Genomic DNA, 144,179 nt, shown 5'->3' on the forward strand with positions numbered 1-144,179 from the left:
AAGTTTGACCTTTTACAAAGTGTAACATGACTTCATTACATGACAATGACTCTATCATTTTATGACTAGATGACAAATAATTCCTAAAGACTCTTAGTGAGAGTCTTGACTCAAAAATAAAATCTCTTGCTCATGAAACCCATGAAGCAAGTAATACAATAATTTATCTTTCTTCTTTACATCTCATTACATAAAATCATAATTACATGTCATTATGAAGACCGAACCTAGTTACACTTTTCAACACTCCCTCTTAACTAGGGAGGTATTCATAATGGTACTTGGTCATTCTCAATCTGAAGAATTTCTCATAAGAAGAATTTGGATTGGTAACTCATTTGTATAACATCATATCAACCAACATTGTCACATAGTAAGGCCTTGGCTAACAACATCTCTCCACAAGATCTGAGCTCAATGTTGGCGAAACTAATGATTTATAAACACTCTTTTCATTGTCGCTCTCAGAACATCCCCTACCCGGGTACTTAGGGTGTGTTCCACGAGGAATATTCTAATCTCGGACTCTTCAGTCCTCAAAGAATATCGGTCCTCCACGACTACTCTTCTATTGGATGCCCCATATCATCCTCAAAGAGTATTAGATGCCAAATAATTACCCAATCCGCCATTCTGTCTTCCCAGGTGAAGACCAAAATGATGTGTCTATCTCTCCCTCTCAGATAGGGAGGACATATTCCAATAAATGAATGTACTCATTCTTACAAAAGGAATGTACCTAACATTAGGGGATTTTGGAGGTCTAAAAAGGGTCTTCTAAGAAAAATGTACAACAAAAATCAACTTTATAAGAACCAATAGGATTCAAGATGATGATGTCAACCATGGGGGATGATTCACCATTTTAGTAGTAAAAAAGTACAAAGATTAAAAAATAATAAGATAATAAAACTACTTTTTCAACTCGTATTTTCGACTTATCTCCCTAAGTTTTTACTTAAATTTCGAGCGGGAGTACTGGTTGGATGAAAAATTTAATTCCTCATCCAAGGAGTACCCATGTTGCATACTTTCGATGGACCCTCCTACACGAAAAATGAGAAATACATGAAAAGACACGATTACAATCACGTTTTTCATGTATTTCTCATTTTGTGTGTAGAAAGGTCCATTGAAAGTATGCAACATGGGTATTCTTTGGATGAGAAATCAAATTTTGCATCAACAAGTGTTTCCGCTTAAAATTTGAGTAAACTCAATACGAAGATAAGTTGAAAATACGAGTTGAAAAAATAGTTTTGTCCTTTTTCCCTCTAAACTTTGATGATGTAATCTAATCTTATTTTATTATTTACATTATTATTTTATAATTTCCTTAGGAGGCCCACTTTAGACCTCAAAAATCCCCTAATGCTCCCTCCTAGTTTAGGAATTTCTAGGTTTCTTCCAAGTAAGAAACTTCTTTTCAGGCTCCCTCTTAACTAGAGACGTACAACAACTCCTCATGTGGAGATCATGGAACAACCAACTGCTTGAAGTGCTCCTTCCTTGATGCCATGAATTTATTCTTCGTCATGGAGTCTTCATCTTTAGGGACTTCTTCATAAGGCACAAACCATCCATCACTTTCTTTCATGAGTCAGTCATGTCCTCATTCCTTTCATCATAAAGTGATTCATCAACTTTTCCAGTTGGCTTTGCTTCATGTCATGTTGTTTTTTTCATGCCATATTTTCCGAAAGGATCTTACATCCTTCTATATGGTTTTACTACAAGTCATCCACATATCTTCCCTTTGGCAGTCCTACATAAGCCCATTCAGATATTAGTTCAAAAATACGAAATGAACACTTAAATCAAAATTACCTTTGTGATGGTCTCTTATCATGACATCTTCCTGTAGGTATCAACATCCTGCATGCATGTTGACACATCTCCTAAAGATATTCATTGTCAAGGGTTTCCATCTTTTTCTAACTCTTATCAGAGTCTTCATATCTTTCTGGGAGATATTCCAATCAACTCTTCTTGGTCTCAGATGTTGAATGCCTTCTACCTTTGTTGCATATTTTACGATCTCTTCCTTTCTTTTCACACACTTCATTCCCAGGAGCTTCCAATCAGAGTTCCTTAATTGTAGTCAACTTCCTCATGATTAATATGAGAACATATTATGTTGGTTTCAGCTAGTGTGACCTATGATTTTCTACAATCTTTCGGAGGAGGAGATCCCCTTTTCTTTGATCATGTTTCCCAAGATGGAAATAGTGATCCATATTATCTGCAACCATATGACATGAATTTCATAATAATCTATGTAAGCATACATACTTCATATTTCCTTTGGGTCATCCAGACTTCTTGCAACAACTTCCTTTCAATGAAAGAGCTTTATCCTTTAGACCCACTTCATTGTTATGTCATCATACCATCATCCCTTGAATCCCATGATTTGGAATTCTTGATGAAACATTTGCTTTCTTTCTAGATCGATGAATCCTCTGATAAGGATTCCATCAAATAAAATCAATATAAACTTTGAAACGAGAACTGATACGGTTACCCGTTTCGTAGAGATAGCAAAAAAGTGCCCTGATCTTGAAAAGGGGTGATGCAAAACACACATGTTTTTTTAGAGCATAGTTTTTGACACTTTAATTTTTTTATGTACATTACGTTTTAGAATGGTAGTGATTTTCATGCTGATTTCAAAAAGTGGGTATTCTGCATCAGACCCTTTTTTTAAAAGACCTGTTTTTTGGCTTTAGATTTTCTAATGTATAAAATGTATAATAATTATTTTGTAAATTTGATAATTTTTGAAGTGGTCGTTTTTTTCATATTTTCTTGTTTTTTATTTTATTTTATTTTTTTTGTAGTGAGGTTTTTATTGTTTTGTATTTTTAAATAGAAGGTCGATATTTTGAATTTTCAATATTCTACATATTTATACATCCTTAATTAATTTTTCAATCCACATGAAATAATTGTTTCTAAAAAACAATATTTTTTAACAATGGACATAAAAATAACCATTTTTAACATAAATATAACAAAAAAAACTACATGTTTTGATAATTTTTTACTAGAATTGACATGTCAAAATCACAATTTTTATAGGAAAATTTTAACTAAAAATGGTTAAATAATAATTTTTTTTTACTAATTTCATGTCAAAAAAATAATAATAATCACTTTTTTTTTTCAAAAAATAATCATTAACTTAAAAATCAATGCGAAAATCACATATTACAATACTAAACACATAACAACCCTAATTGAGTGTTTATTCTTCCCATAAAATGTCAAAGTCAAAACATTGCAAAGCTTGATTTCCAAGCATAGCTTAAATTTAATCAACAATGTCACGTAATCCAAACTCTTCGTCCTCTAGAGTTTCATCAGTGTCATCTTCCACAATATTTTCTGCTTCATTTTTCTCATCTTCCTCTTCTAATGGATCTTTGATGTCTGCGAATCTCCCAATGTATGTCTTTCCAAACATTCCATGTAATGGTGGTTGAGGTTCCTTTGCCTTTTTTGCCACATGTGATTCACTAAAGTCCCCTTTCTTCAACACAATTTCTTGCATTGCATCTGGAAGAAATTGAAGAGCATTAATTCTTTGTTGAATGAAATTGCACTGTACTGGATCTTTTTCAATTGCAATGCAATTTCTTCCTTTTTGAAGGCAACATGCTAGTGTTGTACCTAATTATCAAGCACAAAAGAAATAATGAACTAAATTAGTACAATGACCTATTAATTGAAAAATAACATATTGAAATTCAATTCCATATAATAAAACTTACCTGAGCCAGAAAATAATCCAGAACCCAATCTCCTTCATTTGAACATATGTCTATAAGATAGTTTATCAATAATTGTGGTTTTTGATAAATGTTAACTATCTCTCATTTTGCTTCTTTGTCTTCATATGTTAGTTTTCTCACAACAACATCATAAGTCGGTATTTGGCTATGACTCTTTCTGTCTACCAGATTAAAAATCATAGAGATATGGCTATCATCTTTTTCCCAACTATCAATATGAATGAACTCACAATCATTTATGAATTGTTGATCTTCATTGTTAAGAAGATTTGACTTTTCCCTGTAACATGAAACAGTAAAAGTTCAATTAACTTGTACATAAATGAATTTTTCAACATTAATCAAATATACATTTTAAACATCTTACCATGTAAGCGGCATCCTTGAATTTTTTTTCCCCTTAAAGCTTGACAATATCATTGCCAATTGTGTGCCTGAATGAAATGTCACAAATCTCCATAATGGTGATGACGTGACTTCTACAAATCCAACAAACACTTTACTAAGAGCTTGATAAGTATAAGGGTCACTATCATAGTCAATGTTTGGAATATTGAAACCATGGGGAATATCTTCAATGACTAGGGCATAATCCCTTTTAGGTATGAGTTTAGCAATGTCTTCACAGTCGCCTTGTATTACTTCATATTGAATGGTGTCTAGCACATTCCAAATGAAATGATTAAGAGTTGGATCAAGTTCAACATTCTTAATATGTTGCTTCCTCAGTCTTTCGATCTTTATTTTTTCAATAAAGGTTTTGAAACTATCTGGCGCTCCATTATCATCCTTCCTCATCTTTTATAAAATAAACAAATATTTGTGTAAGTTATAAATTAAAAATAGTACACAGATGAATAAATATGAATGTATAAATCAAGATACCTTTTTAAATGCAAGATAAAAAGCTTTTAATGTTGACGTAGAACTTGAATCTGGATAGTTGCATACAACATCATCCCAACTATCTTCATTCAACAATCTAACCATTTGTTCTTGAATTTTCATATAAACTTTGTGACTGCATAGATAAAGTAACAAAAATTTAATATAATGATTTGTATAACAAATACTACTAAGAACAACATGTTTTATTGAAAAGATAAATATAATCTAGAAATAAATAAAAATAATTCAACAAACTTACTTTTGAAATTCTTCAGACATTTCCTCCAATGATAATTCCCCTGACTTCACACGAGATAATATTGTTTCGACAATTTTTTCATCTTTCACTCCTTGCATCACCCTCCAAGGTGTGATAGTCATATCGTCTGGAAGCTGCTTCATTTCAGGAGTTGATTTATTGTTGCTACATATCAATGGCTTAGACTTTTTGACCCTCTGGTTTTTAATGGCAATGTATTCCCACATGTTAAAAATCTCATCAATCAACTTTCAAACATCTCCAGTTCTAAATGCCAATTGGAAAATGTTATCAAAACCTCTGAATAAATCACTATTTTTGTTGCCTTTTCCACCTTTTCAATTGGTTTTCTCTTCAATTTGATAGACTATTTCCATACAACATTCCTTTCGGAAATCTGCAGTAACATTTATCCTATCCCCACCACATTTTTCCTGAAATTCACTATGAATAAATCTAACCCTTTGGATCAAAGTCATAGACATCCTATATTCATTATCTGAATTATGATCCCATGCCACTAACTTTGCTTTTGTATCTAATAAACCAGCATAAATGATACATTTCATTGTTTCAAAACGTGGATTATTAGGATATTCCTTCATCAATTGTCTTTGAGCTTCTACAAAATGGTTCCCCCCAAGCACATAATAATTGTATTCAAAACATTTTGACTTATCAAATGCTTCTTTGTTGGGAACTTGAAGTGGATCAACAAGAAGCACATAACTAACCACATGAGCATATGGGTTGTACCTCATCAATGTTTTCAAGTTGTGAACATGCAGATGATGTGGCTTTCTGGCTTGATATTGACATTGTCCTTCACTTGCCTTATAGGTTTGTCTAACATTAAGCTAAAATGTACGACCACCATCAATTAAATTTCTCTTTGTCAAATTCTGTCGAATGGCATTTTGTTTTGTTTTGATAATGCCATCATCTAAATCAGCTGCTGGTGTAATGATTTCTCTGCTTTCTTTTGAAGTTTCACTAGGTTCTTGACTGCTGGTAATGACTACATCAAAATCTTCAACTTTACTTTTCTTCGTCATAACATTCTCAACATATTTATTCTTGGGCATTTTTACTTTTGGTCCTTTACGGCTCTTCTCAGTTCCAGTGTCATCTTCAGTAATGGCAACATATTCTTCACTGTCAGTTTCAACTTCATCATCCCCAAAAGTAACTTCTTTACCCTTGCTAGATTTATCCAATAGAAGCCTTTTTTTTATGATTCTTTGGATGTAGTTTTGTAGCATCATCAATTACTACATTTTGCTTGTTTTCCATATCTTCTTCTGACACTGAGTAAAAACTGCTGACAACTTTCATGATATCATGCTCTATGAAATGAATGCCTCCCAACCTAATTGAGCAACTTTCAACAAAATTCTTCCAAACAAAATAGCATATGTCAACAAAAACAAAGTTAAAAAAATATAGCGGGACACTTTCAAGAACGCAAAATACAAATATAAATAACAATACTTAAGATGTTTTGTGTCATCTCATTTGCGATTTGTTTACACAACTTTGTAGATACCTCTCTCGTGTCATACAATGAATATGATAGTTGATATTTAATCATTTCATGTGACTTGGGAACTTTTGTAAGTATGTAAACAACTTCAGTGTCCGGTACCGAACACATATCTATGACTCTTCCCATCACCTCAAAAATTCCATTATCATTCGATATATCAATATATAGATATATATTCACATTTGTGCTTTCTTTTTCTTTCACATACCAGATTCTTGATGGAAATTTCACCTCTTTTGAATTCTTCCAATCTGAAATCATCTTCTTATCACTTGAGGCACTTGAAATATTTGTAGTCATGAGCTCAGGTGGATTTCGTTCACCAATGTTTCTTGAAGATGCACCTTTAAGAGTCTTTGGTCCAGAAAGATTCACAGAAATTTTCTTTGATACCATTTTCCTGAAAAGTAAAAACACATAAATTAGTAAATAACAAAAACATATTAACTTAAATTAACAAAAAATATATATCATAAATTTCTTATTTGTATAATCAGAATCGCCCAACCACTCCTAACGGGTAGGTGGGCAGGTCGGTGGGCGGATGGGAGGTCAGATGAGGGACGGTGAGGTGGGGTGGCTAGCCGGGCGGGTGAGGGCAGGCAGGGTCAGCGGGCGGACCGAGTGGGTGTGGGCGAGAGGGGCGCACGTGTGTGGGCGATCGGGCATTGGGTGGAGACGAGCGTGCGGGGGGGGGGCGACCCCCAACCTCCCCATCCTCACCCGCACCCAGCTCCCTTCCACCCCCATGTCGATCGTCTTCACTCATACCCTCACTCCCTCCTAACCAGCCCTCCCCCTCACTCGCCCTCCCCACGCCCTTCTCCACCTTCCTCAACCCCTTCACCTCCCTCTCCCCCTAACCCACACTCCCCTCCCTCACCTACCCCTCTCCCATGCCCCCTTCTCCCGTCCCTATGCCACCCACGCTGCCTTCCTCTCCCTACTCGCCCTACCTTCCCCTCACCCACGCCCCCTTCCTACCCCCCCAACCCCATCTCCTTCCCCTCCCCCCTCACCTACGCCCCCTAACCCTATCCTCGCCTCCCTGTCCCCCTCCCCTATGCCCCCTAACCCCATCCCCTCCCCCTACCCCCTCACCTACGCCCCCAAACCCCCTCCTTCCCTTCCCACCCCCCTAACCCCCCCCCCCTCCTCTACCCTCATCCCTAACCCTTCCCCCTACCCTAGCCCCTCCTTGCCCTCGCCCCTCTCGCCACCCCTCCCCCTAACCCCCCCCTACCCTAACTCCCCCCTCCCCCCACTCTAACCAACCCCTCGCCCTAACCCTCCCCTCCCCTCTACCCAGGAGCAGGTGTCGGGAGGGGAGCAGGCGTGGGCACCAGGTGGGGGGTGGCGGGGAGGGCACCAGGTGAGGGGCGGGCGAGGGCGCGGGTGCCGGGTGGGGGGCGGGCGCCGGCGCAGGTGGGGGGCGGCGGGGAGGGCACCAGGTGAGGGGCGAGCAAGGCCGCGGGTTCCGGGTGGGGGGTGGGCGCCGACGCCGGCACCGGGTGGGGGAGGCCCGTGGGCGGGCGCAGGGTGGGGAGGCCCATGGGCAGGCGCGGGCGCCGGATGGCGAAGGCCTGTGGGCGGGCGCCTGGTAGTGGAGGCCTGTGGGTGGGCGCGAGCGCCGGGTGGGGGAGGCCCGTGGGCGGGCGCCGGGTGGGGGGAGAGGTGGGGGGGGGCGTGGGTAGGGGGAGAGGTGAGGAGGGTCGGGTAGGGGGGAGAGTGAGGTGAGGGGGGTCGGGTAGGGGGCATGGGTAGGGAGGGGGGTGAGGTGGGGGGGGTGGATAGGTAAGGTGAGGGCGGGGAAGGGTGTTCAGGGGGCGGGTAGGGGGAGTGGGGAGGGTGGTGAGGTGGGGAGGAGGGAGGTGGGGGGACCGAGGGTAGGGGGAGAGGTGAGGGGGGGTGGGTGGGGAGAGGTGAGGGGGTGAGTAGGGGGAGCAGGGAGGGTGGTGAGGTGAGAGGGGGCGAGTAGGGTAGTGAGGGGGGGTGAAAGGCGGCCGGGTAGGGTGGTGAGGGGAGGGGGGTAGGAGGAGAGGTGCGTGGGCGGGTGGGGTGATGAGGGGGTGGGGTGAGGTGAGGTGAGGGGTGAGTAGGGTGGTGAGGTGAGGGGGCGGACGGTGGGCGGAGAGGTGAGGGGGGACGGAGGGTGGGCGGAGAGGGGGTGAGGTGAGAGGGAGGGAGGATGGTGAGGGGGCGGGTAGGGGGAGCGGGGAGGGTGGTGAGGTGAGAGGGGGCGGGTAGGCTAGTGAGGGGAGGTGAAGGGGGGATGGGTAGGGGGGGAGGTGAAGGGGGGATGGGTAGGGGGGGAGGTGAAGGGAGGGCGCGTAGGAAGGGTAGGGGGAGAGGTGAGGGATGAGGGGGAAGGTAGTGGGTTAGGGGGGCAGGATGTAGGTGAAGAGGGTGAGGTTGTATGGAAGGGGGGAAGGTGATAGGGGGTGAGTCGGGCTGCGGCGCCCAGCCCGGCAGCTCGCCCGCCCACCGCGGGGGTTGGGCGATTCTCAGAATCCCCCAACCCCCGCGACAGATGGGCAAGCCGTCGAGCCGCCCCCACACCCCACCCGCTCGCCCGACCTCCCCGCTTACCCTGCGACACCACAACGACCCACCCACGGCTATTGGGTGATTGAGTTTGATCGGGCCCACCATTCTTACGATGGACGTAATTGTTATTTTGGCTCAGAAAAATTATTAATTTAAAAAATATATAAATAAATAAATAAATAAATTTCTTCTTCATTAAAGTAATTTAATATGAAAATTTTCAAGGAAAAAATTTTACTTGCCTTTCAATTGCGAGAATTCTTCGTTGAATTTGTTGTTGATAGCAATGTAGCTGCTCCACAAATTCACGAGTCTTTCAACGAACTTCAGAAAATGTGGATGTGATATGAGTAATAGTGATAATGAAATTTAATATATAAGTGAAATTATAGAGATGTTTTATCGTACGGTTAATGTGGGATAATTTGTTTTAAAATTATATAAAGTGAATATTGTAGAACTGTTTTACAACGGGTTGAATATGGGATTAATTTATTTTAGAATATATTATTTAAAAAAACCAATTGTTTAATAAATATTATATACTTTAACTATTAAAATAATTAATGTATAAGTTGTAGTTTACAATTTTAATTTTAATGATTTATTTCATAAAAAAATTAGTTTACATTTTTCAATAAATTGTAGAATAAAATAATGAAAGTAAATAAATCTAACAAACTTTTTGGAGGGAAATATTTTCGCCAAAGTTTTTGGCGGGAAATATTTTCGCGAAACTTTTTAGAGAAAAAAATTTTGAAGGAAAATTTTCATTCTTTAAGCTATATAATATCTTTAGGAGACTCTCCAGTTGTATCATTCAACATTTTCTATTTGAAAGGGATGGATTGTTCTGATAGTGAAATTTTGATTTATACACCATCAACATCTTCATCACGTAACAACTCTATTCATATTGATGAATATAGCGGGAATTCTTCCACTATGAATAGAAAGTCAATTCTTCCACTTAGTCCTGATTCTAAGGACTATGAGAGTAGCACTGATAAAAGAGGAGATGGAGAATTTCAAATAAATAAAGAGTCACAAATTCCACTTAATCCTAATTCTAAGGACTATGAACGCAACAATGATGAAGAGCATGATGGTGAAATTCAAAAGAATGGAGTATCATGATGTCCACTTAGTCCCAATTCTGAGGACTATGAGAGCAACAGTTTTGAAGAGCATGATGGTGAAGTTCAAAAGAATGGAGTGTCACAGTGTCCACTTAGTCCTAATTTTGAGGACAATGAGAGCAATAGTTTTGAAGAGCATGATGGCGAATTTCAAAAGAATGGAGTGTCACGATGTCCACTTAGTCCTAATTCTAAGGACTATGAGAGCAACAATGATGAAGAGCGTGATAATGAATTTCAAAATAATGGAGTGTCAAAGTGTCCACTTAGTCCTAATTCTAAGGACTATGAGAGCAGTAGTGATGAAGAGCATGATGATGAATTTCAAAAGTATGGAGTGTCACGGTGTCTAGTTAGTCCTAATTCTAAGGACTATGAAAGCAGTAGTGATAAAGAGCGCGATAAATTTCAAAAGATTGGAGTGTCACGGTGTCCACTTAGTCCTAATTCTAAGGACTATGAGAGCAACAGTGATGAAAAGCGTGATGATGAATTTCAAAATAATGGAGTGTCATATTGTCCTCTTAGTCCTGATTCTAAGGACTATGAGAGCAGCAGTGATGAAGGACAGGATGATGCACTTAGTCCTAATTCTAATGAGTATTAAGGTAGCAGTGATAAAGGACAAGATGTAGCATCTTCAATAAGTAAACAGTCACATTTTCGACGTAGTACTAATTCTATGGAATATGAGAGTAGCACTGACAATGCACATGAGGAAGAATATCCATTAAACATCGAGTCAAATTTTCCATTGAGTCTGAATTCTAAGGACTATGAAACTAGCACTGAAGAAGGGGAAGATGAAGAATATCCTCCAAGTCAATATTTGAAAATCAGAGCTGATCATAGTGTGGATAACATTCCACTTAATGATGATGAAAATCCTTATACAAATGATGATCCAATGATGGAGATGTTGCCAAGAAATATTGTATCGAGGAGTAGGAGCAGACCTTTTCGTATCAATGCAAGTTGTTCTAGTTATACAAGGGGTAGAGCAGAATATTTGACGAGAAGAAGTTCTATCAGCGCTCTCATTTCAAGTGAATGTTGCCAAAAAGATTGCTTGAAACATATGGATTTCAAATTTGCATTAGAAAGCAGGAAGAGATATTTGTCAATGAATAAAAGCATGCAAAATTCATATTTAGTTGGGTGCATGCAATCTACATTGTCAGGTTATGATTATCATATTAGGACTTTATTTATCTGTAGAAAAGCTTTCAAAATGTTTCATTCGATTGGGAATTTTTGTCTCTCGAGAATTCAAGAAAAATTGGAAAAGGATCCCACATTTTATTCAGAAGTACGTCATAAAAGACAGTTTGGGCCATTATCAAATACTGCAATGTCATGGATGAAAGATTTCTTTTCAAAGCATGGAGAGTGTATGCCAAATAGAGAGACAATACATATTCCAGATAATTTTTCAAGACGAGAAATCTACAATTTATGCAAAGAATATGCAGAAGCTGCTGAGGGACATGGCAGGGTTATTACATATCAATATTTTTTGAAAGTATGGAAGAAAGAATTCAACAATGTAAATATTCCTAAGAAGACAAGGATGGGGATTTGCAGTACAAATAGAGAGACAATACATATTCCATATAATTTTTCAAGACGAGTGATCCGGATTTAAGCAGGAACGCAATAGATTACAGAGATAACCATAAATACAGAGATGCAATAACCATAAACACATAGATGCAGCGGAAATAATGCTTCATTTCATTAATGGAAAATACTGAAATATGCTTACAACCAGAAATGGAAATAAACCAGCTAGGGCGATGGTAGCTTATCTCTGAGAAGAGATGTGCGGCTACATGCCTCTGAACTGTTCCGAAAACTGTATTACAATGAGGCTCGAAGGCCTATTTATTGTTGAGAAACAATGGAAAACCCTTCACATCCCGAAACCTAACCCTAGAAGATGAAACGCCAAATTGTGGGCCCCGTTTGGGTAAATTGGTACATCAATTTCCCGGGGTCGTAACTTTGGCATACGATCTCCGTTTGACGCGCACGATAGCTCGTTAGAAAAATCTATCCGAGTACTACCACTTTGGGAGGCAACATGGGTCCATGGACCCATGTTGCCCCAGAATCCCAAAAAAACGTCGTTTAGGGCCTCAAAACGGCTCCGGAAGTTCAGGACCCGAAAAACTGCTAAAAATAGTAAACTGTGTTACAATTTAGGAAACTGAAAAGACTGAAAGAGACAGTTGTGAGGGTCCAAATGGGTTGGTGGGTGGCCACCAACATCCACCTGGATCATTCCTCCCCCCTTAGGAAGCAATGGTCCACATTGCGTTGAGTTCCTCCATCTGCTGAACTTGTCCTGCAATCTCTGATGTGTCCAGTGATGGTGGGAAGCATGGTCGCCGATGGTCCACATTGAACATTTGGTGCAGGCGAAGGAATGGAGGAATGATGTGCTCCAAAGCATTGTTCCCCATAGCCTTGGTACTGTTGTAAGGACCATGTCGGAGTGGTCTGAGCTTCTAATGGGCTTTGGTAAGGTGTTCTTTCTGTCGATGCAACCAGACTTTGTTGCCCACTTGAAACTTGTGTGGTACCCATGTGGGTGAGGAGAAGTTGTTCCTGTGTTTTGTCATGACCGTATCCCTTTGCTGCTGCTGCTGCATGGAGGAACCCTTTGCAGGGGTCATGGATGTAGCAACGATCTTCCCCTTATTTTGGGAGTGAACTAGGCAAATGAATTTCCTGGTCTATGATATGAGCTTGCTGCCTTTCTTGGTAGTGATCAAAGATGTGGCGGTAGGTGGGGCTACCTCCGGTATCCTGTATAATGAATTATTCAAAGAAATAATGACAGCACGAGGCCTTGACTCATACACAGCATGTCGCCTCCACAAGTATGGTTGGCCTAATAATACATCGCAAACATCTAGAGGTGTAACATCACACAATACCTCGTCTGTGAAGGGCTTGATGCTGTAGGGAAGGCGGCACTGCTGGCGAACTTTGAGATCTCGTCCTTCATGAAGCCACCCGATACTATACGGCTGTGGGTGTGGTGTAGTCGGTAGGCCCAACCGCTTCACGACCTCTGCTGAAACGAGGTTCTTTTGGCTGCCACTGTCGACAATGAATTGTAGCGGCGAACCCTTCACCCACATCTGTGAGTGGAAAAGACGCTCCCCTTCCTCTGGATTTTCAGGCTCATCTTTCTGGATCTTGGCAGTGGCAACAGTGGCGCTGGGATCCGCATCAATGATCTGCTTCCCTTTGCCATTACCCTTGTCGGGTTCTGGCTCAGGGTCAGAACATGCATCTGATTCGAAAGCCTTCAACTCAGCCGCCAACGACTGCTTGGTCCGACACTCACTTGTGTTATGAGTGGGACTCTTGTGGAACTCACACCACTTTCATGTGTCCTTCTTTGGCTTCATGGTGTTGTTCTTTTCTTGCGGCTTCGACGGGTTGTCTTGGGTCACCCCGCCTTGGCTTTGTCCTTTGGGCTTCGGATTTGCAGATCCAAAGTCTCGCTTCTTCTGTTTGAACTTTTGCTCGATTTTGACAGCGTATCGGTATGTTGTGCCGAGTGAGGAGATGTTCAAGAACACCATCTCTTCCTGGATGTATTTGTGCAGGCAGCCACGGTATTTGAGTACCAGATGCCGCTCAGAATCTTTGATACCCAACTGTGTGCGAAGGGTATGAAAAATGTTTGTGAACTCTGGCACATCTTGGTCTCGTCCCTGCCGCAGTGTGGTCCATTTGATGTATTTGTCCTCATAGCTTCCAACAGGGTAGTACTGCTCCTTGATGGCGTCCCGGAAGTCATTCCAAGTGGGTGCGGCTGAAAATAGTGAGCCTGTACTTTCATCCTTCTGCTCGCAGTAGGTTTCCCACCAGTCCTTGACGTGGGGGGCTACTTTGAGAAGAGCGAAAACAATCTTTTCCCGATTTGAAAATTCATGAACAGAAAAATACCCATCTAACAGATTTAACCATTTATCTACGGCATCTGCGTCTATTTGACCCTCGAATATGGGGATTTCAAAATTAACTTGTACCTTGAAGGGTGTGGCATTTCCAGAGTCGTTGTTGGAAGTCGATGCGTCGCCTCTGGGTAGCCGCTGAAGAATCTGCGCAAAGCTATCCATCATCGCGTTCCTTTGCCGCTCGAGTGCTTCTTCGAGCAAGATTTTGATAGGATCTCCTGCTCCCTCGTCTTTCTTCTCATCCGCCATGGGAGGCCGTCAGGATTTGCGAGGCTGGTCTTGCAAAGGTTCGACCAGTTCAAGCCCTAACTCCTTATATCCCGACCTCGTTGGGGACATGCAAAGAAAAACAGAGAAAAAGCAAACCGCTCTGATACCACTGATCCAGATTTAAGCAGGAACGCAATAGATTACAGAGATAACCATAAATACAGAGACGCAATAACCATAAACACATAGATGCAGCGGAAATAATGCTTCATTTCATTAATGGAAAATACTGAAATATGCTTACAACCAGAAATGGAAATAAACCAGCTAGGGCGATGGTAGCTTATCTCTGAGAAGAGATGTGCGGCTACATGCCTCTGAACTGTTCCGAAAACTGTATTACAATGAGGCTCGAAGGCCTATTTATTGTTGAGAAACAATGGAAAACCCTTCACATCCCGAAACCTAACCCTAGAAGATGAAACGCCAAATTGTGGGCCCCGTTTGGGTAAATTGGTACATCAATTTCCCGAGGTCGTAACTTTGGCATACGATCTCTGTTTGACGCGCACGATAGCTCGTTAGAAAGATCTATCCGAGTACTACCACTTTGGGAGGCAACATCAGTCCATGGACCCATGTTGCCCCAGAATCCCAAAAAAACATCGTTTAGGGCCTCAAAACGGCTCCGGAAGTTCAGGACCCGAAAAACTGCTAAAAATAGTAAACTGTGCTACAATTTAGGAAACTGAAAAGACTGAAAGAGACAGTTGTGAGGGTCCAAATGGGTTGGTGGGTGGCCACCAACATCCACCTGGATCAACGAGAAATCTACAATTTATACAAAGAATATGCAGAAGCTGCTGAGGGACATGGCAGGTTTATTACATATCAATATTTTTTGAAAGTATGGAAGAAAGAATTCAACAATGTACGTATTCCTATGAAGACAAGGATGGGGATTTGCAGTACATGTGCTTCTCTTAAATCAAAAAGGGACAAATTAAAGGGTCAGAAAAAGGTAAGCATTCATAACTTTAACTTTTAAAATTGTAAGTCATCAACTATAAAAACATATTTCTTAATGAATTTTTTTTATGTTGTGTAGATTTAATTGTCAAAGAACTTCAGGAGCATCGTGAACAACAAACAAACGAAAGGAAGAAGTTGTACAAGCATCGAAAGAAGTGTTATGATAATCCAAATAAATATTTGGGTTTGATAATTGATGGTATGGACTAGAAGAAAACACTTTTACCACATTTGTTCACACACCCAAAAATTTACAGGATAAAAATTTTATTCAGTTTCACTTGGTCGGTTGTATGGTCTTCAATGGGAAAATGTTGCGAAGGGTGTACTTCACAGCTCCAAATATTCATAATGATGCAAATCTAACCATAACCATAATTCATGATGTGATTTCTCATTGGTCTGGTAATCTTCCTGAAGTTCGGTATCTATAATTGGACAACACTTGCCGTGAAAACAAAAATCAAGTTGTTTTTGGATATCTAAACATGCTTATTGAATTGATAATTTTTCAAAAGGTAAAGGTTGGTTTCCTTCTTGTTGGGCACACTCATGACCATATTGATCAAATGTTCAGTCGTTTTTCAGTCATATTGAGGAGGAAGCAAGTTGGGAGCTTGCCATCACTAATTGAATGTCTTAAGAAATCATACATGCCAGAGCCTACTTTTGATGTGTTGGAAGAAACTATTGACATGCGAAGGTTTATTCTGGGATCATATGGTGAGGGGAAATGCATTGAACAACTTAATGACATTAGCTTCCAATATCAATTTCGTATCAAAAAAATTGATGGGAAAACACTAATATGGGGCAAGAAGTATTCAACTACTGCAGAATGGGTACTATCATCAAGTTTTCAATTTTTGAAGTTCATTCCAGATCATCTAATATTTGCATCAAAAATATTGTTATTACAATCAGTTGGTGAAGTTCAGAATGCACGCAGACAAAATAGAGATATAAATTATTCTGATTGCCTAGAAGAAATTAAAAAATGCATTAGATATACATATGAGTACTTTGACATTGATGATTCAGTTTGGTGGGGGTCATTTTTCAATAATCAAAGTGATATCATTTCAACAACAACAAATGAAGATATACCTTTGAAAAATCCATTTATTTGGCCACAAAATGTGTTGAATGAACAAGAGGAAATAAACATTGTTGAACAGCAACAATCTCAAGGTATTATTAATTCTTCACAGGCAGAGGAAAGAGAGATGCATATTGGTTCCAGAAAATCTCGTGCACAACATGAAGCCATGGAAGACCTTTACAGGAGTTCAGTACAGGATATTAAGGAGGGTTGCATGATTGCAGTGCTAGCAGATGGAGACCCCAATGGCTATCCATTCTAGGTTGCTAAGGTTATAAAGGTATTTACAGAAAATGAGGATGTTACAAGTGTTGAAGTACATTGGTATGCCACAAATACACACCCATTCAATGGTATGTATAAGCCAGAGATGGTAGTTGACAAAAAAAATGGTGGAAAGAGAAAAAAAAAGGGTACAAATATAAATCGCCTCCGCACAGACATATTAGAATTGGAGGATGTTGACATACTTGTTTATGACTTCAATTTAACAAAGAGAGGAACTCTTTGCTTCAAGACGATAGAGATTCTGAAAAGGTTGTTACCAGAAGGAACAGTGTTGAGATGGGAATCTGTTGAAACCAATCGTAGATCTAGAAGAATTTTGAAACCTAAAATGTTGGGCATGCATGTGGACTCAGATGGGGCACTAGTTGATGAAAGAGAAGAATATGGAACATCTTTTTCAGCGTCCAGTCACTCATCTGAAGATGTGAATTCTGATGGTGTGTAAGAAAATATGAGTGATTTTGAATAATTGTTTAAGACAATTTATATCACTGATGTATGCATCGTATCTTGAAATAAAATTGATGATTTCCATATGGTGTTAAATTAGAAGTTGCGAGGCATTTTTATGTTGTTGGATTATATGTCTTAATTATGGTAATTTTTATTGTTTAAAATATCTACAATGCAATATTAAATTAGAGATATAATGTATGTTTTATTCAATATACAAATAATGACTTTTGAATTCATTTAGTGATGTAATTTGTTCATAATGTCATGGTTTTTTAATTTTATAGTTGAAAAAAATTCAATTTCTTTTGTATCTGGCACGTTATGGTTGAAAACATGTTGAATTTATACTTAGGAAAGAAAAATGATATTCTACCAAAAACATTAATGTGTTTTTTCCTCATAAACAACTTTGTTTGGCACATAAAAATTTGGTTTTACTAGCATTTTTTTTTAAAGTTTGAAAATTGACCCTAAAAAAAAAATCATTGTTCCAGTGTCATCAGTTTCATTTTGAAACTATATTTTGCACAAAAATTTCGTAGTAAATTTCGTAGTCACTGTCATTTTTAAAACATGTTCAAAATCGACCCCCAAAAAATAAAATCATCGTTCCAATATACACTTTTCATTTTTAGCACTATTTTTTATGTTTTTTAGGGGTTTTTTTGCCAGAGTTCCCGTTTTGAGTTTATAATTCCCGTTTCAAAGTTTACATAGTTGAAACTCGAAGATCTTTCATATGCTCATCCAACAAATGTTTTCTTATTGACTATTGTATGATGATCCCAGTCGATGATGACCTCTACTTCTTTCTATAATTATCACCTGAGACTTCAATGAGGTTTCCAAGAGCTCTTATTCTTGTAATCAATAGAATTTTATTCCAAAAATTCTTTCTGCTTCCCATGTCAAGAGCTCTTCCTTCTAATGCTTATATCACGATGTTATTTTCTAATCTGATGCATCCTATCTTATTTACACTGCTTCCTATCTATAAATTACAAATGAAAAGTACCTTCTAGTGAAGGAGATCATCTCAGTCATAGTAGAAATCTTTTATTTCTTCCTTCTTAAGATTCTTTGTCTCGCGTTCTTTCACTTCTCAGTAATATGGGCTTCTTCCCTATCCCTCTTGTCCTTATTACATTTAGGACAATCTCTTCTATAGTGCCCAAGTTCTTGACAACCATAACATCTTACCTTAGCCATGTTCTTTTTCTTTTGAGGACCAAACTTTCCAAATTTCCCTTTTTTTCTTGCCATAGCAACATATGCTTGATTATACTCATTTGATCCTACATCAACCTTCGCCTTCAGTCTGGTTTCTTTGATCTTACAGAGTGACCATAGATCTTGAAATGGAGTAGTCTCTTTCTTTCCATATAAACTTGAAGTGAAGTTACCCCATTCTTCCAGTAATGCATCTAGTACCACTATGGTCATCTCTCTACCACACATGACTTCTCCTATCTCTTGTAATTGGATCTTGAATTTATTATATCCTCGTGAGGTATGACGTTATTCCATCTTCCTTGGACATCTTTAGTTTGTAGAATTCTTGCCTTAATGAGATTACTTCTCCTGCAGTACTTACGGAAAACAACTCTACCAATTTGTCATATATAGCTTTTGCAGTCTCCAACTTTGATACATATGGGATTAGAGAGTCTTTATAGATTCTATAAGAATCCTCTAGGCTCTCACTTCTCTTCATGAATCTAGCACGTGCTTGAGTATCTTCTTTTGGAGGCTGGGTTATCAACCCTTTGATGTGATCCATGACCTCATTCTCAATAAGATTTAGGTTTGTCCTTTTCTTCCATGCAAGGTAATTTGCAATCCCACCTAATTTATTGCTTTCCTTGCAAAAAGACATTTTGTTATTATCAAATATAATCATAGACTTACTTGAGAAATTGATGCTTGCTTCCTCCTTAATCTTGATGTTGATATAGGATTTGCTTCTTGAGAGATTGATGAGGGAGAGCTTGATTCACGATCCTTCTTGAATGTTTAGTCTTCCTTCTTTCTTGAAGATGGTTTCAAGGCTCTTGCTGGTGTAGATTTCTTCGATCTAGGTTTTGAAGATCTTGACCTTGGTAGCCCTTGAATCTTTTATGATCCTTCTTCGAGGCTTGATGTCTTCTTGATTGAATGCCCCTTCTTGACTTCAACAACTAAGCTTTGATACCATGTTGAGAAATATAGGGCATAAAAAGTTTAAAAGATTTCTCCACTTGATAATTGTTTGTGATATACTTTTACTTCTTAGCTTATAGTCTTCTCTTCGTTATATTATTGTTATGTTCTTTTCATCAAGACAATTGCCAATATCCACAATAGAAGACAAGTGCCACAGTGTGTAGGCTAGTCAGCCAGGGCCAAAACCTCTCACCTTTTGAGAGGAAAATCGGTTCAAAATTTTTCTTATAGATCTTCAATTGACGAATACCAAGACCATGACAAAGACCCTTGACTCTAGTATTCTCCCAAGAACCATGTCACCAACCTTGATGTTTTGCCTCTTCCCTTTCTCGACTTTCTTCTCGATCTTGAACTGCTCTCCTTGACTTTCTCTAGAGAATCTCAGTCTCCAACCTTCCACGCTACTCTTCTTGGCTTCCTCTAGAGAATCTCGGTCTCTAGACTTCACACTGCTCTTCTCAGCTTCCTCTAGAGAATCTCGATCTCTAGACTTCACACTGGCTTCCTCTAGAGAATCTCGGTCTCTATGATTTGATCTATCTCGATCACCTAGAACAAGTACCCCAGAAGAATCCTTCTTTCGCTGACCCCAGAAGAATCCTTCCTTCGCTATCCCCAGAAGAAACTCTCCTTCGCTATGCCCAAAAGAAACCTCCTTATCCTTTCTTTGCACTTCTCTTTGTAGCGTCTTCTTCGCACTTCTCTTCATCAAATTGCTTGTCGAGTTGCTTACCTATAAGTGAGGGCAAGCACAGCTATTTATACACTTCATCACATGTCCTTTAGGCCGACATGATCACAAGTAGTTAGGATGACTTCTTCAAGCAAGTTCTTCCATCGATGTAGGCCGACCTGAAGAGAATAAGTGACGAGGTCTTGGAAGATACTTTACATGGACAAGTTTGACCTTTTACAAAGTGTAACATGACTTCATTACATGACAATGACTCTATCATTTTATGACAAAATGACATATAATTCCTAAAGTCTCTCAATGGGACTCTTGACTCAAAAATAAAATCTCTTGCTTATGAAACCCATGAAGCAAGCAATACAATAATTTTATTTTTCTTCTTTACATCTCATTACATAAAATCATAATTACATGTCATTATGAAGACCGAACCTAGTTACACTTTTCAACACATGGGAGGAAATGCTCCATCAACATTATTTCCTCTTGGAGTTGAGTAGCGTAAAATATGAGTTTCATTTGATCATGTTTGAGAGTGAAGATCAACATGTGAATTCACCCTTTGGAGATGTGTTAACATTGAGTTAATGTCAACATTAATAACATAATATTAAAAAAAATAATCAATTTAAAAAAAATAATAAAACTACAAGTCACACAAAAGAGAACAATAAAAGGTCGATGTTTCACTATTTCTAAAACAATACATCTTCAAGAATTTATTTACCAATAAGTATATAAAAATGAAAAAGTTAAATATCTTTGACTCCTATGGTCATTCTATTGACTATAATTAAAAGCAGAAAACTAAGTTTCAGCAACAAAATATTACAATTTATTTATTTCATAGTCAATCGTTCAATATGGAATGAGAATTATACCAAACTGTGATTTAATATAAACCAGTGTAGATCCATCTGAACCGCAGACATGTCAAGCACCGAGACAAATCAAATCTCTTAACGTGGAAACCTTTCCTCAAGCTTTGCAAAGAGAATTGCTCTTTTGAAAGATTTGATTCCTCTCAATATTTGATAGATCTAGGATTAAAATGGATCTAAACTAGTTTTATGAATTTGAAGAATTGGTTCCATCTTTAACAATCTCAGATCTTCATTTCTAAGGTACTACCTATCTATTTTTTTACTATTTTTCATATTTTACTCTATCATCATCTTAAATGCTCGTCAAATGAAATAATGGCGCCATTTGTATAATTTAATATTTATAAATTGAAAATTTTCCAAACACTTATTTTTATTGTTCTAAGTTATTCACATCTAAATGTTAGGTATTGAACTTCCTGTTTGTAATTGTTACAAGCCTAGAACTTTAGAACAAAAAATTTCTTCAATTGTTTGAAGAACACATTTTTCAAACAAAATATTGTGTTCAAAGAGGGTTACCCTGTTAGACTACTCAATTCTTTCAGATAGCCTAAAGTGAGAAGGATATTTTACTTTATCGAATAACTTGGCCTTGTTCTTTTCAATAGGTCACCTTTAGGAACACCACCAATATAGGCAATGATTTTGATGATATATGGTTATTTGTTGTAGCCAGAATTATTTTGGACTCTAGAGGCCAATGATGTATTTTGGTTCAGATATAAATTGCACTCCATAATATTATGGTATATCTACATATAAGAAAATTTTGCATATTTGTGTCTAATGATTCAGATTCACAAGGATTATATATGTTTTTATTGAATTTTGAATTTTTTTTATATTTTTCTATTATCGGTTTAAATTTATTTTTTCTTCAGTTCTGCTCCACTTTCAACCTGTTGCCAATTTTAGGGGTCAACTGGTTTAGTGATCAGTGCAATTCTGATAACATTGTCCCAGATGAGTGGCTGATACTTCAATAGAAGCAATAGGAATCATTAGAATGAATGATTATTTTCACCAATTGACACTATTTTACAACTTAATATTCCTTCCGATGACTTTTATTTGATATACTAAATAACATGTATCCCAAATGAGCAATTGATACTTTAGGAGAAACATTAGAATCATTAGAATGCATGATTAATCTCACCAACTGGCACTACTTAACCAATAAGTATTCCTTCTCGTTATCTTACTTAGATTCAATGATAAATACACTTATCCAAGTTGAGCAGTAGCTTTGGTGCAAGCAAGACCAGGATGATATGATAAAGTAAATAATAAAAAATCAAAAGAATCTCTTATGAAAAGCTTAAAATCTCACCTGCAAATAAAAAGCATCCTAGATAATCAAATGTAAATGTATTTGAAATAGTTATTTTGCACTAGCACAAAGAGAAAAAATAAATAGCCACTCCGAATAAACTCTTTGTTTTAAGCATTCATATTTTGATGTCTACAAAATTAGCTCGAGCTCCCAAAACGAGAGACATAAGAGACGATTGAATTTATTTTGCAAAATATTCACCTCTATTGTTCTCATCTGATTTCTTTTGTAAATCATATTTCGTCAAAAGCACCAAAACATAATGAAATTCCGCTTATAAAGATTAAAAATTCATCACAAAACCAGCAAAACAGTATATCATACATTACATCCAAATGCTAGATGAACGTCAGCTATTATACCCATTAAACTCTTGGCCGCCTGCTTAACTATAAGAGCAGACTTGCATTCATTTACATACTTGACCAGAGTAATAAACTGAACATTTGCTAATTTAAAGCAACTTCCAAACACTGCAAGATACAAAGAAACAAAGGCGTGGACCTTCCTGCATCTTAACAAGGTCCAAGTTTCCATCCAGTCATTGCAGCAGAGGAACGCCAATTTTATCCTTCTTCATCAAGTGCCAATGTGTATCTATACTGCTCACCCTGAGCATCAGTTATGTATTCTGATCCTCTAATTCGAACAGCATAGCAAGCTGCCCATTCATAAACCCAGTAAGTCAATACCAATTCAAAGACCTTAACAAATCCAAGGTAGCTGATCACTCTCACACAAGCAGAAAAATTACTATCGTACAAACCCAAACAATATTGTACTGTTAAGAACCTTGTACAATGAAAACCGTGTTCATATTGAAGTGAGAACAGCCATTAGCAAATTCAGTCACTTGCAACTTGTATCAGGGCCATGATATTTATATGACATGTAAGATATAAACTTCAAATACAAAGCAACATCAACCTTCTCAGGTAATTTTTATGATTTATAAAATGTATGATTTATAAAATGCTTTTCATGAATTATTAAAACATTTGAAATATTTAGAAAAACATACTAAGGTAGTTTCAAAATTACTTGGATTATGGCAACTCAATGAAACATGTGCTTATCATGTAATCCTACCTAAGATCGCTTTGCAGATAGAGTATTTATTGCTATGTATCTGTGTTGTTAAAACAGAATTAGATCTTAAAAGACCCTCATTATTGTATATCGAAAAGTGTTGAGAAAGTGTAACTAGGTTTGGTTTTCACCACAAGTTGTAATTATGATTTTAATATTTATAAAGAAGAAACAAATGTTTTTATTGTATTCCTCACATCATGGGTTTCATAAGCAAGAAGTGTTTTACTTAGGTCAAAGAGTTCTTTTTGATCATTGATGTCTTTAGGATTTATGAATATAATTACAAAATGTTATATTACACAAGTAAAACCCATACTCCAAGACGCTGTCACTATCTCTCTCAGCTAAACGAACAAAACAGTCTCCATATGGATCTATCGCATGAGCCACTATAAGTATGTAAGTAATCTCGCTCCAAAAGGACAAGAAGAAGAATTCGATATCTCTACTAATCTCACAAGTAATGCGAAGGCAATCGAATATGAACCATATCTATCACATGTTTTGGGTTAAAGTAATCTCTGTTTCATCACAGTGATATGAAGTAAACTACGAAATATATATATCTCTGTCTCGGGTTAGGGCAGCCTCTGTTTCATCAATACGAAGAAGAGATTTCCATCACAGTTTCGGGTATACTCCGTCTCATCACGTGTACCAATGAACCAGCCACTGTCTTAGGACAGTATCCATACAAGGAGACATATAAAGCAAGATGCTGTGATAAAGAAGACCGAAGATAGAACATTCTGTCAAGCGAGAATACTGAACTGTGGGATATATTGTGAAGGAGGAGAACAGGACAGTGTTAAGGTTTCAGAGGTCGAGATTCTCCAGTACTATGACAGCTAGAAGGAGAAGGATCTCAGAGGTATGCAAGAAGAATGACTGTGCAGAATCTATGAGATAGTGACAAGTGTCTTGGAAGTAAGCCTGGGTCAAGCAGTTTTGTTAAGGGTCTTGGTATTCGTCAATTAGATATCTATAAGAAGAGATTGAAGGGTTTTCCTCTCCAAGAGGGAGAGGTTTTGGCCCTAGCAGAATGCCAACATCGTGTGTTCTTGTCTCTTTATTTTTGGTAGCAATTTGATGAAATAAACACACTCTGTAATAATAAGAAGAAGATCAAGCTAAGATCAATTGTAACAGCACTTCACAAATTGTTATCAAGACTAGAAGAACCTTACTAATCATATTTGCCCTAGATTCTTCAACAAAAAGAGACAGCTTTGCAGGACTACAGAAAACTGGATTCAAAGGATGCGATGTTGACAGTAATGCTACAGTAATGTAATTAAGCAAAAAAGGCCTCCAAAAATGTATTGAAACAAATGTTATACCATCAAATGGATGCCAACAGTGAGAAAAAGCACTGTTGATCGTGTCTTTCAAGAAAAGCCTAACGTACTGGTCGATATTATATGTAAATGAGCTTGGAAATAAAAAAACTGCAGAGCTCAGTGCACTCATACAGCAGACGGTACCAAGAAAATGTTCACCGAAAGGATCACACTGAGCATCTAAAGCTTACGATGAGTAAATTTTAAAGTTTACCTCATCACAATGATTAGCTCATAGAAGCTTATGCCCCAACTAAATGCTTAGGAGGGAAAATTTAAAACAGTCCAGCTCAGAAGTACAAATAAAACCTCCATCAAAATTACCTTAAGCATTTCAGGATGTGAAGAAGAATGGAGGACTAAATTCTTGGGTGTAGGACATCTCTCAGATTGTCAGTTTAATTATATTCTTTCGAGGTCAGCAAGTGATGCCCATTGGACATTTTAAGTAAGACCTTGATATTTTTTATGTAAATGGCTCAAAGGATAGCATTAAATATTATAGTGCAATATTCCTAACGTGACCATTTTATCAATGGACTGGTAACTCAGAGGCAGGCTTGTATATGTGAAAGAGAAAGGAATAGTTGTTCCTGTCAGAAACACTGAAGTGAGCTCAAATTTTGATTGACATAACCTGAAACGGGGTGAAGATGCACACTCATTCATATGCCCGATATTACTCAGGTTGACCTAGACTGTAAAGAATAACAACTGTTTTGGGAATTTAGCTCTTTTGGTAAATTTCTAGAGACTTCAATTTTTTTGGCAAGATTTGGTGATGTATGAAATGATGAAAAAATAGGTAGAAACAAGAAACAATTTGTGGATGTGAAAGTTCCATGTAAAAATGTAATCAGTGGAACAAGCAGCCTCAACTACACATAAATGACTAGCTGATGAAGATCCTGCAAGGCTATTAGAATATGGATTTTCTGTTGATGTTTGTAGTTCGGGCAGGGACTTTTGCACAGCCCTAAGTGTCTAGGTGTGCAAGAAGTCACCCACAGATCTCCTTAGGACACTTATTCAAGTGTGAGCAAGTTGCTATTGTAACTTAGCCTAAGTTTTGACTTCGAAAAACACATAAATTATTATGTTGACTAATTGAGCTAAAGTAAACTCACAAAAGGTGAAATAATGGTTATGTTTTAATTTAGCCATTGAATTTAAGTGAGACAAAAATAATCTTGGCTGTCAAGCACATTGGAAATTAGGGTTAGGGATTTAGTTCAATGTAAAGTTATAAATGCAAGGATAAAAACAGGAAAAGACACACCAAACAGCAGCACAAGACATTGAGACAGGCATCTCAGTGAGAAGTGTGATACTCTAGTGTGTTGGGTCCGAGGAAGTGCAAACAGGGAGAATTAGAAATCTAGATCAGCCAAGGATATTGAAGACTGATCTAGGACCTGATCTGCTATATCAGATACAAAGCATTGTATACCTGTAGTTTTTCTTAATTGGTTCATTATCCCCGGACAGGAGCCCAAGTAAGTTCTGAATATAATGAAGAACCGTTGATTGGGCAGAATTCATTTGTCATTGTGATTGAGATTGGTTAATGTAAAATTTGTTTCCGCTAATTAAGTTAAGAATCTAGTTGTGCTTTCATTCAGTCAATTCACAATCTACTAGGTTAATGAATTTCCATGTGCTAGGTTTGCACAAAAAATTAACATGGTATCAGAGCCTGAAACTTTGAAAAGTAATCTCAAGATCATGCAAAAGCCAGGATCTGTACAAGATCGTTGATGCTAGGTTTGACCACGATCGTAGAAGGTGCAAATTATTTTTTTAAGGCAAAAGGAAATCGGTTGTATGGAATCTATACAGTGGTACAGATGAGAATTTAAATTGTGGTACAGGGGGGCTGAAGACATATTTTTTTGGTTGAGTTTAAAATCAAATAAAAAATTGGGGCAAGTCAGCACCCCTAAGTGGGCTCTCAAACCCACCCAACTCACGCATAGAAAGAAGCCACCCATTAGGGCTGCAGAGTAAACATCCACAGAGGAAACATGATGCAGGGAATCGGAGCATGATCCGACAGGTTTGCACAAGCAGACAGGAAATCGCGGAAGAGAAGTGGCAAACACTGTGGCGACATTGCCAAGGAATCAGATTGCACCTAGCTGACAACCCATTGGATGGTGCCACTAGCAGACAAGGAATGCAGTGATTGATCCATGACTATTGGACCATTCTAACTCAGTTTTATATTAATTTGCATTCTAACTCAGTTTTATAATTAAAAATATTAATTATTTTAATATCTCCCAAACTGATTAGATTCTAACCAAACCATTTCTGGTTATTGGAGATCTCATATGCTTTAGCCTCTCCACCAATTTTCGTGGCTAGAGCACATCAGATACTACCCCAAATCAACACTCCCTCTTAGTGAGGACTGTGCTCTAGTAATACTCTTCACTGAGCATCACCCTGATCATCCGGCATCGGTCCCTATGCTGATGCTAGGCTTGTTGCCGAACATCCTCTGCACCGCTGCATCATGTACTGCTACCCATGGCCCTGCCACTGCCACTGCTGCATCTGCACTACAACCCCTCTCAACATGTTGCATCATGCTGCCCATAACAATGCCACTACTAATTGTTGCACTGCAATTCAGTTACTGAGAAGTAAGTAACTGATCTCCCAACTCTGACATCCGTCAGTCCTGCTACTCCTCTTCGGGGCTCCCGTAGCAAGGTATAATCCAAGAGGTTGGGTACCTCAAGGGTCCTGCCTCTCATTGCCCATAGTCCATCTGACTACAGCTCGATGTCTCCCCACCTCTTCTCTTGAGGTGCATGAGCACTCATGGCACAGTCATCATCTATCTCCACTTCTTTCTCCGCCCCTGTTGGCACATCCTTGGTATCAGAAGCCTCTCCCTTGCTCTTCTTCCTCAAACACTAGCTTGCATAGTGACCCAGTTCCCCACAGTGGAAGCATTTGACCTTGGAGAGGTCCTTCTTTCGTTTGTCCTGCTTTCCCTCATATGCTAGGGCAGCATCCTCCTCTTCCTCCTACTTGATTATGACCCCCTTTTCGCTGCTTCCCGCCTTGGTTAGCCTTCTGATCTCTTCTTGACGAAGAGCCGCCCACAGTTCCTCCCAATTTGGAAGGGTCGACCTGCCCAGTATGCTCTGGACAAATACCTCCCAATCCTCTGAGACTACGTTCAATGCGGTCCTCACCATCATCTCCTCATCCGGCGTGGCCCCTATGGAAGTTAGCTGATCCCGAATCTCCTTCAATCGACCGAGGAAGGTATCTATCTGTTCTCCCTTCTGCATCTGGTATGACCGCAGCTGATTTTTTAGTAGCATCTTCCTCTACACGGAAGTATGTTGATACAATTTCGATAGGGCCCCCCACATCGCATTTGTCGTGTCATTTTCGGCAATATGTGGTACTAAATGGTCCTTGACCCCGTCAAGGATGATGCTCTTGGCCCTCGCCATTGCCTCCTCGTACTTTTCGTTCTCAGCCAGGTCAACTGGGATCGCTATCGTGTTCAAGGTGAAGTGCTTGAGACGATTCCTGTCTAGAACGGATAAGATCCTGGCCTCCCAAACTACGAAGTTTGAAGCTCTGTCCACTCTGTCTTGATCTCTTACCCTGTTCACTGTCATTTCATTGCTCCTCTTTCGACCTTTCCGAGTCTCTCTACTTCCCTCCTGGAATTTCTCGGTGTGACTCCCTCTGAGCCTCGAATTCCCTCCTCGAAACCCCTCTACCAATGTCAAGATGCCCCCAATCCAATCGTTAATGCAATTGCACCATTGATCTAGATTTCTTTGCTAGAAATCCTCGACAGCAACTCCCTCCTCCTTGGTCTTGCCCTGTTAGGTACTATTTTTTGACCACAGTACCCCACCAGCTTCACTCCGCAACTTACCCACAGCCTCCTATGCCCCAGCAAGTTGAAGGTTAGAGCCTCTAGGCTCTGCGCAATCCCGGCACCAGCAAAATCCACACCTCTTGGCCACAGGCACCAATCGTTCCTCACTGAGAAAGATGACCGGGCACTGCGTAGGTCAGGTCTGCTCCTCTCTCCCATTGCGCTGATCCTCTTCCGACTTGGACTGATGACACAGGCACTGCGTCACCCCTTCCTTGCTGCTTTTCTGCTAGGAACAACTTCTGTCACTCGAGACAATTGTTTCTGCTCGGCTGATGCCCTCAGTTATCCTGTGATCTGCAACCATGCTCTGATACCATGTTGAAATTTCTAAGTCTAACTGTTAGAAATCCTTCTTGTACTTTCTGATTTATTTCTTCCTACTTGTTATGTTAATTAACAAGTTATTTACCATGTAAATACTAAAAATAAATACAAGTACAGTCTCAACACATACAAATCATCAACTGAAGGAAAAAACAAGCACACAAGTGACACTGTTATTTTTGGACTAATGTCCCCGGAAAAACCCAATGCGGGAAAACCGGTGCAGCTATCTGAGGGTTTTATTATTAAGCAGTTTCAAAATACAATCTGGGTGCCAGAAATGGCTCACCCAACAGAGAATGCCCTCGGCAGTAGTACCTCTCAATCGGAGACAGATATCAGCCCCAATCTGCCCCACGAAATCTCCCAGCATCAGCCTCTAGGGTCTGCGTCAACCTCTCTGGCCCAGCGTCAGCCTCTCGAGGCTCTGCGTCAGCCTCTGGAGCCTCTGCGTGTCCCATGTTGGCCCTCCTCAGGCTCTGTGCAGCTCCTGGCTACCTTTGCGTGGCCTCTGGCTGCTTCTACGTGGCCTCTAGCTAGCTCTGCATCAACCCTCTCCCGGCTTCTGCGCTGATGCTCCCGGTACTATCTCTGCCTCTCTGCTACTGCATTCACTGCCCCTCAGCTGCAACTCTGATCACTCCTTTGATTTCCTTAGCAAGCCCTGCCCCAGAAAATCGAATTCTTGATCAACTCGGTGTGTTCTCCAAGTGACCCTCAAGCCTCCTCTTATACTTTTCTCGTTGACAATTCAATGGCCGAGATTAAGTCCCTAATCAATGGCTAAGATTAGATCTGGCTTGATCCATGACTTTTGGACCATTCTAACCCAGTTTTATATTAATTCACATTAATATTTTATTTTCCCTAAGTTTAGACTTAGGGACTCCATTAAAAATATTAATTATTTCAATATCTCCTGAACTGGTTAGATTCTACCCAAACCATTTCTGGGTATTGGAGATCTCATGTGCTTTAGCCTCTCCACCAATTTTCGTGGCTAGAGCACATTCGATACTGCCCCAAATCAACACCTTGATCTAGTAGATCAAGGACAACAAATCTCTCCCGATTACACTGATTGGTAACCAGCATGCTACCAAAACTTCGAGAGATTTACCTGTACAAACAACCCCAATCAATAATATACTTTCACATGTTCATAAACAAACACAAACCTTCGGGGTCTTTCAGACAACTGATGTTGCTTCTCAACACAGTAGGACTATCAACCGAATCTTTGACAGAAGATTCCTCAATCATACACTTTCCTTTCCTACTTCACATGCAGCAACATATCCTTCAAAATTCATTCTCCAATCAAAACTATGCTATGCCCTCCCTCTCAACCAGGGAGCTTTCCTCTATCCAGGCTCCCTCTTAATCTCAGGGAGATTTCTTCTATTCGGGCTCCCTCTTAACCCAGGGAGATCAGCTTCTTCTTATTGGAGAATCTTTCATGGCTTCCATCCTTCTTATCAGAGTCATTCATATATCATGCTTATCACATCAACTTTACTTACGATCATCTTCACCATCTTGAAGATGATGTACCTGCACAACTTAGATAACAAGTACAACCAAAACTATAGAAGCATGAAGTTAGCCATATCAGAAACTTATAATAACGAAAGCATTAGACTTTACAAACATAATCAACAAGAGACTATATTTCAACTTCTTGCCCAGGTTTAGTTAAACCCTAAATCACATCAACAACTCAAAATATTAAACTCATCTAGGGTTTCAATATTCTTTCAATGATATGACAAGTTCTTTCATATAGAAAACCCTAGAAACAATTCAAACAAGTAATGTGTCTAACAACTATCAGAATTCATATGTTAGACTCTTCATTAGGATTTCATATATATCCTAGATTTTATCCATGAGCTCACGGCGTAATCAACAACATGACTAGCTTCTACTAGGGTTTGATGTACATCCTATATTTCTCATTTAGACAGTCTCAACAATCACTATATAGATAGATTCCAAATTGTTATTTCACACATACTAGAGAATTTAACTACTAGGGTTTAGCTGCAAAACCCTAGATTTCACAAACAACATTATCCTAGAATATCAAACTCAGATAAGGGCTCATATTTAAACCCTAAGACCTAGACCAGGCTAGGATTTTAACCAAATGGACACATATACACCTAGGGTTTCATTCCTAGGATCTTACCTTAAAGTCATAACAAGAGTTTTGTTTATAGATCCAACCAAACCCTAAAGATCTAGGGTTTCATAACATAGCAAAGCAAACCCAAATATACCAAAACTCCAAAGATTTTGAATCTCATACAACATTATTCAACCCTAACAAGTTAGGGTTTCATGATCATACCCAAACCCCAAACATGACATCATCATTAAAAACTTCAAATAGCATTTCTAATAACCCTAGGTAGGCTAGGGTTTCACATATCAACATTAGCATACCCTTAAGTTAGGGTTTTCCAGAGAACCTGTCTAGGGTTCTATAAGAACAATCAAGGATGTAAAGAGGGTAGATTTATCAAGTGATGAATCACCCTAAACAAGAATCTTTATGATTCAAGACAGCTAGACATAACAATGTTAGTAATGTAACGCAAATTTCAAAATACGATGAATGTACTTTTAAGAGAATCTTATAAGATGTATGGTCTAAGACATACCTGGAGGTGTTCCTTGACAAACCTTGTAAGGATTCCTTGAAGTGTTCTCTTTGTATTAAGTCATAATCTTGTATACCTGTAATACATACTTTCAAGAAAAACATGTGATACCAAGAACATGATTTAATTTCTCAAGTTAGATCTCCTACATAACCATGGAGGATGGAAGATTTAATTTTTTGCCTACCTGCACTGAAAAATTGAACTGCTCAAGCAATTCGCACTTCCTAGTTGAGGTTCTGTGCAACCCCTCAGAAACTCGTCCTGTTGCTCCCTTTGAACAGGGAATTTTTGCCTCTACTTCTGAACTTCCCCATCTGATCAAAATCACTCTAATACCATGTGAAAATTTCAACTATTGCAGCAACTGGAAATTATTCTTCTAACTGTAAATTAATTAATAGTTTATTTGCCCATAAAAACAATGAATAATTCACAACCGAAATTTTCACCAAATTAAATTATGCAGAAGATGAAATAGAAATTGAGAAAATACTAGCGCACAGATAAAAATATGACAATTATTTTTGGACAGAAGTCCCCAGAAAAACCCAACTTGGGAAAATTGGTGCAGCAACCGAGGGTCTTTATTATTAAGCAGCAGTGAGAAATTTTGAGTAGAACTGGATGCCGAAATATGGCAATCCTATATAGAAAAATACTGGCAAAATTCTAGTAAGGAATTATTCCTCACCCCACAAGCAATTCAGGCTTAGAGTGCCAGCTCCAAGTGAGTCCTCCAAACAGCTTTTGCACAAGCTTGCGTCACCCTAGCGCAATCCCTTCCACGCTCTGCCTAAAACAATTGCTCCTCAAGCCGTCCTGTCTATTGCTGACTGAGAAACTGTCTCTTCGGCACTCTAGAAAATATTTCCGGCCTTTGGAACTAAAACTCAGCTTCTCTCCAGCAAAATCGAATTGCCTCTAGAGACTTTTGCGCAACCCCTGTGTCAGCCTCTCTGTGGCTATTTCTGTCTCTCTACAAGCTACTATTTGGAACTGGAATCTCTTCCTATGAACTCATTGTCCCTGCCCCTCTCTATCTTTGCTTCCTTCTCTGGTTCAAACTCTTTCGGTTGTTGTTCTCTCTGGAGAATTGAACTGCCCAAGGAAATCGATCTCAAAGTGTCTCAAGTGTGTGTTCTCCATCTACCCATCGACCTCCTCATATATTCTCCAGTTGGGACTCCAACATCCAAGATTAAAACATAATCGATGGCTGAGATCATTTATGGATCGCTTTGTGCGAGTTTCTAGATGATTCACACCTTTCTCAATTAATATTGATTAATTAACCCCTTTTTCCTAAGTTTAGACTTAGGAAATATTAAAAAATAGGCTAATAATCTAATTGAGGCACTTCTAGGTGGAATTTCCAATAACGGTTTATGGGTTATGGAGATCTCTAGTGTTTTAGCCTCTCTGCAAAGTTTCGAGACTAGAACACTTTTGATGCTTCAAAAACTAACATGTTGGAGTTGATTTGGTTAATTTTCACCTTTATTGACCTTACTCAAAATCTAGATTATTTCATGGTGAAAAGTGCCTCATTAGGGTTGACGTCATCAAACCTAAGCAATTTAGTCCCCCAATAAATCTTAGTTTTATACAAGGCTTCAACTTAGGGCTTGGTTTAAGGTTTTCCATCTATCGTTGATCATACCTCCAATTAAACCTTTTTGTTATGCTTGCGTGCTTAGATGTACCTTTGTCAAGCTACTTCTTAAAACCCTAGGTATCAAGCACTTTTTTCTAGGCTTTGCTTGTGGTATGATATTCCTTTATTAGATTATTGTGCCCTAATCCATAGAAGAAGTACCTTTCTCATCCATTCACATACATCACCTTGAGTCAATTGAATTAGAACATCTTTTATGTGATCAACTGGGAAGCCTCTCATCTGGTGAAATCCCACTAAAGAGTAGGAGTTGGAGTTCCAAGGTGACAGTGGCAACCACCTCATTGTTGTATCTTAATCTAGCTCTTGCCTTGTGAGGCCTCTCACAAGGCCTACTAGATTTTGAGGCAACACATATCACAGCCTTCTCTTAAGACTAGTACAAATTGAGCCATACCAACCCTAGCTAGGGAAAATCAATAAAAAATAGCCACCAAGAAGATCCAATATGCAAGAATCACTCCAAGGCATCCCCCAAGGCAAAGCATCCTCTCTTCTTCTTATTCATAATTCTACCCTAAGGGTTTTATCACAACACCCTAATCTCCTATCTTCAAGGAATAAACCCTAACCATAGACCTCCAAGATGCTCCAAGGTACTCCAAGAAGACCATGAAACCCTAGGAATTCAAGGGAGAAAGAGATCAAACATGTGAAGACTCTAGATAAAGAGAGAGAGAGGGAGAGGCTAGTGCACACTTTTCTCTCAATCATAACTCATCACAAGAGTGAATACAAGTGTTTGAATGAACATATACCAATGGAAAGATTACCTCCCTCCTTTATTTATATGACGAATAAGGCCAACAATATAATGTGGGCCTTAACTCTTACAAACAATCTACAATGGGCACTTGTATGCTAACACAAGTGAGATGCTACACTCCAAAGTACATATGCCTTGCTCAAGATGATGTTGTGAATGATAATGGCTCCAATGTGATGTATCTATGAAAGGAAAATCCACATCACTCCATCACAAGCCTCGACAAATTCCATCAATCCTCCTAAGCAACGTACTCCACTAAGTCAATTGTCCCTGCAAGACCACCGTCAATGCCATAGGCAACATTGAGCCACCTCTCGTCCTCCAAATAGGCATCAAAGCTATCACAACCTAACTAGGAATCAATGCACTCTTCAATGCTTCATAATGCTCCTCAACCCATGTAGGGTGCTCTCTAAGTGATAGGATCCTTCATGGGGTGCCAATGAAAGGCGTCCACCAAACTATCAAGAGAACTCGAACACCTAAGGGAAGAACACTAAACCAACAACCATTTAAGGTTAAGCATCCAAAGAGCTCAATTATTCTTATCCTTGAAGGGCTATCTCTCATGTGCTAATCCATCTCAAGACCATCCAAGCATTGAACATACACCATCAATCCCAAATTCCATGAAGCACCCCAGGCATGGTGTAAACACTTTCGGAGTAACATTAAATGTTAACATTCCCTCTTTACAAAGGAAATGTTTACAATAACACCTTTACGCTCCCTTTGCAACTCCACCAAATATGCTACCTACAAATATGTCTTGGAATCAACCACTTTCATAAAACAGTGCGAACAACGCATATGGATTTCCAATGAATTAATTAATTATGAGCAAGCTGAAGCTCAATAATAATACAGAGATATTTACAATAATAGAAACATCAAGTTTCTATGTAGAATATGGAAACAATCAGTTTCATCTAAGAAACTGCTAAAAGAATAAAAATAGCAACAGCTAAAAGAATGAGCATTAAATACTAAATAGGAATAGGAATATTCTAATACCCTCCCTTAATGCTCAATCTATTTACAACACCAATAGACCCTCTGAATTTTACAAATTTATCAGGACCAAGAGGCTTGGTGAAAATGTCGGCGGGCTGCTCTGTTGTGGGAACATATTGCAACTGAACTGAGCCATCTTCAACAAGCTGGCGAATGTAGTGACAATGAGTTTCCACATGCTTTGTTCGTTCATGAAAGACTGGATTCTTGGCAAGTTTGAGCACTCCCTGATTATCACAAAACAAAGAAGTAGGCCCTGTCTGGGAAACATGCATATCTGCAAGCATACGTCGAAGCCAAACTGCCTCACAGGATGCCTTAACTGCTCCCCGATACTCTGCTTCTGTTGAGGAGAGAGCCACTGCCTGTTGCTTCTTACTAGTCCAAGTAACAGCACCGGATCCTAGACTAAACACATACCCAGCTGTAGATTTACGGTCGTCAACCGAACCGGCCCAGTCAGAATCAGTGTAGCCACTGAGTATAGGATTGGAACTTCGAGTGTATAGGAGGCCATAGTCAGAAGTGCCACGCACATATCGTAGCACACGCTTTGCTGCTTTCCAATGATCAGCTTTAGGAGCTGACATGAAGCGGGAAATGTAGCTTACTGCAAAACTGATGTCAGGTCTGGTAGCAGTAAGATAGATGAGACTGCCCACTAATTGCCTGAATAAAGTTTCATCCACAAGGGGAGAGGATGACTGTGCTGAAAGTTTGAGCCCTGGTTCCATAAGAGTCGTGGCCGGTTTGCAATCCTGCATTCTGAACCTGTCCACAAGATTTTTGGCATACTTGGACTGAGAGAGAAAGATCTGATTTTCAGTCTGCCAAACTTCAACCCCCAGACAGTAATGAAGAAGTCCCAAGTCTGTCATCTCAAAAGTTCTGCATAAATCTTGTTTGATCCCATGGATCAAATGTGCAGAGCTGCCAGTAATGATAAGGTCATCCACATAGACAACCACAAACAAGATATCATCACCAGTATGCTTGATATACAGGTTTGCATCAGATGGGCTCCGCTGAAAACCCTGATCTGTCAGGTACTGATCAATTTTCATGTACCAAGCCCGAGGAGCTTGTTTCAATCCATAGATTGCTTTAGCTAACCGACACACTTTCTGTTCTTGACCAGCAACCTTGAATCCTGGAGGCTGCGTCATGTAGACTTCTTCTTGGAGATCACCATTTAGGAAAGCACTCTTTACATCCATCTGATGAACTTTCCAGTTGAACTGAGCTGCTAGGGCAAGGACAAGCCTTATGGTACTCATCTTGGTTGTAGGAGCAAAAGTCTCCTCATAGTTGATGCCTTCCTTCTGTGAGAACCCTCGAGCCACAAGCCGAGCTTTATACTTGTCTATGGTTCCATCAGCTTTGTATTTCACTTTATACACCCATTTGCAGCCTATGGGCTTTTTCCCTGCAGGAAGATCAGAAAGTGTCCATGTGTGATTCTTCTGAAGACTCTGGAATTCGGCTTCCATAGCCTGTTCCCACTCAGATGTACCCTTAGCCTCTGAATAGGTTTGAGGCTCAAAAATACTGTGTAGGTTAGCCATAAGAGCAAAATTGACTGTAGACTGTTGTCTGTTCTTATGTCTAGAAGTTCTACCTTCAAGGAGCTCATCATCCCGGAGATCACCAATGGTTTTAGCCCACCATTTAGGCCGAAGAGTAGAAGAACCAATATCAGGAGTAGAGGAACCAATATCAGGAGGAGGTGGAGAAGACTCAAGAGCAATAGGGGCCGCAAGAGGAGGGTTATTTTCTGGAGGAAGCTCAGATAGAGTATTATCAAATACTGATGCTACATCATCCCTCCCATCAGGTGGACCGACCGGAAGAAGAACACTGTGAGGCTGATCCTCAGAACACTGCTCAGAAGAAGAAGACTGAAAGAATCCTCTGTCTTCATCAAATACTACATCCCGACTGAAGCTAAGACGACCAGTGGCTATATCTATCAGTCTATAGGCCTTGTGATGATCACTGTACCCTGTCATCATGAGTTTCTGGCTTTTGGAATCCAATTTAGAGCGCTTAGCAGCTGGAATCCAAACATATGCAACTGAGCCAAATACTTTGAGATGACTGATCTTAGGCTTACGGCCAGACCAAACCTCTTCAGGAGTCTTCCCTGTAACAGCCTGAGTGGGTGATCGGTTAAGAAGGTAAACAGCAGTAAATACTGCTTCAGCCCAAAATCTGTTTGGAACACTCCTGTGTTGTAACATGGAACGAGCCATTTCAACAACCGTGCGGTTGCGACGCTCGACAACACTGTTCTGCTGAGGAGTGTAGGGTGTGGTTAACTGACGTTTGATGCCATGAATATCACAGAAGTTGGCAAAAGCTGAAGAACAAAATTCCCCCCCATTGTCGGTCCTAAGAGTCATGATGTTACAGCCAGACTCTTTTTCAACTAAGGTTTTAAACTTCTGAAAGGTACTAAGTGCATCAGATTTATTTTTTAGAAAATACACCCACATCTTTCTACTGAAATCATCTACAATAAGTAAAAAATATTTGCAAGCAGTGATAGAAGTTGTATTCATAGGACCACAAATATCAGCATGAAGTAACTGGAGTACCTTAGATGCGCGCCAAGATTCTCCATCCTTGAATGGAGACCGATGTTGCTTTCCCGCTTGACAGGCGCCGCATACCCCCAACTGCTGAGTCTGAATATCAGGTAATCCTGACACAAGTCCCTCCCGAGAGAGCTGAGAGAGATACTGCATATTTAGATGCCCATATCGCTGATGCCATAGAGCATTGATGGGAGAGACACGTGCTACTAGAGCCACTTCTGGAGAGTCACCGGTGTCAAGTAGCCTGTATAGACCATGGTCCTCTAGGCCAACAGCAATTGTTAGACTAGTCTCCCTGTCAATAATGGAGCACTTGTGCGCACTGAACACAACATCAAGTTGAGGAGAATTCCTCATAATCTGGCTGACAGACAGCAGATTAATTTCCATACCAGGAACATAGTACACATTCAAGAAGATGAGTGTGCGCCCACCAGACTGGATCTGAACGGTACCTCTACCAACCACTGTGTACTTTTCACCTCCACCAAATACCACGGAATCACTGAAAGGTGAGAACTCAATAAACCAGTCACGCCTGTGAGAGAAATGGCGTGATGCACCAGAGTCAATGTACCAAGCAGAAGACGGTACATGATCTGACGACCTTTTAGCCATAAAGGCGTAAAAAACAGATTATGTCTGCTCGGAATGATCCTGACTGCCTTCCAACATGAAATTGGTTAACGAAGCCATCTGCACGTTTCCCAAGATATGGAAAAATACAAAAAATCCTGCACGGATTTCAATGCGGATGCTGGCTTGGTCAAAAAAATAACGAGCAACCGAAATTAGAATTTCGCTTGAACTCGAAATACAACAAAATAAACCACAAGCCGCCCACAGAATAGAACCCTCGCACAGCTTTGGAACATGTACAGCTCTGCTTAGCACCGAAACCAGGAAATGCCAAATCGACCGCCGAAGTAAAACTCACAGCGATAGCCCGTAAAAGTGTGCTGACTATCACGGAGCTCCGGCTTGGAATTCAACCACCCGAAGGAGTCAAGATCAGTGTCGGGCGTCAGACTAGGGAGCGCAGAACCTGTGCTACGACAAAAACATCAAGTTCGAGTTTGAAGCTGGTTGACAACTGCACGGGTCTTCAAGGATTCCTCGTCTTCAACGCAGTTGGTGGAGGAACTGGTTCTGGTCTTGGTTCTCTTCTACTGGAACGTCTTTCAGTGGACTACGGCAAAAAATCCAAACTTGGATTCACTGTGTATCCATCACCACAGGTCTCAACTTCGGTCGTTGAGCCGTACAACAACGTTCTCTCTACGCATTCTCTTCTGGAACACACCGATGTGGCCGTTCTCCTCGATAACGAAGCTATTTACGATATTTGTCGTCGTTCTTTGGACATTGAACGTCCCACATACACAAATCTGAACCGACTTGTCTCACAGGTCATTTCTTCATTGACCGCGTCCCTCCGTTTTGACGGCACCAACCAGGGCAATGCTCGTGGAGGGTTTCCAGGGTTTGGTGTGCAGTAAAACTCTCAGCTTGTCTATGAGCTTCGCTCTATTGAAGTACTGTGATGCTCGGTCGAAAAAAAAAACCCGCGTGATGGTGGCAGGTCCCTCGAGCAAGAAGCACGAACCATGAAGCCCAAACCGATGTTGGTAGAAAAAAAAAACAGAACCTCGGCTCAATATATTTGCATTTGCTGACAGCCGCTTCAAAAAAAACAAAGGATGGTTGCGTTTGACTGGACTTCTCCAGCGACAGCAGCAATAGCTCAGATAGACAGCGGAGATATAAAAAAATGTATAGAACCAATTTTATGGTGCTCTAGAGCCACGAGCTCTTATGTTCTCCAACCAATGACTTGGACTCCGACAATAACTTGATACTGAAGAGATGTACAACGAATTCCAGATTCCAGAAATCGGAAAGAAGAGGTAGATTTTCCAACCACGACGCCCCAAAAAAAATTAGATTCCAAGAGAGCAATTTCGAAATCAAGCATAGAATTTTTCAAGCAATGAAAAATTATTTCGAAAAAAATAGCCTTGCTCTGATACCATAAAACAGTGCGAACAACGCATATGGATTTCCAATGAATTAATTAATTATGAGCAAGCTGAAGCTCAATAATAATACAGAGATATTTACAATAATAGAAACATCAAGTTTCTATGTAGAATATGGAAACAATCAGTTTCATCTAAGAAACTGCTAAAAGAATAAAAATAGCAACAGCTAAAAGAATGAGCATTAAATACTAAATAGGAATAGGAATATTCTAATATTTCACCTATAAAGAACCTGTCGCCCATGCTACAATAGCATCTTGATCCTCTGATGAATGATGACCACTTGTGAATATGAAGGAATATCTCTGTGGAACATCAACAGCATGCCAAGCTTCATCACCCTCCAAGTCAGCATCATGGGCCAAAATCAATGAACAACACATTGTGAAGTGTCGAGGACATTTTATAGAGAAGATCCAACCTCCATATAATAAAAAGACAAGTGTTGTCGAACTATGGTTGTCATTGATGTCTACCCAAGCAGCTGCCAGAAGAAGCCCTGCTTTCAATGACAAAAATGACAAGGTAGATCAAGGTCTTTGGGGTCAAGACCATCGTTATTTGATTCTCCTTGTCATGCCAATTCCGATGGCCGGTGGTACGTCTCCTAATTCCTCATGGTTGAGGAGTTACACCTATTTAAAGATTGGAGCCCCATTCATGTCATCAAAAAGCCCAAAGAAGATGTTACAAGTAGCCCATAGATTGGCTTACTTGTGTTTCAACAATTAAATTAATAATTGGTCTATCCTAACTATTTTGTTTGATTGCAGAAAAAAAAAAAAAAGGAATATGGTCAAAGGAAAATAAATTGCTTAAGTCGGCCTCCAAAACAGGATTATTAGGCTCCAACAATTATTCAAATTTTGAAAATTCAAAAGTCGGCTTCCCTCCTTTTCAAGTCCGCTCCTAGCCTCCACAAATCCTATATAAGGGACTCGTCTATCCTTCAATTTGGTAAGAAAGTTGAGGCATTCAAAGTGAGATCTCTTTGTCTATCTAAAGCCTTTTGAGTCGCAAGCTGAAATGAAAACTTCTTGATAACAGAAATATGTATATATATAAATACTTTTATTAATAAATGAATACTAAATTGATGATTACATTTTTAGAGAGAGCCCCGGTTATATACAACCTTAGGTGCCTCTTGGTGAAAGGGCATGATCTTTGGTCATGCCCTTTTTCCTAAATACTACAACTAATCAAATTTACATAATCCTAACTAATTTTTACATAACATTGCCTTCCTCTCGAAAGAATGCTTTGTCCTCAAAGCATACGTAACGACGGATGTTGTTGACAAAATGATTCATTCTCCCAAGAAGCTTCTTCGGGTAAGTCCTTCCACTTGATCAGATATTCCTTGATAGTACGATATCGAAGCTTTCTTTCTCTAGTAGACAAAATACCTTTTGGTTCTAGAATGACTCTTCCCTCATCATCTAAGGATGGAAGCGTTGTTTGCGTTGTTTGATTGTTACCTAGTGCCCTTTTAAGGCAAGATACGTGGAAGACGTCGTGAACGCGACTTGTCTCTGGAAGGCTTAAACTATACGCAACTTGGCTAATCTTTTTGTTGATCTGATAAGGTCCATAAAACTTTGGTGCCAATTTGTTTTTTCCTTTATGTTTTAAGGATAATTGTTTGTATGGTTGGAGCTTAACAAATAACCATTCTCCGACTTCAAACTCTCTTTCGGTTCTGTTACGGTCTGCTTGTTGCTTCATACGATTCCTTGCATTATTCAGGTTTTCTTTTAATATTTGGACGATTTTTTGGGTTTCTTCTAGTTGATCTTGAAATGGCGTCATTTTTGCTGATGTATGATAAGTGGAATTATACCACCACTCAGCAAGATGTAACCATTGAGCCCACTTATTTTGTTTTTCTGTAGCGTAGCAACGTAGGTAGGCCTCCAAACATTTATTGACAACCTCTGTTTGGCCATCTATTTGAGGGTGATAAGCGGAACTCATATTTAGGTAGGTTCCTATATGGCTGAACAATTCCTTCCAGAAATTACCTTTGAACTTGGCATCTCTATCACTCACAATGACTTTCGGAAAACCGTGTAACTTATATATATTTTTGCAAAATATTTCAGCGATTTCTTTTGCTGAGTATGACTTCTTTATTGCCATAAAGTGAGCATATTTGGTGAGTCTGTCGACTACTACGAAAATCTTGTCCTTGCCTTCAGATACTGGTAATCCTTTGATAAAGTCCATCGAGATTTCTTCCCATTTCTGATTTGGAATGTTTAAAGGGTGAAGTAATCCTGGTGTCGTAATATTTTCACTTTTATTCCTTTGACATGTGTCACATTCTGCTACATATTTCTGAATATCACGATTCATTCCCTTCCAAAAGAAGGATTGACATGCATTGTAGTAAGTCTTAAAGAATCCTACATGTCCAGCTGACGCTGAGTCATGTGATTCCTTGAGTACCTTAAACTTAAACTTGGAATTTGTATTTAGATAGATTCTTCCCTTGTACCATAGGATATCATTCTTCCACTCAAATTTTGAGTTGTTGGGAAGGTTATTGATTATTGTTGTTATTTCTGGATCCTTGGCATACTCACTTCGAATTTCGTTAAGCCATTCAGGGACAACAACCGAAATTGCAAGTAGTGTTGGTTCTTCATCTTTCCTGGATAGGGCATCTACTACCACATTGTCTTTACCTCTTTTATGTAGTATTTCCAAGTCAAAAGCGGCAATTTTTTCAATCCATTTTTGTTGTTCTTCGGAAAGTGTTTTTTGTTGAAGGAGGTGTTGGAGACTATTGTGGTTTGTTCGAATAGAAAACTTACTTCCCAAAAGATATTGCCTCCACTTAGCTAGTGCGTGCATGATAGCGAGCATTTCTTTGTTGTATGTGGATTTGAGGCGTTCTCTTTTGTTGAGCTTCCTACTTTCAAAAGCTATTGGATGTCCTTGTTGCATTAATACTGCACCTATACCGAATCTGGAAGCATCACACTCAATGATAAATGGTTTAGAAAAATCTGGTGTTGCTAATACGGGAGCATTAGACATAATTTCCTTTAATTTTTCAAAACACCTTCCTGCCTCCTCATCCCATAGAAACGAATTCTTCTTTAAAAGATTTGTTAGAGGTGCAGTTATATGTGCATAGTTTTTAATAAATCTTTGGTAATATCCAGTCAAACCTAAGAACCCTCTTAGCTTGGATATATTAGCAGGTTTGTCCATTCTTTTATAGCTTTGATTTTATTAGGGTCCACCTTTACGCCTTCATGGGATATAATGTGTCCAAGGTATTCTACTTCTTCCTTTCCGAAGGTGCATTTGGATTTTTTTGCGTAAAATTGGTGTTCTTTAAGTAGTGTAAGAACTTTGTCCAAATGTTGCAAGTGCTCCTTCCAAGTTTTACTGTAGATTAGAATATCGTCAAAGAATACTAATACAAACTTCCTAAGATGTGGACGAAATAATTCGTTCATGGTTGCTTGAAACGTTGCTGGTGCATTGGTTAATCCAAATGGCATTACTTTAAATTCATAGTGACCTTCGTGTGTTCGGAATGCCGTTTTTGGTATGTCCTCTAATCTGATTCTAATTTGATAGTAGCCTGATCTTAAGTCCAATTTTGAGAAATACTTTGCGCCATGTAGCTCATCCAACATTTCGTCGATAAAGGGGATTGGGAACTTGTTTTTTATTGTTATTTTGTTTAATCCCCTATAATCAATGCATAGCCTGAATGAACCATCTTTCTTCCTTACCAACACCACTGGAGCAGCGTAAGGACTTTTACTTTTCGAGATGATCCCACACTTTAAGAGGTCTTGGATTAATCTCTCAATTTCTGTTTTTTGGTGATGTGGGTATCGGTATGGCTTGATGTTGACAGGGTCTGATCCTGCCTTGACTTCTATTGTATGCTCAATTTCTCTATTAGGCGGCATCTTCATAGGTAGGTCTTGAAATACTTTTTCAGGCTTCCGAATTAGACCTTGTATCTCTGGTGACTCTTCACTGGTCATATTTGCAGATAACATCTCTAGCTAGTGACATTGTACTACATAAGCGGGTGCTCCTTTTCGAATCATCTTCATCATCTGAGATGATGATACAATTTGATTTTCTGGTGCTTGGAATCCATGTAATTTGTACTTCTGACCTCCCCATTTGAATTTTATAAATTGTACTTGGTGGTTGGCAGCATAAGTACCTAAAGTTCGTAACCACTGGATACCTAAGACTACATCTACTCCTCCTAACGGTACCATGAAAAACGGAGACTCTAAACTGAAGTCATGAATCTGCAATTTAACCTTATGGCATTTCCCCACCTTTTAATCTTCTTACCATCAGCGACCATCACCTTCATGTTTGGTAAGGGAAATGAAAAAATATTGAGTCTCTTTGCCACGGTTGCATCTAAAAAATTGTGTGTGCTACCAGAGTCAATGAGAACCACCACATTGTTCTTCTTTATGTGTCCTTTTAACTTTAAAGTCTGAGGTTGTGATATACCTGTCATAGCTGATAATGACACTTGCGGAATACTTTCGTCATCTAATTCTGGTGAGAATTCTAGGGCATCTTTTGTTTCTTCTATGTCAGAATCTTCACTATTTGAATCATTGGTTGCTTCACAATTATGTCGGTTCTTTGGTTCTTGTCCTTTAGCAAACCTGTGTTTGGGGTCCCACTTCTCAGCACAGCGCTTGCATTTACCCTCTTTTATCCTTTGCGTTTCCACATTAGATTTTTCATCTTCATGACGATGTGGTGGAACATATCTTGTATTTTTTGCGTCCGCATACTGAGGTATTCTTTGTCTTGAATATGTTTTTTTGGATTTTGACCAAAATATTTGTTCAAATTTCTTTTCGGCTGTTTTTGCTTTTCATCTTGCTACTTCTATTGATGAAATGTCATGCATCTCAAGTTCTACGTGTAAATGGGTTTTGAGTCCCCAGAAGTATGATTGAATTAGATGAGACTCTGATAACCCAGGTACTCGTGTTACTAAGGTCTCCCATTCTTGAGTGTATTCGTCCACACTTCCTTTTTGTCGTAATTTGATGAGTTTTGAAAAGAACTCTTCTTCTTTTACACCTTGGAATCTTTTAAAGAATGCATCCTTAAATTTTCACCAACGAATGACATGTGTTGTCTTTTTCCACCACATATACCAATTATATGCTTCCCCTTCCATTTTTATAGATGTGTGCTTGAGCTTTTCGTCATCGTCATTGATGTCATATATCTCAAAGTATTCTTCTGCTTTATTTATCCATGCAACATTGTTTTTTTCGTTTCCATCGAATTTCAGCATCTCGACTTTTGCCCTTCACTGGTATGTTGCTAATGGTTGAGTGAAAAAGGGTGTTGATTGGTAAAGGTATCCCAGAGTTGCTTGTTTGTAAGGTTTGTGTTACTCACTTCTTGGTGGGGTGTCGCTAATTTTTTTGGGGATTCAACTTTTTCATGAGAGTCTGTTGACTTTGTTGAATCTGATGAGACATGCTCTTGATTCTCTTCATTTTCTTTTAGTAGTTGTTCGGGTGTACAATTCGCCTTTTTACACAGAAGTTTCAACATTGTTAAGGCCTCTCTGATGTCTACTTCTGTTTGGCATGTTGATTTTCCATCTTTATTTCTATTCGATTTGTCGTATCCTGAAGATTTTTTATTTTGTCAGCCTGATTTTTGATATTGTCAGCTTGTTTTTTGATATTGTCAGCCTGCCCCTCAAGCTTGATCTTGAATTCATCTAATCTTTTACTGACCTCATCGTGGTTGTTATTTATCCTATGCTCCGCGTCCAACAATTTTTTTTGGAAATCCGCCATTGTCATTGTCGACATTGAGCGAGTTTGTGGGGGCGTGTATTTATCTGCCAGCTTAAATTATTATTTTTTAATTAATTAAAATAAATTTAATTAATTAAATTATATGTATTATATAATATATATATATAGATATATATATAAAATGTTATATATATATTTCACGTTATATATATCTCACGTTATATTTCATGTTATATATATTTTACGTCATATATATTTCACGTTAGATATAAATTTATATATCTTCGCTGACTATCACGTCCGTTGGTGGGGGTCACCTCCTGCTGACCGTTCAAAAAAAAAACCTTAAGTGGAAATCACCGCAGTGCTAGGGCTGGACGAAGGCAAAAGGGATGCGGTGTGCGGGCTGACAAGGGTTGTATGCGCAGACAATTTGTATGGACGTGTGTGCGCGGCTGGAGTCAGGCAGTGACACGACACAGATAGGGTCGAGCTACTGGCGGAAGGGCAGACAGACAATGGACTAGTGCGGAGGGTTCTATCGTATGCACAAAGCATATGTATGGTGGAAAGTGCGTGGACAGGGCGTGAGCTAACCGTAAAGCGCTGCGCTGTAGAGTGGTTGGTCGTGGACAGGGAGATGGAGTCAGCGGATGGAAAGGTGTGTGGGTATGGGAATCGCGATTGGCAGCGGGTGGAAGGCGTGTGGGTATGGGAGTCGGGCGATAATGTGGAGATAACACAGCACATGTAATGGTGGCAGCGCAGTCGGTGATATGCACAACAAAAAAAAAACTTGAGATGGGTGCCTGAACCCAGCACAGGCGAGAGGATTCGTTAGCTCTGATACCAAATGAAGTGAAAACTTCTTGATAACAGAAATATGTATATATATAAATATTTTTATTAATAAATGAATACTGAATTGATGATTACATTTTTAGAGAGAGCCCCGGTTATATACAACCTTAGGTGCCTCTTGGTGAAAGGGCATGATCTTTGGTCATGCCCTTTTGCCTAAATACTACAGCTAATCAAATTTACATAATCCTAACTAATTTTTACATAACACAAGCCAAGCCTTTAGAAAGGTCGGATCTGAGGGAGAATTTTCGGTGAAATATTTCCTACCATTTGTTGTTTGATCTTTGTTGGGTTTGAGTGTCTTCTGAGGTCATTCGGCCTCCTTCCTGATCTAATCTGAAGCGAATATGCATACATTTCAGGGCGATTTCTGAGGGTTTTTTCTGAAGCAAGTTTATGAGGCCATTCAGCCCTCCAGGCAGACATCTAAAACTTGCAATTTTTCTGAGGAGCATTGTTTTCATTCATTGGCATCTCTGCAGTCTCTCTGTGACATCTTGTGCTTTTTCGCTGAGGATTTTGGAGCACATTCGGCCCCTTTTTCTGAGATAGATCTGTATTCTTTGAGGCATTGTATATTTGCACAATCTGAGGCATATTCATGGATGTTCTATACACTGGTTTGGTCATCTTTCTGGCAAGATTTTGGCCTCCTCTGAGTCTAATTTTCGGCCTATCTCAGGACTTCTCTGTAGCCTTGATCAGCTCTGTGGCACATGCATATTCAGTCCCTTCATCAGTTCGATGTGGTATTTTGAAAGCTTGTCTCTCAGTGTCTTTCGGCCCTTTGTCTGAAGCAATTCCAAAGGACTTATTCACAAAAGTCAGAGGCATATTTGAAGGTACTTAGGCACCAATGCAATGAATGTCTGAGGTAATTTAGAAATCTAGTCCAAGTCACTTGAAATCTCTATTGATGAATGCCCAATCATATTGCTGTAAGACCGGATCACCAAAGGAACAGAAATAAAGAATTACTGAAGTTAATATGAGTTGGCAGCATCTATAAATTAGGGAATGTATCCTTAAATTTACCCTAATCTTTGTTTCGTTAAGGTATTTGACACAAGCTTCAGCCCTTCTTGACATAACATCATTGAGTCTTCTTGACCACTCTATGTCAACTATCCTATAGCAGCATACATTTTTTCAAAGCATTCCATCATGTTCAAGCAGTCAGACATCCAGATATCATCATCATCTTTCAACAGTTTTGTCGAAGTTGTAATTCCAAATTCTGCAGCCCTATGTGGCCATTGTAAAAATTATTCTAGTATGACTATGAAGCATAGTTTTTAAAACCGGAACCAGTGACCGAACCGGACCACCTAATAAACCGGGTTCAAACCGGGACTGGTCATATCTAAATGACCCGTTTTTTTAAAAAATACAATAAATAATTAATTTTTAATGAAAAAAACTATTTTTAAGATTTAAAACCATGATTCCAAGCCAATAGAGACAAAATATGCAAAGTTTTCTCATTTATATACCATGTAAACGTGAATATATCAAAATGGCACCGAGTGCAATACATATCATCGACAAAATGTTAAAGGAAATGTAACTAGGCTAGGTCTTCATAAATGTAATTTTGATATTTGTACTTATTCAAGAAAAGAGAAATTATTTTTGTATTATTTGTCAATGAGTTTCTTGCTCATTAAAAATAGGTCAAGCACATTTTGAAGTGCTTCTAGAGAGTCAAAGTCAAAATGTAATTATGATAAAACCCTTTGAGGGCATGTTACATCATGTATGACATCATACAAGGTCAAGGGAACACCTCCAAGCATGGTCAAATCCTCTCCTAACACCAACGAAGTCTACAAGCAGCAAAAAGATGAATAAAAATTGAATTATGGTACAAACTGTAAGTCAGCCTTAAAAGACAGTCTAGTCGGCCTTAAAGAGGAGCGACAGACCTCTATTTATAGAGGCTGTCCACTCCTCATTCAACGTGGAAGTCAAGCTCTGAAATAAGAAAATAAGGACAGCCGAGTAAGGGCAGAGAAAAGACAAGAAAGCCAAAATAAGAAGTCTGTTAGGGCAGCGAAGAAAGGAGGAAGGACAGTGAAGGTACAGGGCTGTTTTCTAGGGTATGTACAGCCACCCGTGTGAAGAGATAAGAAACAGTCTGTGGCCAGATCAGCAGTGAAGTTGTAGGGGTATATTCTTTATGGTTTGGGCTAGTAATTAGGCCTACAAAGGCCTTCTACTCCAGCGAAGAAGAATAACTCTCAGCGAAGTAAGGAAGCAGAAAATTGAAGTATTAAGGACTATTTCTAGGGCTAACAGTCACACGTGCGAGGTGCAGCAAGGGTATGACAGCAGACAGTCCTGTTTGTTTGGGTAAGAGATCAAGCCTCCAAAGGCTCACAAGCCTAGTGAAGGAGCCCATCTCTCTAAGGTGAAAAAGACTCTAATTGGAAGAAGTGCTGGAAGAAGTGCCGGAAGAAGTGACAGTACAAAAAGAGGAAGGATTTGACATATGCTTGGAAGATATCCTAGTCAAGGGTCTAGGATTTGGCAGTTGTTCAAATAAGAAGCTTCAATAAGAGAAATCTTACAAAGGGTTTTCCTCTCAAGAGTGGAGAGGGTTTGTCCCTAGCAGAGAGCCAAATTTTGTGTTCTTGTTATTTTGTTTTGGTAGCAGTTTGATGAAACACACACATTAATAAGAAGAAGAAGATAAATTGTAAAAGTGCATCACAAATTGTTATCAAGTCTCGGAGAATCATCACAACACTACTTTGCCCTAGATTCTCCAACACAAAATACATAAGCAATGAGGCTCTAAATGGGATATAAAGTCCAAAACAATGCTACAAGCTATGAGGCCATTGGCCTACTACAAGACTACAAGTCTAGACTCTAGACTCTAAAATCTACACATGATCAATCATCAAGTTCATCACCACTACTAGACACATGATCATCATCATCGGCAGGAGCTACATAGACATCATCTGGTTCAGAGTCTAAGGATGCCTCAGCCTCATCTGCAACCTCAGTAGCACTGCCACCAATAACAATAGAAGTGGACCTAATGGAAGCACGAGTTGGTCGAGTTGCACGACTAGTGCCTTCCATTGGTTGTTTGCCTTTCCTTGATGCGGCTACTGATCCTGGTTCTAATGGCACCACCAAATCTGCCTCACCCCCCGCTAATGCCATGTCAATATCAAAATCAACATCAAACACATGATCTTCAGTCTCCTCCACCCATTTTGATGTTGGATCAATATCTTCCAACACAATGGGATTTAGATCAAGTGTTTTGTTCATCATTTGGTTCTGCCTTAGTCGAAGGTTGTATTGCACGAAGAAAAGATCATTTAACCGTTTTTGTTCCAAACAGTTTCTCTTCTTCATGTGTATGCGCTCAAAAACAGAGCAATTGCCCTCACAACCTGAAGCACTAGAAGTTTGGCTGAGGACTTTAATTGCAAACTTTTGCAATTGAAGACATTGGCCACCAAATGACTCCCACCAATGTGTTGCAAAGAAAAAGACATCAATTAGTAACTTAGTTCATTTCATTACTTATTTACGAATTACAAGTATTTATGGATAATTTGAATTGTAAATTTGTAAACAATTTAACTTGAAAAGAAAAACAAATTGGAAATTGGAATTGTTTACCTGGTTGATCCACATCTCTTGTCATCTTTGCCAAGTTTTTGCCAAAGGTACCAACTGCCATACTGAAAAGAGTAAGTTGTCTATGTATTTCCAACTGGTTTGCATGGATAGGGACCATGCGCTCCAAGCAATCAATCAATCTAGCTCTGACCTCCCCATCCTGCAAATCTCCTAGCCGAGCTTTATAATGATACTTTGGGTTCAAAAAATACCCAACTGCATGTATAGGACGATGGAGTTGATTGTTCCATCTATTATCAATGATCTCCCATATACGGCCATATTTAGCTAACCTGTCCTTGTAAGTTACCCGTATCTGCTCCTTTGCCTAATCCATAGCCTCATAAATGTAGCCCATGGCCAATTTTTCCCCATCCACCATCCTTAGCACCTTAACAAGGGGCTCGGTAATTTTCACAAGCTCTACAAACCTTTTCCAAAAATAATTGTCAAACACTTTCTTTTTGGTGTCTTTGCCATCTTGTCTACGAGCCCACCAAGATTCAGTCCAATCATCAGAAGAAAACATTTTTTTGCGGGTTTTTATGTTGAGCATTGAGACATTGCAATGTGAGGAAGTGAGTTGCAAATCTCGTAATTGCAGGCCTAACAAGCTCTTTGCCCCCAATGTTTTTCCTCATTAGGCTCAATACCCATGAGTGGTTGTAAATGTATTTTGTAATGCACTTGGCATGCTCTACAATGTTTTTTACCCACTCCACTTTGCCTATGTCCTCAAGCATGATGTCTATGCAATGTGCAGCACATGGAGTCCAAAATATGGTCCTATATTTGGACTCAAGCATCTTTCCAGCAAGAACATAGTTTGAGGCATTATCGGTGATGACCTGCACAACATTCTGCTCCCCCACTTCCTGAATAATGTCATCCAAAAGCTCAAATAGAAGGGTTGCATCCTTCACCTTATCAGATGCATCAACTAATCTCAAAAACATGGTTCCTTGAGGGCAAGAAATAAGGAAATTAATGATAGTGCGGTTCTTTCCATCGGTCCATCCATCTGACATGATGGAACAACCTGTTTTGAGCCATGAATCTCTATACTTAACCAAATACTCATCAATGGAAGAAATCTCTTTTTGCAAAAGAGCTCCCCTCAAGTCATGCATACTAGGGCCTTTGAAGCCCTTTCCTACAACTATAACAGAGTCCCACATAGCTTGTTAATAAGGTGAGCGAGCAGCATTAAATGGGATATATGCATCATACCACCATCTAGTAATGTATTCATAAGAAGTTTCTTTGCATTGTTTTTTTCAATGTTGATCTAAAGTGGGTTGACGACTTGGCTGGGAGGAAGAGGGATTAGAAGAGACAATGTTGGCGGAGGATGAGAAATAACTCTGGATGTTTGTTCTCTTTGTTCCTTTTGATTGTTGGCCAAAAGAAGGAGGAACATAGTGAAAGGGGTCATTGGTGGAAGGGATAGAAGAGGAGTCTTGAATCTCATAATGACCATACCCACTCTCTTTCATGGCTTCTAATAATTCTCTCTTCCTTGCAATGTCATCTTGGATGGCCTTCTCCCTAGCCTTATTCTCCTCAAACTTTTCAAACTTGGAAAGGTATTCTGCCCTAATAGGACCTAACACTTCATTTGGTGCTTCACATGGCTTTACTTGGCCTCTTATCCCAGCCAAGTGTTGTTTCAATATGAGAATACTCCCACCTCCAATAGGTTTATGGCATAATTTGCATATCATTTTTCCATCAATCAAATCACAATGAGCCCATGCACTATCCTTGGCTTTTGGAGCCATGTTGGCTTGAAATAATTAAAATTTGCAAAGAAATCTGCCATTTAAAAAAAATTGCAGCTAAGAAACATGGAAAACCAAAGCTAAATTAAAAAAAATGCACATGTAGCCTATAAAATTTGATAGCATAGAACTAGAGATTTGATAGCATAGATGATAGAACACATAAAAAAATTTAATACATGGACAACAGTCAAATGAGGAATTTTTCAAGTGAAAATCCTTACTTGGAAATGCAAACTAGCTTCCTTAGCCTCCTCTTGAAGATGCCAACTCCACTAACAGCTCCAAACTATCTCCAAAATAGCTCCAACTCCAACTCCAAGCCTCCAAGATGACTACTCCAACAAAAACTCAACACTCTCCAAGCTCCCAATCAAACTCACAAAAACTCCAAATGAGATGTGTGAGACAAATGAGAGGGACAAGCTCCTTTTAAAGGCTTGGAGAGGGTGTTTTTGGAGGGAAACAACCCTTATTTTCCCTCCAAAACACCCTAGAAGCTTCCTAAATTGTGTTGCGGGTGTTCTCCGCAGCCTTGCCAGCTAACCGATCGGTTTGACCATAAACCAACCAATTCCGCCCTAAATAGGCCGGTTAGCACCAGTTTTTGTCGTTTCTAGGCAAAGGGGGGGTCAAACCCAGTTTTTTTTGCATGTTTGACCCGGTTACCGGTAAAGGTTTTTTCTCTAATCTTTTATGTTTGCAGGGGTTGAAAGTCACAATTTTAGAGGTTGCAGACTTTATTAGTCTCCAAAACCCTCCTTCCATACATATATTTTTTGATCCAGGGTCTTAAAGAATCCTTTTTTGAGGACGTTTTCTCAAATTCGTAGCCTACTAAACCCTTTTTGCCCTGAATGCAAGCATTTGGGGCTATCTTCTACTTCCAAAACAAAATTTTATTAAAGGGTTTGAGGCATATAATTTTCACGAAGGTTTTTTAGGGCTTCAATTTATTTCTAAATTTGTATCCAAGTTGCATTCATTTTTGAGATAATTGCAAGGGTTTGAGTATCATTTTGTCAGTTTGAACTATTTTTGAGACCTTTTGTGGAGGACCGCAAGCCTAATAAGGTTTGAAAATTTGCTGCGTCTGATTTATATGCTAACCCTCATCGTTTGCAGGCCTAATCTCATCATTGGCAAGGGTTTTGTCATTTGCTTTGGTTTGGTAACTAGATATTTTGAATCTGATCCATTGGAGATTCCTTCTAGGGCTAGCTACAAGACCTAAAGGCCTCATTTGGCCTAACCACTAAGAATTTCAAGGTCAACACATTTGTTTAAAGACTAACGCTTGTGTCTGTAGGGGTAGCGATCCATTTGTTGAAGGATTTTTCACTAATTTATGGTTAGGGCTTGACATATCAATGTTTGAAGGGAAGTCGCAAGGCCTAGAGGCCTTGTTCCTCCTAGTCATGAGCCTATAGGAGGCCGAGCATCACTCAGATTTGAAACATAATATTTGGAGGATAATCACAACAAAATTAATAACCAAAGGCTTGAAATAATTAAAATTAATTCACATATAAGTTATAAAAAATTTAATAATTTTTTCTAGCCTTTTATCTTGCTTGGTCGTGCGTGCTTGTTGACTGATCTTGCTTGGTCATGGGCTTTTCATAAGGTCTGGTGAATAGTTCTTTATCTCTGAAGCATATTCTTACACACTCAACTTTGCATTTGATTGCTTGAGGAGTAGTGGATTGGTGATAGAATTGTTTGTCTTCTTTGTGATCTCCTCAAGGTGTTGAGAGGAGCCTTTTCTTCTTTCTCTCTTAAATACAAACTCTTTGTTGCTCTCTTGTTAGATTAGAATTTGCATTGCATAGTTCAGATCTAGTTCTTGCTGCATTTTTCATCTATCACTATTAGCAATCTCATTTGTCATTGGTTACTTATGCTTGTATCATTTAAATTTCACTTGTTTCTAATTGCTACATCATATAAGTGAAGGACATCCTAATAAGCACTATAACTGAGGCATTTAATATTTGTTTTTAATTGTTTCATTGAGTAACCTTGAAGTGCTTCGTTGGTTCACTATTGGGATCTTGTAATCTTGGGTTTCAAAATGATAATTAAACAATCTTGGCTACAAGTAAATTAAACACTTCTTACATGCAAGCATTTTGCTATTGTTGTATCTCAATGAAACTATCTAATCTCACTATTATTTGCATTGTCAATTTAGTTTTAGTTTGCATTTCTAAAATTTACCTCCAAGCATAAGCTTGGTTGTATAGAAATTAGGACCACCTTCTTCAATCCAATTTGAGAAGTTTGACCATTACTCAATGGTTAAAACAAGTGACCTTGCAGTTCTCTTGTGGGCAATCCCTTGTAGGAACGGAGGCACTTGGGTTGTTAGAACTCCAAGGTAGGTATCATTAATGACGCCTTAGCCTCCTTCCTCTAGACTTCTTTCTACAACCTTTTGTAAGGCTTGCTTCAAAACAATTGAGGAGAAGACTTTCATTTGGATAAGGCATATAACTAAAATCAACCATGATCCTGCATTTCACATTAAATAGGTCTTGCATTCATCATCATTGGTCATTACAATTGGGATTGTGAGCTCAATCTATCATTACAAGTTTTAGCTTATTGTCTCTTATTTAATGTGGAAGAACAAGCATATTTTCCTTGCAAATTGTCCTTTAAAGTTTATCGCTCATATTTTCAATTATCTTGGTTTGGTACTAACATTTCTTTGCAGCATTGTCGTTACTGTGACTTGAAAATATCCAATTGTGCAAGTCTTTCATTTTGGGCATTGCATAAAGGCACTGGTCTAGCTATTAATCTCACGTTAATCCAATCAAATCCATTCTCACATTGCTCATAAATTGTCTCACTTGCCATCTCTCTTTAATCATGTTGCATTAAGAGCAATTGTCTTGCCTCTAAATCTCCTAAGACTTGTTGTTCCAACAAGTTTTCCCTTTCCTTCTATCTTTAGGGACTACCCCTCTTAGCTTGTCTAGGAGAGAGCTTAAACAGAGTGAGTAGGGATCAAAGTGACAGCCCCTACTCCGAGCATGGTGCCTTAGGTGTACACTTTAGGCGACAAGAAGTCTTAATTAAAACCAAAGTAAGGTTACTTGAAGAATAATTACTAAGAAGCTATTCAAGGTATGTCCCATTACAAGTATTGAAAATCTTTCTAGGGTTTACAAATTTGTTTGATGTACTGGTCCTATGGCATTGCAAAAGCATGTTTGACTTCCCGAGGCCAAATCCGCGTTTTAGTCTAAGCTAAGGAAGTAAGTGAGGGATCAAGGATAAAATTGTCTCTACCCTCATAATTACAATAGTAATACTCTACTCAAGGGTTGTTAAAGACATTAAGGCAATTTGGTTATTAGTTGAAGACAATGTTCAAAGCATTTCAGACATGTTAAGTAGTCTAAATTGAAGCAAACGAGGTTGTATAAGAGAAAAACTAAGACATCTCTGCTTCAGTAAATTTCATAGTGGTGCATTTGTAGACATTTTCAAGTACAACAGTGTTATATTTTACAAACATCTTCAAATACGATATTGAGGTATGAAGCCTACTATGTGTTTCGACTGAAGGCGGTGCATGCTGACAGTATTCAAGGAGGGTAGATTTTTGGTTGACCTATTTTGGCTTATCACTATTGGTTAATCAACTATCAAGGGATTTATTGAATATCTACGTAAGTTGGTCATTGTCCCTAGTATGGGAGCCCACAATTGATTTCATATTTTCAGGGTGGTTGGGTGGTGCAACGCAGGAGAGTGAAGTCTCCTTCAAGTTGCAACCTGAATATACTTCAGGGTGGCAGGTTGGTGCTAGGGCAAGTCGAAGCTTGCAATGTGTTGGAGCATCCTATTAGTTGTAGCTGATAAAATTAGGGTGTTGGAGCATGATGCAGGAGCATCTAAGCCTAGCCAACAATGTGATGGTGTGGTCACATGTTGTGGCTAATGAGAGTTTGGAGGAAGAATTGGTTGTTTAATTTTATTAATTGTAAAGTATGTAAGTAGTTAATTGTTGCCTAATTCTGTACAGAATTGGGAATAAGTGGCAAGTGATCCTCCCTAGGTGGAGATCAAGCCAATTAGTTATATTGATTAGTTAGGGGAAGATTTGATTTCCAAGAATATAGTGAATTCCTTCATTTGTGGAAGGAGATGGTTAGACAGAACATATATGTATTTCCCTTCTTTTCTGAAGATAGAGCGAGAGGGGATTCGGGAGGATTCACGATGGACTTGTAAGCCTACGGACAGATTAGGAACGGAAGCCACTAATTTGAAGAATCAAGCCAGAGAGGAAAGATTTAGGAGAGGATTGAGTAGAGCGAAAGCGAGGATAGTGTGTGGATTGTATTTTGAAACAAAGATCTTTCATTTGTGTAATCGTCCAAGGTGAGACTCTGTAATCGTTTTATGTTGAATGAATGATATTGTGTGTGTGTGTGAACAATTATCAAGCCTGCGGAAACCCTCGTTGTGCTTTTGTTTCCTTTGTATTCGGGCAGAGTGATTATCCCTTAGTTTTGTTATGTTTAACGCCTAAAACGTATGATTGATAGAAGTCGGGGCCTTATTTTAAATATCATTGTTGATGCTGGGTCGGTGAAGTCTATTTACATATTTTGGTCCCACAAGCGAAAAACCCGAATTACATTAAGAATCGGTGCAAAACACAGTCAGATCTGAAATCTGGATTGGAAATCTTATAAAGAGTGGCTTATATCAATATCGGGTCCATAAGAATATCGGATCGACACTTTAGAGCAGACATAGCCTGGCTTGGAGGATTGCAACTATGGGATATGCGATCAAATCGTAGCTATTAGATCGCGATCAACCGTGACCGTTGGATTGCGAAAGTAGTTTTGTTACAGTGCGTGGTATTTCGGGTGGCTGACGAACTGTAAGCGGTATTGAATGGTGGTCACCCGATCCCATTCAACCTTCGACACGTAGCAGCGAGGGTGAATAGGGAAACCGCTTTATCGGGCGGTTAATTCTCGTGTTAATTGTTCGCCCGAAATAGATGTGGACCATCGGATCCACTACGCGCAGATCGACGGTAGAGAATTGGCGCGTCAGTTTATATGTTCAGAGTGAATGCTGACCATTAGATTGGAAAAGGGAATGAACAGTGGAGATCAGCCGATCAGGGATCGGTGATCGAAGCGTCCAATAGGAAGGCGATGGACCAAAAGTGGACCCGCCGATATTTATAGAAGCAGGATTATAAATCTTGAGATCTAGTTATATGTTCGGAGCGGGGTTTTTCCTTTGCCCTACTGTATTTCAATACAAGTGTTGCCCAGGGTTTTTATAACTAGAGCACATATTAACGCTCCCGATAGTGTTATGGAGTCCCGATAGTTTAAGTGGACCCAGTTATTAAAGAAACATCTCATAATGTGTTGTGGTCCGTCTTTAAAGACTAAAGCCTAAATTAACGCTTCCGATATGAATATGAGGGCATGAAACTTAAAGTCTAATAAGGGTGAATGAGTCCCAATAGGGAGTTTAGGGTGTGGCAGCCATATGGTTGCATCATTTTGGTATCAGAGCAAGAAAAGGGAAGAAAATTTCATGCGAGAAGGATGTCTTGCTTATGAAGATTTATGATACAAAAGGTATGAAAGTTGCAGTAGTTGAATGAATGGCAATGTTGGGCACAGGACTACAGCAGTAAGACTGTAGAAGAACTTTTGGAAGTTCTTAGAGATTGTAGCAGAACCTCATTCCAACTGAGGCTTGGAATAGATAGGGACAGAGGAGTCCTTAAGAGTAGTGAGTGTAGCAACCAGAGAGAGAGCAAGAGTGCTCAGTGCAAGTTCTAAGGAAAGAGGACTTGGAGACCAGGCAGAGAAGAAGCTTGGTGAGAAGATCAACTTAGAAGGAAGTTGATTGGTTGCAGGTGTAGAGCTCACACAGAAGAGAATATGGCTATGGAAAGTCATATGGAAGGTTCAGAAGAAGGCTACAAGATGAATGAGAAGGGTGCTCAAACAATCCATAGGAAACAGATGAGTCAAGCAGAGATTGACAAGGAAATAGCTGAGATAAGAGAAGAATTTGATGTGTTAGTAATACTGCTAGAGGAGAACCAAAGACAAGGTTGAGTCTTGAAGAAGAAGCCAATGCCTAATTTGCAGAGAACGCTGCAACAAGAACAGGTAAAGTGGTTGATGAAAAACCTCAGAGAAGCAGAAGCAGAAATGGAAGTTTCCATTTGTAGACCAGAACAGGGTGAAATGTTGGGTGAAGAGGATAATGGGAGATCAGTTGAAGATCTCATGGACTATTGGCATAGTTCAGAACAATTAGAAGATATGATGACAAGGGAAGCAGATGAGGCAATGAAGCCTTGTGATTTTAATTCTCATAGTTTGTGTATGTTTGCAGGATATGCAGAGGATGATGGACAATCTAGTGAAACTATCACAAACAAGAATGAAGCTCTTGAGGTGAAGTATGATGGAGAATGCCTTTTAGAGGAAGAAGGTGTTGATTTATTGCAGCAGAAAGAGTTCATAGATGAAATTCTGTTTGGTGTAAAACAGTCAGATGAAGTTGATATGGACCAGAAGTCTAATGAAAATGCCATAGTGGTATTACAAGAAGGTAAACAAATGAATTTGTTTAATGAAATTGATGAAAGAACTTTGCAATATGATAGTGCAGAAAACAAGATAACTCAAGAGGATTGCCAGGAAAAGAATGAAGTTGAGAATGGAAGTTGTGATGAACTGCTTGAGAGATTTCACATGGAAATAGAGTTCTTAGAAAGATTGCTCAAGGAACCTGAAGGAGAAATAAGGCTTTTAGAACCTCATAAAGAAGAGATTGTGGTTAGTATGCATGATAAGGATGAAATGTCTCTAACATTTATAGAGTTAAGTAAATGTTTAGACTCTGCAATTAATGATGTGACTATAGGTACAGAAGATAGCATAAATAAATATGATGTTGAAATCAGAGAAATTGAGCAAAGATTATTTGAAGGTGAAATGGAAGATCAGGAACAACAAGGAAGTTATGTCCTCAGAGACATGAAGGAGACAGAAGTATTAATCCAGCAGGATAAAGATGGAAGAAACCAGCAATTTAAAAGAGATGATCAGCAACATGAGGATGAATTTGAGGAATGCATTAGATTGCAGAAGTATAGCAACTGGCAATAGAATGAAGAACAAGAGATTAGTCTGGCAGTACAAAGAAAGACAAATGAAGACCGAAGATACAGATGGAGAATGAAGAAACAGGTCAAGTGGAAGCTATTGCAACAGAGGTGGAATGGCAAGCCGATAAACGAGTTCAAGGAACTTGAACAAATTCATATTGATTTGTTAGAGAAGGAGAGACTCAAAGGAATGGAGTCACAGCAAGAAGGATCTATTGAAATCCAGAAAATCTATGATGGAAGATTGGTGCTTGAAGCATCAAAAGAGGATGGAAGGTATTGTATTTTTAAAACTGAAAATTGTTGTGTGTTTGCAAGTCATATAAACTTGAGGGAAAACAAGCAGTTATTGGAAATTGTCATATTAACAGGTGAGAAGATGACTACCCACAGTCATATGAAGAATAAAGAGAAAAGTTACAGTCAAGTGAAGGAAGATGTCCAGTCAGATGACATCCAAAGGATAAGTCAAAAGGAGGATGGCAAAGGAATTATTGAGATCAAAGAAATGTTTGGAAAGGAAGAGATCCATTCATATGAATATGGAACAAAGAGTTTTCTCAAGAAAACTGATGAAGCTAATACAAACCAAATGGAGAATCTTATGAAGACCTTGGTGTCTCATAGTTTTGAAACTAATATTTTGTGTGTAAATGCAAGATACACTGAAGCAAGGCAACTGTTTAGTGTTGTCATAAGTGAAAGGAAAAGTAAAGATATGATTTTTCAGAAGTTAAAGGAAGGAAATTCACATAATCTTGTGATGCAGAGGGAAAAGTAGTTGTTAAACATAGCTGTAGTAAATTATGCAGATATTGGACAACTATTGAAGACTGAAGCCAGAGGAGAACAGCTACTGAAGGTTGACATAGAGGACTTTGTAGATATTAAACAGTTATTGAAAATTATTGACCTTGAAGAAAGCCAGAGTAAAGAAGGACTATATGGAAAAGAAGTTGTCAGAAGTGTTGGCATAATGAGGAAACAGGGTAAGGCATCTGTGTATACTGATTGATTCTGGTGAAGATTTATATGCAAAAACAAGGCAATGTGAAGTCAATTTAAAACAAGAAGTTGATTCTGAAGATGAGATCGAAGTAAGGAAGGATGAGATCAGAATGTCTCAAAAAGATGGAATGATGATGAAATTACAATATGGAATTGTTGAACTAGAGATGAGTTCAAGGGATGATAGTAACAAGAATACTATTGTACAACAGGGAGTTATCGATGAAGAAGAGGTTGAGGATGACATTTCAGAAGCAGACAAATATGATGCCATGATCCTTAAGGGTGCAGAAATTAAGTTACTAGAAGAAGAGGTATTCCAAGTACCTAAGCAAGCAAGAAGAATTCTTAGTTTTCAAGAAATTTGTGGGGTTGCGGGTATACTGAGAATTGAAGTAAGAAGAGGTGAAGCCATGAATGAGAAACCAGAAGAAGGAAATGGAATTGTTGCAGGGGATCAATGGAGAAGGCATCGGCACAAGGATTATGATGTTCTTATGCAAGAACACATTCAGTTGCAGAAGAATAGTATTCATCATCTGAGAAGTGAAGTGGATAAAGAAATTGATGAGTTGTGGGAACTCATACAACAACATTCCAGTAAACTAAATAGAGGACAAAAGAAGGAAGGAAGATTGGCTAGAAAGAATGGTACAGGTGAAGGTAATGGTAAATTGCAAATTAAAGTGTGGAAGCCTGACATAAATTGTGATGAGGAGCAAAAAGCAGTAAGATATATGGAAAAGACGGCAGTAGACAATGAGACATAGCTAATGGGACAATGCAGCATAAAGTATGGAGACCTGGAGAACAACAAACAACAACAACAACCAAGGATAGACTACTGAACAAAGTATGGGATCCAAGAGGACACAAATTAGAAGCACATGATCAGGAGATCATGATTATTTTTAACCTTGGGAGTCTGGTGCAGGAGCATTCAGGCCGAGCCAGCAATGTGATGGTGTGGTCACATGTTGTGGCTAATGAGAGTTTGGAAGAAGAATTGGTTGTTTAATTTTATTAATTGTAAAGTATGTAAGTAGTTAATTGTTGCCTAATTCTAAACAAAATTGGGAATAAGTGGCAAGTGATCCTCCCTGCGTGGAGATCAAGCCAATTAGTTATATTGATTAGTTAGGGGACGATTTGATTTCTAAGAATATAGTGAATTCCTTCATTTGTGGAAGGAGATGGTTAGACAGAACATATATGTATTTCACTTCTTTTCTGAAGATGAGCGAGAGGGGATTCGGGAGGATTCACGATGGACTTGTAAGCCTACTGACAGATTAGGAACGGAGGCAACTAATTTGAAGAATCAGGCCAGAGAGGAAAGATTCAAGAGAGGATTGAGTAGAGCGAGAGCAAGGATAGTGCATGGATTGTATTTTGAAACAGAGATATTTTCATTTGAGTAATCGTCCAAGGTGAGACTCTATAAACGTTTTATGTTGAATGAAAGATATTGTGTGTGTGTGAACAGTTATCGAGCCTGCGGAAACCCTCGTTGTGCTTTTGTTTCCTTTGTATTCGGGCAGAGTGATTATCCCTTAGTTTTGTTATGTTTAATGCCTAAAACGTATGATTGATAGAAGTCGGGGCTTTATTTTAAATATCATTGTTGATGCCGGGTCAGTGAAGTCTATTTACATAGTTTTGGTCCCGCAAGCAAAAAACCCAAATTACACTAAGAATCAGCGCAAAACACAGTCGGATCTGAAATCTGGATTTGAAATCTTATAAAGGGTGGCTTATATCCATATCGGGTCCGTAAGAATATCGGATCGGCACTTTAGAGTGGACAGAGCCTGGCTTGGAGGATTGCGACTATGTGATATGCGATCAAATCGTAGCTATTAGATCGCGATCAACCGTGATCGTTGGATCGCGAAAGTAGTTTTGTTACAGTGCGTGGTATTTCGGGTGGCTGACAAACTGTAAGTGGTATTGAATGGTGGTCACCCGATCCCATTCAACCTTCGACACATAGCAACGAGGGTGAATAGGGTAACCGCTTTATCGGGCGGTTAATTCCCATGTTAATTGTCCGCCCAAAATAGATGTGGACCGTTGGATCCACTATGCACAGATTGACGGTGGAGAATTGGCGCGTCAGTTTAAATGTTCAGAGTGAATGTTGACCGTTGGATTGGAAAAGGGAATGAACGGTGGAGATCAGCCGATCAGGGATCGATGATCGAAGCGCGCAATAGGAAGGCGATGGACCGAGAGTGGACCCGCCGATATTTATAGAAGCACGCTTATAAATCTTGAGATCCGGTTATATGTTCGGAGCGAGGTTTTCCCTTTACCCCAATGTATTTCGATACAAAGTGTTGCCCGGGGTTTTTATAACTAGAGCGCATATTAACACTCCCGATAGTGTTGTGGAGTCCCGATAGTTTAAGTGGACCTAGTTATTAAAGAAACAACCGATAATGTGTTGTGGTCCGTCTTTAAAGACTAAAGCCTAAAATAACGCTTTCGATATGAATATGAAGGCATGAAACTTAAAGGCTAATAAAGGTGAATGAGTCCCGATAGGGAGCTTAGGGTATGGTAGCCATATGGTTGCATCAGAGCATCATTCTAATTGGAGTTGGTAAACTAGGGTGTCGGACCATGCTTTCAATAGTTGGAGCCTCCTGATAAACTTGAATGCTTTTCTAGAGTACTAGGAAGTTGGAGCTTCCATTTAAATTGGAGCTGAAGTATTTTTGTACTCATAAATAGTGAGGAAAAAGTCCCGAAAAAATCGGGATTTATTCCTCAAAATCCGATTTTTTCAACTAAACGATTATATCGTCCGATTTTTTGGCGACTTTTTCAAAAACGAAAAAATCGCGATATAATCGAATTAATCCCGATTTTTTCGGGAGTCGATTGAAAAAATCGCCATGGTTTATTAACGCGTGGATAAAAGTTATAAAACCCGGAAATCGTTCATTAAACATTTCGGTTCATTTTCATTTCTCACTGTCTGTTTTGGTTGTTCCGCCGCCGCGCTGTGGACTCGTGGAGAATCAAGGGTTTCAGGTTGCATTTGCCGCAAGCCTCAAGGTATGCTATTGCTCACTGCTCAGACTTGAGTGACCAGTCTTCAAAGTTCAGGTTTAGAAATCCGGATTCCGTTGGCTGTTAAAACTTAAAGTTACGTATTATGTAAATACTAAACAGTAATATCAAGCCTTTAAGCAAGTTGTGAACCAGTTGTATAAGGACGCTATGCGCATTACATATACATTTAATATTACATAATAACATATGGCTAGCCGAACGATCGGAGCAGGACTTTTCAATGGACCACGGCACCTGCGTTTCTCTCTTACGGGCCCGTGCCAATACCAGAACTCTGGCAGATGGCAAGAAATCGCATACCCGAATACTCATAACTGGAATGAAGCAGACACTCATTTTAGGCACGAAGCTCGTAAATTTGTATGCCATATGGGGTTCTTTCAGGGATGCCGAGATTGCGTACCAGAGGATACCGAAGCTGAATGTTTATGCCTGCAATGCCCTGATCAGAGGATATGTTAAGCACGGATATTGTGGCGAGGCCCTGGAGCTTTATGATCAGATGCAACAGGAAGGCGTGGCTCCAGACATTTTCACATTTCCCTTCGTTCTGAAAGCGTGCACGGAGCTCTCCGCTCTGCAGCAAGGGATTGAAGTGCACGATTGTATTGCCAGATCAGGGTTCGAGTCCAATGTTGTTGTGGCAAATGGCCTGTTAGACATGAATGGTAAATGTGGCCTTATCGAGGATGCACGCCAAGTGTTTGAAAAAATGCCTGAAAAAGATGTTGCCTCATGGACAGCGTTAATTACAGGGTATATTCAGAGCGGGCAGATTGATGAGGCCTGGAAGCTTTTTTATGGAATACAGAAGGAATGTGTCGAACCCAATTCGGTGACCGTGGCAACCGTTATTTCAGCGTGCGCAGTCCAAGGGGCTCTGCAACAGGGTAAGGAGATTCATGACTTTTTGCTTAAAAGGGGGTTTGAATGTGATATATTTGTAGGGAGTGCTTTGGTAGACATGTATGCAAAAGGACCTCCCAGACGGCCAGATCCAACAAAGCAAGGGTTCAACAAGATCCATCCACTTCGCATGGACGCTGATCTGGTACAGCGAGGGCTCCACAAGACCAATCTACCCAGCACGGAAGCAGATCTGATTCAGATTTTTATCAAAGTGGTTGAGGGCAAACACTTTTGTATGCGGCTCAGTAAGGCAATGAGCATCCATGCATTAAAAAAGGAAATCCAGGATCGCCTTGGAACCCCTGCACGCTTTCAAAATCTCATTTACTCAGGGTACAGTATGCAGGACAACAAAACCCTCCAGCACTATGGCATAGCAAAAGATTCAACCATTATCCTAACTCTCCGACTGCGTGGAGGAAGCACTGGAACCAGCTCTAAAAATACAGGTTCCTTTCGGGATGCAGTAAAAGGGAAGGAGAAAATGAAAAATAAAGCAGCTCCGCCATCAGAGTTACCAGGACCCTACATTGTTGATCAAAAGTCAGAATCACCATCTCTACAAGTATCTATGCCAGAGGTAACTAGTTTACACACCGATTTAACTAAGAACGCAGTTATTTGTAGATTTAACGGTTTCTGGCCAAAATCAGATGCCCTGCACCAATGGATCTTTTCAACATGGACATCTAACTGTGAAATTTACCTATGCCCCAAAGGGTTTTTCATAGTTAGATTTAACACAGAACAAGACAGAGACAGCATTATCAATCAGGGGCCTTGGTTTTGGGGCAGTGCTGGCCTCTTTATCACCCCCTGGTTTTCTGATTTCGACGCCAATACAATGATAGTCTCAACAATGCTTGTTTGGGTAAGGCTACATGGGCTCCCACTACATTTTTGGCATCACAAAGTATTAATGGCCATTGGAAATTCCCTTGGGAAATTCCTAAAAATGGATGAAGACAGAGCTATCGGGGGAATATTTACATTTGCCAGAATATGTGTAGAAGTGGACTTGAGTCAGGGACTACCTGACCACATCACACTGAACTTCAATAATACCCAATGGATACAGCTGCTTGACTATGAGAACACAGTGTTTCGGTGCAGAAGCTGCATGCAAACAGGGCACCTTCAATATGATTGCCCATTTGCACGAAAGGACCTCAGGAGAACCAAGAAACAACAAAAAAAGCCCAAAGGCTGGTAGCACATCGACCCATTGGAAGAAGAAGACATCAATGTGGAACATCCAGAGAACCAGACTCCCAAATGAGCCAGAAACAACCTCAGGAAGTTAATACCCCAGCTACTCATTTGGGGTCGCACATTCCAGATCTGCATCAAGAGTTACAAATGGAATTAAGTGGCATCAAACGAACTCATGGCTCAGAAGGCTCGGAATCTGACAAAGAACTTCAATTGATCCCAATGGAAAACCAGCTAGCTAATATTACACCCACACCTGACTCTGGAGGATGGCGGCGGGTGGAGAAGAAGAAGGGAAGGAAAGTTTAGGCTTGCTGGAACTCTTTTTTTCTGTTATTCTATTTTTGTTGTTTCCTGTCATTACAGGAACAGTCATCTGCTATTTTGTGTTATTTCTCTGTTTTGCTGCCTGACATTACAGGAACAGCCATCTGCATATGCCTATGGCATCTACAAAATGTAATTTTATCAATATGAATAAAATTACGACTTTTTTCTTACGGGAAAAAAAAAACATATGGCTAGCCGCTATGCGCATTGAGGGCAGCGGACGCCGGAAAGCCATTAACCAGTTACCAAATTCCAAATTTGTTATAAACTTATATGACTGTGACATATGTATTGTCAGTTTCAAGTTTCAAACTTTCAAGAATCGTGGAAGATTGAATCATAATAATGATGTGAAATCTGAACAATTTTTATTATACCATATGTTCTGTAACTTAATATAAGATATGGCAGCCAATCTTAGGTTATCGTATGGAATATGAGTACAGGGAACCAACTGTAAATTAACAGTAGGGCAATGTTTCTCTCACCAGCAAGTGGATACCGATACATACTTCCAATAATGCCTTTTACAGCAAATATTGTGACCTTTAAAACGTATTCATTGAGATAATAATAATATCAGTGAATTGGTAATTATCATAAAAATAATCATTGCACTCACATATACTGTTATAAATAATAAATATTATTTATTTTTATATATTTCCAAGCCCAGTCATATGACTCATATCCTATTCAAAATCTTCTAAAAAGCTACCGTATCCATGTCTGTCCCTGTATCTGTAATAAAAAGTTAAAAACAGTATAGCTGTTAACATATAAATTTATAATAATAAATATTAAATATATATGGCTTAAGTGTTCACAGTTCGGTGGGTCTAAAAATTTTAAAAATTAAAAATCAAAATTACTGTAAATTTGTAATTTAAATTTTAAATTTACTAATTTGTTTCTAAATTCTGAGTGCAATACAAATTAATAATTATATTTTGCTGATTTGAATTTGTTTCAATTTTTTTGTGCCCAGGTTTAAACTTTAAATTCAAGCTCAAAGTTTAAGACAAACTGCTGAGGATTTTGGATTCTATGTGGGAGTTTGGTGAGCCTGATGCTACACCCGAAACTGGGGGGTCAATAGAATGTATTTGACTTGCAAGTTGTGTGGCAAGCATATGTCAAGAGGCATCAACAGATTAAAATTCCATTTGGGGCAAATTCCAGGGCAAAATGTTGAACTTTGCAAAAAACACAACTCCAGAAATCACCCGACGGGGCATTCAATCATTGATGGATAAAGAGGACGGAAAAGACACCAGGGCAGCAATAACAAAACAACTTGTAGGGGGCTCAAGAGTGGGGGAAATTGAGAGTGGCAGTGCTTCTACAGTAGCATCACCTTCCTCACCCATGGGTACTCATCCTTCTATCTCATCTTTTTTTGTTCCTAGAACAACAACTGGTTCACAACCTGGGATCAGATCATCAATGAAAAAAAAGGAAAAGGCAGAAGCTGACAAGTTGGTCAGTAGGTGTCTTCTATGGAGTGATGTTCCTTTCAACATTGCCAAGACAAACCCATTCTACCAGCCTATGTTTGATGTTGTTGCTGTCGTTGGCCCGGGGTACAAAGCCCCCACCTTTGCAGAATTGAGAGGGCCTCTTCTTCAAGATGAAAAGACTGAGTGCACTGCTAGATTGGCATAGTTTAGGGCATCATGGGAGCACACTAGATGCACAGTCATGTCAGATGGTTGGAATGACCAAAAGGGTAGGACCCTTCTTAACTTCTTGGTTAGTTGTCCCAAGGGGACAATGTTTATGAAATCTGTTGATGCATCTGCCCACATTAAAGATGCACGTTTATTATGTGAGTTGTTGGACCTCTTCATTCAGGAAGTAGGCCCAAGCAATGTTGTCCAAGTCATAACGGACAACGCTGCAAATTATGTTGCAGCTGGCAAGATGCTTATGGAGAGGTATCCTAACTTGTTTTGGACACTTTGTGTTGCTCATTGCATTGACTTGATGTTGGAGGATATAGGTAAAATTCCTACTGTGAGGGATATTGTTGAATCAGCCAAGAGCATAACAAAATTTATTTATAATCATTCATCTGTGCTTAGCTTGATGAGAAAATTCACCAACAACAAAGAGTTGGTGCGGCCTGCCATTACACGATTTGCCACTGCTTTCATATCTCTTCAGTCTCTGTTGAATTCTATGTGGGAGGTGAAGAGCATGTTTCTCTCAGCGGATTGGCGTTCTTTATCTATTAGCCGCAAACCGGAGGGAGAGAGCATATGCAGACTAGTTTCATATGATCAGAGCTTTTGGGCAGGAGTAGAGGAGGTGTATGCCATTTCAGAACCTTTGGTAAAGGTTCTTCGGTTGGTTGATGGAGAGAAGCCCGCAATGGGCTACTTGTATGAGGCCATGGATAGGGCCAAAGAAGACATTCGTGCTTATTATGCAGATAAGGGAGACGAGGGGTTAGAGAAACAACAGGTCATATGGAGAGTGAATGATCAGCGATGGAACAATACCCTCCATCGCCCCATTCATGTTGCAGGTGTCTACCTCAACCCTGCATTTTCTTATGCTTGTGGTTTCAGATTTGATGTCGAGGTGATGGATGGATTCTTCACTTGTGTCGAGAGGATGGTGTCATCTGAGCAAGAACGTGAGGAGATTTCTAAAGGAATGGAGGTCTATAGGATGGGAGGTGGCACATTTGGTTTTAACATGGCTATTAAGAATAGGACGACCAAAATGCCAGGTAAGCTTTAGTTTGTTTCAAACTTCAAGTTTAGAATTTCAATGTTTTTTTTTATGTTTCTCATTTTTCTTTTAACTTGTAGATGCTTGGTGGACAAGCTATGGTGCCAGAGTACCCCATCTCCAAAAGCTTGCCATTCGAGTGCTCAGCCAAACATGCAGTTCCTCTGGGTGTGAGCGCAACTAGAGTGTATTTGACAAAATACACTCCAAAAAGCGCAACAGGTAAAAACTAAAAAGATTTCAAATTAAATTTTTTGAATTCGTTTGGTTACTTTTAATATTTAAATTTTCTAAGTACTAGTTTACAATCTATGACCCTAATACAGATTGGAATCCCAACGCCTCAATGACATGGTCTACGTCTACTACAATCTTCGATTGTGGGTGAGACAGCTTCAGAAACCTACTGCTGTGGAAGCCATCTCATTGGACAATATTGATACCACCGCTGCATGGAGAGTTGAGACTGAGAGGCCAATCTTGGACACGATCCCGGATTGGTTAGGTGTGGATCTATAGGATGTCGCAGTGGCAGAGGAGGGACAGCCAGAGATAGAGGAGGAGGAGGCGGAGCAACATCAGGGTCAGGAGGCAGTAGCAGAGCTAGATGAGGATGCTGAGGAGGAGGTGACACCATCTAGGGTGGGCAACAACAGCGGCAGCGCAGCACAGAGGCCACCTCTTCCATCAGCTTCTAGAGGACGATTGAGTCCATTTCATTTTGTATCCCCAGGGGCAGGGTCTTCTTCCTCTAGAGGAAAAGGCAAAGCCATTCCCTATTCCCGTAAAAGGGGAAGAGGATCTCAGTGACTGATTAGTGATTACTTGATGACTTTTAGATGACTCATGATGTACATTTATTATATTTTTTGTTGATATTTTGACTCTTGAGATAAGACTCAAACAGGACTCAAAATTCAGGAGTTGATTCACTATTTTGATATGTGATGTAGCACTAGACTTCATATACATATTATATATTAGCTTTCTTTACATGTTTATGTGGAAATGCATTTATTTGATGTTGTGGATACTCTAGATGTTAAAAAAAAAAAAAAAAAAAAAGAATAATTTTGTGTTTTTTTAATTTTGCCGACTTTTTCGAAAAACTCCCGACTTTGCCGAGTTTTTCAACTTTTGGACCCTTGCCGAATTAATCCCGACTTCAACTTTTTCCACATTGCTCATAAATATTAGAAAAGTGTTTGATGGTTTTTCTCCCACAAAGGTTTCCACCTAAAAATTTCTTGTGTGATGCTCTTGTGATGTGTTGATGATTAATGCTCTGTTGTTAATGTTCTAAATTTTAATAACTAACTAATTATTAAAAGAAATATTGATTCACCCCTCTCAGTATTTCCAACAAGTGTATCATGTCTACCAAAGTCACAAAGATAAAGATTCATACAAGTCAACTCCTCAATCCTAGAATATAAATCTCGTGGGATAGGCAATAATCCATATAAGGTCATCATCATCCTGTGAACATGAGAGTCCCTCTCATGCACCTCAAATCCTCTAGTATCTACCATGCATGGGTACATATCCAAGTAACACCTCTTCAACCAAGACATTGTCATCAAGAAGGCCTATGTCATCCTCTATGTCATGGGTGCATCTCCAAGTAACACCTCCTCAACCAAGACATCATCCTCAAGAAGGTTAGAATCATACTCTAGGGCATGGGTGCATCTCCAAGTAACACCTCCTCAACCAAGACATCATCGTCAAGAAGGCATATGTCATCCTCTATGACATGCATGGTTGACATGGTAAGTCTAGGGGATAGTGTTAGTCTCAAAAGGAAGTGTGCCAACCCTCCCAAATCATCTCAAGCGATATCCATCTTCATTTGAGATTTGGAACAAGGAAACACCCATCTCAAGCGTCTTGACCCTTGGTTCTCGGTCCTCTGGGCACATCATCAATCAAGCTAACATCTTGGCTTCTTAGCTAAGCATATCAACATATGGAGGTGAAAAAGGGGGGCATACATCCATGTGGGGCTCCTCAAGGCCCAACATTAATCTTTAGAAGGGCACTGTTGGCTCTGCAAGGTCTCAAGTGCTCTCACATCAAGGTTGGACGTCCTCCCTAATGTGCTGGAAAGGTGACAAGCCATCTCTCAAGCGACATCCAATGTATCTATGTGAAACCCCCTAAAACATACCCTCAAGATCTTGTGAGATAAACATCATTAGGGACAAAAACCATTAAAGTATCATAGCAAACCATATTCAATGTTAGGGGCACAAAATACTTCACAGAAACCTTGCCTTCAAAGGTCTTTATAGCTGATGATTTCTATGCAAGTTACACCACTTATGTTAGGGATGATTATGTAGTTAGCCTTACTACGTGCTTCCATCGCCCAAAGGGGGGGGCGTTTCACAAGTAGGCCCATAGTCCATCGATGTGTATGATAAATGTGGTCATGGAATGGGAAAGGCCTTAAAGAAGATGGACATAGCCATGGTCGGTTGAAGCAGATCCAACATCTTGAGTATAATGATGATAAGAGGGAGCAATCATGAAGGAATGAGTTACCCCTTTCCTCAGCCTACTTTTTCCATCCCTTTGGTGCACCTTTTACTTTAATGATTTGTCTTTCTTTCTTGCATAGCTTAGGTGACCTGCCTTGCTTTATGCTTTTCCAATATCCCTTAAGGATGTGGTAGTTTATTGCTTATCAAGGTTGGGACATTCACAAGTCCCTTTATTTAGATAAAGCATGAAATGCTCAGGAACTAGGTCATGGCTAATGATGGGGTAGAGCTCATGCTAGGTTTTTATTTTTCCCATGCACTTATTCAATGTCCTAATGATCTTTTTTCATTTTTCATTTTCTTTCATTTGTGCTTCATACGCTTGTATCTTATTTTCAATGGCATCTACCTCTTAAGGAAACTTTTCGAGCCCTAACACAAAGATGAGGATATAGGGTGCCAGTTCCAATGACCAACAACAATCAACCCAAAGAATGGAAGTGGATATATGAGAGACATTGAAGGTAGTAAGTATGGATTACCTTGGGCACACAATATCAATCAGTGCCTCCTATTAGTGCTCCTCCTAACAGTATAAGAAAAGGACCTCAAGGGAGGTCACACTAGACTAAGGACAAAGGATAATCTCACAAGTGAAGTATGGGAATAAAAGTACAATGAAAAGAGGTCAATTATCTAGCTAGTCCCATGATCCATTTTAGTATGCCACAAACATATAATGAAAGCAAATGATTACAAAAATGGTTAGTGTACGTTCTAATAGATGACATGCGTTACTTCAAGAAGTATGCTAGATGGGAGAGAACATTGGTTGGGGCATAGGTGGAGAGCTCTGAAGTAAAGAAATCTATGGATCATCATAGGGATACTAGTTGGTTGGCTAACCAATGGGGAGAAAAATTTTCTCCTAGGGGTTCCCCACTTTTGGTTGGTAACAAGCCTTAACATGGAAGATCGGAGACCCAAAGTATCCCTCAAAAACAAGACTAAGTGTCAATAATTCAAGCATTGGAAGAAAGTGGAGAGTGAGTTCAAGGGATCCTTAAAGAAATAGTAGAAACATCCTCAAATCTCATAATAGATAAGACATGAGAAGATAAAGTGCTCCTATGTCCCGATCTCTTGTAAATGATACGACTATAAAATCATGTCCTTCAATGGAATTTGATGCTCGGCCTCTCTCCATGGCCTATGAGAAGACATGCAAAATTGAGCTAGAGGGATTCAAAGCACGTCCAACCAATGCATGATTGTATCTCAACTCCAAGAAATGCTCTACATAAAAAGCCATCTTGGGCTTCAACCCTCTTGGTGGGTCAAGCCTAATGACCTAGACATAGTGACCTAGACATACTACACATTTAAGTTACAGTGTTCACCAAATTTGAACCTTAGGTTCGAAATTCAGCAAACCTTAAAAAAAAAAAGCATGTTCATTAAAGATTCGTCGTGACGTTCGCTTGCCAATTTGGGGGATTTTAATAATTAAAAAGGGGTAATCTTAATCAATCTACATGATTGGCCATGTTGTAATTCATCCCCCCATTTACTCCATGATCCCGCTATTTAAAAATCGGAAAGGCAAAAAGATTTTCTTATGTTGATAATTACTTGTGATATCTTTGAGTTCTTATTAACTTTCTTATGTTCTTCTTTTATCTTTGTTTCATCAAGCAATTATCAAAATCAAAACACGAAGATCGAAGACACCAGATGTAGGCACTCTGCTAGGGCTAAAACCCCTATATAGGGGAAAACCTAGTCAAACTCTTCCACTAGCAAATTCAAGTTGAGATAGACCAAGACCCTAGACCCAAAGACCTTCCTCCTCCACCAAGTCAGCCTTCCAATATGATTCAACACACTTCAGTGGTCTCATCTTGTCCAGCAGCTTCAAACCAGCAACAATCCAGGAATTTGAATTCCCAGCTACAGAACTTCGAACCCAGCTACAGAATTTCGGCCCAAACAGAACTACAGTTTCGACCCTCCAACACCTTCAGTTCCTTCACACATGTGAGAGAGAGAGAGAATTTTGACTTCTTGTGCTTGATAGAGACCTCCTTCTCCTTCGCTAGCCCTTTCCTCTTCTTCCCTTGAATTTCGCACTTTTTCTAGCCCCAGAAGTTTCAGATCAAACTTGATGAGTGAGTGCACCAAATGAGGTCGAGTTTCTACCTTTATCTAGGAGTTTTTGCCCCTCAGTTAGGAAAACTTGGTGGAGGAGGCCTAATTGACTTATTTTACATTAAAATATTTTTTTTCTTGACAAATGAAGCCAAAGAAGGGTCTTTTACATTATGACATGGACAAGGATACTTGACATAAACCCCAGATGCCTTCAATGTTGAATGGAGACTTTGACCTAAAAACAATTGATCCAAGCATGAAACCCATGCTTTAATAAGTCAATTTCTTTAATAATAAAATTTAATTTTCTTTCTTTTGACAAATACATTAAAATATAATAATGAAGACCAACACTAGTTACATTCTTCAACACCCGCCACTCACCCCATGGGTCTACCACATAGTCAAAACACTGCACAGTCGAGACTTGTCCCTTGTGGAAAACCTCAGCTGCACAGGTTGAGGTAACAGCACTCCACTGCATAGTGAACAACACTCTGTCAGTTTATATACTCAAATAACAGCATTACACGGTCGACAGGAAAAATTTTGATCACATGGAAAGTGGACAACACCCTGGGTCATAATATTTATATTTGTTTATTGATGTTATTTTTCATTATCATTAGCTAAATAATGAATCCATACAGATAAGGATAGTTTTAGAAGAGGAGGAATGACCTGTTATAGAGTTCACAAAACTCGATAACAAGTCATTCCTCCTCTTCTAAAATTTAAATATAGTTTACAATAATGAAAAAATAACACACAAAATAACTTAAAATTATATATATTGAAAAATAATAATATAGAAATTTAAACTAAAGCTTATATACGAAAAAATAACATACAGCTTCCAACAAAAATTTAAAATTACACACACATGAACCTAATGACAAACCTCATCCAAACCTTATTAAATATTCAAATTTGAATCGAACTTAAATGCTGCCGAATCCTAACAATGTGACATAGCTGCATGTAGATGTCATCTATACTAAATTCTAATCCCATTCATCTACTTATTTGGCAAGTAATGCCTAGGGACACACAAAGAATACCTAAAAGAAGGGATCTAGTCCGCTGAGATGTCAACTAGCCAAGATGTCCCAAAACTTCTAACAAAAACAAGGTGCATTCTAGATCCAATATGTGAGATGTGTAATGTAACATAACTTAATATACTAAAAAATGATAGAAAAGTTTAAGTATGTAGGATAAAAGCTTTTTAAAGAGTCCAACCATAATTATAGAAAAGAATACATAAAAATACAAAATTAAAAAGACCATAATAAGACAATAAACCAGCATAGACTCATCTTAGCTCATGATTTTTTAAGCAATGAGAGATTCGCACCTCAATTTCCTTTTTAACACTCTTGGTGCTTAATGGACCTGGAATTAATATGGATTTATGTTGGTAAATTTCTTCAAACATGAGGCTATCCATTAACATGCATGTATATGATAATAGTACTTGCACACTGACACAGAGAGCTCTAGTTCATGGATGGCATATTGCACATATCAAGTTTAATGACATGTTCAGTTGTCTAATTGTTGAAATCATCAAGAATGCTGATTTATTTAATGTTTCTGTGTTTTTTTGTGTTTTCCATTTTTTCCTTATGGTGAGGAGAGTAGGGAGAACGGGGTGCATCATCTCAGACACATTGAAACTGATTTCATCCAATACGTATTCAGATGTATCTAGAGAGAAGGGATAAAGTAACATTTACTTAAAATCAAACCAATGGCCCCTAAAAGTCTAGCAATAATAAATAATATGTCGATATGAAGAAAACAGGGCTACCAAAAGCCGCTGACCTAATTACTTTCATGCAAGGGCTAATCTTCTTACACAGTAGCCTTCACAGTTCTAAACAATCGAAGTCCAAATGTCATCAAAGACTAATAGGAACATACAATGACTGATCTTATATTATGATAGGAAATATAAAAGCATGCTATAGAAATGTACAAAAAAGGAGAAATTCTTACCATTTTCTATTTTTACTAAACTTTGAAGCATTGTCTCCATCTTCTTGGTCATTTCGTAGCTATCATCAATTATAGGAGTAACAAGACTGAGATCCTTATAAAGATCTCGTACAAAATTGCATATGGTGTTAGCCACCTCTACATCTCCATCAGCTACCTGACTGATGGCTAACCTCATGAGTTCTCCCGTCAAATCTCCAATCTGAGGAACAAGATCATTACAAGGAGTTTTAAGTCTTCCAAAATACCAAAAGTTCATATGTAAGAACATAAATGCCTTAACCTTACCCCAAGAAGATAATCTGAAAGGTCGATTTTGAAAGGGCTAGTAGATGGATCACTAAGTTTTGTGAGTCTGCTATTAAGATCTGCAAGGGTCAAAAGCTTTCCAGATTTACAAAACTCTAGCACAGTCGCTGCTTCAACGTACTCTTGCATCTGTCCATTCAAATGACAAATACTCAGGCAAAGCTTACAATTGGCTCCACCAACCTAGCAGATACGTAGAATCTAAAATACTAAGTTCTAAAAATAATTCTCAACCCACCCCAGGTGAATAAGCTCTTCTAAGCTTCCAAACATCATTGTTACTGCCTTGCAACTCTTTAGCAATCCGTGACACATGCTGGGTAGTAACTCCTTCAATATCTTTCTCTGCCTGATTCAGAACTGTTTGCTGATTATGTTTGCCAATCCTGTAAAGTTAATACAAGAACGCAAATTCAGGCTATAATTATGTCTACAAATAATAACACCTAATTCATAAAACAAGTGAAAATTGTCATATGCTAAGACAACTAATCAAAGAAAATAAAGCATGAAATCGAAAGCTAACCGCTTAAACAAATCATTCACAAGAATCTTTTATATTTGGAGAAAAATGAGAAGGAAAATACAAGGCAGACAACTTGAGAGCTTCCTTTAACAGACAAACAAAAAATCATCCACTATAACTGGAATCGGTGATGCCAGGAACTGACACAACATTTAGTGAGTTCCTCTCTCAATAAACCCAGCATCAGAGGTTAAAACAAAGACACTGATGTTGGCAAGATTTGGGATAGCAAGTTCTCAGAAGATATGGTTAATAAGCCAAAAAGCTAAATAGGTATGTGTTGATTTGGGGTAGCATCGGATGTGCTCTAGCCACGAAATTTTGTGGAGAGGTTGGGGCACATGAGATCTCCAATAACCAGAAAGGATTTGGGCAGATTCTAAACAGTTTAGGAGATATTAAAATAATTAATGTATATTAATATGAAACTATGTTAGAATGATTTCATTTTATACATAGATGAATATTAAAACAAGGAGCTGAAACAGATAATAGATGGTAGATGTACTAGGTGATGTAAAGAGATCTGACTACGACAAGCGAACGAAGCAGGAAGACAACCAGGGTTTCGAACTGTCACAGAGGCAGTCCTCCATGAAAGGACGCACAGGAGGGAGCTCCACTCCCTCCTACAAGCAGGCTGTGGCTAGCAGGGGAAAAAAACCAATGGAAAATGACAGAGAGCCTTCAAAAGGAAAGGATAGAAGCAATGAAGAAGAGCAGGAGGGAACTAAGTCAAGGGAGCACAATGATGCTTTGGAAAATGAGGAGGAAATCAAGGAACAAAGCACTAAAGACAAAGCACACATGGGACCATGCAAACCCAAGGCGGCGGTAACTCCAAGAGTCATTTTAAATGATCCAGCGTTGCAGGCGCACAGGGATCACATGCAAACATATGCAATCATTTGTAAATTCATGGGGTTGTGGCCCACTGAAAAAGCATTACAAATGTGGATTAAATACCACTGGAAACCAAAAGGCAGCATTGACCTACATCTTGGGTCCAAGGGATTTTTCATTGTAGTATTTGCAAATATTGAAGATAAGGACAGAGTGTTTGAAGGAGGGCCATACTTTTATGCTGCAACAGGCCTCTATATGCGACCTTGGATTATGAACTTTGTTCTGAAACACGAAACCTTTACTTCAGTCCCAGTCTGGGTAAGGCTCTACTCTCTACCTCTTGATTACTGGCAAACGGAATCTCTATCAGCCATAGGAAACAAGTTAGGGCGTTTTGTCAAAGTTTCTGAGGCTACTAGAAGGGGAAAGTATACTTCCTTCGCCAGAATATGTGTGGAAATGGATCTCTCTGGAGCTTTGCCGGATGAGGTTATTCTGGAAGTTTTTGATGAGGAATGGATACAAACAGTAGATTATGAACATATTCCTTTCAGATGCCACAAATGTCACGAGCATGGACATCTGTTCAGAGACTGCCCTCTCAGTAAGATAGAGAACAAAAATAAAGCTGATATAATGAAGGATCCAGAAAGCTTCTTCAAGGTGGAACACAAAGGAAAAGGGGGCAAAAGAGGACTAAGAACACGCAAGGCTGCAGGGCAGCAAGTTAACCAGAACATGTTCCAAGTCCTCGAAGTAGACAAAGGTCCAATAGATACTGCTAAAGCAAAGGAAGGAAGCCCAGTGGAGGAGGAGATAGAAGAAGAAAGTGAACAAATACAAGAAAACGACAAACAAAAAGAATTTATGCTAAGTACTACAGAACAGGCGATGGATCTTGAAATGACCCAAAGTGAGATGGACATGGAGGACCATGAACTCCAGGAAATTCTTGAGAAAGAGAACCTAGATTTAGAAGGTTTCTTGAATCAAGGAACCAAAGAAGGGTTAGACTCGTTACCTACAGAGGAGTTCAATAGGGTTCAGCAGCTGTTTTTATGGAAGACCCAAACTACAGGGTTGGATAGACTAAAACACAAAGATAGACAAGGCAACGAAGGAGTGAAAACGATGAAAAATACAGCAGGACTAGCACCCAGAATCCCAGGAAAGAAGAGGGGCAGAAAAAAGCAGAACGAGCTGTTGATGGAGTGCGGGAAGCTAATGATAGATTCAGGTAAGATGAAAGACCTATCCAGTTACTCCTTTACTAATATTTAATTATGAAGTTCACTTCTTGGAATATCAGGGGTCTAGGTAGTAAAAGGAAACAAAGGTTACTGAGTAATAGAATGAAACAAGCATCTCCGGATGTGATTTTCATTCAGGAAACTAAGTGTTCCATTCAGAAGATAAGAGATATCCACAGTAAATGGCTCAATAGATTTGAGTTTCTGGAAGTCAAAGCAGAGAATACAGCAGGAGGTATTCTCACTCTTTGGAATCCACAAAAAATCGACTTAATAGATGCGGAGGCATCTAGGGATTACTTATCTGTAGTAATTCAACCAGTAGGAGAAAAGGAAACCTACCTGGTCACAAATGTCTATGGCCCACAAAGAATGGATGACAAACTTAGGCTTCTAAACTCTCTGGAGACTCTCAGAAATAGACATGTAGGAATACCCTGGATCTTAGGGGGTGATTTCAACATGATTAAATCACTCACGGAAAAAAAAAAAAAAGGGGGAACTAGAGTTCTTGGCAAAGACTCATTGGCTTTTCAAACCTTTATTGATAAGATGAAGCTGGTGGATATTGAAATGAATAACGGAATCTTCACCTGGAACAATAAAAGAGGAGGAGAGTCTCAAGTAGCTTCCAAATTAGACAGATTCATAATCTCAGAGGATCTTATGCTCAATGACAAGGAAATGGTAGCAAGAGTGCTACCCTTTGGCAGTTCAGATCACTGGCCAGTACAACTGGAGATTCAGGGCATTGGTAACCCCAGGAACAGACCTTTTAGATTTGAGAATATCTGGCTTTCCCACCCAGATTTCATCAGCAACGTAACCAAATGGTGGGCAGAGGATTTAAACATTCAAGGAACCAGAATGTTCCTCCTACAGAAAAGATTAAAACACATCAAGCTCCGGCTTAAAGATTGGAACAAGAATGAATTTGGTAATATCTTTGAAGAGAAAAAAATGATTGAAGACAGACTGCAGGAACTTAACCAAACCCTTATCAAAGAGGGCCATGACAAAGTCCAAAGTGATCAAGCCACCAAATATCAGCAACAATGGGAGAATATATGCAAACAAGAGGAAATATTCTGGAGACAAAAATCTAGAGTCCAATGGCTAAAAGAAGGTGAGAGGAATACCAGATTTTTTCACAAATCCACCATGGCAAACAGAGCACATAATAGAATTTCTTTGATTAAGGATAAAAGAGGAAATAATCTCAAATCTCATGAAGAAATAGAAGCAGTTCTAGTCCAGTACTTTAGAAACATAGCACAGGAAACCTGTTATGAAAGAGATCACTACATCCGAGACTTCACTAAGCACATACCCAGGTTAGTTTCCAGAGAGGATAATGTTAACCTTTACAGGCCTGTGACCGAAGAGGAGGTTAGTGGGGTTCTCAAAGAAATGCAGAATGGTAAGGCGCCAGGCCCGGATGGTTTCAATGTCGATTTCTTCAAAGCTTGCTAGAATATTGTCAAACAGGACATTCTGCAGGTTGTGGAAGATTCCAGGAGGCACAAAACCATTTTGAAAGCTCTGAACTCCTCTTTTATAGCCCTGATCCCTAAACAGGAGCTAGCTCAAACCCCTGATAGATTCAGACCTATAGCTCTATGCAATGTGATTTACAAGATAATATCAAAGGTGGTTGCAAACAGACTCAAACCCCTCTTGCCTTCACTAGTTTCTGGGGAACAATCTGGATATGTGGAAGGAAGGCAAATTCTTAATAACATCATCCAAGCTCATGAAGTGGTGCACTCTCTTACTAGTAAGAGAAAAGTTGGAATGATCATGCAACTGGACATAGCCAAAGCTTATGATAAACTGAATTGGAACTATATCAGGAAAGTTCTTATTGCTTTCGGGTTTGATCACAATTGGGTAAGATGGATCCTGGCTTTGATTACTTCTTCTAGTTTTTCAATTCTAGTCAATGGCTCTCCTTCAGAAACTTTTACCCCTTCCAGGGGCCTTAGGCAGGGTGACCCTCTCTCTCCCTTTCTCTTCGTCCTCATGATGGAAGGACTGGGTAGGGCTATCAAGCATGCAAAAGTAGTTGGTAACATCAGGGGGATACAACTCTCCGACAATGGACAAGCCTTAACTCATCAACAATTTGTGGATGACACCATGTTGCAGGGAATACCCACAGTCAAAGAAGCTCTTGCTTACAAACAAATCCTCAATGACTTTGCCATGGCCTCTAGTATGGAAGTTAATCTTTCCAAATCTAAGATTTTTTTCTTTAATACTAACATTGCTATTCAGAGGAACATATCTAGAATTCTAGGCTTCCAAAGAGACTCTCTTCCCTCGAAATACCTGGGGGTTCCATTAACTGCAAAACCATTACACAAGAGTATTTGGGAGCCGATGATTAGTAAGTTGCAAGACAAAACTAGGAAATGGACAATCAAATCACTAAACTTGGCGAGCAAGTTGGTCCTCACTAAGGCTGTGCTTCAATCAATCCCAATCTTTATGCTTTCAGCTATCCCTGCCCCTAAAGGAATTCTGCATCAAATGAGAAATATTCAAAGAGACTTTCTTTGGGGCAAGGGGGAAGAAAAGAAAAAATGGGCCTTAGTTGCTTGGGAAAAAATATGCAAACCCAAGAACCATGGGGGTCTTGGATTGGATGATCCTGAGATTCTTTGTAAGGTTCTAGGGGCAAAACTATGGTGGCGTTGGATAAAGGAACCAGAAGCACAATGGGCCATCACTTGGAAAGAAAAATATGCAAGTTCTTGGCTAGATAATGACCGCATAAGGATGGATGGGAATATAAGAGGATCTCATATTTGGAACAAAGCCTGGGATAATAGAAGCTTAATTCAAGACCATAGCTTTTGGGAAATTAGAGAGGGAGACTTAACCTTATTCTGGGAGGATAGATGGCAACAAGAACCTATTTTGTTACAGGAGGATTATGAGAACCTCAAAGCAGAGATAGACACCAAGGAGCTCACCCAAGTAAAGGATTTTTGGGATCAAACTCATAGTTCAGGGAAATGGAGAAAATGGAGGAAACTTGATCTCCGAAATGATAGTCCTCTACAAATTAAGGCGGAAAGACTAATGAAAATGTTAGAGCAAAGGAAAATTCTAGTTTCTAGGGGGCATGACCAGCTGAGATGGGGCAACAACAATGAGGGGAACTTTAATCTCAAAGAAGCTAAACTCATACTCCTTGAACTTGATTCCCATGCTCCTGATAGGATTTGGCAAAACCTTTGGAAGAATCAGGGTTGGATGAAAATTAAACTTTTTCTGTGGCTGGTTCTGCACAAGAAAATCCTAACCTGGGATAATATCAGGAAAAGAGGCTTCCTAGGGCCTTCTAGATGCCATCTTTATGAGGCTCAAGAGGAGACCATGGAACACCTTCTCAACAATTGCATTTTCACCTCCAGATTATGGGATTCTTTTGCAGCTATCTTCCAACAATCTGACAGAGATATTGGAAGTCTTTTCAATACTCTCACCAAATGGAGAAAGAACTTTTCGGATAATGAAGTTCTTGGTTCAGCATGGGCTCTTACACCAAGCTTCATTCTTTGGAATGTTTGGAAAGAAAGGAACAATAGAATCTTCAAGAATGTTAAGAATTCTTCCCAATATATTTATGATCTGATCCTAAAACAGATTAAGGAAACGGTTAGCACTACCATTTGAAATCTTCCCTCGAATCCCCCTTCTGCTACAGACTGGAGGATTCTCTGTAGACTAGAGTTGCAGAGTCTCGTTCCTCAGGGCTTAATCAGGAAAGTTTCTATTGTGGATCCTGAACTAGACTTCTGGCATCCTCCCCCTAAGGGCTTTCTAAAATTCAACATTGATGGGGCTTCCAAAGGTAATCTGGGCAAGGCAGGCCATGGAGGGGTGTTAAGGGATGACAGGGGAGATATTTTGTATTTCTTCCATGGCCACTTGGGAAAGGCTACCAACAATATGGCAGAGTTAATGGCCATGGAATACTGTCTTGAGTTCCTGGTTCAGGAAAATCGCCAAAATACAATCATTGAAGCTGACTCCGAGCTGGTCATTAACTCAGTCAAAAGAATAAGCTGGGGAACAAAACCGGAAAAAGCCTCTACAAACTAGAGGCTAATTCAAGTCTTCCAATGGATTCAAAGTCATCTTCAGAGACTGAGAACAGTCAGTTTTGCACATGTGCGAAGAAAGGCCAATAAACTAGCAGATTTGCTAGCCAATCAAGGAGTGATATGCACAGATAATAGGGCAGTGAGGAATTGGCGAGAGTTCCCTAGAAACAGACTAAAGACGGACTGTCAAAACCAAGCAAATGAAGACTATACAGTGTTCCTCAAGAGAGCCATGGAGGCGGGTACAGTTAACCAGCAGTTGTTTGTACAGAGGCATGCTCACAATGGGGTCTTTTGAAAGTGGTCTAGAGAGGTTAACCAACGATTCTCAGATTAATTGGTTCAATAAAGATTCTAGTTGTACAGATGAGGACGAAAGGGCTTCAGGGGTTGCAGGAAGGCAGGCGACGTATGCTTCTCGCATCAGGTCAAGGAGGGTTGACGATGCGGACAATCGGAAGCAGAGGACACCTGAAGACCGCGAAACCAGAGATTTCCATTTTTTCCCTTCTCGCCATGACCTGAGTGGTTTTCAGGTGATCGGGGCCCTCACAAGCGGGAAGCGGTTTTCTCCCTTTCGGGAGCAATCCCACTCGTTGAGCTCCACGTGGCGGTGGGGTCGGGAGGAAAACCACCCTTATCGCACACTAACTTCCATGAATGTTGGCGGTTGCGATATTTATCCCCACCATTGGATCGCACAAGGTGATTCAACGGTTCAGATCGCTCGTGCAGGTTTGTGGATCCTTGCGGTAAATGGTGAGCAGCTTATCATGGCGATTTGGTCTACAGCCGTTAGATCAATCGGAAAGGTTCAAAGGTCAAGATTAAAGCGGAAGGCTAGGTTTGGCAGGAAAAGAGCTTCCCGGGGGAAAAAAGGCATACCATGTCGACAACCGTACCAAAGTTTAAGAAATTGGGCAGATTTACTGCCTTTATATGCAAACAACCATATGTTCTTTTCAGGTCCAAGTCCATGTGTATTTTTCTTTTGAGAAATGTTGAGTTTGGAGATAGGGTGTAGGGAACAGTTTTGATGGGGTTTCTCCCCAATCATCGACCTTGAGAGTTTTGATGTATTCTATGTACTTTATTTTTTAATTAATGAATTGGAAGGTCTGACTCTTGCATGAGCAAAAAAAAAGAAACTGCGTTAGAATGGTCCAAAAGACATGGATCAAGCTAGATTTAATCTTAGTCGTTGATTAGGGACTTAATCTCGGTCGTTGAATTGTCAACGAGGAAAGTATAAGAGGAGGCTTGAGGGTCACTTGGAGAACATACTGAGAGAGACCAGTCAGTTCAATTTCTGGAGCGGGATTTGCTGAGAAATTGAACTAGTGGTCTAGAGAGCAGTCAGGAGGCAGCAAGTACGGAACAAAGAGACAGGAGATAAGCACGGAGGCAGAAGAGGCAGATGCAGAGCCAGAGGAAGCCACGTAGAGGCGGCAGAGACTGCGCAGAGCCAGAAGGGCCTGCGTCATCCACGCAAAGGCTGCAGGAGTGACGCATAAGGCCAGAGAGGTTGCGCAGAGACTCAGTAGGCTGACGTAGAGGTCAGTAGGGCCTAAGCTGGGTTCAAAAGAAGTGCTGGAAATTTGTCTATCAGTGGGTAAGCCAGTTTGGCACTTTGTTGTACTAAAAAATTGCTGAATAATAAAATCCTCCCTTTCTGCACCGGTTTTCCCACATTGGGTTTTTCCGGGGACATTAGTCCAAAATAACTGTGTCAATGTGTGCATAAGTTTGTTTCCGTATTATGGTGTGATATCTGCAGAAGTATTTATTTTAATGTTTGTTGAAGTAATTTCATGAATAACTTGTGATAAAATAAGTAGGGAAAGTAAATCAGTTGCTGCAGTGATAGAATTTTCACAGTATGCTTTCCAACACATTAAAAATTAACCTCAAATTCCAATCACATAAAATACCAGTGTTGCAAACATTCCGATAAAATTGGAAAATTGCAATTTTTTTATTGCGCTGATTTTCTTGGCCAAAAAATTGCCAATTTTTAAGTCCTGAAAAAATCAGGAAAAATTTGTAAAAATTGGGATAAAATCATGGGTCACTTTTTTAATTTATTGTATTTTTTTATGCTGATGCTTGCTGATTTTTACAGATATTTTTCTGATTTTTTTACGATTTTTTTGTTTTCCAGACCCATGCTGATTTTATCCCAGTGCCAATTTCAGCAACTTCGTAAAATACCCCAATTAGACTTTGTAAGAATAAAAAAAGACTTGCAAAGCCCTAACACTTTCTGGGTTTGAAGTCAATCCAATATGACCTTAACTACCAGAGAGTGGGTAAACTGAGAGCTCTAACTAGACAAGCCTTTAAAGTTTAAAATGACATGCTTTTCAACTCATCTTTCAATTGTCTTGTTGACAAACATTGAAAGAGGAAAACACAAAATAGCTAATCTAACAAGCATGATCTACCAATTTGTTAAAATGAAAAACAGTTTCTACTGAGCAAATGTAGTCTTGGCTTCATTGATTACTCTTGTTATATTAACTGGATTGTGAATCAGTTCAGTATCTGCACAAATTCTAGGAACTTTACTGAAAAAATTCATGAAAAAAGCATTAAGAGGAAAAGCAAAACGGTTATATGGTTCTTCGGATCATCTCTTAAAAAGAAAATTAATCATAATTATTATTATTATTCCTTTCAAAATATAGTAATTTAGATGGCATAGAATTATCCTATTACACACTCTACTACTTTAGAAGAAATACACCACAGCTCACTTAAAACCTAAGTTGAACGAAACGCAGAAACATCTGGAAGTTTCTAAAAGGGTATGACTGGAAACGTGACTACCCCAAAAATGAAACATTACATATATATATATATATATATATATATATATATATATATATAATAACACATTATCTTGCAATAAAGAAAAAAACGATACACACAATGACATTTTTAGAAGGAAAATGTAGTGTCCTAGGGTAATTTTTCCCTTCCTAGGGACTTATTTCTAAGGTTTTTCAACAGAAAATCAATAGATATTTACACAACAGCAGATATTAATTTATAAGCACAATTTATTCCAGTCAACAGTAATATGATCTCTCAATTGCACAATACACAGAATTGACCTTTTGATAACCAGAACTGTTCTACCAATACTTCACAACACTATCTGTCAAACAATTCAAAATTTACTAGTCTAATTGTACTCTTCTACAGCCTATAGAATCTGTACTGATATGCTTAATTCTCTGTGGAACGAGCAACTGTAGTCAGGATCACTTCACAGATGTATTCTTGCTTCACCGAACACTCAGGAAAGCCTTACCGAATCTCAGCAACACATAATCTGCCTCAGGTAATGTGGCCGAGTTCCACAGGGAAATTGATCAATTGACTTGAATGTGCCTTAGAGGGCCTGAGAAATCCTTGTCTTAAAGATCCATTCAATCATACCTCAGAGAATGACTGAATAACCTCAAGACTGTTGAAGAATGTAACTAGTTTTGGTCTTCATAATTGTCATTTGACTCCTTGTCATCTTATGTGTCTATTAAAAGGAGAAAGAAAATGATGTAAAAGAATAAAAGAAAATTATTTTGGAGCATGGGTTTCATGCTCAAGTTATTTGTCATTAGGTCTCCTAGGTTTATCATGAGTCAAAAGAGTCATTGTTATTGTAAAAGACCCTCTTGGGCACTTGTATCAAAGAAAGAAAAAATATTTTTATATGGAAATATCTAGAAGGCTCCTAAGAATCAAGTCGGCCAGCCAGGATCAAGTCAGCCTTGTGAGGGCATTTCGAGCCCTAGGAAACGCTATATAAAGGAAGGTATTCGACCTATTGACATACACATCAATCAAGTATCTTATTGGGTTCGATCTGCAATGGAGAAGGAATGCGAGAGTCCTAGAAGACAATAGAGAAGGCTTGCGAAGGAGAAGGAAGCCCTAGAAAAATGCGAAGGGCTGAAATCTTGCTATCTGCTGCTCACACGTGTGATAGCCTAAGGAGTATAGGGTTACCTCAGGTCCAAAATTGCAGTAAGTGCTACAGGCTGTCTTGGAAAGGAAGGAAGGCTAGAAGAGCCCTAATTCGCTTGGAGACCTTGTCTTGAAAGATTGGCTGGTTGGCTTGGTTCTTGATGGCAGCCTTGGTCTAAGGTTTGGTCTTGGAAGTATCCTTTGACATTGGTTCTATAAGAAGAGAAGTTCTTTCTAGCTTTTCCCCTTGGAGGGGTTTTGCTCTGGGATGGAGCCTATATCTTGTGTTCATGTGATCTTCTTTGTTTCTGGCATTTATTTGATGATGAAAACATAAGCATAAACAAAAGAAGAATAACATAATATCACAAATAATGTCAAAGTAAGGATAAGATGAATTAATATGCTGCCCTAATCAATTTTCCAACAAGGACAGGAACAGAACAGCCTCAGGATAGGATACCAATGTTCAGTCAATGTGCCTCAGGGAGGCCAAGTTGCCTCAAGATAGATGACGAATCTGCTTCAAGTGGAGGGGGGTTTGTGCCTCGGGAGGCTGAAATGCTTCAGAGTTATTCAATATAACTGCCAAGATAATCTTACATTATTCTGCCCAAATGATTCGTCTAACACAGAGAGTAAAGCACCACAAATTCGTCCTGAACAATCCAATGATTTTAGTTCCAGCATGTGATCTCGATGATTTTTCTGGGTTATAGCTAGAACATTTTTTCTCCATCGTGATAACTACTAATGATCAGTTAGCATTAGTATAACATCAATTATCATTAAGTAGTTACACAAGAAAAATTCAACAACTAAACATTAAAGAGCAGTAGAAAATAACCATGAAACAAGGAAACAAGAGACACGAAAATTAGGCTTCAGGACAAGGGAAAACCCATAAATCTTTCCTTATGTGAGAGAGAGTTCAAGATTCACTAATACATCAAGATAATAGCCAAACCAGCAATCAAGACAAGATCAAATCCCAAGCCAAATGCCAAGGCCTCCTTCAGATTTTCAGCCTTCCTTTTTCTCCTTCTTCCTGCGCTAGAACAGACCTCTTGATGTGATAGATCGATGGCCAAAATGAGGAGAGATAGTCTCATTTATATAGATTTCAAAGGAGGTTGAATGCGTGCCTCTTGAGAGCCCAACTGACTTAAAATAACATGAGGCTTATTGTCGCACAAAGTGTCTAGGCACCGCGACAACGCTCAGAGTAAGGGTTGTCACTCTAATCCTTACTCACTCCGTTTAGACTCTCACCTAGACAAGTCAAGGGGGGTAGTCCCTAAGGTGAATGGATGAAAATAGCATGTGGAACACAGGCTCTAGGAGATTTTAAGGATGGACAATTTGACGAATGTAAAAGAGTCTTGGTTAACTGAGATGAATAGATCAAACACTAACACGACCAAGACACAACCACAAGATAGAAATGATTATAGACCAGTGCCTTTATACTCAATTAACCATAGACTAAGTAAAAACAAGTTATCCAGAGCAATTTATAAATGTGACAAATAGTGACGATCATGAGTGATCAATGCCCAAAACTTTATTTAGCAATTAAATCCTGTGAAAAATTATGAAATTTAAATGCTAAGGAATGATTCTAGATTTAAATTGATTTTCATTAATAGCCCAGATCTAGAATAATTTATCATTCTCCAATAGTCAATGATTTTAAAACATTAATCACCCCTGTCAATAGAGAAATCACTACCACGAAAGGACACCAAGGAACTTTAGATTAACAATTTAATTATTCCTTAGGCAATTAATTTAATGTGGTAAAATGAAAAAATTAAATTTTTTAATGTGACCAAAAATAATAAAATCAAAAGGACTTTAATAAATTAAAATTTTTAATGGGCCATAGGCCACATAAAAATTTAATTTTTTAAATGCAAAAGTGTAGGTCCTCTTATGATTTAATTCCTCAGTAATCTCATAGTCACAAAAACGAAAAAAAAAAAAAATTAAAATTTTTAGATTTTTAAATGTTCTTCTTTTTCTTTTTTTTTTCTTTTTTTTATTTAGATTTTTAAATGTTTAAAAAAAATAAAAACTAAAACGAAATCAAAATAATGAAAAACAAAAAAAAATGAAAACATTAAAAAAAAGCATCAAAATTAAAATGAAACTTAACCAAAAAGGTAGACTTTTATTTTTTTATTTTTGTAAAACATCAAACATTTAACCAAAACTAAAAACAAAACAAAAAATGAAAAAAAAATTACAAATAAAAATAAAAGTGAAACCTAAACCTAAGTGAAGCAAAAAGAAAAGAGAAATCGATTTTTGAGTATTTGGTTGTGTATGCAAGCTTGGCAGGGGCTTGACGGTGGCAAGGATGGAAGGAGACTACGTGTTGGAGGAGTTGCACGCAAGCAGCAGCAGGGAGGAGCTGCAAGGTGCTCGAGCTGCAAATGTAAGATTGACGGAAGGGAAGAGGGAAGCCGCAGGGAAGAGGAGAACGTAGGTGGGGATGCATGCTTTGACGGGTAGCAGGAGGAGAGCTGCGAGGAGGAAGAGCGGAAAGGAAAGCAGGCTAAGGATGCGAATAGCAGCAGAGATAGAAGAGGTTTGGGCAGCATTGAAGCTGCAGGATGGAGGGAGGACGCAGAAGAAAATGAAGGTTGTGGGCTAGGAAGGGACAGAAAGAGAAACACGGGTCAAGAAGGTGGCAGCGTGATGAGGAATGACGGTCGAGGGTTACAGATAGAGAAGGCAGTGAGGGATAGAACGCTGGCAACAATGCATAAGTGGAGGAAAAAGCAGCAGCAAGGAGGGCGAGGAGTATAGCAGCAGAAGAGTGATGCAGCAAAGAAATTCAAATTTTTCCAGAAACCACAAAACGCAGACAACAAGAAAATTTCGAAATTTTTTGGAGGGTCAATACGGCAACAAACAGGAGAAAAATGATAGCAAAAAACCTAAGAAAATTTCCCAGAAAATGTTATTTTAAAATGACATGCTTCTGCTTCAGATTTATCAGTTAAACCCTTATGAAAATTTCCAAATTTAAAACTTTTTCCTGCAAAATTATGTTGATAAACCCCCAGAGTGTTGAAAATAGTGTAACTAGGTTCGGTCTTCATTATGTCAAATGATGTAACAATGTAATTTTTGTATTTTTATTATTATTATTTGAGCATGGGTTTCATGCTCAAATGTTTATTTTGAAGTTTAAAAGACAACCATGAGTTGTTACACTTGTAAAGTCAATAATTGTCAAAGAGTCCTTCCAGATCATCAAATGAAAACCACCGAAATGTACCCACCGAATTCATGCCCACCAAAATCAAAAGAAATGGTATCCGCTTGGAATGTCGGCCTAAGAGAAGGGATCACGTCGGCTTGGAGAAGGGGATACAAGCCTATAAATAGGCCACTATGATCTCACCACCAAGGTCCAAATTTTCTTGAAATATACAATATTCCCTTGGTGGAGGACCTTCAAAAATTACTTTTTTTAAGACCCACGAAAACTCCCATAGCATATCGACTCGCATTTGTCTCCACTTCAATGTGTCCCTGCAATTTTAGTAATGCCAAAACTGGTGCTTGATTTATCTTCTTATTTAGCTCCTCGAAAGTCTTATGCTAAACTTTTCCCCACTAGAAACTCTTGCCACTTACTATTATTGCATGGAGTGGTGTTGCTACCGCTAAAAATGAGGCTATGAATTTCCTCAAGTATTGTGTTGTCCAAATGAAACTCTTGACCTCATAAACATTAGTAGGCACCGACCATTTCATGATGGCCCCCATCTTGGAAGGATCTATCTTCAACTTTCCTCCACCAATTACATACCCTAGATACACCAAAGACTGTTGCGCAAATTTTCACTTCTTGAGATTTGTTAGCAACTGGTGCTTCTTCAATGTTTCCAACACCTCCGTCAAATGTGAAATATGCTCCTCCCAGGTAGCACTATATACCAGTATATCATCCAAATAGACAATAAAAAATGAATCTATAAAAGGGTGTATTACGTTATTCATTAATCTCATAAACATAGTTGGTGCCTTACACAGGTGACAGGCCAAATGGCATGAATAACCACTCATACAAACCTTTCCGAGTTTTGAAGCCGATCTTCCACGTAACTTCTTATTTGACTAACTTGGTGAAGTATTTTTCTTGTTGCAACTGATCCAGCAAATCATCTATCTTGGGAAGGGGGTGTTGGTTCTTGAGCGTGATTTTGTTCAGCGCCCTATAATCTATACACATTTGCCATTTCCCATCCTTCTTTGGCACAATGATGATGGGTGAGCCACATGGTGATGTACTCGGTCGAATGACGCATTGTTCCAGTCGTTGTTGCAAATGTTTCTTCACCTCACTTTCTTATATAACAGACTGCCTATACAACCCAATATTTGGAAATGGGGATTCCAAAAATAACTGGATCTCGTTCTCCACTTCTCTCTTAGGTGGTAACCCTTTAGTCTCTCGGAACACATCCTTGTATGCCTATAACAACTCCTCCGGTTATTTTTTTTTTGTTTCTTAGTACACCCCTCTAGGGATTCATTGCCTCTTATTGACTCCTCTTCATATTGACTTTCTCTTAAAAACAATAAAACATACTTCTTGTTGGAACTAATCAATTTCTTAGCTTGGTTGGCACTTACCAGTGAAATTTTTGACTTGCCTTTGTGCGCGTTGATGACAAATGATTTTCCATCCTTGATGAGTCGGTATTGATTGGCTCTCCTCATGAATATTTCATCATGTATGAACTCCCAAACATGACTCCCCATACATCAATGGGAAACACAGCTAGATCTACTTCATCAATAGAATCAACATTATTTGCAAATCTAATTTTGCATTGTTTAGTTACCTTCAGCTCTGCATCCTTATTTACCCTAACCCATCTCGGTGGATATGGGTTTGGATGATCACGAACTTCCAGCCGTAACTTCTTGACTAGCTCTACTACAATGAAAACCGCCTGCGATCTTAAGTCAAACTAAGCATTAATATTTTCTTCTTAACATGTATCTTTATATCGAATAGTTTGATCATTACTTTCTCTTCCTATTGTTGAAGGCTACTCAGATTCACCTCCTTTTGCACTGATGTACAAACGATATTCTCATCCACGTCTGAGTTTCTTTCAACTTGGATGCTCGAATCAGTGGCCATGAGATTCTTCTTCTTGTTATTTTTCTTTGTGTTCTTTAGGTTTAGCTCTGGATGCAACTTCCAACACTTCTCCTCTGTATGGTCATCAATGTTGCAGTGGTTGCATTGGTTGCAAGGATATTTTCACTGGTGTGTTGTGGCTACCGTCTTTTTATCTTTCCCCCTTTTTTCTTCTTCTTTCCCTCCTTAGAAGCATCTTGTTGCTCCTTCTACTTTGATCCACTTGATTGCGCTCTCTTCAGGCTTATGTTTTCCAGTTATTATGCCTGGTACACAAGCCTCATCCACCGATTTGGGCTTAAACAACATAACTTTCTCATGCAGATGGTTGTGTAGACCCCCAAAATACTTGAGTACATCTGGATTCTTTGGAGAGATACCCAACATTATAGCCATATTTCAAAATTGAGTGTTGTACTCCTGCACGCTTTAGCCTGACTTTTGCCTGAAGTAATGCTACTAGATCCCCTGGTCCTTCATGTACCCATTGGGATAAAACTGTGACTTAATGAGGGTTTTGAAATCCTCCCACTTAGTCACTGGAGGTTCTCCCTCCAACCTCAGGGTTTCTATGTGAATCTCCCACCAAGTCAGTGCATGGCCCTCTAATTTCAGTCGCGCGAATGAGATCGTTTCCCTTCCTCGATCTAATGGACGCTGAAATAAAATTCCAGTTACTGCAACCAGTGCTTCAGCTTCAAATCATCGATCTTGCCATGCTTTTTTCTTCCATATTAAACAATGATTAATTCACAACACTCAAATCGGGATTATCTTTTTCAGTGCTTTGTTAGACTAGTTCTTTGTTTCTTCCTGATCCCTTGATCCTCCTTCTGATTTTTTCTCTGCATTTGAACCCCCATCTTCTCCCAATATCCCAATATTATTGCTCAAGGCCTCCATGAGGAGTTTTACATTGCGGTTTATATCTGTGACTTGTTGTTCCAACAATGAAAACCTCACCTCTAAAGGATCATTTACATATTCGTCGACCATGATTAGGGTTTTACGATTTTTAACCTTGCTGACCTAGATCCCCTGCAAACTCCTCAAATACCCAAATAAACCTGCTCTAATACCAAATGATCCATAAAATGTCATGGATATTCCACTGGACAGTTTGTCACAACAGATCTGATAATATTATATTAAGAATCTGAAAATCCTACACTATTACAGTTTATTTAAAATTCAAGATTTGTAGATTTAACTATAATTAGTACATGCATGTGAATGGAAATTATGCAAAAAAATAGAGAACGACAAACACACATAAGACACAAGATATGCTTTGGGAAACCCTTTCAGGAGAAAACGCAGTTGGAAGGTGAGGTCGCTTTGCTCTCTTTCTCTATCTGGAAATATGCCTACAGGTACAAAGAAGTATGGCCTTTGGCTCGTGGGTTGCTACAGTGCATAAATCATCTCTCTTTGTTGTACCTCTTATCCCTCTTGGCTATCTTTTCTCATCTATTGAATAAATGCACTCAAAAGAATGGAATTCCTCTTCCTCTTAATGGCATGGTTATAACACAACCTAATAGCCTACAAGTGGTTAAGTTGGACTACATAAAATCTTAACTAGATTTACAATATATACTCTTCTAGAGCCTTTTACTCCATAATCATGTGGCTAGCCCCTTTTCCATGAATAATGGGGGTTGACGCGGTGTGAAAACAAGAAGGTCAACTTCTGAGTGGCATAACTTTTGCATACGAACTCTGATTGACGCGCTTCTTACACCATTGGAAATATCTTTGTCTGTAGAAAGCGGAAAAATTTTATCCCCAAACAATGTCATTTGATGCCTCAAATCCAATGGAAACACCAAAAATGGAAATGGAAAAGCCTAAAAACCAAGCACAAGAAGGCTTCAAGGAAACCCAAAAGTTTGGTTAATGAATAGATCAAGATCATAGTGAAGTAACAAAGTCAGATCTTGTATAAATACTAGGTGCTAATGACAATAATAAATAGATCCAGGAAGCTCAGAAAATATCCAAACATCAAAAACCAAATCCAAGAATATTAGGCTTAACAAGAAGCCCTAGAACAAGAAAGAAGACAAATCCAACACAAGAATGCAAAACTAAATCAAATCAACGCAAAATCTGGATTGAGACAAGTAACTTAGGAAAATATCTAAAACATAGGCCATCTTCATTGAATTTGTTCTAAAAGACTCCATTTCCCAATTAGATCAAGGCACTAGTCTAGTAGGTGTTGATCAACATTTTATCTTTAATTGTTTTCTCTCTATCCTCTCTAAATTCTAGGCATCTAGGGTCAGGTTAGGATTTTCTTGAAATTTTGCTCAATGGTGATTTCACTTGATGTGTTATTGCCCTCTTAATAGGGAATACATTTAATAATTGGAGAAAGGAAAAATCTAGCATTAATTGCATAATAAAATCCTAACATTAGGCTTAACCAGTGTTGCAAGATCTGTCCCCCCCCCCAGGGGATCAGGAGGCGAATTCACGTTCTAGACAAATCCGCCATCGATCCTCCAGTGGAACCATAGTTCCGCCAAATTTTCACGGTTCCTGGGCTTTTGGAACCATGAGGATTTTGAACCATGGCTCTGCAAGCCCGAACCGCGATTTCGACAAGTTTTCGTAGGCCAAAACCACAATTTTGCCACGGTTCCAAAAACCGCTCACACGATTTTGCCCCTCCATCGGGCTTTTTTTTGGGGATTTTCAAACACTTATGTGAGGTACTATGCTTCCCGAACACTCCCAAGTTGCCCCCTTGATGCTCCCTAGATGCTCCTTAATAGTAATGTTAAAAGTGCCATTCTCCTTTATCTTTCATTTTCATCCCTTTACCTAAATTTTTAACATTATCATGAAATGACTCAGGGCGTTTGAGAGTGGTTCCAACCTCATCAGACTTCATATGGAGAAAATACAATTTCATATCCCATTCAAAATTTACGGACTTAACAGTTTTCAGGATTTCAGGATCAACGGGATTATGGCATTTTATTAGATTATATCATGTATGAGGGTATGTGATTGGCATTTAATCAAGAGCACCAAGGCCTATATGCGCCCCAATGTTGATTGTTGAACTCCTTTGTCATGGCCTTAGCAAAAATGTACCCTTCATTCAAGTCAAAATCATTGATCAGGCATGTTACACTTTCTCTACCATATTATAAGGCTTAGATTAGGTCGTTTGATCAAAATTGGGCAATGTTGACTAATATCCCTAGAGAATCGAAGTAGAGGCAAAGGTTAGACAAGAGGAGAGTAATCTAGATTCTAGATGGTTGATGCTCGAATAATTAATCATTGATGTACAATGGATGCCATATCTATTTTGATTTATGTACAAATATGCATGTTTTCATATCTTCTACAACTAATTTGGTATTTTGGATGTTTTTTTAATATAAATGCAAAAAGCTATTAAAAAAAAAAAAAAAATATATATATATATATATATATATAGATGCTTCTGAGATGCTTCGCTTCCTAGATTTTTGGAAAATGATGCTTCTGACGCTTCACTTCCAAAAAAAACATCCCCGTTTTGTGCAACACTGGGGCTAACACCATCTTTTCTATTGATGTTTTATGCATGTTTCAGCCATAAAAACTCACTTCCATACCATAAACCTTGCATCCCTAATCGATGTTCTTGCTCCTTTATTGATCCATCCTTGGAAGGTTATTTCTTCTAGTTGTCATATGCAATTGCATACCATATCATTGAATATACATCAAACCCTAACTTGTAGCAGCATGTTAATCTAATTAAGAGGTCTAAGTATAGAGTACTTAAACCTTCGGTAAAGAGTATCTTAGCCTTCTAGGCTCCGTCGCTACCTTATGCCAATCATAGAGTTTGTTTCACTTTTCATCCTGATGTTGAATATCCTTAGGTGATCCTTAGAGGGAAGCCTCACTTGTGGTATTTAATTCGCCACCAAACAGCTAGAGAAAGGTTCTTGAGGTGACAATGGTGGTCAATCTACCTCGTGGAGCTTTGCACTAGGCTTGCCAGATTTTGCGGTAACAGGCCGTATTGCCACAAAATCTAGCAGGGTTTGTAGAGGGGTACCCTATAAGGAAAACACTAGACTAAGTGACAATAATGTGATGATGGCCCACTGTCCCCAAAACCAAAACCCCTTGCTCTTTATGGATTTTCACCGATGAGAGGAGTTTTGGCATGTAAATAGGTCACCTAATAGGTATTTTAAGCTTAAAGGTGCATGGTGACAAAGAGACCTTCAAAGAAAAGACACAATTTAGGCACAAGGCTCCAAGAGGAAGCAATTTCGCTTTCCTTGAAAGAGGTCAAGTTACGAAAATACAAGACCTAGGGTTTGATTGATAGGATGAGAGTTGGGACAGCCAATGGTCAAGATACCAAGAAAGGGTTTCCTACTATGTATTCCAACCAGGTTAAGGCACATGAAACCCTCAAGACACCCCAAGTTGAAGTTATAACCAAACTAGGGTTTACCCTAGGGCAAACAAAGGCAAGGGAAATTATGGATAAAAATGGAACGAATATCTACCAAAGGGGAATGATTTTGTGGCAACCACTCAACCCTAAATGTTTAGACTTTCCAAGACCCAAAATTCCCTCTCCTTGTCAATTAGTATTAAGCCCTAATTGGTTGCTTGGTCTTAAGAGGGTCGAATTAGGTAAGAGAATGAAAGAGCAAAGTTTGGATAAAATTGACTTGATCACCAACAAATGGATGGCCGATGCCTATTCCTTGGGTGGATGGAGTCTATGGATGTTTAAGGTTAGCTAATCCTTGCAAAGGAGTTAGGATATTTTGATGCCCTAGAATCAAAACCCTAACTATTATCTTTGTGAGGAATCAAAGGCACTTGGAAAAGCTACAACACGAGTTTCCAGAGGGACTACCATTAACATTCCATGTATGAGTAAAGCACATAATGAGGCTATCTAGATCCTATGCAATTGGTTTTCAACAAATTAGGGCATAATAAAAAAACCCTAGATAACCATTACATTCCATACCTTAGACATTAAATGAAAAATTCTTCAACAACAAAGCTTACTTACCAGATGAAATGCATGAATTATCCATCATTGATCCAAGATAACTTCTCCAAGGTCAAGAAAATAGCTCCAACATGCAAAGTACATTCCATAGGCCACATCTTGGCAAGATACAAGAGGATGAAATTCTCCTAAGAGAGGCTGAAATGTTCAAGTGATGATGATGAAAAGTGAAAGAGTTCTCTCCTCTGTTTATATGAGGAAGAGTTCTAATTTTACATGAAAGCCCTTAAAAGACAAGTAAAATCACAATAGAACCTTGGGTTACAAGCCAACCCAACTAGGTTAGACATAAGCTCAAGTGAAAGCCCACCCGTGTGAGTCGTGAGGCCTTAAAAGGCCGACGTCATCTAATAAATGAGCTCCATGTAGCATGCATTGGGGCTTTTAGGTTCCAAGTGTGGTGTAGAAGCCTCCAAAAATCATCCTCTGAGGGTTGGCCCTCGATTCTCTATCAATATCCCTTTGTGGACCCCAAAATTCAATTTGGGGCAGCAAAGGTGGTTTCCTAGGTCTCCAACTAATCAAAATGCCCATCTTTGCTCCAACGTTGAGGGATTTCCAGGTGCTACTAGCCCTCCCATGTCTCAGAAGGTGAGACCATCCTCATTTGGGCTCTGGATCAGCTGCCATCTCTTAGAGAGTGCTAAGGCCGACCTAGGGGCATGCTGGTCCAAGTGCATCATCCTGAAGAATCATCAAATGTAGTGCAAAGTGGCAAAACGTCCTAGGTGCAGAAAGTGTCCAGGGGTAGATGTGATGTGTTGCTACTACTCGAAGACCCAAGGCTCTCAATGCTTCACTTGTGGGTGCCACCGCCAATATGCTTCTCAAATGACTTGGATACATGTGGGTAAGGTGCCCAAAGCCTGGGCTACGTAACCACCTAATAATTACAACATAAAGTCTAGTGAAACCAACCAGACATCAGGTACAATAATCATTTTTGCATCTAAGTGAACCAAACTTGAATGTAAAGGGCTATTTAACACTGCAAATAAGACTCCCCTTCCAAAATTAGGGCCTTGAACTCGCAATGATGTTTCCTCACTAGGTACGAGTGGCTAAAGGACAACCCTATTAGGTGTTTCTAGCTCCCAAGGGAAGTAACATTTCCTCAATCCACCCTTCAATCAATAGGTGTTAGTGAATAATTATGGTATGGAGGGGAGAAGACCTCATGGCCAAGCAATGTTATCAGAACCGAACCGGTGATTGAACCGAAAAACCTCCAAACCGGGAACCGGTCGAAACGCAATAAAAACGAACCAAAAAACCGGTTGACCAAAAACACATATAATATTCAAATTTTAAAGGAAAACATATATATTCATATGCATCCATATGAATCCAAACCATTTATACACAAATAAACAAAACTTCTCATTTTTATAGCATGTAAGAGTGCACATAATCAAAATAGCATCGAGTGCAATCCATCTCTGAATCAAAAATACATCAACAAACAGGCTCTAGATGGCCTCTAGCATCCAAAAGAAATGATGCTACAACAAATACCTACATACCATCAAAAGCATTGCCTATATTGGGATCTTCGGCACAAATGTCACACTCTAAGCATTAACATAAGATAGAAAAAACATAGCATGTCAATTCAAGATTTTGTTTGAGTGATGGGTACATTTTTAGTAAGGTCATGACATAGCAGTTCAACAACCAATGCCATAGAGGGTTTGGTGTTATTGATTAAATACTAGTTTCATATCTTTGTACATGACAAAATCCAATGGAAACGTTGCAATCCCCCCAATCTTCAAATCTTGAAAAACTATTAAGTCTGTTGGATTTTAAGTGAAATCTAAAATTCTACTTTCTTCGTTTGAAATCCAATGAGGTCGGAACCACTCTCAAACATCCTGAGTCATTTTATGGTAATGTTAAAAATTTAAGTAAAAGTATTCATTTACTTTAAGAATTTAACATTACCATGAATTGCATAGCAATACTAGGGCCATAGGCTTGATTATTAGGTTGGTCCACTCAACAACAACAACAACAAAATTCTTAAGAAAAATTATGTTTCCGATGTCTTTGATCAAATTGTATGAAACCAACCAATTCGGTACAAAACCGGCTGGTTCAGTACAAAATTGGCCAGTTCAGTGAAAAATGGTTGGTTCGGTACAAAACTGGCCAGTTCAGTGAAAAATGGTCGGTTCAATACCAAACTGGCCATTTCCGGTTCCAACCCCTAAACCAAACCAATTTGGCCCCCAAACTGGTCGGTTCCACCGGTTCCAATCCAATTTTGATAAATTTGTGGCCAAGTGCCACGGTCAAAGGGCCCAGCATGATGGGGGGATCCACATCCTAAGTGTATGGATGTGAGGAGGGAACGACCATGGATGCATGAGATACAAACTCAGCCTTTGTATTTACTTTTGCTTGATTTTTCTTTGTATTATTGCTCGTAGCTCAAAGGGTTAGAAATTTCTTTGAATGATCTACAGCAATTGTATTACCCCTTAATGATGAGGCAACTCATTGATCATTGAGGTTGGGACATGCAAGGGTTCATTTTTATGACATAAAGGAGCAAAGAATACTCAGGAACTGGGTAATGAGGTAGGGCTCATGCTAGGCGTTTTGCCCACATACTAATGTGTATGTCTCAGCCCTCTTTTGCATTTTGATAATCTTTTATTTTATTTTGTGGCCATAATATGTTTTTTCCTTTTCTTTTAGCTGCATCAACCTCCCAAAGCAGAGTTCCAAGCCCTATCCAGGTACATGGATGTATGAGTGCCAAATTCCAGAGAACTTATGGTCAGTTGAACCTGAAGAATGGAGGTGGAATATGAGCTTGTAATGTAAGATGGAAAGTGGTAAGTATGGAATAGAGATAGATGGAACACGCTATCTCAATAAAGGCTTCCTGAGTAGTGTCCCTCCTATACCCATTGGGCCATTAGGGGAGGTCCCACTGGACTAGGATCAAAGATTAACACCCCATTTAAGGTGAGGGAACAATATCACAATCAAAACCCCCCTTTCTTCCGGGTCACCCCATAATCCATATCAAAAGCCCAAATACAAACAAGCATAAGCACCCAATTGCAAAATGAATAAAGTGCCCTTTGATCAAAAGCCCACCTTTGTCCATGTGCTCTTGTCGGATGGGTGAGAAGGTATATGACTGATGCAAGTGGCGGAGATAAAATAGCACGTTGTCAGCAAGTGTTGGCTATCAGGGGCTGCATGGCTGACCGGCTGGATGCGAAGAATTGGAGAAAATTTTCTCATAGGGTCACCCACTTTGGTGGGTAACAGACCCTTAACCAATAATTTCATAGCTTTCAATGAGCTATGAAATCCCAGAAACCTGCTTCTCTTCTTTAATTATCAAGAGACCCATAAACATACCAAAGACAAACTTGGAGGTGAAATCACATTGTGCCAAATATTCAAACAAGAACCTTTCAAACTACAATGACATCTATAACAGCATCTAGAAACTACGTAGCTGAAGAAAAATCTCTCCACAAAAACATGTCTAGGTACATGGTCTATGCCTACAAAGAATACATCAAATCCAATAACACTTGTCCAACTCTCTTGCAGTGCTATTTTCCTTTCTAACTTAGACCCCCTACAACCATTACTCCCAACTCTAATGACAAATTAATGGGTATAAGATTGCAAAAAAAACAACACAAATGGTGGTCTCTATTAATCCTAAATCTACTGCAATTTTAATGAGCAAAGACAAAGAACGAGACCTTGGTTCAAAGATAAAGAAATGATGTCTTATACCCTCCCATAAGGTTCAAATCCTCCAAAGACATGTCTCACCTCTTGTGGATCATCCCACCCATGCACGAAATGAGCAAGCCTTCTTGCAGATTTTCAATTTCTATCATTTTTATTGTACCTGCACCTTCTCTTATACTCTCTCTTAGCTGGACATTTAGAATGTAGTTTCTAAATTGTTCTTATATCTTAATATTTTTTTTGTTTTAGGATTGATCTACAGATGTTTTCGCACTCTTACTTTTTAAGTCCCATTAACCTACTATTGTGGTCTATTGTGGGTCCATTGTGCTCATTAATAAAATTAACTTATCTTACTGGCAAATAAAAAAATAAACAAGATTTTGTAATCATTATACACATAAAGAGAATGCTAACTAGTTGTTTGTAAATACTGTGCTGATTAGATATTATTAAACTGGCCAAAAACACAAAATGAGTACACATAGGGTTGCAAGGAGTACTGTCCTTATTGCTCCTAATTTTCTATATATAAAGATAGTATCCTGGCAGAAAAACAGAATTTCTTATATCTAAAGATAGCATCCTGGCAGAAAAACACAATGAGATTACACGTCCTGGTAAAACAGGACTAAACAGCCATATATGTTACATATCTATAAAAACATAAACAGTGCTCAGAAGATGAGATACATTTCTCATCAAGCTTTGAGGGTTAGCTCAATTAGAGTTCCTGTCGTTAAAAGCACCTTGTTATTCAGAGATACCATTCAGAAGTCACAGATCTTGGAGTCCGTTAACCACATCCAGAAAAATTACATTTTTCATCCTTATCCTCTGCAAACCCAAGGTCAAATTCCTAGCATTCTGATACTTATTATTTATTATATTTTGGAATTATGTATATGAAAGACCCTTTCTATTATATGGGTTTTGTTTTCTACAGAAGAATTTTAGTTATTTAATTACAGAGAAATGAGGGAATAGGATAGAAAATACCTATGAACCTGGAAAATAACTTTCTTGCTGCTCTGTGTAACATCACGGCTGGCCTTCACAAGCCTCTCCCTCTTGTCATTCTACACTCCGCACCAGACAAAATCTTATTGGCTCTTTAATGTCACTTGGTTATTATAATTTGTAAACATTTTCTGAAAAATTGGTTATTCACTTATTTTCTGAGAGCGTTCTAAGAAGGGGTAAATACACATATTGACAAAAATGCATTTAAGTCCGTGAGATCTTCCCTGCTGCCTCAACATTATCAATAATTCATATAATATAATGATTACTAGTTGGCATTAACCAACGAAGTCAATGGCAAGGTTATTATACCATTATCACACAAAAATGGCGTTTAAGGTATTTAATTAGTAGTTCGAAGCATACCATCTCGTTGAGTTGGTCGCGGTACTTCTCAAATTCAGCTTTGAATGGATTCTCGGTCGCCATTTCTGTTGTTGAGCAGTTGGCGAAGGTCGCCGGGCGTTTATTGGGAACACCTGCTGCAACCGACGGCACGTAAATTGAATTGAAAGATTAATTGCCCAAGAGTTAAAACGGGGAAAATGGAGAAAAAGCGGTCACCTGCCGGGGTTAAAGGCCTCTTAGCAGCCATTGGAGACAATCGCCGTGCACTCCTAGCGAACATTGTCCTGTTGCACATAATACCTTTTTATTTCATGATTTCTTAAACCCTCTCGACGCCCTTTCTCACGCTTAAACATAACTTTTTTTTATTTCATGATTTCTTAAATCCTCTCGACGCCCTTTCTTACGCTTAAACCCTTTTTCTCTTGTTTTCATCTTCAACCAGCCAGCCTTCTGAACAAGATAAACCATTTTCTTTTAAGTTTTTAATATCGGATGAAACAACAATATTCCCTGCATTATGGCTTTATTATTATATTATATTATATTAATTATGACTTAATTGTGCTGAATTAATGACTATTAATTATTTTTTTTCCGAGAGAAAAAGCAGTATAGATTATATTAAGGATATATAAAGATCCAATATACATAGGAGTTCAAAAGTCTCATTAAGCAAAATTATTGACTATTAAATTTAATGGTTGCAATTATAAGACCAAAACTATATTAAATTTAGTGGTTACAATTACATCTAACACTGTGTAAGTAGATATATCACAAATTTATGACTTAGCAAGAGTCTAGATTCCATGAGGAGGATGGGGTAACTTACTCTTTGGGGTTAAACATGTTTTTTTGTGGATATATCACAAATTTATGACTTAGCAAGAGTCTAGATTCCATGAGAAGGATTAGGATAACTTACTCTTCGGGATTACACATGTTTTCTTGTGAAATTTGAAACCAGATCAAGGGGATAACATCACATTGTGCCAACCATTAGATCCAAAGTTATCAAAATTTGTGTCTATGACTTTATTTTTGCAGTTGTCTATAACGCGACTTTTTGAAAGCCTTTCCGACGGGTTTTTCCGGTCGAAATCCGGCAGGAATTTATTGGAATCGCAAGTTTGATAGCTAGTTTCTGCACAATGAAAGCGTCCCAGGGGTTTTTCAGGGTGCTGAATCCAAATATGCAGTTAAAAAACCATTTTAACTGCAACAAATCAAGATTTACCCTCAATTTCTTCCGCCGGATTCCGTCACCGGAATCTCCAAAAAATCGCATTCTAGACGACTCCTTTATTTTTTAATGAAAAAATAAACATATCTAAATAAATAAATAAATTGACATATGAAATAAAGGGAAAAAAAATTTCAAAATTTATACTTCTTTAAATTGCAAAAATTAAAAAATAAAAAATAAAAATAAAATTATTTAAAGTATTGAAAAAAATTATTATTATCATTCTTAACTAGATTTAAATCCCAAAAATAATATCTTAAATTCATATCAATTATATTTATTTAAAGTATGAGGAAAAATTATTATTATCATTCTCAACTAAATTTAAATCCCAAAAATAACATCTTAAATTCATGTCAATTATATTGTTATTATATTTAAAACATTATTTATCTTTTATAATAAAATTAAATTTAAACATTTTTTAATAAAATCATTAAAACACCATGCAAACATAAATGAAGGGAAAAGGGCATGCTTGTACAATGGGAAAGTCGTTATTGCAGTGTTTGGGCCTCCAAGCAAATCAAGGCAACAAGCTGGCAATAAAGAAAAAACAGAGAATTCAATAATAGAGATGAAAACAACAAGAGCAACATGGATGAAAAGAGGTGAAGACTCAAATTTGAGTCTTATGTGCCAAACTGCATAGCAGTCAAATCCTACCCAAGTCTACCTAAGTTTAGTTTGTTGGAATTGTAGAGGTTACCCTTGGAGGAAGGGACATGGGTTAGGGCCTATTGCAGAAGGTAGAGACATAATTTGTCCCACGGAAACTCATGGGCATGATGGTTGCAAAACTCCTGTGTTTGACAGTTATTTGAAGTTGGCAGTTTGAAACAAGGTAGCAGAAAATGGCAAAGGGTATGGGGGAATACTAGTTTTAGTGAAAGAAAAAGAAGGTCGTCACATTCAGTTAATTAAAGAAGATGTAAATAAACAATATTTATGGTTGAAAATATCAGAGAATGAGAATCACATAAGAGTTGCAGCATGCTATTTTTCCCCTCAAGTCTCAAAAATTTACAAAAATAAGGGGCTTGAAAGCAAGGATCTATATGCAGCTTTAAAACAGGATATTGTTGTGTACTCTCAGCAAGGAGAAGTTCTTCTAGTGGGATATTTCAATGCTAGAACAACAAATAATCAAGCTAGCATTCTTTGTTGAAAAGAGGATAACAATCCTATTTGGCTCACTGAAGAGGAGAAACCCCAATGGGTGAGGTGTTCAAAAGATGACAAAGTTAGCAATCATTTTGGAGTGGAGTTGCTTACAGTGTGTGGGACTTTCAACTTAATTATTTGCAATGGTCTAGACAGATGGAAAAGGTCTGGGAACTTCACTTGCAACACATACAATGGGGCAAGTGTCATTGACTATGTGATGTGTTCACAAAGCTTAATAGAAAAGATAGACAAAGTTAGTATTGGAGAGCATATTTGGGACTTAAAATCAGACCATAACCCAATTTATATAAGGTTATCATGGTTAGAAGAAAGACAACATAGGAGGAAAAACCAATGCTCTTGACAATCACTATCAAGGGGCAAAATTCTTCTAACACAAGAAAATTGTATTGTCTTCAAGACAATGTTAGAGAGATTAATTCAAAAGGAGGAAAGTGGTTTCAAAAGCTTCAACAGTCATGAGTTAACAAATATAATTCAAAGTGCACTTGAGAAGTGCAAAAGAGCAAAAAATAGGAAATCAGAATAAAATTGTTTTCTTGTAAATGCTTGGTTTGATGAGGAATGCAAAATGGTAAGGAGAACCTTGAAAAAGGTAGGAAAGGATAAGATGAATGTAAAGTTATATAAGCAGATACTAAAAAGGAAAAAAAGATGAGTTCATGCAAACAAGGAGAGAAGAGCTAATATATTTAAGCAGGAATAATCCAAAGCTTTTTTGGCAAGAACTGCAACCAAGGCAGAAGCAAATTGAAAATAATATTACAACCAATCAATGGTTTGAATATGCAAGGCAACTCTATGAGAAATAATCTGAGGCAGAGTCCCCCCCTAGGATCAACACAAATTCAAAGCTCTTCATATTACAGGAGGTGGAGAATGGAATTAAGAAGCTGAAAATAGGAAAGGCAAAGGACTTGGTTGAACTTCAAGCAGAGTATCTAAAATGGGGAATGAACGCTCTTGCACTGCACATCATGGAAATATTCAACAACATCATTCAACAAGGATTCCCAAGGGACTGGACAACTAGCCTAGCAATACCCCTTTTTAAAAGTGGAGACATTAATAATCCATCCAACTATAGAAAAATTATGATCAATCCTTTGTTTGCAAAACTTTTCGGCAACATGGTAGAAGACAAAATTAGTAAGTGGGCAAAAGTAAGAGAAAAGAGGGCAAAAGGACAAGCGGGTTTTAGGTCGAAACATCCTACAATGGATCATGGCATCACGTTGAGACACATTGTTGAAAAGGTTTGGGAGGACAAAGAAGAAGTATTTTGTTGCTTTGTTGACTTCAAAAAAGCATTTGACACAGTCCCTAGGGATAAGTTGTGGTGTAGAATGGAAGAACTTGAAATTGTTGTGCATTATAGAGTCATTGTCCATAGACTTTATGAAGAAGTGAAAGTCAAAATTAGAACCTCAGCAAGTATTTCAGAAAGCTTTAGAAGTGACATTGGAGTTGAGCAAGGTTTCCCTTTATCCCCTACTCTTTTTGGTCTATATATTGATAAATTGGAAGAGTGGCTAAATCTGCAAGGTGGAGATGGTGTTCGGTTGGGGGAGTTTGTGATAAAGTTTCTTTTATATGCTGATGATATTATATTGATTTCTAAATTGGCCCATGGATTGCAAATGCACTTATATGCCCATGAGCATTTTTGTAGAGCAATGGGCATGCAGGTCAATACTAGCAAGACCAAAATAATGATTTTTTCTAATAAAAGGAAGCAGAGCCGGCATACTTTCTTCTTTGAAGACAACATTGTTGAAGAAGTAAATGAGTACAAGTACCTTGAGATTGATTTCAACAACAAACTCAATTGGGAGGACTGCAGAAAGAAGAGAATTTTAGTAGGGTGGAAATCATTATATGCTCTTCAATACAGATGTAGAGAGGCAGAGTTATGGGATTGGAAAACGATTAAAGTGCTTTTTGGACTCCTAGTTTGTCCAATGATGCTATATGGGTGTGAATTGTGGGCTAGCAGCGCTCCTGTCTCAAAATGGAAACAAATTGAGAAAATCCAAAAACGTTTGATCATGAGCAAGTTCAAAATAAAAAGTTTAGTACCTTATGAGATAATGTTGAGTGAAACTGGAGCAACTCACATTGAAGTAATTGCTATGGTGCAGCTCATAATTTATCTAAAAAGAATTGAGCAAATGAGGGCACGTAGATGGCCTAACGTTATCTTCAATGAAGGCATGAGTGAAAGAAAAAAAACATGGATGAAACAAAACTGCACATGGATGCAAAAATGGAATATCTACCTCAATGCCTATCCCACAAATAACAAGGAGCTAAGGGATTTTGTTATGGAGAAGTTTTGTAAAAAGGTATGGGAAAAAGAGTTGGTTAGAAAGAAGAAATATTACATTGAGGAATTCAACCATATGTGTGATCTACAACAAAAAGAGTTCATTGGAGCTAGCATTTCGTGGAGGGTAAAAGTTCTTATTGCTCAATTAAGGACCAACTCACATCAACTTCGGTGTGAAACAAGACAGTGGAAAAGGCCTAAAGAAGCTTGGGAAGAACATGTGTGTATATTTTGCATGTTTGGGGCTGTGGAATTGGAAAAACATTTCATTTTGGAACGTGATGCATTCAAAGACATTAGAGATAGCTATGAGAACATGTTAGCATCAGTTTCTTGGCATTGTATTTTTAGCGAGGGGATTGTTGGAAGGTTGGGCCAGCTCATCATCAATTTTAATCGGAAAAGGATTGAATTGCAAAAAGCGGAAAACAGGGAACTAATGGTCTCATGGACTGTTTTTAGTCTCGTGGACCTTAAAATATCATTTCATTTTATCACAATTCGAGCATCTTAAAATAGAATGGCTTTTGAAACGCATTCAAGCATCTTAAAATGGAATGGCTTCTGAAACGATTCTCAATTGTACTAGATACTGGATATTTATTCTACCAAATGAGATTCGTCAAAGACATTGTTTTTAATAACTATATTCTAAAACATATTAGAATACAAATGGGATCCTAATACATATTTAATTATTTGTTTGGCTAAAAAAAATTAACATTGTATCAATTATATTAAACTTTATCAATTAATCATTATCTCATGTTTTTTATTATGTTATCTCAAGTTTTATGTGTGTATATTTTGCATGTTTGGGGCTGTGGAATTGGAAAAACATTTCATTTTGGAACGTGATGCATTCAAAGACATTAGAGATAGCTATGAGAACATGTTAGCATCAGTTTCTTGGCATTGTATTTTTAGCGAGGGGATTGTTGGAAGGTTGGGCCAGCTCATCATCAATTTTAATCGGAAAAGGATTGAATTGCAAAAAGCGGAAAACAGGGAACTAAGGGTCTCATGGACTGTTTTTAGTCTCGTGGACCTTAAAATATCATTTCATTTCATTTCATTTTATCACAATTCGAGCATCTTAAAATAGAATGGCTTTTGAAAAGCATTCAAGCATCTTAAAATGGAATGGCTTCTGAAACGATTCTCAATTGTACTAGATACTGGATATTTATTCTACCAAATGAGATTCGTCAAAGACATTGTTTTTAATAACTATATTCTAAAACATATTAGAATACAAATGGGATCCTAATACATATTTAATTATTTGTTTGGCTAAAAAAAATTAACATTATATCAATTATATTAAACTTTATCAATTAATCATTATCTCATGTTTTTTATTATGTTATCTCAAGTTTTTTATTATGTTGAGAGACACGTTCTAGTTTAATATGGATATTGAAGAGATATTGTAATGCTTTGTTAATGTACAAATTTTGACTCAGATAAATAGAAATAAATTTCAAATTATTTAAAATTAAAAAAAAAATTAATTAATGCATATAAATATCGTTATGGTAGTTTAGGTAAAATTGAGGTCATAGAGTCAGTTTTGCCAATGGTATTATTATGCAATATAGCCTATTATATATCTCTTGGTGTATGTTAAACAAACTTAGATCCATCTTAACTCTGGATCTATCAAGGCGCCCAAAGAGATTAAATCTCAAGGTACAAACTTTTCCTCAAATTTTACACTCATTAAAAAAAATTACATCTTGAAAGATTTAATCTCTTTCAATACTTGATAAATCAAGAATTAAAATAAATATAGACTAATAATTATAAAGAATATAATTAATACCTTAAAATAATTAATATCTAACCATTTTTTATAATATATTAAAAATAAAGTATAACCAATTTGATAGGCACTCTTAGTGCTCACTCCCTCCATATATTCAATTGTGATACAAGAAGTTTCATTGTTCCAAGAGCCCTTCACGAGTGTGAGGCTCCACCAAAAACCCCATATCCGCAGTCACATAATTCACACACCTGAAAGTCAAATGGAGAATGGTGCTAGCCAGGGCATAGGACCCAATGTCCATGTCGATTTCATGTTAATTTTAACCCATTATATAGTTACACCTTTGCGCTTTCCCCAACATGCAGGTCATGTAACTACCCACAACGATCTTCGTGATCCACAAGTTCTTCATAGTATAGTTCACAATTTGAACTCATTGTTCCTAAAATAATCATCTTCATGGATAAAACGGTAGAAAGAGAACCCGCCAGGATTGGCACGTCGATTGCATAGTAGAAAACAACATTATGCAACTACTAACCAAGGACCTGCAAATTCATTTTGAATGAATGAATGATTTTAATGACATCCACAAAGTTGAATAGCCTACAGGACCTAGATAATAATAACTTTAACTCATCTTTATATTTTTTTCAATGTCGGATCTTCTACTATGAGTCTTGACTAGAAAGCTAGCAATCAGATTGATCTTACCTTCGTCAAATCAATGGTGCACGTTGTCAACATTTAAATTGTTTTCATACTGACTATGGATATCCTCATAGGCTACACACTCCATGACAAAGTGCCATTCCATCTCCACCACACCCTTATCACAGAAAATGCAAGTTCTCTCTTCCCAAACTTCCTTGGGAATCTTCCACCTACCAGTCTCACATCTAAGGTGATGTGACCCTGTCCTCAATTGTGTCACTAGCACCCTTGCTTTTCCTTTAATAGTTGCCCCTAAATATGTTTTCTCCCCATGGTCACAAGTTGGATTGAACTCTTTGATGTAGTATGTTTTTTTACGTCTTTTTTTATTAGTCCACATGGCTGTCCAACAAAAAAGTTCTCACAATTTTTTTTATTTCTTCGTTGGTGTTAGGACATTCATGTAGCTTGATATCCCACTTACTCAACCACTTTTTGTTTTGCTTCATCCAAGTTTTCTTCCTACAATCTAATTCCTCTTCCATAGTTAATGAATAAATGTTTTCAGTGCTTTCCCATTGTCAATTTGCTTTGCTCAATGCCACTGTCACCCTATAGTGAGGGCGCTTGAGTACATGATCAAGCTTCAAACTAGCATTAAGTCGGTTGACTAGTGGAGAGATGACATGACACATGCAAGCAATTTAACTATGATTTGATCGGTTCACTAATGCAGAGATGATGTGACAACTAGAGGCAGTTTAGCTTTAGCTATGAGTTGATGAGTTCATTGATAGAGAGACAACATGACAACTAGAGTGGTATTAATCCATTGGTATTAGAGGTTGACAAATTTTGCGCAACAACTTTCTTTAAAAGATATTTTTCACATAATAAAATGTAAATAGGTTGATTTGTGTGAGATTTAATTTTCATCAAATCTTAAGTTCAAATCTCATGATAAAAAATTGAGAATAAAAACTGACATTGTCACAAAAATAAACTACCACATAAAATATAAAATCGACAATTATTTTCTTATTTTCATTATAAAAATAACTATAAATAACAAACATTCTTATACATACAAAAATACATTTAAAATTAAAAATAAGTAAATAATAAAAAATACATTCAAAATAAAAAATAAATAATGTATGAATTAGCGAAATACATAAAATGAGTGGCCTTTTTTGAAACTCATGATAACATAATTTGGAAATCTAATTATAAAATGAGTGGGCTTTTTTGAAACTCATTATAACATAATTTGGAAATCTAATTATAGATAATATTTTTTTTTCTGGGTTATGGTTAAGCTCCAATAGTGTTAGTTGGATTTATGTTTAGAAATTTAAACAAAATTCTTTTCATTATCCATAGTGAGTAATAGAAATAGAATGACCATATTATTACTTACCTGTAAAATACAAGTAGAATCACATTAATTTCTTTGATTTTGATTAGTTGAAATTTAGGTAATTAGGTTTTGTATATTATAGTTTTTTACATTGTTTTTAATTAAAATGATTATATTTAAGATGTAAAATGTGTTAGAATTCTAGTGTAAATGGTGAATTTTTTAATATGATAATCAATTATGATAATTATTATGGTTCTTTTTTGTTTATTAATCTTTTTTATCAAGTAATTACTATTGGAATATAATGAAATAAAATATGGTTTTTTTGTTTATTAATTTTTTTTATCAAGTAATTACTATTGGAATATAATGAAATAAAATAAGGGACAAGAGACACTAGATATTAGGCTTTAAGGGCAAAACCCCACCAAGGGGGAAAATCTATCAAAACCTTGGTTTACAGAGTTATAGAAAATCCAATTTAATACAACCAATATCTCAATTGCCAAGTCATCCTTCCACCAAACAACATATGCCTTCATAGTGTCCTTCATAGGTATGTTCATATAGAAAATCCATTTTAATACAACCAATATCTCAATTGCCAAGTCATCCCTCCACCAGACAGCATATGCCTTCATAGTGTCCTTCATACGTATGTTCATAGGTTTGTCCATAGATTCCATCACAAAACATCAGAGAGATATATCACAAGAACTCATATACTAGTCATATAAAGGCTCCACAATGGTTGGCATACTATTACAGAAAAGTCTTTACAGTAGTTCTTGTACTATCACATAAGGGACTCTACAACAATTCTTATACTATCACAGAAAGGGCTCCATAGTAGCTCGTATGTCTCAAAGATGCAAGTATGAATTTTTCCTTCCACAAATGTTCTAAATTCTGCTGTAGAAGATACATAAACTTATTTCCAAATGGAGGAGCACGATAGCCAATATATAGTTATTCCCATTTCCAAAAGGGTGCCGCATAGGGTTGAGTCGACTTGTCTCCTAGGAGGGTCGGCTTGGCAACTTGGAGGAGAAATATTACTTATAAATTTCAAATTTTCTTTTCTTCCAATGTTCCAAATGGAACATAATACAATACAAATTTCCTTTTTGACAATTAAATGATTTCTTCGTGCGATCCAGGATCTTTTACTTCATTGATGTATTAAGATTTTCATGTGAAAGAGCATGATATAACACATATGCATACACTTTAAAGAAGAGGAAAAAAAACAACCATCAAGACAAAGAACACAGAGCTTGATAACGGAGTTCGTCCAATGTGGACTACGTCTCTGGGCCCTGGTCAAAGTGGGGAGGCCTCTTCATTCATCAACATCAAAAGCAAATGAACACATGACAAAAATACACCTTATACCTCCAAAAATGGGGATGGCCTAAAAATTGGTTGATCAGATCAAAAAACTATCTACACCATCAAATTCCTGATGAAAAATCATGAAATCTGAGTATAAACATGAACCCTTTTTGTCACGGTCAAATGGGCTCTGTGAGAATCTTTTAGATTCCTTACAAAATTCTCTTATGAACATGGATGGAAAATTAGATACTCAAATGAAGAAATGGATTGCACCATCAAACTCCTAGCAAAAAATAGGCTCAAATGAATATAAACTTGGCACCTCTCTGACACTGTCAAAATCAGACCCCCATAAAATCTTTTAAATTCCGCAAAAGAATATGGAATATTCTCATCTCAATAAACGTGCCTACGTGGGACCCCTTCAGCTTGGTTACGATTCGCAGTCGTTGTTCCGCCCTCCGCTTGCTAGTCCCGACTAACAATAAAGTTGACTTTATAAATCTCTGAGTCGACATATATTTCAAAGCCCATGTCAGCTATTACTAGCAATTGTCCCAAAAGGTACAAAGAGAGGCCGATAGGATTATTAAATTGGAATTGTTGAATTTTTCTAGAAGAGTTAATTGGTTTGGGGAAAACCTTGTTTTCTTGGCAGGATCATTGTGCAATTACTTTTCTTTAGATGTTTTGTTTATATCTATATTACAAGGAACGCATTGAATGTCTTATTTCATTTCTACTATCCTTACTTATATCCTTTCCGTGCTTTTTCTTGATCAATTTGATGAAATATTCCATTATCCTTTGGTCAAAGTCCTCACCTCCATATTAGTGTATATCCTGGTAAGTTCAAAGCTTGAAAGCCAACCAAAAAAGTCAATGATAACCACTGTGCACATATTCAAATTCGTAATGTAAAGCTGCCAGACAGAGTTCAGACAGATAACCTCGAAGATGGGTATCACTGTTTGTAGCCAAAACCTCAAAAACTCTATTGCGAATACTCAAAATGCTGACATCAAACATGCCACCGCCAAGATCAAAAACAACAATATTTTTCTCTCCACCCTTCTTTTCCAAGCCATAAGCTATTGCTGCAGCTGTGGGTTCGTTGATAATACGAGCTACATTCAAGCCAACAATAACACAAACATCCTTCATTGCTTGGCACTGTGCATCAGTAAAATAAGTTGCGCAAGCCCACAAGTTAACAGTCACAATGCAATCAACAATTGGTTACCCACAAATTTGACTTGGTATGTCTGGGTGAGTCAACTTGGCAAACCCAGCTGGGTCTGACTGGGACAGGCCATGCCCTCAGACCCAACAGTTACAAAATCACTGGAAAAACAAGCACAAATTTGACTCACTGAGTCTGAACAAGTCGACTTGGCAAACCCAGCACCTCAGACCCAACCAGGTCTAGTAACAGATTTGCTTTTCTCCAGTGTTTTAACAAACTCAATACAATGCATTTTCAATAAGATAACTATAGAGACTCCATTAATGTTATTGCCTACACATTGAAACCTGATTTTACAAAAAGTGAAATAATTATAGAATGACTAAAAACATCGTGCACAAATCTAGCAGACTTGCTGAGATCTAAGAAAAGGAATGTACCTCGAAGAACATTATAATTACAGATGACTGATAGTAGCGGATTCTTATGTGTTCCGTAACTCATTGTTTAATTTATGACTAAAGCAATAACATGGAAACAAAATATACAAACTTATCATATCAAACATCTTAAAATGAAAAAGGGTACAGAGGGAATTGACAGGAATTGTGAGAATCCATAAATTTGTCTCTTAAAATATGTGCCACAGCTGGATATCGAATCCTCAAAAGCAATGCCCATGAGAAGAACCTGAAAGGAAAAGTTCATGATGTAGTGCCCAGCGAGACAAAAGGTACCTTAATACAATAATACATTACCTTGCAGCATCAATGGAGCTATGCTAAACCTCTAAATAGCCTACCACAAGGAAGGTACATATACTTGCTCCTTTAGATTCCATGTTGCGCTTTCAGCTGGGAATCCCCAGACAGCACCAATTGTCCATTGTGCGATAATCCCAACACAAATAGCAAATCTTAATTGCTTCTCCAATAGCACTTGATCATCATATAGCTCCGGTTGTGAAGTCAACTTTCTGATAATGCCTGCAAGACATACACAGTTACTAACAATGTTGAACTCTGCATCGACATATCATCCTTCTATTAGAAGTATAAGAACTCTTCAGATAGATCCTTGAGCAACGTGACTGCATTCAATGACTACCTGCTACAATAGCATCACCCGAACCAGTCCTATCACACGTGAATGGCGTGACCAAAACATCTTCTGTTCCTATTACTGCACCCTCAAATGTAGGTGTGTAGTAGTGTATGCGGAAGGTGCCATTAGTGACAAACAAAATCTTCATGTTATCGTGCCATAACGGCGCAATTTCCTCTCTTGTGTAATGATAACACCTCCGTCGTCGTTGCCTTTTTCTTTCTCCGACTGACTGTTCATAGGAATGTGCATAGTATTGAGGCCTGTAATTCCTCTTTCGCTCAAAATAATCCTCATCAATCAAAAATTCCAATTCTTGCATGGTTACCTCAATGACATTTGCCTCATTCCATGCACTCTGGATAAGTTTCCTTGTCTCATCTCGAGACCTCCAAAGTGCCAAAGGGAGGTTTACATCAAAAAATATAACCCCCCCAAATTCTTTTGACATTTTGATTGCAGCAAGAAGAGTGGCATGCATGGATTCTTCAAGAAGAACCATGGAATTGAAATGAAACATCCTGGCATGCGAGAAAATTTTAAATATTTAGTCACAGATAAAGAGCATTTAACTCCAGCCTGTGGTTATCAACACATAGTGATTACAAAGCAGTCTGCTTCTGTAAGATGATCGAAAAATTGGACCAAACCAAAAAAATATAAAAAATGGGAAAGGTCAAATATATAAAAGGGGAAACTAATCAAGCACATGAGATAAGGAAAATGTTGCAAAAAAAGAAGAAGTTAGAAGTATACATTTTGTGTGGATGACTATAAGAATACCTCTTTCAGTATGTCGATGTTAATATCAGAAATGTGAAAACCATCTTCTGCACATGGTTTGACACATTCCATTCCTAATTTTCCTTCCCGACGAGTTACCTTCACGTAGGAAACTGTTGTGGATGCATAAGGATCAAATTTAACACCACGAGTTTGGACATGTTCCTTGTTCATTGTGAGAACCATTCGATAATCAGTGGGATCATCACCTACTTTACCCATAAATGCTACTCTACCTCCCAATCTTACAAGTGTAATAGCAACATTGGATGGTGGTCCTCCCGGTGCCCTGACAAATTCTGGAGGACTCCATTGCAAGTCGTTCCATGTAGAATACTTATCTTCATCCATTTCTCTATTTGATACCCTAGCAGTAGGAATAAACTCATTCTGTGCCAAGCCAAAACAACATACCAAAGGAGGCCAATCATATTCAAAGTTATGATCATCCTCCTCACCATCTGCTTCCAACTCCATACTTTTTTCTTCTTTATTTTCAGTGGTTTTCTTTCTCCTACTCTTCTTAGGCACATCGCTCCCACTAATGTCTGCTAAAGTTGTTTTCTCTTCACTTTTTCTTCTCCTCACAATCCTCTTGATAACAGGGGATGTCTTCTTTGAGCTTGAAACAACATTACCTACTATTCCGAAAGAATCAGGTCAAGGGTAACAAAGGCAGGTAGCGATTCATTGTAGCATCCCACAAGCCCTCGACAATGACTACAACAAAAGAAAAAAAAACCTACAATGCGCTCATGGAGAAAAACAGAATACTTGAAACGACTAGTCGTACTCCTACTTTCCTCACAAGTAAAGGAAACATTTATGCAAGAAAACAACTACCTTTCTTTCTACGCTTTTGAGGAGCCTCTTGAACATCTGTGAGTGGTGTATTTGAAGTGGCTTCTTCTTTTGGGGATGTTGCTCTAACAATGCACAGTTTATGTAACTTTGTAGTCCTAGAGAGAACCAAATGAGGAACAAACAACATAGAACATTTTGGATTGGTCTTGCGCCTACAAAAATTGGGTGTCAGATAAGGGTTGAATGCAATGCCCTAGCTTATGAAATATTATTAGATGTCTATATTTTTGTATAAGCTATGTATTCATGTGAAACATAAAACATTCATAGTCCTGTTTTAGTTTGTGGAAACAGAGTAACAAAACACACACCAATAAAAAATTCCAATTCTTGCATGGTTACCTCAATGACATTTTCCTCATTCCATGCACTCTAGATAAGTTTCCTTGTCTCATCTCGAGACCTCCAAAGTGGCAAAGGGAGGTTTACATCAAAAAATATAACTCCCCCAAATTCTTTTGACATTTTGATCGCAGCAAGAAGAGTGGCATGCATGGATTGTTCAAGAAGAACCATGGAATTGAAATGAAACATCTTGGCCTGCGTGAAAAGTTCAAATATTTAGTCACAGATAAAGAGCATTTAACTCCAACCTGTGGTTATCAGCACATAGTGATTACAAAGCAGTCTACTTCTATAAGATGATCGAAAAATTGGTGTTGAGCCTCAAACCTGCACTTCTTTACACATCCTCTCAGCCTCCTTTTCCCACTCATGTCCTTCTTTTGCCACTCATTTCCTTCATCAAATTGCTCAAATCATTGTATTATAGGACTTTTTACATGATTTGCTAATTATGCTAATGACTGTTGTTGGTTTAGATTTTTGGTTCAAAATGCTGCGTTTCCGCAGCTGATCCCGGTTTCCGCAGCCAACCCCGGATTCCGCAGCTGTTTTCTTAAATGCTATGTTCCAGGTGTCCTCCGGGTAGAAGAGCCACATGGGCAAGTTTGTGGGATCAAGGACATGGTGTGTGTCCTTCCAGCTCATCCAAACCGGTCATCAAAACCCGTGGTCAACGAGGAGGCAAATATGGTCAAACTGAAGTCATTGGCGGTGGCACGGCTCTGTGTGTTCGGTTTGGAGCACGTAAAGAACAGCTGGCCTCTTCCTCAGCCACGAGGACCGTGGGAAACAAGAATCCAACAGTAGATTGATAGCCCATAACGACCGTTGCCTAAATCCGAGGACGGTGTCAGATTACGTGTTTTTACACAGCTGATAGAATAGCCTAGTTTGCGTTAAGTTAGTTTGCTTTCTCTGCTATAAATAAAGCGTCTCTAAACGCTGGATAGTTAGTCTTTTTAGTCTTTCTAATCAGTTGTAAACTCTATTGAGACCTGTTTTTATAAGCATTTTGTAAGCTCCCCACTGTATTTTTTATATGTGTTGTTAATACATGAGAAGACCGTTCTGTTTCTAAGCGTGTAATTGATCTTTTGGATTGGCTGAAGTAGGCGGAGGGCCCCTGTCTGCTACAGCCACTGTACAGTAGTCTTTACTTTATTTTCTTTCATTTCGTTTTCTGATTTTCATGTATATTAATGTACAGTTTGAATTGCTGCATTTTATTTTCTTTTAACATGTATATTATTGTACATAAACTTTGAATTATGCTGATTTACATTTCTGCACTTTTGTTCATGACTGATCAGTGTGTTTTTGCAGATTTCTTAGGAGCCCGGGATAGTTTTCTTTCTTCTTTTTTTACAACTAGTGGCATTTGTGATCGTCTTATCTAGACTGCTGATCTTTATTTTTTATTTTCATTAGTATCATTGCTTTAGTTTGCACTTTACTTTCTGCTCATAGCTTATCAAGTTGTTCATCTTTTGATGGCTCTTTTTGTCATAATCAACTAACTTTAGTGGAGCCAAAATATCACTTAGTGCAGCTTGGTTTATTTTGTTTTAAGACTCACATTGCTAACTTGCTCATAACTCTTTCTTACATGATCAATCCAGCTGAAGGCAGAAAGGTTAAGGGAAAATTAAGTGGTGTGATTTGTCACCTAGATTTTACATTGCTTAAGATTTAATTGAAGAGTTAAAGTAGTTGTTCTTGTTTTTAATTGAGTTAATGTAGATGTCATTTTCATTTTCATTTTCATCAGCAGTAGAGGTACTGGCCCGATGCCATTGGTCTTTTATTTGATGCCTTTACTTTCCTTTAAAGCTTTGATTTCATTTCAGTTATTGTTCAAGCTTTCTTTAGAATACTCTTTAAGTTTCAAGAAATCATGTAGAAGTCGCCACAAACACACACATTCACTCGCTTGATTACATCTCCATCACATCACATTAGGAAAGATAAATAAAAAACAAACTAAAAAAACGACAAAAGATTAAGAAAAGGTTATCTAAGTACATATAGTACACCTCACTTCATCAGCTTACGAGCCCCGGGTTGACATTTAAAAGTTGCAATTTAGACATCACTAAATTGACCAAACATTTTGGCGCCGTTGCCGGGGAAGTGAAATTAGGTAGCCAGAAAAACACAATAAGAAAATTTCAAGGAAGGAAATTGATAACATCTCAAAGTATGCTCTCCTCTTGCACTTAATGTGATCTGGAGGATCAGAAAAGAGAGAGTTATTGGTTTAATAGTTTCTTGAGTATGCTCTCTTCTTGCACCTAGAGTGACCTGGAAGATCAGAAAGAGAATTATTAGCCCGACTTGAAGAAAAATAAAATAAAAATGACATGCATAGGGCAAGAGATTCTAGGGGAAGGTTTTTAGCTAGAGCCAAAAGTTCGATTTTTACAACTCCATCTACTTCAAGGAATAGACAAGAGACACCTCCATCATCTCCAACTTACACTCCTAGCCCTAGGATTCCTGGAATTCAAGAGGCAGGAGTCGACTCTCCCATACCTTCCATCGAATCTGAATTAGAGAGAGATCCTTTCCTTCTTTCTCCAGAGAGACAAATTGTAATTGAAGAAGTAGAATCACCTGAAGAAGAGGGAGAAATTCCTTCTCATACACCCTTAGTAGAAGAACCAGAAGACTCTAAAGTCTCCAGGGAAACTACCATGACAGAGGAAGGAGCAACTGGATTTGGTAGAGGTAGAGGTAGAGGAGGAGGAGGAAACAATGGAGGAGGTAGAGGTAACATTGGAGGAAATAGGGATGGGGATAACTCATTCGGGTTTCCTATAGTTGATGAGGACTCCCGAGCCACAATGAAAAACATCTCACCATCTGTCCTCCCAAACTTCCATGGGTTTAGGAATGAGGACCCTGAAACATTTCTATTTGAGTTTGAGGTAGTGTGTCGAACTTATGATTATCTGGATGACTCTCAAAAACTCAAACTGTTTCCTTCAACATTGAAAGGAGCAGCCTTGAAATGGTTCATGGGATTACTCACTCAATCCATTAGGTCTTGGAATGATATGAAACAGGCATTTTTGGATAGGTACCTGGACTATTGTATGCCCACCAATCACAAGGATGAGGTATTCAAAATGATGCAAAAAGAAGATGAAAACTTGGAGGAATTACTTGAAAGATTTCAATATAATCTGAAAAGAGCAAAAATGAGTAAATTGGATGAGGAGACCTTGAAAGCCCTTTTACTAAAAGCCATTATAGATGAATGGATAGATCTTTTGAATATGATGGGAAAAGGAGATGTATCTCAACTTCCACTTTCTGATATAGCAGAATTATGTGTCCATCTCTCAAGGGGGAAATCCAAAACTCAAAAAGGGTCTAGAGATCCTTCTCTCATCAGAGCAAATAAATCTGCAACTGGATCGGTAAGTAGGGCTGAGATTGGCAACATGCTTGATGAATTCAAAACTGATATCTTAGGGAGTCTTAGTGAGCAACTAGACACCCTTAAGATTCACAATAAGCAGAAAGCAGAAGCTGAGGCTTTGGCCATCTTTTGCCCAAAGTGTAGGAAGAAACATGCTCTAAGGGAATGTCCCTTGGATGCAAAAGTTGTAGAAACATGTGTAATCTGTTCAAAGAACCATGAGACCAAGGATTGTCCTTCAATTCCTGGGCTTAAAGCTGTCTTTCAAGAAGATCCAAATACAATCGAATCTCTCTGTTTTGTTGCAAGGAGACCTTGGCAGGGGCAACAAAATCAAGGGTTTAACAACTCTATGAATTTTCAACCCCAACCAAATTGGAATCCTTGGCAACAACCTTGGTCCCAAAATTCTTTTCAATCATGGGTACAAGGTATGAAAAATCCTTATGGGAGATTTGCTCAATTTTACCAATATCCTCCATCTTTTCAAAACCAACAAGCTCCACAACTTCCAAATCAAAATCCACAACTATCATTGCCATTTCCACAACAACAACCTTCCCAACAGAATCCAAATTCTCAACTCTTGCTTCCATTCCAACAGAAGTCAAATCAACTTCCTTCTCAGCCATTGCCAAACCCCAATAATAAAAACCCTCAAAATGCCTACATGATGGAAGGTCAGCAATTTCCTACCTATATGATTGTTCCTCTCAATGAAGTACAACTCAGATCAGGTAGAGTCTTAGATAAACCTTCTATAAGTGATCAAAAGCAAAGCATTTTTGAGGAAGAGTCTCTTGAAGCCAATAAGGGTTCTGAAGCATCTCTTCAAAACCCAAACACTCAAAAAGAAAAAGAAAAAGAATTAACCCCCACAACTCCCATAGTTGAGCAACCTGCATCCTTATCCACACCTCCTTTCCCTGAAAGATTACAAATTGATAAAGGAGTGAAAAAACAAATTTGGTTGCCTGACTATAATTTTCTAGATGAATTGAAAAATGTCTGTATCAAGATTCCCTTGTTACAAGCCATTAAAGAGATTCCTATTCTAGCAAAAACAATAAAGGAGTTGAGTCTTAAAAGACCAGGAAGGAAACCAAGAGATACCAGAAGGATCCACCTGGTAGGAAAAATTGCAGATATCATGATGGGAAAAATTACTATGCAGAAATATGTAGATCCCGGTAGTCCAATTGTCAAAACACATATCAATGGGGTAGAAATATCAAATACTTTGATTGATTTAGGGGCTGCTATCAACATCATGAGTAGACAGACTATGGACCAGCTAAAACTTCCTAATCTTCTTTTTACACCTACTTTATTGCAACTTGCAGATCGATCAGTTATTAAACCAGATGGTGTATTAGAAGACATTCCAGTCTCCCTAGACTCTTGGGAATATCCAGTGGATTTCATGATTTTAACCCCCAAGAGTAATCTAGGAGGACATCCTCTTATTTTAGGAGGACCTTGGCTAGCCACAGCTGATGCTTTCATAAGTTGTAGGTCTGGGGATATGTATATTTCTGATGGTAATTCGACAAAGAAGTTCAATCTGTATCCTCCAGCAAAAGCAATTACAAAAATAAGGGATAATGAGTGGGTTGATGATGAAGATACTATACAACCTGTCTTTACCATTTCTGAGATTAGTGAAGATAGTCAAATTCTGAACACATTAGAAAATTTTGAACCATCTTCAAAATATGACCACACACAATTTCAGTTGGATTCTGACATTGAGTGTCTATCATCTAGACAGATGTCTCTTTTCTCTATGGAAGAGTTTGGTAGTTCTGCCATTGAGATTTTTCCAGGAAAAACACTGAATATCAACAAAAACTTGGAAAAATCACAACAGGAAGAGCTAACCAAAGTCTTGCAAAAGCATTCTACTGCATTTGCATGGGAATATACAGATATGAAAGGTATTGACCCGAAGACTTGCATTCATCACATCTATATTGAGGAAAATAGTAGACCAATCAGACAACCTCAAAGAAGGATGAATCCAAACCTTAGGGAAATAGTGAAAGAAGAGCTCTAAAAGTTACTTAATGTAAACTTCATTTACCCCATTTCAGATAGCCGGTGGGTTTCTCCTTTGGTTATAGTACCTAAAAAGAATGGTAAATGGAGGGTTTGCATTGATTATAGGGAATTAAACAAAGCAACTTTGAAGGATCACTTTCCTTTACCCTTTATTGATCAAGTATTAGATACTTTAGTAGGTAAAAAGTATTTCTCATTTCTGGATGGTTTTAGTGGTTACAATCAGATTCAGGTAGCACCTGAAGATCAGGACAAAACCACATTTACCTGTCCATGGGGGACTTTTGCTTACCGAGTACTCCCTTTTGGATTATGTAATGCACCCGCAACATTTCAAAGGGCAGTATTAGGAATCTTTTCTGATCTAATTCATGATTGTGTAGAGGTCTATATGGATGATTTTACAGTTTATGGTAACTCATTTGAAGAAGCATTAGAAAATTTGGAAAAAGTCCTTATAAGATGTAAATAAACAAATCTTTCATTAAGTCATGATAAATGTTTTATGATGTTTACTGAAGGGATTGTTTTAGGACATCATATTTCGGGAGATGGGATTAAGGTTGATAGATCAAAAGTTGAAGTCATCTCCAAGTTACCTATTCCAAATTGTCAGAAAGATGTTAGAAGTTTTCTTGGATTTACTGGATATTATAGAAGATTTATTGAAAACTTCACTAAGATAGCATCTCCGCTTTTCAAATTACTTACAAAAGACTGTGAATTCAATTGGGATCCTGACTGCCAATCTGCATTTGAAGCTTTAAAACAAGGATATCTGAAGCACCCATTCTGAGAGGGCCAAATTGGAAACTTCCTTTCCATATTTCTACAGATGCTTCAGATACAGCTCTAGGAGCTGTATTGGGACAAAAGGATTTGGTCCCTTATGCCATTTACTACACCAGTAAAAATTTGACTCCCACTGAGTTAAATTATACTGTGACTGAAAAAGAGTTCTTAGTCGTTGTTCATGCAATCAACAAGTTTAGACATTATATAACCGGCTATGAAACTTTTGTCCATACTGATCATTCTGCAATTAGATATCTTATGAATAAACCTGTTACTAATGGCAGAGTTACAAGATGGATTTTACTTTTACAAGAATTCAATATTACTGTGTTAGATAGACCAGGGAAACAAAATACAGTAGCTGATTTCTTGTCTAGAATCCAAAATACTAATGAAGATTCTCCTGTAGAGGATAAATTTCCAGATGAATATTTCTTTGCAATAACTACTAAAACCCCTTGCTATGCAGACATTGCTAACTATTTGGTTACAGGGAAGCTACCTCCACACTTATTTCCTAATGAGAAAAGGAAAATCATTCAGGAAAGTTCAAAGTATTCATGGATTTCTAATGAATTGTTCAAAACAGGGCTAGATTGTGTGATCAGAAGATGTGTTCGGGAAGATGAAATGCCTGACATCCTTAAGGCATGTCATGATGAACCGTGCGGTGGACACTTTGCTGACAAGAGGACTGCCTATAAAATCCTTTCTTTGGGATATTATTGGCCTTCTCTCTTCAAAGATGCAAAACAATATGTTAGAAGGTGTGACAGCTGCCAAAGAGGTGGAAGACCAACTCTTTCAAATGAAATGCCATTACAACCACAGGTACTCATCGAACCCTTTGAAAAATGGGCTTTAGATTTCATTGGACCTATCAATCCACCATCTAAACAAAAGAAGTATATATTGGTTTGCACTGATTATGTTACTAAATGGGTAGAAGCCAAGGCATTGCCTTCTGCCACTGAAAATTCAGTTGTTCAATTTCTTTTTGAGGATATTTTTACTCGTTTTAGTGTCCCAAGAGAAATTGTAACAGATCAGGGAAGCCAATTTACATCTAACTTGATGGAGAAGCTGATGGAAGAATACAAAATTAAGCATAGAAAATCTACTCCATACCATCCGCAAGCAAATGGTCAAGTGGAATCCACAAATAAAGTTCTTGAGAGCATCATCACCAAAACTGTTCATCTTCATAGAAGAGATTGGGCAGAAAGGCTTCCTGAAGCCTTATGGGCCTATAGAACTACATGGAGGAACACAACAGGACATTCTCCCTATGAACTTGTTTATGGGAAAGAAGTCTTGCTCCCCATTGAGTTTCAAATCAAGACCTTCACGATGGCAGTTCAGTTGGGGATGAATCTATCAGAAGCCCAAAAACACAGAATGGAGCAGCTAAATGAGCTAGATGAGATAAGACAAGATGCAATTTTAAGGACTGATCTAGTTCAGCACCAAAGAACTAAGTGGCATGATCGATATATCAAGGAGAAAAAGTTTCAGAAGGGAGATTGGGCACTATTGTTTGATTCCAAGTTTAAGGACTTCAAAGGAAAATTTCAAACTCATTGGCTTGGACCATATGAGATTGATGAAGTATTTAGCAATGGAGCAGTTCGAGTAAAGACCATTGATGAGTTTCAGACTCCTCTCATTGCGAATGGCCACCGATTGAAAGTCTACCACAAGCCACTCTCAAAGGAGGAATTTGTTAAAATGTTCCAAGAAGATTCTGCAATGAGGCTGGTGGAGAAGAATTCTTCTCCTCCATCAGCCTAGTCTTTGTTTCTTTCAGTTGAAAAAAAAGAAAAAGAAAAAAGAAAAAAGAAAAAAAAGAAGAAAAAAGTCTCTTGTATAAGCCTGAAAACCAATCTTGAATTGGCAGTCTTATGCAGAAAATATAAGGTGAAAATCAGGGGCACCTGACACTTTGTATTTTCCAAAAAAAAAAATCTCTCTCTCTCTCTCTTTCCATCTCATCCGCCATTTCAGTTCATCCATCCCATCATCTCCATTCCACTTCATTTTCATTCCATTTCATTCATCTCACTCCATTCCATCAATAAAAGTCCCTCTCAGGACTATTTCATTCAGTTAGTTATTTTTCTAACTATTTTGTGAAGTGAAAGGAGTGTTGTCTCAGTTTCCGCAGCTAACACCAGTTTCCGCAGCTCGAAACGATTTCCGCAGCCAGCACACTCTGTCTCTACAACCAGGATTACTTTGTTTTCAAAAATCACAGTCAGAGGTATCATCATCATCAAGGGCAGCAAGGATATGAGGCATCTGCAAGATCAGAAAGCAATAATGGGTCAGCAACCTTAATCAACACATGGAAAACTCATGAAGGTATGATCAAAATCTTTTCCAAACAACAATTTAATGTCGTTTTATGCATAGTTATTGAATCGTGGTAAGAGCCACTAAATACAATGATTTGGCAAGATCACCCCACTCCTCTTCCACGGTAATGCTTAATCCACCTCATACCTCTCTAACGGTCCCCTAATCATCATTTATTCAAAACTTGAGACGAGGCTGCTCCTCCATTACTGGCCGTACCTCTGTAACGTAACCCAATGTACCACGGCTCTCCTTACCATCATTTCCGCAGCCAACGTTGAAGACGTGTGCAAGCCACCCGACTCTTAAGGATTCGGCCATTATTCCATCTACTTATCACTCCATTTACCGCATGCATGAACTCATTTCCCGTGTTTGTCTTCTACTCTCTCGTACTCACACCATTTCCACTCTCGTTTCCGCTGCAAACTCCACATCTCTGTTCAAACCCCGATTACAGTTTTGCAATACGCTTACATTTCGTTACGGCTACTCCACTTACAGCCGTAATCCACCTGTGTTTCTTCCCGTAAGCATCGGCTACACCACTTACAGCCGTAATCCACCTGTTTTTTTTTTCCCGTGAGCATCCTCCTTGAGCATCCATACACTGTCAAAGCTTCAGCCGAAGTTGAGAGCCAAAGATGGGGAAGCTGCTTAGAGCAGAACCTGAGGGTCCGAAATATTTAGAAGGGTATCCACAGACGAAGGAGGCACTACAGAAAGCAAAATGGTTAAAGTTTATTCAAAAATTCAAAGGGTATAATAAAGAGGTAACGAAGGCATTTGCCCGGTCCTTCAATGGAAATACCGTGGAAGTAGGGGACCTGAAGTTCACAATAACAGAGACCACCATAGCCACAGCAACCGGTTTACCTCAGCAAGGAGAACGATGGTTCAAGAACAGAGGAGTGGAAGATCAGGAATGGAAAAACATGCTTAAGAACCCAGGTATGGACACTTCAATATTCACTAAAGGGATTCCTGTGCATGTAATTAAGGAAGAATGGACTGCATTGTTATTGCTTGTTCAAAAGTTTATCACATGTGAGGGCCGCTTTGGCACTATGTATATGTACCATGCAAGAATTATGATGAATTTCATGGAAGGCCATGCCCTCAACTTACCCTACTTTCTGTTAGCAAGCCTAAAGAAAATGAGTTCCACTGTCCAAAAGCATGTAGGACATATTGAACCCCACTTGTATCATCACGGGCTCATTAGAATTTTGATTGAAGAGCAGTTGAAAAATAACAAGGATACATGGGAAAAGTTTCTAATCAGAAACCATTTCCAAGAGGTAACTGAAGCCTCTAGCAGCTCCCCTAGAATCCCAAAAAGAAGTAGGAGAAGAGAAAAAGATGTTGCAGCCCAAGATCCTCCTATAGTAGAAACCCAAGAAATTTCTCAAGAAGAAGAGGAGGGAGCCAGAACTAAGAAGCAGAAAAAGGATAAAGGGAAAACAATTGTTCAAGAATCACATCCATCACCTGAACCTTCAGTAGAAGAAGACTCTCAAACCTTGGCTGATAAACTAGCACAGCTTCAAGCTGCTACCCTCTCAAAGAAGAAACAAAAAGAAAAACAAGGTGCCCAGCAAAAGAGCACTAGTGCACAAGTGAGAAGAAGCAGTAGACTTAAAGGAAAAACGAGTGTGACTAAACAATCACATTTCATTGACTTAGGAACACCTGAAAAAGGTCCAGCTCAGCAAGTTATAGAGGCAAGTCCTCCATGTGAGGAGAGTCCTTTTCAACAGGAAAGAGAAAACAGTCCTCCTTTATCAGAATTTGAGTTCAGGCCGAGAACAACACCTGAGGTTGATTCCACCCAGCAAGAAGCCTATAACTACTTAGAGACCTTGGAGCAATCAGTTGCAGGTCCAAGCACTATATTGCCCCTTGATGAACAGGTCAAATCTTTAAAACAGGAGGTGTTTGAGCTAGAAGTCCTGAACCGACATATTAAACAAGAAAACGAAGCATTGAAAGAACAAAGCAAGGTGGACAAAATTGTCCATGACAATACCATGCTTCACTTAGGACTCTGGCAGAAGAAGAACAGAAAATTGAAGAGAAAATGTAAGAAGCTGAGCAGGGCCTTGATCAATTTGAAATTCAGGTGTTTAGTCAGAAAACCAAGGACAATTTTGGAAGCAAGAAGAAAGAGAAGAAGGCTGGATGTTTTGGCAGAAGCATCTGAGCATATGGGTTGAAAAAACAATGACAAAGTTTTGGTTGCATGAGGACATGCAACACCTTCACAGTGGGGGTATGTTGAGCCTCAAACCTGCACTTCTTTACACATCCTCTCAGACTCCTTTTCCCACTCATTTCCTTCTTTTGCCACTCATTTCCTTCATCAAATTGCTCAAATCATTGTATTATAGGACTTTTTACATGATTTGCTAATTATGCTAATGACTGTTGTTGGTTTAGATTTTTGGTTCAAAATGCTGCGTTTTCGCAGCTCACACAGGGTTTCCGCAGCTGATCCCGGTTTCCGCAGCCAACCCCGGATTCCGCAGCTGTTTTCTTAAATGCTATGTTCCAGGTGTCCTCCGGGTAGAAGAGCCACATGGGCAAGTTTGTGGGATCAAGGACATGGTGTGTGTCCTTCCAGCTCATCCAAACCGGTCATCAAAACCCGTGGTCAACGAGGAGGCAAATACGGTCAAACTGAAGTCATTGGCGGTGGCACGGCTCTGTGTGTTCGGTTTGGAGCACGTAAAGAACAGCTGGCCTCTTCCTCAGCCACGAGGACAGTGGGAAACAAGAATCCAACAGTAGATTGATAGCCCATAACGACCGTTGCCTAAATCCGAGGACGGTGTCAGATTACGTGTTTTTACACAGCTGATAGAATAGCCTAGTTTGCGTTAAGTTAGTTTTCTTTCTCTGCTATAAATAAAGCGTCTCTAAACGCTGGATAGTTAGTCTTTTTAGTCTTTCTAATCAGTTGTAAACTCTGTTGAGACCTGTTTTTATAAGCATTTTGTAAGCTCCCCACTGTATTTTTTATATGTGCTGTTAATACATGAGAAGACCGTTCTGTTTCTAAGCGTGTAATTGATCTTTTGGATTGGCTGAAGTAGGCGGAGGGCCCCTGTCTGCTACAGCCACTGTACAGTAGTCTTTACTTTATTTTCTTGCATTTCATTTTCTGATTTTCATGTATATTAATGTACAGTTTGAATTGCTGCATTTTATTTTCTTTTAACATGTATATTATTGTACATAAACTTTGAATTATGCTGATTTACATTTCTGCACTTTTGTTCATGACTGATCAGTGTGTTTTTGCAGATTTCTTAGGAGCCCGGGACAGTTTTCTTTCTTCTCTTTTTACAACTAGTGGCATTTGTGATCGTCTTATCTAGACTGCTGATCTTTATTTTTGATTTTCATTAGTATCATTGCTTTAGTTTGCACTTTACTTTCTGCTCATAGCTTATCAAGTTGTTCATCTTTTGATGGCTCTTTTTGTCATAATCAACTAACTTTAGTGGAGCCAAAATATCACTTAGTGCAGCTTGGTTTATTTTGTTTTAAGACTCACATTGCTAACTTGCTCATAACTCTTTCTTACATGATCAATCCAGCTGAAGGCAGAAAGGTTAAGGAAAAATTAAGTGGTGTGATTTGTCACCTAGATTTTACATTGCTTAAGATTTAATTGAAGAGTTCAAGTAGTTGTTCTTGTTTTTAATTGAGTTAATGTAGATGTCATTTTCATTTTCATTTTCATCAGCAGTAGAGGTACTGGGCCGATGCCATTGGTCTTTTATTTGATGCCTTTACTTTCCTTTAAAGCTTTGATTTCATTTCAGTTATTGTTCAAGCTTTCTTTAGAATACTCTTTAAGTTTCAAGAAATCATTTAGAAGTCGCCACAAACACACACATTCACTCGCTTGATTACATCTCCATCACATCACATTAGGAAAGATAAATCAAAAACAAACTAAAAAAAACGACAAAAGATTAAGAAAAGGTTATCTAAGTACATATAGTACACCTCACTTCATCAGCTTACGAGCCCTGGGTTGACATTTAAAAGTTGCAATTTAGACATCACTAAATTGACCAAACAATTGGACCAAACCAAAAAAATATAAAAAAATGGGAAAGGTCAAATATATAAAAGGGGAAACTGATCAAGCACATGAGATAAGGAAAATGTTGTGAAAAAAGAAGAAGTTAGAAGTATACATTTTGTGTGGATAACTATAAGAATACCTCTTTCAGTATGTCGATGTTAATATCAGAAATGTGAAAACCATCTTCTACACATGGTTTGACACATTCCATTCCTAATTTTCCTTCCTGACGGGTTACCTTCATGTAGGAAACTGCTATGGATGCATAAGGATCAAATTTAACACCACGAGTTTGGACATGTTCCTTGTTCATTGTGAGAACCATTTGATAAGCAGTGGGATCATCACCTACTTTACCCATAAATGCTACTCTACCTCCCAACCTTACAAGTGCAATAGCAACATTGGATGGTGGTCCTCTGGGTGCCCTGACAAATTCTGGAGGACTCCATTGCAAGTCGTTCCATGTAGAATACTTATCTTCATCCATTTCTCTATTTGATACCCTAGCAGTAGGAATAAACTCATTCTGTGCCAAGCCAAAACAACATACCAAAGGAGGCCAATCATATTCAAAGTTATGATCATCCTCCTCACCATCTGCTTCCAACTCCATACTTTTTTCTTCTTTATTTTCAGTGGTTTTCTTTCTCCTACTCTTCTTAGGCACATCGCTCCCACTAATGTCTGCTAAAGTTGTTTTCTCTTCACTTTTTCTTCTCCTCACAATCCTCTTGATAACAGGGGATGTCTTCTTTGAGCTTGAAACAGCATTACCTACTATTCCGAAAGAATCGGGTCAAGGGTAACAAAGGCAGGTAGTGATTCATTGTAGCATCCCACAAGCCCTTGACAACGAATACAACAAAACAAAAAAAAACCCACAATGCGCTCATGGAGAAAAACAGAATACTTGAAACGACTAGTCGTACTCCTACTTTCTTCATAAGTAAAGGAAACATTTATGCAAGAAAACATCTACCTTTCTTTCTACGCTTTTGAGGAGCCTCTTGAACATCTGTGAGTGGTGTATTTGAAGTGGATTCTTCTTTTGGGGATGTTGCTCTGACAATGCACAGTTTATGTAACTTTGCAGCCCTAGAGAGAACCAAATGAGGAACAAACAACATAGAACATTTTGGATTGGTCCTGCGCCTACAAAAATTGGGTGTCAGATAAGGGTTGAATGCAATGCCCTAGCTTATGAAATATTATTAGATGTCTATATTTTTGTATAAGCTATGTATCTATGTGAAATAGAAAACATTCGTAGTCCTGTTTTAGTTTGTGGAAACAGAGTAATAAAACACACACCAATAAAAAATTCCAATTCTTGCATGGTTACCTCAATGACATTGTAATGAAACATCCTGGCATGCGAGAAAATTTTAAATATTTAGTCACAGAAAAAGAGAATTTAACTCCAGCCTGTGGTTATCAGCACATAGTGATTACAAAGCAGTCTGCTTCTGTAAGATGATCGAAAAATTGGACCAAACCAAAAAAATATAAAAAATGGGAAAGGTCAAATATATAAAAGGGGAAACTAATCAAGCACATGAGATAAGGAAAATGTTGCGAAAAAAGAAGAAGTTAGAAGTATACATTTTGTGTGGATGACTATAAGAATACCTCTTTCAGTATGTCGATGTTAATATCAGAAATGTGAAAACCATCTTCTGCACATGGTTTGACACATTCCATTCCTAATTTTCCTTCCCGACGGGTTACCTTCATGTAGGAAACTGTTGTGGATGCATAAGGATCAAATTTAACACCACGAGTTTGGACATGTTCCTTGTTCATTGTGAGAACCATTTGATAACCAGTGGGATCATCACCTACTTTACCCATAAATGCTACTCTACCTCCCAACCTTACAAGTGCAATAGCAACATTGGATGGTGGTCCTCCCGGTGCCCTGACAAATTCTGGAGGACTCCATTGCAAGCCGTTCCATGTAGAATACTTATCTTCATCCATTTCTCTATTTGATACCCTAACAGTAGGAATAAACTCATTCTATGCCAAGCCAAAACAACATACCAAAGGAGGCCAATCATATTCAAATTTATGATCATCCTCTTCACCATCTGCTTCCAACTCCATACTTTTTTCTTCTTTATTTTCAGCGGTTTGCTTTCTCCTACTCTTCTTAGGCACATCGCTCCCACTAATGTCTGCTAAAGTTGTTTTCTCTTCACTTTTTCTTCTCCTCACAATCCTCTTGATAACAGGGGATGTCTTCTTTGAGCTTGAAACAACATTACCTACTATTCCGAAAGAATCAGGTCAAGGGTAACAAAGGCAGGTAGCGATTCATTGTAGCATCCCACAAGCCCTCGACAATGACTGCAAAAAAAGAAAAAAATCCTACAATGCGCTCATGGAGAAAAACAGAATACTTGAAACGACTAGTCGTACTCCTACTTTCCTCACAAGTAAAGGAAACATCTATGCAAGAAAACAACTACCTTTCTTTCTACGCTTTTGAGGAGCCTCTTGAACATCTATGAGTGGTGTATTTGAAGTGGCTTCATCTTTTAGGGATGTTGCTCTAACAATGCACAGTTTATGTAACTTTGCAGTCCTAGAGAGAACCAAATGAGGAACAAACAACATAGAACATTTTGGATTGGTCCTGCGCCTACAAAAATTGGGTGTCAGATAAGGGTTGAATGCAATGCCCTAGCTTATGAAATATTATTAGATGTCTATATTTTTGTATAAGCTATGTATCCATGTGAAATAGAAAACATTCGTAGTCCTGTTTTAGTTTGTGGAAATAGAGTAACAAAACACACACCAATAAAAAATTCCAATTCTTGCATGCTTACCTCAATGACATTTGCCTCATTCCATGATCTCTGGATAAGTTTCCTTGTCTCATCTCGAGACCTCCAAAGTGGCAAAGGGAGGTTTACATCAAAAAATATAACTCCCCCAAATTCTTTTGAAATTTTGATTGCAACAAGAACAGTGGCATGCATGGATTGTTCAAGAAGAACCATGGAATTGAAATGAAACATCTTGGCCTGCGTAGAAAGTTCAAATATTTAGTCACAGATATAGAGCATTTAACTCCAGCCTGTGGTTATCAGCACATAGTGATTACAAAGCAGTCTACTTCTATAAGATGATCGAAAAATTGGACCAAACCAAAAAAATATAAAAAATGGGAAAGGTCAAATATATAAAAGGGGAAACTAATCAAGCACATGAGATAAGGAAAATGTTGCGAAAAAAGAAGAAGTTAGAAGTATACATTTTGTGTGGATGACTATAAGAATACCTCTTTTAGTATGTCGATGTTAATATCAGAAATGTGAAAACCATCTTCTACACATGGTTTGACACATTCCATTCCTAATTTTCCTTCCTGACGGGTTACCTTCATGTAGGAAACTGCTATGGATGCATAAGGATCAAATTTAACACCACGAGTTTGGACATGTTCCTTGTTCATTGTGAGAACCATTTGATAACCAGTGGGATCATCACCTACTTTACCCATAAATGCTACTCTACCTCCCAACCTTACAAGTGCAATAGCAACATTGGATGGTGGTCCTCCCGGTGCCTTGACAAATTCTGTAGGACTCCATTGCAAGCCGTTCCATGTAGAATACTTATCTTCATCCATTTCTCTGTCTGATACCCTAACAGTAGGAATAAACTCATTCTGCGCCAAGCTAAAACAACATAAAAATGGAGGCCAATCATATTCAAAGTTATGATCATACTCCTCACCATCTGCTTCCAACTCCATATCTTTTTCTTCTTTATTTTCAGCGGTTTTCTTTCTCCTACTCTTCTTAGGCACATCGTTCCCACTAACGTTTGCTGAAGTTGTTTTCTCTTCACTTTTTTTTCTCCTTGCAATCCTCTTGATAACAGGGGATGTCTTCTTTGAGCTTGAAACAACATTACCTACTATTCCAAAAGAATCAGGTCAAGGGTAACAAAGGCAGGTAGTGATTCATTGTAGCATCCCACAAGCCCTTGACAATGAATACAACAAAAGAAAAAAAACCCACAATGCGCTCATGGAGAAAAACAGAATACTTGAAACGACTAGTCGTACTCCTACTTTCTTCACAAGTAAAGGAAACATTTATGCAAGAAAACATCTACCTTTCTTTATATGCTTTTGAGGAGCCTCTTGAACATCTGTGAGTGGTGTATTTGAAGTGGCTTCTTCTTTTGGGGATGTTGCTCTGACAATGCACAATTTATGTAACTTTGCAGTCCTAGAGAGAACCAAATGAGGAACAAACAACATAGAACATTTTGGATTGGTCCTACGCCTACAAAAATTGGGTGTCAGATAAGGGTTGAATGCAATGCCCTAGCTTATGAAATATTATTAGATGCCTATATTTTTGTATAAGCTATGTATCTATGTGAAATAGAAAACATTCGTAGTCCTGTTTTAGTTTGTGGAAACAGAGTAATAAAACACACACCAATAAAAAATTCCAATTCTTGCATGGTTACCTCAATGACATTTGCCTCATTCCATGCACTTTGGATAAGTTTCCTTGTCTCATCTCGAGACCTCCAAAGTGGCAAAGGGAGGTTTATATCAAAAAATATAACTCCCCCAAATTCTTTTGACATTTTGATTGCAACAAGAAGAGTGGCATGCATGGATTGTTCAAGAAGAACCATGGAATTGAAATGAAACATCCTGGCCTACGTGAAAAGTTTAAATATTTAGTCACAGATAAAGAGCATTTAACTCCAGCCTGTGGTTATTAGCACATAGTGATTACAAAACAGTTTGCTTCTGTAAGATGATCGAAAAATTGGACCAAACCAAAAAAATATAAAAAATGGGAAAGGTCAAATATATAAAAGGGAAACTAATCAAGCACATGAGATAAGGAAAATCTTGCGAAAAAAGGAAGAAGTTAGAAGTATACATTTTGTGTGGATGACTATAAGAATACCTCTTTCAGTATGTCGATGTTAATATCAGAAATGTGAAAACCATCTTTTGCACATGGTTTGACACATTCCATTCCTGAATTTTCCTTCCCGACGGGTTACCTTCATGTAGGAAACTGTTGTGGATGCATAAGGATCAAATTTAACACCACGAGTTTGGACATGTTCCTTGTTCATTGTGAGAACCATTTGATAAGCAGTGGGATCATCACCTACTTTACCCATAAATGCTACTCTACGTCCCAACCTTACAAGTGCAATAGTAACATTGGATGGTGGTCCTCCCAGTGCCCTGACAAATTCTGGAGGACTCATCAGCCCAACCATACAAGGCCTTTAGTTTCTCCACTGCAACCTTTTTCTGATTTGCATCATCTGTCACACCTTGCAGCATAGCAATGCTAGCCAGGGTTGTATTAGGATAAGGATCAATCAATTTCTCTGGCCTAACAACAACTTTTTCTATTAATTGAGAAAATCATTTCCAGGGTTTGCCTCTAGAATTTGGAGACATTAAGGAAATATTTTCGTGCCGCACCACAGCCGAGACATCATTCTATCTTTCAGATAATTCTTGTCCATAACAAAACCCTGACTTGGCTTTCTCTCGAGATGATTAGAAGAGGACGAGCTTGGAGGAAAAGGTGGGAAAGGGACCACGTCGGCCTTAGGAACCCCACCCCGCTGTTGGGCATCAAAGGAAGCCCATCCTGGAACCTTAACCCTTTGCCGCGGTGGTCGGATGGACCTCTTGGGAGCACCACTGGTGTCCATCATGGAGCACTTACCTGCCGAGAATAGTATTGTTGGGTTTGTATAAGGAGATCACGGGATTCATTCATTAATGAGGATCTTATGCACAGAATTTCAATGCCGTACTTGGCTAAATAACTCTCAAAGCCACCCGTCTGTACTTCCAGAGCTCCCAAAACCACGCGCAAGATTTCAGAAAAACAGAGTCGCTGGATTGTTGTTGTCGATTTTTCTTTTGTCTGAAGGATTTGATGTACAAAGATGAAGAAGATGCGTTGAACTCACATTGAGAATTGGACTAAGAATCCATTAACAAAGCACGTGAGCTCTGAGAAATTTTGAGCCCCCTCAAGAATTGCAGGCTGAGAACAGACCCAAATCGAATTGCTCTCGGCTCTTGCCGTGTTGCTATAGAAAAAGGAGCAGTTGGATTTCTGAGCGAATATATACACGGCGCTATACTAACCTACTAACCTCTAAACCCTATCGAATATAGAGGGAGGAGTTTGTTCAGACAGGTGTGTGCACCTGGACTTGGGATTGTGCTGCATGCAAGTGGTGTCCTGCAACTTCGACATAAAATGGGTAACAACTGACTGTAGAATTGGCCGCAGAAACTAGTCTTTAAATCAATGATTGAAAGTGGGTCTCATCTGATCAAATGGAACAGAGTAAATAGGACAGAGCAGAGTAAATAGGACGACGAAAGTCTCTTTCAAAGGAAGGCCTATCGGCCTAATTAAAACTTGTCATTGGTCAGTGTTATGGGTTCAAACCTCTGCACAATCGTTTTTCTTTATATAAAGCAAAATGTATGTCAAAACCACCAATGATTATATGTCGTCGTTGCATTTGTTATAATTGTCGACAAATATACTATCCACCACGTTGATTTTAATAGCCAAAGTTATAGCTACCATTCGTTGATGTTATTTTATGTGCCACCATTTGCTATTTATGGTGGTTTATATAACCACCATTTTTTGGTAAAAAAAATCGTTGGTTTTATATGGTTACAAATATAACCATTTAAAAATTATTTTGTTTTATATTTTAATATATTTTTATTTTTATATTTCTTTATATATATATATTATATTATTTATGATTTTTGTTTTTGTGAGACTTTTAATATATTTTTCTTGTTTTTTTAGGGATAAAGTGTCAGTGACTGAGTGTAAAGTGTCGATGATTGATAGGTTACTAGTTGACTACCATGTAATCCGTAGATCCCACTTGTTGACTAGCATGCCATGTGGTAAATTGTGGGCTTTATTTTTGCATGTCTCGTCAAATTTCAAACTGCAATAAGTTGATCATACAGACTCAGATTTGAGTATCGTTTGTGTCAATGGAATCAAAATGACGAGCACTATAACTTGTTGATGTTTCCATTGAATTTTGAGCAGTTTGGTTTTTGAGGTTTCCTGGAGCTACATATATCATCATGTAATTATGACAATCAAACCTTTCCAACACTCCCTCTTAACTAGGGACATATTCATCATGACTATTTAGATATTCTTTGTTGCATAATTTCTATAAGAAAAAATTACATAGTACCATTATCCTATGGTACTACAACACGATCAAGTTTCACCATCAAACAACTAGTTTCTATACTCTAGGTGAAATTCCAAGGGCCTCATCCTACGCTTGATACCAACAAGCTCACTCTAAAGAGATCTAAGCATGATTTTGGGAGGAACCTACTCATCTGAGTTACCTCCAGGACTATTCCAACCAAGATCACAATGACATAGTAAAATAATAACTTTTTATCCATAAACAAGGTGCCAACCCAACAAACACGTTTCTTTGGGACTCTAGGTACTATCTAGGCTACTACCAAGATACCAATCCAAAATACATGCTGCTCTAGGGATCTAGGTACCATCTAGGCTTATTGTCGATGCATCAAATCAACATATATTATCCCAGGGATCTAAATACTATCTAGGCTACTCCAAAGATATCAACCAAACATCTTACAGGGATCTAGGTACCATCTAGGCTATTGCTAAGGTACCAGCCCTATGTACCATCATACAGGCTACCCAACCTAAGGTATAACAATACTATGTATGATCATACAGGCTACCTAGCCTAAGGTACAACAAATAGTCACCATGATTTGGTTGGCACCTTAACCTCATGGTATACAAACTAGTACAATTTTGTCGTCACCAAGGTCAAACGTCTAAGAACAACCATGTTCCAACTATAGAGGCTTGGCCAAACCCTATTCAACTCCTCACACCATAGGGTCAAACCCTACATGATCATTTTCATCACAGGATTTTCATTATCTTAGTCAAACCTTAACATCATAGGCCTCACTCTTGGCCAAAAGGCTCACTCAACAAGTAATCGAGCCTCACAAAGGCACACACTCTAATAGACTGATTGGGCCGACACAAAAAGACACCTGCTCTTTTGAGTAATTCGGCCTAAAGGACCATTCTTCCTTGACACATGAAGAATGCGTGTCCTCTACTAGACCATTCTCTCGGGTAGAATGATTGTCCCATATTGGACCACTCTCCCTAAGGTAGAATGTTTGTCCATGATGTTATTGAACCATATTCCCTAATCTGGTCAAACATGACACATAGGGAAGATGTTTATCCTCTTACTGAGAAAACCTATCTTAACAAGTCCAAGCTTGTCCATGAAGTGCAAGTACTTCATCTAGGATAGAGGCTTGTCAAAGGCCTATCACAACTTTGGCTATAAAATATAATTTAAAAATAATACTTAAAGACATACCTCAAAACTTGAGAATTAAACTGCTCCCTCTAAGTCCAAAGCTTCTTTTAAATTCAAGGTTCTTTCTGGATCCAAATCTCCCTCTGAATCCACAACCCTTTCAAGATTCAAAGCTCCCTCTGAAGCTCCCTCTGAATCCTGAGACTAGTCACAAACTTTGTTTTGATATTATGACTTCTTCTAGCCCAAACAATCTTCAGTATTTACCTACAATCCTCTCCATGGAGATCATAAAAAAATAGTTATAATCAAGTAATGAAAATAAAGCAAGAGACTAGATTTACTGAAGAAATCAATAATAGTAAAAGAAGAGAGATAGAACACTTATCTTTTATGAACAACAACAACTCCCTCTTAAGCTTGAGCTGCATGATAATTTTATTTTATTTTATTTTATTTTTATTATTATTATATATATATATATATATATATATATATATATATATATATATATATATATAGATATATATATATATATATATATATATAGATATATATATATATATATATATATATATATAGATATATATATATATATATATATATATATAGATATATATATTTTTGTTGCCATTCCCAATATCTAGAACAACTCATACCTTTAGGAGATGAATGTCATCTTCCTCTAACAAAGACACCTCAAACTTCTAGTGATCAGACCACAGAGAATTCTTTCAAGCTGCTAGCAATGTTCCTCTTGGTTCACATGGATTGCATATGCACAGTCATGGCAAGGTGATTCTCCATTAGCTCACAGGGTGGTCCTCCACTGTAAAGGAGTCAACTTCAGGGCATCAAGCTGTCTACAGGTCCTCACACATAAAGAGTCTCAGAATTACACAAAACCTTTCCCAAGTGGAATCTAGAACTTTTTCACAGAGGCATGCTTCAGGAAGACATAATTCTCAGGGATCTTGTCCCTAAAAACACAGAATTTTCCTTCAGGGATCTCAACCTTATACACCCAACAAGAGGTTGCTTAGCAAGTCACTAGGTCTCGACCTAGTATACAAGGTCATAAACTCAAACCTCTGTGTCAACTTGGATAAGAACAAATTTAGGTAAAGTTTGAATCTTAGTATTCTTCAAACTTTTGTCAATAGTATGCTTACAATAGAGTTTATACACAAGGTTTCTACCTGAAGATGATTCAGTCTCTTTATCAGACTATATACCACGTGGTGATTCTCCAAAGAGTCAAAGTAAAGTGTCCCGAGGCCATCTTCAGATTACAATAAACTTCTACTCTGTCCTCATATATCACAGAGTAATGTCCTTCAGATCCTCACATGTAACTAGAAGATCCAACTTAACTCAGAAGCATATATTTTTAAACTAGAAGATGACATGCATGAATGTCATGCACAACCTTTCATTGGATATGTTGTGATTTGGATCAAGGATCATTAGTACAACTTCAAACCAGATAAAAACTTGGAACAACTCAGATCATCAACCACAGGAATCTTGGTCAAGAATTAACTTCCTTCAAACTTTGGACTTGATTCTAATCATGATATAGGAAGATTTAGACCTGTAGATGACTTATGGATAATTCAATGGATATATATTTAAATCGTAGGGAAATTCCTCATTGACAATTTTTCGTACTTCTCCTTGGATGCACGATATTTCACAGGGACTCTTGTTCTTGAAATTCAGACCTGTGGTTGTGGATTTTCTTAACACATAGAAATATTCTTGGTCTATAACTTCGAAGATAAAGCATCAACCATAATATTATCTTTACCCTTCTTATATATCTTCTCATAATCATGTCCCAACATCTTGGTGACCCATGCATGTTTCTTTAATGAATACAATCATTGTTCAAGGAAGTACTTTAGACTATGGTGGTAAATCTTGATTTGAAAATATCTTCGTATGAGATATGTCACCAAGTCTCCATTAAATAAAGGATAGCCATCATTTCCTTCTCATATGTGGATTTTCCCAAATCACGGTAAGGCAATTGCTTACTAGTGAATACTAAGAGTCATCCTTTTTGTATTAATATTGCCTCTAGGTCTCTTCCTAAGCCATCACATTCCAAGGCAAAGGTCTTATTAAAGTTAGGTATTGCTAATAATAGAACAAAGCACATTGCTTCCTTTAAAGCAATGAATGCTTGTGTGGCTTCCTCACTCCAGACAAAGACATTCTTTTTAAGGAGTGAAGTTAGGGGAGTTCAAATTTTGTTATGATTTTCACAAATTTCATGTAGTAGCATGTAAGTTATAAGAATTCCCTTAAGCTCTTCAATGTTTTAGGTCATGTCCAATCTTGCATAGCCTCCACTTTTTTTGGATCAACTCATACTCCTTCTTGACTTACATGTGATCTAAATATTCCACCTTAGAGGCCCAAAATAAATATTTGAAGTACTTCAAAAATATTTGGATGTCTCTCAAAAGTTGCAAGCACTTATCAACATGCTCTATGTGTGATTCCCATGATTTACTATAGATTATGATATCATCGAATAAGACCAACACAAACTTGCATAGGAAAGGTTTGAAAATTTTGTCCACGAGGTTTTGGAAATTGGATGGAGAATTACAAATACTGAAAGACATCACTAGAAACTCATAATGACCTCCATATATTTAAAAAATTGTCTTTGGGATGTTTGCATCTTTCATCCCGATTTGATGGTATCCTAAGCATATATAAAGCTCAGTGAAAAACTTTGCTCCATGAAATTCATCCAAAATATCATTAATAATTGGGATGGGAAATGTGTCCTTGATTGTTAATTTATTGAGAGCCTTGAATTAGGACACATGTATCGAGTGCATTAATTCTTTAACACCATGACTATTGATGATGAGTGAGGGATTTTACTGGGAGGTATGACCCTTACCTCCAATATTTCTCGAATGATATTTTTTATTTCATTATTTTGTGAAAAAGGGTGTCAATATGGACATACATTTGGTGGTTGACTACTTGGAATCACGAGAATTCCATGCCCACTCTCCCCGAGAAGGGGGTAAACCCTTTGGTGTCTCAAAGACTTGAGGATGTTTGTCAATGATCAACTACAAATCTAAGTGGATTTCTTATGTCATTATGGTCAGAGGCGCTCTCCAACCTTGTATAGGGAGATGTGTGTAATGTAAGTAATGTAATGTTTGTCAACATTTATTAAATGTCGAGAAAAACTACTTAATAAATTAAAGAGTTAGGAAAATAATTAAATTACAACTTGAGCCTAAATAATGAATCAAACCCATAAAAAAGGATACTAATAAGCTAGGAGCCGTAAACCTCACATTTTTGGTTTAAAAGAGGAGAATGAAGACACACTAAAGGATAAATAAATTACAAATTGAAAAAACTTGTCTCATATAAGCAAATAGATTGGGAAAAATAATCAAGCATAAACATAGATTATTTAATGTTAATGTAAGCTCCAACTCAATAAATCACAAAGTCTAATAAATAGTGGCATAATATACATTTGGGGATGCTTCTAATGAGTCCTTAAAATACAACAAAAAAAAAGTAAAAAAAACGCTAATGAAAAGAAGAAAAATGTATTTTATAAATAAAAGGAAAGAGAACCTAAATCCTTAGGAATTCTTGAGAAAAATTATAACACACAAAAGGATAGAAAACCCTATGATTCCTTTGAGAGACTAGAATTGCTATGTAAATCTTTATGAAGCCCTAATGTTGTAAACATTCAAACCTTTTCTTATAGTAGAAAACATATTTTCTTTAAAAGACATAGGGTTTGGGGTTAATTAAGTTGTAAAGGGGAAAGTTAAGGATGTCAAAGGTTGGAGGGCCTATCCCCACCCCTTGCATTCATAAGCTCATCAATTTAGTATTCTAGTTGGTTTTCCCTAAACACTGTACTCACAGCTTCATTCTTTCTATTTCTAAAGGCACCAACTTCTTTATCGTGAACCAATAATAACATCCTAGAATCACCATCTTCTTTTGGAGAGAGAGAGAAAAAAAACAATTTTGTTTTGGATTAGATGGTTTATGAAGCCAATTCCCACAACTACCACTATAATCTCTGGTTGAGGGTTAGTCAAGTGAGATACCCACACAGTTTCAAACTAATAACCATTAAATACAAGGTACCTTAACAATGTACCCATTCACCCAACATTCACCACTATTCCACAATATATAGAAGATAAACCTTATATAATACAATGCAAGTACTATAAGGATTTAATGAAACCTTATATAATACAATGCAACTACTATAAGGATTTAATGATTTAAAAAGAATATTGGTAAACAACTAAATGTATATATTAAATCAACTTAATGCAATCAAGATGGCATAAACAACAATAATCATAAATTGTAAAAATGAATTATGAATAGTCGTTTTCTAAAAATAGAAAAAAATGAAATAACATAAATCAATTTAAAAGATGACACGACACTAACTTTGTTAGGCCCCTATACTACTAGTGTAACCCCTTATTGTTATTAGTATAACCCATGTTAGGCCCCTATACTACTAGTGTAACCCCTTATTGTTATTAGTATAACCCACTTATTATATTGATGTACCCATGTAGTGCCCATAATAGTAACAATATGGGCACTACATGGGTACATCAATATAATAAGTGGGTTATACTAATAACAATAAGGGGTTACACTAGTAGTATAGGGGCCTAACATGTGATACCAAATGTTATGAAACCAACTCAAGAAAAGATAGAAAAGAAAGATCCACGCCTTAGAATTCAGCCTCTTCGAGGGGGCAACCTCCTTTACATTACATAAATGAACAATTCTTGGATGATACAAATGAAAATACCTCCTTTCTATATATAGGAGTCTAAGTGGTCCCAATACAATCAAAGCTTACATAACAATAATATTGTAGGGCACAACAGTGACAATGGTGGGCTTCTATGTGGCATAATAGTAACAATATGGGCACTACATGGGTACATCAATATAATAAGTGGGTTATACTAATAACAATAAGGGGTTACACTAGTAGTATAGGGGCCTAACAAACTTATTTACTATAGACCAATAATAACATCACATTTTGGCCAACATCTTTTGGAGAAAAGAAAAACCTTAGTTTTTTTGAATTTGTTTTCGTATTCACTTGGTATGCCATCAATTCCCACTGCTACCACTATAATCTCTAATTGAAAGTTAGGCAAGTGAGACATCCACATAATTTCAAACTAATAACCATTAATTAAAAAGTAACTTAACAATGTACCCATTCACACACCATTCCATAGTATGAACAAAATAAAACTAAAGTGAAAATCATTCTCCTTGTAATGTAATACCTTGCAACTAACTATAAAGATTCAATAATTTTTTGGTAAACAACTAAATGCATATATTAAATCAACCCATTAAGATCAACTGTAAAAATGAAATATGAATTTTTAGTTTCTAAAACTAAACTGAAAGCAAATAACTTAAATCAATTTAAAAATAAGATAAAAAAATTATAGGGCTTGGAGTATGCCCTAAAACCATAGTTACCAAGTTCGAGTTCGAATTTGATAAGATACCATAAAAATTCGGATTAAAATTTTTCAATTAAATTTTTTTTATAACAATAATGGCTTTCCTTTTTCTTCCCATTCATTTTGAAATTTAAATAATTTTTAATAATTTCACTTAATACAAACAATTTAAAAACTAAAACTACAACCACACTTCTTTGTTATTTCCAATATCTCTCTTCTTTCCAAAATTCAAAACTTCTCTCGCTACTTTCAAATCTTAACTAAAATCCTTTTGTATTAAATATTTATTTAAAAATTAAATATTCAAAACTCATAACTACATGCCTTCTTGTTTTCAATTTTTATCTAAAATCCCTTTGTAATTAATACATATTTAAAAATTAAATATTCAAAACTTATTTTTAGAAAATTACTCTTAATTTATTTAAAAAATCTATTATTTTTTATAAAAAATTATTAACTTCGAGATGCTTAAATTTTTATCTAAACTATTTAAAAAATCAATTGCATTTATAAAAAAAATTCAAATATTAGTATTCAAAATTTTTCTTTCCTTGTTATCTAAAATTTTTAAACACTTATAAAATATATTGAAATTGAAAACTCAATTTTTTTTTCCACTCACAATTAATTTCTATTTCCTACCTGCAATCCCGCAGCGTTTCTATTGCCTATCACAACCATCTATTATGTGTTTAGAGGTTGTTGCACTTACCATTCGAGGGACACAAATTAACAAATCCATATAATAAATTATAAACTACGAATTTTGGGTCATCCATAGGAAACTACCATGAACCGTATTGAAGGCCATCTATTATGCACTAGAGGTTGTTGCACTTATGATTCTAGGGATGCAAATTAACAAATCCATATCATGAATTTTGGGTCATCCACAGGAAACTACCATGAACTGAATTGAATTTTTCTCGAATTAACGGGCGAATTTGATAACTATGCCTAGAACTGCTTCTCCTTGATTAAGAACTAGTCTTCCTCGGACGTAAGGAAACAAGTTAATGACCTAAGGCCCAGAGGCATAGCAGTAGTGAAAGCTTGCCCCCTTACAGACCACCAATGGGTTATTCTAGGTGGCGTGCTTGTAATGCTCCTAAGTAGGAATACAAGTGATATACAAGCATACAATCTGTTCAACAAACAGAAAAACGAAATAGACATTAAGCATTCATGGAAATGTTGGAAATAAGGAATTGCTGAGCCATTTTATTACTTCTTGAAGAGAAAAATACAATAGTAAATAGAATGGTGCACCCGGGCTTGTCTCAATGGACAAACATGACCAAACCCAGGTGAGCAATAGCTAAACTAAAGGTTGCTACAATTGCTACACCAAACTGCACTGCACTGCCCATAAAACTACTCTTTCTGCCGACTTTGAAGGGCTGGAATCACTACTTCCCTTACTCAGATAATTATGAGCTTCGAGCTCCTCACTCCTTGGCCTAAACTCAAAAAAACCCATGAAGGAATTTGGCTAGTTCAGACTTCTGAAATTTGACCCCCAAGGAGCGCAACTTCAGCTTCAACTCCAAAACTCGACCTGCTGGATGTTGACTGTAAAACCTCCTGGAAAGTGTCCAAAAGTGTTGGGTTGATCCCTCCTACAAATATCTTGACTTCTCGGATGAGTTTTTGGGCTGTAACTCTTGCCCTCAACACCCACGAAGTTGCTAAACTGGCACTCTACATTGTCTCCCAGGCCTGGAATTCGAACTGTTGGGTTGCTGGCTTCATTAGCTCCAAAAATCCCTCTGAATGTTGGCCTAATGCTGCCCTTTAGATTCCTTGGCTCCTCTAGCAAGTGGTTTATCCACTGTGGCTCAATCTCTCTTTATGTGTTCTCCCCGTGGCCCATAAATACGCATTTCCTGAGTGTAGCTGAGTGCTGGTGCTGTAAAAGCTCCCTGGATCTCCTGAAAATGTTGGCGGAACTGCCTTCCTAGGGCAGGCACTCAAAGCCCCCCGAAGGTA

General features: G+C 38.3%; 1 protein-coding gene across 2 annotated transcripts; it reads right to left on the reverse strand.

Moving 5' to 3' along the window:
- Positions 1–22,620: 22,620 nt before the first annotated feature.
- Positions 22,621–101,700, reverse strand: LOC149163612 (uncharacterized). 2 transcript variants are annotated; one of them, XM_089431787.1, is made up of 7 exons: positions 101,544–101,700; positions 101,346–101,458; positions 100,956–101,035; positions 75,531–75,678; positions 75,272–75,421; positions 74,984–75,185; positions 22,621–23,021 (listed from the first exon to the last, which is right to left on the reverse strand). In XM_089431787.1, the coding sequence occupies exons 1-7, from the start codon at positions 101,620–101,622 to the stop codon at positions 22,927–22,929; spliced, it is 867 nt and encodes a 288-aa protein (XP_089287913.1). In that variant the 5' UTR covers positions 101,623–101,700; the 3' UTR covers positions 22,621–22,926. The 2 variants fall into 2 exon arrangements, with proteins under 2 accessions (XP_089287913.1, XP_089287912.1); XM_089431786.1 differs by having other exon boundaries at positions 101,346–101,461; positions 101,544–101,697.
- Positions 101,701–144,179: the final 42,479 nt, after the last annotated feature.

Source organism: Pinus tabuliformis, chromosome 5_1 (genome assembly GCF_031772625.1).
Source record: "Pinus tabuliformis cultivar Carrire ecotype Pingquan chromosome 5_1, CPIR1, whole genome shotgun sequence".
NCBI classification, from domain to species: domain Eukaryota; kingdom Viridiplantae; phylum Streptophyta; class Pinopsida; order Pinales; family Pinaceae; genus Pinus; species Pinus tabuliformis.

What these genes read in the sequence shown, in the direction of transcription:
- LOC149163612 (XM_089431786.1), bottom strand. Translation starts at nt 101,622, where the DNA reads ATGTGCAACAGGACAATGTTCGCTAGGAGTGCACGGCGATTGTCTCCA. An exon ending in GAGGCCTTTAACCCCGGCAG is followed by an intron (nt 101,462 to 101,543) that starts GTGACCGCTTTT and finishes CGTCGGTTGCAG; the next exon opens with CAGGTGTTCCCAATAAACGC. An exon ending in TTTCAGATTATCTTCTTGGG is followed by an intron (nt 75,186 to 75,271) that starts GTAAGGTTAAGG and finishes CTTGTTCCTCAG; the next exon opens with ATTGGAGATTTGACGGGAGA.